Below are 144179 nucleotides of genomic sequence, written 5' to 3'. Positions count from 1 at the left end.
GGAAGACCTTTCTCTCTGTCTCTCCCTCTCTCTCTCTGTAACTCTGCCTCTCAAATAAATAAATAAAAATATTTGTTAAAAAAGAGAAAGAAATTACTGTTCTCTTAAACAGGTTTTGTGAGCTACAAGAGGACCTCTCTCTCTCTCTTTCTCTCAGGCTCTGCCTATCTGTAGCTCAGTATTTCAAATAAATAAATCACATATATATACATATATATACACACACATATATACATAAACAGAGAATATGTTCTTAATTCCTGGCACAGAGCTCCTAAAACCCTTATAAATACAGGTGGTGGAAGAATCTTTTACTCTAGTGTTTGGTCTTTGATCCCAGTTCTGACACAGCTGTTTAGGCCCTTATAATTTCCTGAGTGGTAGGCACTGAATTTGCTGGGTGACAGATACAACTTCTGTTTTGAGGTAATGCTAGGCTCCTGTATGGGATGGTTACAACCAAGTTCAAGCCATGACTTGAAGCTTGGAACTTTCAGTCCCACCCGTCTCTAAAGAGGAGGGAGGAGAGTGAGTTCCTAACTCCGTAAACATCCAGGTGAGTGAACATGTCCACAGGTGAAGAGGGTGGTGAGCTCTAACTCCACAGGAACAGGAGTTCCTACTGCCAGGTCTCTTCCAGATCTCACCCTAGAAACTGCTTCATCTGGCCATTCATCTCTATCCTTCATTACATCCTTTATAGTAAACCTGTTCCCAGGGGTTCTGTGAACCATTTTAGCACATGCAGGAGGGGGCTGTGAGAAATCCGGTTTACACCTGGCCTTGTGACTGGCATCAGCAGGGCAGTATTGTGGTACTCAGCCCTTACACTGAGAGGTCTGTGCTAACTCCAGGCAGCCAGGGTGAGAACTGAAATTGGGTTGTAGGACATTCAGCTGGTGTTAGAGAACTGCTTTGTAGGAGAAAGACTCCACACATCTGGAATCAGAAGTCAAACTCTGGAAGCAACTGGGAGTTGTGAGAAATCAGAAGAAAAGTTACTGGCCTTTTGCCTTTCCATAGAAACTTTAGAATCATTTTGTCAACATCAACAAAACAATTTTCAGTGATTGGGATTGGGGTTGTGTAGAATCTGTAGATCAAGTTGGGAAGAACTGACAGCTTAACAATATTGAGTCTCTGATCTATGAATATGAACTACATTTAGGTCTTCTTTGATTTCTTTAGTCTTATCATTTTCATCATATACTGATGGATGTTACATGAGTATATATTTTGTTAGATTTATTCTTAAGTATTTCTCTTTCTTTGGTGGCAATATAAAAAGTATTGCTTTAACATTACATTTTTAAAAGACTTGTTTATTTAAAAGGCAAAGTTAGAGGGAGGGAGGGAGAGGGGGAGAGAGAGAATGAGGAAGGAACAGGGATCTAGAGAGATCTTCCATCTGCTGGTTCATTCTTCAAATAGCCACGATGGCCAGAGTAGGGCCAGGCTAAAGCCAGGATCCTGAACTCCATCTGGGTCTCCCAGGGTCCCAAGGACTCCAGTCATCACCTGCTGCCTTCCAGGTACATTAGCAAGAAACTGGATCAGAAACAAAGTAACTGACAGTCAACCAGCACTCACATATGGGATGCAGGCACCACAACTGGCAATTTAATTGTTTGAAATGGTTTGAAAATAATTTGGCTCCCAAAATTCTACAGGAATTTAAACTCTGAAGTTTTAAGCTGATGGGATCAGGATAGTAGAAACAGAATTCAATTGTATCTTGGTGTATAGAGCTGGAAAAATAAAATCAAGAAAAAGATAACAGCAGATGTCAATGAAATGTTGACCACTTTATTTTATTTACTTGAAAGAATGACAGAGAAAGAGAGGGATCTTATATCTGCTAGTTTACTCCCTGAATGCCCACAATGGCTGGGGCTGGTCCAGGCAGGGCCCCAGTGCAGGGCCGCAAGCACTTGGTCATCTTCCACTGCCTTTCCAGGGGCATTAGGAAGGAGATAAATCAAAAGTAGAGCAGCTGGGACTTGAACCAGCCTTCCAATATGGGACACTATATATTTCCCCCCCCCATAACGTCCCTCCCACCCGCAACCCTCCCCTTTCCCACTCCCTCTCCCCTTCCATTCACATCAAGATTCATTTTCATTTCTCTTTATATACAGAAGATCAGTTTAGCATACATTAAGTAAAGATTTCAACAGTTTGCTCCCACACAGAAACATAAAGTGAAAAATACTGTTTGAGTACTAGTTAGAGCATTAAATCTCAATGTACAGCACACTAAGGACAAGGATCCTACATGAGGAGTAAGTGCACAGTGACTCCTGTTGTTGACTTAACAAATTGACACTCTTGTTTATGGCATCAGTAATCACCCTAGGCTCTTGTCATGAGCTGCCAAGGCTATGGAAGCCCCCTGAGTTCACTGACTCTGATAATTTTTAGACAAGGCCATGGTCAAAGTGGAAGTTCTTTCCTCCCTTCAGAGAAAGGTACCTCCTTCTTTGATGACCCGTTCTTTCCACTGGGATCTCACTCGCGGAGATCTTTCATTTAGTTTTTTTTTTTTTTTTTTTTTTTCCCCCCAGAGTGTCTTGGCTTTCCATGCCTGAAATACTCTCATGGGCTTTTCAGCCAGATCCGCATGCCTTAAGGGCTGATTCTGAGGCCAGAGTGCTGTTTAGAACATCTGCCATTCTATGGGTCTGCTGTGTATCTCACTTCAATGGGACACTATATTGCAAGTGATGGCTTAAGGCACTGCATCACACCACCAGCCCCTGGTACCAGCACTTTAAAAGATAGTTTGAGTGTCTCACAAAACTAAGCATAGGCTAACTTTGGAATCCAGCAAGTGTTCCTAGGTATAGGAAGGTGATTAAGAAGTTTATGAAAAATGGAATTATAATATGTATATTTTATTTTTTCATTACATTTGAAAATCCATTCATTTTTTTTTCAAAATATGTATTTTCCTCAAGTTTTTGAAGGTCCTTTGTATTTATCCAAATGATTAAAAATCTTTTTGTCCACACAAAAACCTACATATTAATGTTTCTATCAGCTATATTATAATTTCAAAAAACTGGAAGCAACTAAGAAACCAATTCTTCAAGAGGTTAATAGATAAACAAACTGCTTACCTGTCCAGCAGGTATAAAAAGAAGTGAGCCATCAAGCCACAAAAGACATGGATGGATGAAATGCATATTGCTTAGTGAAAGAAGCCTTAGAATGAAAGACTACATACGATGTGTTTCCAATTATATGACATTCTAGAAAAGGAAAAACTACATAGACAGTAAAAGTAAAGAGATTCATGGTTGCCAAGGGCTTGGGAGGGGAAGGAGTAAGTATCTGGAGCATGGGATTTTTGGGCAGTGGAACTATTCCATGTGTGACTGTATTAGATACATGTGATTCTGTGCAACATAAGGAGGGAACCAGTGTGAACTGTGGACTTCAGTTAATAATAATAATGTGTCAGTATTAGCACACTAATGCAAGATGTTAATAAAGGGAACTGAGTGAGGGGTGGACTTGGCAACTCTCTGCTCAATTTTCTGTAAATCTAAAAGTGCTCTGAAAAATAAAATTTTAAAAGGCCATCACTAAAACAAACACTAGATGAGGACTTTGGAGCCCCAGCCAGAATGGAGGCAGAGTTCAGGAATCTGATTCATGCTTCAAACTCCACATATACAATTTTGTGCCTTTTAAAGAGAGACAAACCATGTCTTCCAACCTTGCACCCACCAGTGCCAGCTAAGCCACTACTCCTGAGAACAAGGGTGGCCTGAAACAATCTATTCTAATCTGCATAAGTTTACACAAAGAAGCTAACACAGTGTGGGAATTCGATAGATTGGAAATGGAGTAGGAATGAGAGCATTCACAGTATACCTTTTTATGTATTTTTTTCTTGTTTTATTTGCAAGCCTGAGTTACAGAGAAAGATCTTCCGTCTGCTGGTTCACTCCCCAAATGGCCACAACAGCTTGGGCTTGGCCAGGCTGAAACCAGGAGCCAGCAGCTTTATCCAGGTCTCCTATGTGGGTGCAGGGGCCCAAGTGGTTAGGCCATCTTTCATTGTTTTAGGTGTGTTAGCAGGATTGAAAATGGAACAGCCAGTACTGAAACTGGTGCCCATGTAGGATGCTAGCATTGCAGGTGGAGGCTTAGCCCACTGTGCCAATCCATTCATTTTCTTTTTGAACCATATGAATATATTATACATTCACATTTTAAATAACAAAATATTTATTAATACCTATCCTGTAAGCAAGAAAAAGAAGATAACTATTAATCCAACATGGTAAATTTTCAAGTCAGCAAAAATCGCAAGTAAAATGGGAGGAGCATTTTCTCTGGGGTTTTGTGGTTTGTTCCTGCCCTTGTTTTAGATTCCACAGTTTACCCAGAAGCATCAAGAGATTCTTTTAGATTTTTGACTATTTTACACAATTCCTCTTAACTGTGGTGGTAGGATATGAAAGAGGCATGAAGTAGAGCAGTTAAGAGATTAGAGTAAGTAATTTATACTTTGGAGACTACCTATGCTTGTGTCTTTGTATTTTACTGGCAGTTGATAACAGAAACCTTTTTTTCTCATTGTTCTAAATTTATTCCAATGTTTCTTTCTTACCTGATCCAGGGAACTGTATTTTCTTACATGATCCAGGGAACTGATTCATATGGGAAACTTAGCTATCTGGAAAACAGGGGCACCTGCACCTATGCGTTGCCTTAGTGCTGTTTGGAAATCTTTGTTCTGTTCTATCCCATGAGACATATGACTCCTTCACATACACTCACCAGTGGTAAGGCCACCCAAACAGTGATTCTCAGAGACAGGAATGAGGTATCAGCAAAGGGCAAAGCTGGGGAAAATTTATCTTCAAGTAATTTGTCAATCCACAGGGAGTTTTAAGATTGTCCAGCAAATTTGATCTGGTCACCTAAGTGAGAATCACTGAGATTCTTACTGTTCCAGTTACTGGGGATTTTATATCTGCATAGAGAAAAACATTCAGATAAGACCAGTGCTTAGAAATATTTTTCCTTGTCTTGTTATGAGGATAAATGAGAAAATGCTATATAGTCAGAAGTATCTGCCTTCTAAGAATTCCATGTCCTAAAAGATGAAGTGGATGATAGGTGACTGAAAGGAAAGAAGATCTGAGTATGCAAATGGGCACTGTGATAAATTGAGAGTTTTAAACAAAGTGGGTTCACCAGTCTGAACTAGACTCATAAATCTGTCCTTAGTCCAATTTAACCTGACAGAAAAAAAAAAAAAAAATATATATATATATATATATATATATATATATATAAATGTTGGCCTGAGGTCTCTCACTATCTGTTTCCTTATTGTTCTTTGCTTGTGTATTGGATGAAAGATCTTTTTATTTCTACTAAAGCTCCTGACTTAAAACATACTCTTAGGCTTGTTTCTGGTTTGTTGTTGTGTTTTGTGTTCAGAATAATCTCTAGAGTCACTGTAGACAACTTTGGGTCAGTAAATGTAGATCTTCCATAGGTGATTAGCTACAGAGATGAGTGCAGAACCCTGGACACAGGGCTTGAGCCTGTATCTGTGCTGAGGTTGCCTGCAGTGGCATTAGTTCAGATCATGGTAGTAATCCAGCAGGAGAAAAGGCAGTTCCTGGGCTAAGTGGCCGCAGTGTTTCCCTAAGACTGACACTTGGTTTAAGAGCAAAGGCGTTGGGAGTCACACTTCTAGATCCAGCTGAAAATACGTAATGTATTTCCCAGATATTGTGACTACACACATAATAATTTAAAGTTTATCTATTTTAGGCCAAGAGTACTAAGTACTCTTTGCAAATGCTAAAAATGGTTGCAGGATTTCTCTTCTGGTATATGACTTTGTGCTTGAGGCATACTTAAATTTGAGGACTCGCATGAGTCAGGGTTCCTGTGTGTTGTTAATGTTGTTTGAAGATTCAGCGTGTTTGTTTCTTTCTGATTAATAACTACCTCTTAGTGTGATAGTGAGGGATTTATTAAAATATGAAGCATGTCAGTTTTTCTTTGGTATCTAAGTTCACAGTGGAGAGGTTTAGGATGGATGTAGTGTTTCTTAAGTTGAGAAATTTGATTTGGCACTCACAGTAATAAATTAGATTATTTTCACTCCCTTAATAACTTTATTCTGAGTTTAGAGAGGTTTATTATGAGTTGACACCTCATGAATTCATAAACTTTTATCATGCTGGCTCCTATTGCATGTTTCCCATTAAAGATCAACCTTGAAACAATGATACTAATTAGGCTGAAGCCAACCTAGAAGTAGTTTTCATGTGGTGCATTAGAAAAAAATTAGATCTTCTGATACAGCAGTAGAAATGCTGGCCTGGAAGTCAGGATAGCTGGGCCCATCTGCCAGTGACTAACTTTGTGACCTTACATAGTTGCTTTTGCCTTCTTAGTCCCATCTTCCTGTTGTGCAAGAGGAAGGTTTTAGACTACATAAACCCAAGGGCCACTTCAGCACCAACATCCTCAGAGTCTCTGATTCTAGAATTGTTTGGAATAGCTACTTCAAAGCAGGAGTAATCAGCTTGCTTTTATTTCTTGTCTTCTGTGTTTTCACTGACTTGTTAGTACCTTTTAAAGAAATTACATACTTGCTATAAAGCTCAAGAGAAGTTTTTGATGTATTTAGTATCATAATATCTGGGCTAAGATATGGTACTCTGTACTTATTCATTATTAAAGATTGAAGGGGGGCTCACACCGTCGCTCACAGTTGAAACTGCCACCTGCAATACCAGCATCCCATATGAGTGCTGGTTCAAGTCCTGGCTGCTCCACTTCCAATCCAGCTCCCTGATAATGCATCTGGGAAAGCAGTGGAAGACAGTCCAAGCACATGGGCCCCTGCACCCATGTGGCAGACCCAGAAGAAGTTCCTGGCTCCTGTCTTCAGATCGGCCCAGCTCTGGCTGTTGTGGCCATTTGGAGAGTGAACCAGCAGCTGGAAGATCTCTCTCTCTCTCTCTGTCTCTCTCTCTCTCCTCACCTCCTAACTCTACCTTTCAAGTAAATAAATAAATCTTTTAAAAAATTGAAGGAAGACTATATAAAGAAGAAAATAAGTCATCTCCAGATTTCCTCCGAGATACATACCAAAGGTACTTTAAATTGTATATGGAAAAATGGAATTAAAAAATAAGTTTATTTTGGTGCAAAAACATTTTGAAATCCATGTGTGAGTATGTATTTATATATACACATGTATTACATGTATATCATATCAATTTGATTATTGTGTCTTCTTTAAAAAGATTTTATTTAGTTATTTGAAAGGCAGAGTTACAGGGTGGGGAAGAGAGAGAAAGAGATCTTCCATCTGATTCACTCCTCAAATGACTGCAATGGTCGAGGCTGGATCAGGCTGAAACCAGAAGCTTAGAACTCCATCCAGGTCTCCCATGTGGATATCAGGGGCCCAAGCATGTGGGACATTTCACTGCCTTCCCAGGTGCATTAGCAGAGAGCTGGATCAGAAGTGGAGCAGCCAGGGCTTGAACCACTGCCCATATGGGATGCCAGCACTGTAGGCAGCAGCTTAAGTTGCTGCACTATAACACCACTTCCTAGTTGCATCCTTTCTATACTCAGCATTGATAATATTTCTGAATTATTATAAGTATTTTAATAGTTTATTCCTTATTCATTTATGACTATTATGTGAAGCCTCTGTTTACTTTCATTCTCACCTTTTAAAAATAGTCCTTAGTTTTGTTAGTTCACTAAGCATATTGCGGACACCCTAGCATCTTCCAAAGATGACTAGTGATGATTTGTAAATTTTTACCTGAACTCCTTTCCTCTGAACCATCCACTGCCAACCTCCCCCTTTCATCCTTGCCTCTCTTCCCAGGCTCTGTGCCATCCTAACTCTGGTTGTGTCCTCTCCCATGTTTCATCTGCCTCCTCTCCACTGACTCCCTTCCGTCCTTCTGTTCTTTAACAAAACAACAGAGAAAATAAAAAAAAGACTCTTGATGTATGTTATCTTATAATTAAAAAAAAACCTAATTTATTCAGAGAGAGAGAGGGAGAGACCAAGAGAGATCTCTCATCCTTTGGTTCACTCCAACAATGGCTGCAACAACCAGAGCTGGGCCTATCCTAAACCGGGATCCAGGAGCTTCTTCCAGTTCTCCCATGCAGTCAGAAGGGCCCAAGCACTTGGGCTACCTTCTGCTTTCCCAGGTCATAGCAGAAAGCTGGATAGGAAGTGGGCAGCCAGGACATGCACCAGCACACACATGTGATGCCTCCTCCCTCTTTGAGATTGTAAGTGCTGCTCTGCTTGCCTGCAGTTCTCTGCTGCCTTGTTAACCTTCAAGAGCCAGGTTAAACTTTCCTAAGAAAACTTCTCCTGACCTCCTTTTTACTCCAGACAGAGCTGTGTATGCCCCTCCAGTGAGCTCCCCTAGACACACACCATCCCATCAGTCATTACTTTGATGAGAAGTATTGATTTAGTATCTGCCTTCTTAATTAGTGGTGTGGACTTTGCTTTCTGGCCTGGGTCTAGTGTACACAGTACTAGGTTCATAAGTACTTAAGGAATATTTATTGAATGGAAGAATATGTTTATAAACAATCCTGTCTTCATTGAGTAGAATTAAGGATACAAATTGGGAAGGAAGAACTCAAACTATCCCTATTTGCAGATGATATGATTCTTTATTTAGGGGACCCAAAGAACTCTACTAAGAGACTATTGGAACTCATAGAAGAGTTTGGCAAAGTAGCAGGGTATAAAATCAATGCACAAAAATCAACAGCCTTTGTATACACAGACAATCCCATGGCTGAGGAAGAACTTCTAAGATCAATCCCATTCACAATAGCTACACAAACAATCAAATACCTTGGAATAAACTTAAAAAAGGACACTAAAGATCTCTATGATGAGAATTACAAAACCTTAAAGAAAGAAATAGAAGAGGATACCAAGAAATGGAAAAATCTTCCATGCTCATGGATTGGAAGAATCAATATCATCAAAATGTCCATTCTCCCAAAAGCAATTTATAGATTCAATGCAATACCAATCAAGATACCAAAGACATTCTTCTCAGATCTGGAAAAAATGATGCTGAAATTTATATGGAGGCACAGGAGGCCTCGAATAGCTAAAGCAATCTTGTACGACAAAAACAAAGCTGGAGGCATCACAATACCAGATTTCAGGACATACTACAGGGCAGTTATAATCAAACGGCATGGTACTGGTACAGAAACAGATGGATAGACCAATGGAACAGAATAGAAACACCAGAAATCAATCCAAACACCTACAGCCAACTCATATTTGATCAAGGATCTAAAACCAATTCCTGGAGCAAGGACAGTCTATTCAATAAATGGTGCTGGGAAAACTGGATTTCCAAGTGCAGAATCCTGAAGCAAGACCCCTACCTTTCACCTTACACAAAAATCCACTCAACATGATTAAAGACCTAAATCTACGACCTGGCACCATCAAGTTATTAGAGAACTTTGGAGAAACCCTTCAAGATTGTGGCACAGGCAAAGAGTTTCTGGAAAAGACCCGGGAGGCACAGGCAGTCAAAGCCAAAATCAACTATTGGGATTCCATCAAATTGAGAAGTTTCTGTACTGCAAAAGAAACAGTCAGGAGAGTGAAGAGACAAGCGACAGAATGGGAAAAAATATTTGCAAACTATGCAACAGATAAAGGGTTAATAACCAGAATCTACAAAGAGATCAAGAAACTCCACAAAAACAAAACAAACAACCCACTTAAGAGTTGGGCCAAGGACCTCAATACACATTTTTCAAAAGAGGAAATCCAAATGGCCAACAGGCACATGAAAAAATGTTCAAGGTCACTAGCAATCAGGGAAATGCAAATCAAAACCACAATGAGGTTTCACCTCACCCCATTAGAATGGCTCATATACAGAAATCTACCAACAATAGATGCTGGCGAGGATGTGGGGAAAAAGGGACACTAACCCACTGTTGGTAGGAATGCAAACTGGTCAAGCCACTATGGAAGTCAGTCTGGAGATTCCTCAGAAACCTGAATATAGCCCTACCGTTCGACCCGGCCATCCCACTCCTTGGAATTTACCCAAAGGAAATTAAATTGGCAAACAAAAAAGTGGTCTGCACCCTAATGTTTATTGCAGCACAATTCACAATAGCCAAGACCTGGAACCAACCTAAATGCCCATCAAGGGTAGACTGGATAAAGAAATTATGGGATATGTACTCTTTAGAATACTATACCGCAGTAAGAAACAACGAAATCCAGTCATTTGCAACAAAATGGAGGAATTTGGAACACATCATGCTGAGTGAAATAAGCCAGTCCCAAAGGGACAAATACCATATGTTCTCCCTGATCGGTGACAACTGACTGAACACCAAAAAGAAAACCTGCTGAAGTGAAATGGACACTATGAGAAACTGTGACTTGATCAGCATAGCCCTGACTGTTAATGAACAACTTAATACATTATCCCTCTTAGTAGTTTTTTTTTTTTTGTCTGTTCTACTTAATATGACTGGTTTAATTCTGTAATTAATACACAGTTATTCTTAACTGTTGAAATTTAACTGAAATGTGATCCCTGTTAAACATAAGAGTGGGAATAAGAGAGGGAAGAGATGTACAATTTGGGACATGCTCAAGCTGACTTGCATCAAATGGTAGAGTTAGAAACATACCAGGGGACTCCAATTTAATCCTATCAAGGTGGCATGTACCAATGCCATCTCACTATTCCAAGTGATCAATTTCAGTTCACAATTGATCATAATGAAAGAACTAAGAGTCAAAGGAGCACATAAACAAGTCTAGTACCTGCTAATACTAACCGATAGAATAAATAAAGGGGAGAGTGATCCAACATGGGAAGTGAGATACTCAGCAGACTCATAGAATGGCAGATGTCCTAAACAGCACTCTGGCCTCAGAATCAGCCCTAAAGGCATTTGGATCTGGCTGAAAAGCCCATGAGAGTATTTCAGGCATGGAAAGCCAAGACACTCTGGCAAAAAAAAAAAAAAAAAAAAAAAAAAAAAAAAAAAAAAAAAAAAAAACCTAAATGAAAGATCTCTGTGAGTGAGATCCCAGTGGAAAGAACAGGTCTTCAAAGAAGGAAGTACCTTTCTCTGAAGGGAGGAGAGAACCTCCACTTTGACTATGACCTTGTCTGAACAAGATAAGAGTCGGAGAACTCAAAGGGCTTCCATAGCCTTGGAAACTCATGACTGGTGCATAGGGAGATTATTGATGCCATAAACAGGAGTGTCAATTGGTAAAGTCAACAACAGGAGTCACTGTGCACTTACTCCCCATGTAGGATCTCTGTCCTTAATGTGCTGTACATTGAGACTTAATGCTATAACGAGTACTCAAACAGTATATTTCACTTTGTGTTTCTATGGGGGTGCAAACTGTTGAAATCTTTACTTAATGTATATTAAACTGATCTTCTGTTAAAAAAAAAGAAGAAATTAGCAATTCCCAACTTGACTCTCACTGGGATTAAACATGACAATAGGTCTGATCTGATTTCATCATCATTTAAAAAATCATCTATTATTTTTCACTTTATGTTTCTGTTTGGTAGCAAACTGTTGAAATCTTTACTTAATGTATGCTAAACTGATCTTCTGTATATAAAGAGAATCGAAAATGAATCCTCATGTGAATGGAAGGGGAGAGGGAGTGGAAAAGGGGAGGGTTGCAGGGGGGAGGGACGTTATGGGGGGGAAGCCATTGTAATCCATAAGCCGTACTTTGGAAATTTATATTCATTAAATAAAAGTTAAAAAAAAAGAATTAAGAATTTTTGCAAGTTCAACTCAAGTTGGCATATGTTTGTTGAATTCCTGTTATGTGCACTATTTCATGCAAATACTAAACTTTATTTTCCTGCCTTCAAGAATAAATAGAATCTGAAGGTAGGCATTTAGCCTATTAGTTAATGCATCTATATTCTATATCAGAGTTCCCGGGTTTGATTCCTGGCTCTGGCTCCTGACTCCAGCTTCCTACTCCTGTAGACCCTGGGAGGCAATGGAGATGGCTCAAGTAATTGAATTCTTGTCACCTATGTGGGAGATAAATGCATTCTTTGTCCCAGCTTTGGCAATGGCCCTGACTGGGCAGTTGTGGGCATTTAGAAAGTGAACCAGTGGGTGGGAGCTCTCTCTGTAGATCTGTCTTTGTCTCCCCTCCCCTAACCCCTGTGTGTGTGTATGTGTGTGTTTGTGTGTGTGCGTGTGTGCCTTTCACATAAAGAAAGATTAACATCTAATGAAGAAGACAATTAAGAAGATAAGTATGGGGGCCAGTGCCATGGCTCACTTGGTTAATCCTCCGCCTGTGGCACCGGCATCCCATATGGGTGCTGGTTCTAGTCCCGGTTGCACCTTTTCCAGTCCAGTTCTCTGCTGTGGCCCAGGAAGGCAGTGTAGGATGGCCCAAGTTCTTGGGCCCCTGCATCCACATGGGAGACCAGGAGGAAGCACCTGGCTCCTGGCTTTGGATTGTGTAGCTCTGGCCAAAGCAGCCATTTGGGGGGAATGAACCAATGGAAGGAAGACCTTTCTTTCTGTCTCTCTCTCTCACTGTCTGTAACTCTACCTGTCAAATAAAAATTTTTTTTAAAAATAAGATAAGTATATTAGGGGATTTAGCAAAATGAAGACAGTCCATCAGATGAGTGATACAGACAGCAATCCCAGGGAGAAAGTAGGGCATGTGTTTGAGTACTTATTGTGTGCCAGGTACAATTCTGAAAAGGTACTTCAAAAGGTTTGTGGCAAGGTGGTCTAGCGATGAAGTCGCCTGTTGGCATGCCAGCATCCCACATCAGAGTGCCTGGGTTCAGTTCTCATCTCTGGCCCCAATTCCAGCTTTCTTCCTTCACTCTCCCTTAATATTTTTCATCTTTGATGCAGACCTTGGGAGGCAGCAGTGATGGTTCAAGTAGTAGGGTCCATGCCACCTACGTGAGAAACCTAGAGCATTGCAGTTTTCTCATACTCTTTCAAGTCCCCTCATATGTATGTGCAAATAAAAGCTATTTCATTTAATCTTGACAACATATTTTTGCAGAAGAAATTATAATTAAATAAGTGGTATAAAATCATATATCTTGTAAGTAAAGACATGAACCTAGGACTGGCTGACTTTAGAAATGTGCACTCAAGTGTTCCTGAAGCAATGAAAAAAGTTATAAAATGATAACACAAATTTAGAAAGAATAGAATGTCCAATTGTAGGACACTAAATTGTGAGATAGCTCCACAATGAAAAGTTATACAATCATTATAGAGTCTGTAGTTGAGGAATATTTGTTGTCTTGGGGAAGTATTTATGATAGTATGTGAAATACTAAACAACACACACATACACATGAACATCAGAAATGCATGAAAAAGCCCCAGTTCTCAGAGTTGTGGTATTTATGGAATATATGAATTTCTTCTTTGTATAATTTATATTTTACAAATTCTCTACAATGGACATGAACTTTTATAATCAGAAAAAATGGGTCATTTTAAAAATAAAGGACTACAGGGGCTGGCGCCGTGGCACAGTAGGCTAGCCCTCCACCTGCAGCACCGGAATCCTGTATGGGCTCTTGTTCTAGCCCCAGCTGCTACTCTTCCAATCCAGCTCTCTGCTATGGCCTGGGCAAGTAGTATAAGATGGCCCAAGTGTTTGGGCCCATGTACCCACGTGGGAGATCAGGAAGAAGCACCTGGTTCCTGCCGTCGGATCTGTGCAACTCTGGCCATTGCAGCCATTTGGTGAGTGACCCAATGGAAGGAAGTCCTTTCTCTCTGTCTCTCCCTCTCACTGTCTGTAACTCTACCTCTCAAATAAATAAATTAAAAATAGTTTAAAAAATAAAGGACTACAGCAAATAATCAGGCAGAACTTACATAGTCTTAGAGTTGGTAAAGTGGGAATATCACATGTTGACCTAGCCTGCCTCTGGAGTATAACTACCCCAGGAAGCCAGCCAGCTGATGGTTCCTTATTGCAATAAGCACTGCAATTCTGCCTTCCACATAAATTCTGCTACCCAATAACAGTGCAAAGGGAATTTTCTTGTTATGCTGTTATAAGAACTTTTCATGAATGATACTCAAGTGTCTTGTAGAAGTTTTCATTGTGTAAAAATTTTTTTCTAAGATAAGGACCAAATGTTCATACCTGACAGAAAAAAATGTAATGCTCCTGCCTGAACTTTACGCTCTACTTCTTGAATGCATTAGAAGAAGTTGATGAATGTAGATATTTAACAGGAACTGAAAGGGAGTAGGAAAACATGGGTTGTTACAGGTATTTGTTAGTTTTCAGAGAAATATTCTGTTCACCATCTGTTTTCCCTCTGGATGGACTGTTTCTTTACCATAGCATGCATTTAGCACACTCTAATGGACAGTAGCTTTTTAATTATCAGGTTATTTTTTCCCCAAAATTGTGTCAAATTATGCAAACTTTTTAAAGATGCATTTATTTATTTGAAAGGCATAGTTACAGAGAAAGAGAGCTTCCATGTGCTGGTTCACTCCCCAAGTGGCTGCTACAGCCAGAGCTGGGCCAGGCTGAAGCCAGGAGGCAAGAGCTTCTTCCCCATCTCCCATGTGAGTGCAGGGGCCCAAATACTTGGGCCATCTTCCTCTGCTTTCCCAGACTCATTAGAAGGGAGCTAGTTTTGAAATAGAGCAACCAGAACTCCAACCATCACCCATATGTGTTGCTGCAGTCAGGCAGTGGCTTAACCTGCTATGCCTTAACACTAGCCCTGAATTAATCATACTGTATTGGAGACTTCAGTCAGGTGCTTACTAAGTAGTGAAGGTTTTCCATTTTTACTTGGCATAAGTGACCCCAGTGAACAGGAATACCTTTATTGGCCATTGGTGGTCATGCACCTTTATGTGTTTTCTTTAGCAGGATTAAGAGAGGCTTTATATGACTTGGAGACATTTCCTCAGTGGTTTTCATCTTTGGTGAAATGAAACTGACATAGAGGAGCACTGTAGTCTTCCTCTGCCTCATATTTCTTGGGTCAAAGGACATATTTTTGTTTCTATTTTAAGACTTGAAAATTTTTATGTACTGCTTTGTAGAAATTTTGAAAGTAAGAGCATTGTCATAGCCAATCGTGATAAATTGTTTTGGAAATAGATATCCACTAAGAAAAAAGTCAGCTTTTATGTTTGCTTTTACAGAGTGATGGTGATGATTTTAATTACATCATTGTCTTTTACCTTGGAACAGCAGCCTGCCTTTACCAGGTAGGTGGTCTCCCATTTGTAAGAACACTTCCTTGTTGATTGTTTCAGGTATCAATTTTAATAATTATTTATACATTTAAAAGATGTATATATTTGTTTGAAAAGCAGAGTGACACACAGAAAGGGAGAGACAGAGATCTTCTGTCCAATGGTACATTCCCCCACACCAGGCTGAACGCAGGAGCCCAGAACTCCATCTAAGTCTCCCACATGGGTGGCAGGGGCCCAGGCACCTTAGGCATCATCCCCTGCCTCCTGGGTGTACTAGTTGGGAGCTACATTGGGATCAGAGTAGCTGGGACTCCAGCCATCCACCGGCATGTGATGCAGACATCCCAAACACCAACTTAATTCACTGTATCACAGCACTAGCCACTGCTTGTACATTTTAAATAAAAAGAATGTCTGAGTTCTTTGCCTTTCTTGTAATTTGAGCCTCTGTTAACTTTATGGCTTACATCTCCATTTTGAGTAGACATAGATCTTGGGGAACTTGATGTCAACCTTTTTATTGTTGTTGTTGCAGTTTTTTAAAAGATTTATTTATCTATAAGACAGAGAGAGGTGAGATTGGGGAGGAGAGAAGAGAGAGGAGGGAGAAGAGAAGAGGAGAGGAGAAAGAGAAAATATTGATCTTCTATCCATTGATTGACTCCCCAAATGGCCATGGCAGCCAGGACTGGGCCAGGACAAGACCAGGAGCCAGGAACTCCTTTTGGGTCTCCCACGTGGGTGGTAGGAATGTAAGTACTGCTGTTTCCCAGATGTGTCAGCAGGGAGCTGTACCAAAAGTGCAGTAGCTGGGACTCAACAACTGTTACTCCGATGTGGGATATGGGCATCACAAATGGTGATGCCCATCCCAGTGTTAACCTTCTCTCTGTGCCTGGGTTTCCATGGGGTGGCACCATCTGCCTTATGGCAATAAGGCTACTTCTATATCTTCTGCTCGACTGATTATGCATCTTATAAGCTCTAGGCTAATGGTTTTGTACCTTGGGGAAAAGTCTTTGGATATAGAAAAAGCAATATTTTATGGTGCTTAATCCAGCAGTGATAAATAGGGTGGGTACCAAGAACAGAGATTGGACTCAAGAAACTTTGCTGGGAGATGATTGTTACTGTAGGCAGGGAGTACTGAGGGCCTAAACTATGGTAATGGCACTGAGGAGGAAAAATAGCACTTGAGAAAGAAGACGCATGGGAATGGAAGATAGGAGATGCAAGACTTATGGAGGAAGGCCGGCGCCGTGGCTCACTAGGCTAATCCTCTGCCTTGGGGCGCCGGCACACCGGGTTCTAGTCCTGGTCGGGGCTCCGGATTCTGTCCCGGTTGCCCCTCTTCCAGGCCAGCTCTCTGCTGTGGCCAGGGAGTGCAGTGGAGGATGGCCCAAGTGCTTGGGCCCTGCACCGCATGGGAGACCAGGATAAGTACCTGGCTCCTGCCATCAGATCAGCACGGTGCACCGGCCGCAGCGCACCGGCTGTGGTGGCCATTGGAGGGTGAACCAACGGCAAAGGAAGACCTTTCTCTCTGTCCCTCTCTCACTGTCCACTCTGCCTGTCAAAAAAATTAAAAAAATAAAATATATAAAAAAGACTTATGGAGGAGAGATTTTTGCACTTGGATGACATATAGACTAGTACTCACATTTGCAAGGCCAGAAGAGGTTTTGCCATGTTAGGTTTTACATTTAAGCTCTTGATCCATTTTGATTTAATTTTTATATATTTTTTTAACTTTTATTTAATGAATATAAATTTCCAAAGAACGATTTATGGATTACAATGGCTTCCCCCACATACCGTCCCTCCCACCCACTACCCTCCCCTTTCCCACTCCCTCTCCCCTTCCATTCACATCAAGCTTCATTTTCGATTATCTTAATATACAGAAGATCAGCTTAGTATACATTAAGTAAGGATTTCAACAGTTTGTTCCCACACAGAAACATAAAGTGAAAAATAATAGATGATTTTTTTAAATGATGATGAAATCAGATCAGACCTATTGTCATGTTTAATCCCAGTGAGAGTCAAGTTGGGAGTTGATAATTTTTTTTTTACAGAGGATCAGTTTAGTATGCATTAAGTAAAGATTTCAACAGTTTGCACCCCCATAGAAACACAAAGTGAAATATATTGTTTGAGTACTCGTTATAGCATTAAATCTCAACGCACAGCACATTAAGGACAGAGATCCTACATGAGGAGTAAGTGCACAGTGACTCCTGTTGTTGACTTTACCAATTGACACTCCTGTCTATGGCATCAGTAATCTCCCTATGCTCCAGTCATGAGTTTCCAAGGCTATGGAAGCCCTCTGAGTTCTCCGATTCTTATCTTGTTTAGACAAGTAATTAATACACAGTTATTCTTAAGTGTTAAAAATTAACTGAAATGTGATCCCTGTTAAACATAAGAGTGGGAATAAGAGAGGGAAGAGATGTATAATTTGGGACATGCTCAAGCTGACTTGCCCCAAATGGTAGAGTTAGAAACATACCAGGGGATTCCAAATCAATCCCATCAAGGTGGCATGTACCAATGCCATCTCACTATTCCAAGTGATCAATTTCAGTTCACAATTGATCATAATGAAAGAACTAAGAGTCAAAGGGAGCACATAAACAAGTCTAGTACCTGCTAATACTAACCGATAGAATAAATAAAGGGCAAGTGATCCAACATGGGAAGTGAGATACTCAGCAGACTCATAGAATGGCAGATGTCCTAAATAGCACTCTGGCCTCAGAATCAGCCCTTAAGGCATTCGGATCTGGCTGAAAAGCCCATGAGAGTATTTCAGGCATGGAAAGCCAAGACACTCTGGCAAAAGATCTCTGCAAGTGAGATCCCAGTGGAAAGAACAGGTCTTCAAAGAAGGAGGTACCTTTCTCTGAAGGGAGGAGAGAACCTCCACTTTGACTATGACCTTGTCTAAACAAGATAAGAATCAAATTTTTATATATTAATAGAGAGATTTAGTTCTCTCAGGGTTTTTTTTTTTTTTTTAATTTGGCTTACAGGTGGCACTATTTGTTGAAATGGCTATTTTTTCCATCATATAATTGCTTTCACACCTTTGCCAAAAATCTGAATGGGCATATTTGTGTGGTACTGTTCTGTGATTCTGTATTATGTTCCATTGATCGAATGTGTATCACTTCACGAAAACTGCAGTTTTTTTTTTTATTTATTTGAAAGACAGAGTTGCAGAGAGAGGTAGAGACAGACAGAGAGAGAAGTCTTCCATCTGCTGGCTTACTCCCCAAATATCCACAACAGCCAGAGCTGAGCCAATCTGAAGCCAGGAGCCAGTAGCTTATTTCTGGTCTCCCACATGGGTGTAGGGGCCCAAGGACTTGAGCCATCATCCGATGCTTTTCCCAGGCATGTTACCAGGGAGCTGGATCAGAAGAGGAGCAGCCAGATTTGAACTGGCACCCATATGGGATGCCAGTGCTGCAGTCTGGGGCTTTAACCCACTGCAGCACAGTGCCAGCCTCCCACCATCTTAATTACTATAGCTTTGTATTCAGTTTTAAATTCAATTTCCTTAGTAGTTATGGGGTTGTCCAAATTATCTGTGTCATATTGGGTAAATTATGAAAGCTGTGGTTTTTGAGGAAGTGACCTGTTTCAATTTATTGACACACTTATGTGTGTAAAGTTGGTTGTAGTGTTCTCTCATCAACCTTTTGATGTCTACAGTCTGTAGTGATACCCTGATTCCTTTATGATACCAGTCGTTTCTGTTTTCTCTTTTGTTGTCAGTCTTACTTGTAAATTTCATCTATCTTTTCAGAGAACCAGCTCTTGATTTCCTAGATTTTTTTCCTATTGTTTTTAATTTTATTGATTTTCTGATCTTGTTCAGAGAAGAGTATTGAAATGTGAATTTTTTCAGTTTCTCATTTGAGTTCTACTTTTGCTTCTCATATTCTTCAGCTAAGTTGTTTGGTTCATAAACATTTAGGATTGCTGCGTCATCTTGGTGGATTGACCCATTTGTCATTGTCTAATTTCCCTCTCTGTCTCTGGTTATTTTATTGCTTTGAAAAGTTGTTTTTTTATTTATTTGATATTAATATACCTTGCTTTATTTTGATTAATGCATGTGTGATATATACTATTCCGTCCTCTTACTTTTGACTTGCTGTATCATTTAAAGTGAGTTATGACATTTACAGTGTGTGTGTGTGTGTGTGTGTGTTAGCAGAGTCAGTTCATGGTTTTAACCTACTCTGCCCATATCTGTGTTTTGATTGCTATATTCAGGTCAATGACATTTGTAATAATTATGGATGTTAGGGTTTACCTTTCATTTTTGTTTTTTTCCTGTCTTCCCATGTGTGGATTACTTAAATATTTTGTTTAGAATTATATTTCAACTTACCTGTCATGTCTTTGAGGGCATCTCCATAGCTTATTAGGTGGTTGTTTATCAGTCTCCTTTTGTCACCATTTAACAGTTCTAATGAAAGGAAGGTAGCCGTTTTACCTCTATAGATGTCATTTTGCCTTCACCTATTCATAATTGCCTTAAATATTTCATCTACACATATTTTGAAGCCACATCAGACAATCTTACAGCAACTTTTGCTTCAACCATTAGACAGAATTGAGAAAATTCAAAAGGAAAAGGAAAGACTATCATGCCTAAACATATTTTTGCTTGCCATGTTCTTTCTTTCTCAGTGTTCCAAGAGTCCTTCTTTTTATCATTTCCTCAGTGTCTAGAGAGCTTCCTTCATCTATTCAATATTAGTCAGCTTTCTATGATTGCAACAAAATACTGAAGACAAGCTACTTAGGAGGGAAGGAGGTTTATTTTGGCTCATGATCCTGGAGATTTCACAGGCCAAAATCAGGTGTCCCTATTGGTTTGGCATCTGGTGATGGCATTCTTGCTGGTACTGTCCCCAGATATCACATAGCTAGAAAGAACACGTATCTGGCTGGATCTGTCTTTATGTAGTCACCATGATTCAGTCATGGAGACCCTGCCCCAACAACCTGGTCCAATAAGAACTCTTCTGAAGGCCCCACTTCTAAACACCATAATTGGATCAAATTTCCACCCTCTTTGGACCGTTAACCTAAGACTCTGAGGGCCAAGTCTTACACATGGACCTTTCCAGAACACCCAAGCTAAGGTCCAAACCATAGCACATCCCTTAGCAGCAAATTCTCTCAGCCTTCTCTCATCTGAGAATGTTTTTTATTGTCCCTTTGTTCCTAAAGGATGTTCTTGTTGGATATAAGATTCTGGATTGATAGCTCTTTTCTTTTAGCTCTCGAGAGCTCTTCCAGCGCACGCAGCTGCCTTCTCTTGGTGCGTGGTCATCGGCCCCGCAGACACAGCTCCGCATGTGCGGCCACCGCCTCCGCCCCGAGCCAGGACCTGGGCCTCACCCAGGCAGATGCCGCCCGGCCGGGAGGGTTCCTGAGAGCTCGGCATAGGCTGCTTGGGCATAACGTGAAGGGCTGGGCCCGGACCCACCACGCCGAGGGCGAGTGCGGGGGCCCTCCTAATGCTGTGGCTTTGCTGGATGAGCACGTGAACTCCGCACTTTGGGATTGGAGCGCGTGGCTGTCCTCTTCCCCAGCACCGGTCCTGTGCCCCAGGAATGGTAAAACAGCCGGCTACGGCCCGAGCGTGCATGCAGGGCTGCAGGCGTGAGCAGGTGCCGGCCTTGCCCACGGAAACCAAGAAACCGGGGACCACCTGAGGAGAAGCCCGGGAGATGAGGGGGGGCTGAAGGCTGTGTACCCTGTTACAAAGAAATTTCCCGAACTGCTGTGGGAGGACGCTAGGTGTAAGGCATCCCAGAACTGTGGCACTTGGGAAATGGTTGCGGTGTGTTTTGCCACCTGTCCAGTAGAGGGAAATAACGCGATTCCTCCAGGCCTCTCAGGAATACTGTGGGTCCATCTCCAAACCGCGTGGGTCGCCTAGAATCCCATACCAAAACCTGGTGTTCAGAGATACCAGGGCTATCTCGGATTGAAGCTGCTTCTCGCCCACCCCCCAAAGTTGAACAGTTCTTAGGACACAGTGCTGACATGTCTCCCTCCAAACAGAGTGGATTTCTGATCAGTGGGATGAGCTCTGGCCCATTTTGCTGTTCTCAAAAATTGTGTACCAGACACGTAGCTCAAACCAGAACTTTTTCACCATGGCTTTACATAGCTGCAAATTTAGTATCAGACATTCACACAATGACGTTTTAAAAAAAATTACATTTTTTTAAACACCCAATGGAATCTAAATAAAATACATGTAATACCTAGCCTCTAACTAAAAATTTTATAAACAAACTCTTCTTCAAAAGTCAGAATTTTTTTTTACTCATTTTCATTCCACTTCCCCCATAGAACCGCATCCTAATGTAATCTGTTCTTATGCATGATGTCATTTTGCAAGGGACCCACACAAATGCAGTCATCATTAATTCACAGCTTCTGTATTTGTGACCTCACCTGGCTGCTAAAACTTGAACTGCTTTACATGCACATGCCCAGCTGACCTTGGGACAAGGCCATGATCTGTTTTCTTGTTTAACCTCTCTGTAAATACATGTCCTTTCCTCGGTGTATCTAGTGGCATGTTCTTCACATGTATGAACATTTTGTTAATGACTTTGCTGTGTTAAATGGTCTCCAAGCATAGTGCTGAAGTGCTGTCTGGTGGTCCCAAATGCAAGAAGGTTGTGATGTGCCTCACAGAGGAAATACGTGTGTTAGATCAGTGCTGTTGGCTATGAGTTCCATGTTAATGAGTCAACAATAAGATACATCCAGAAAAAGGAGGAGGAGATCCATCAACCTGTACGTGAGGCCACTCCAGACAGTGCTACGGTCACATCTATAGTGCATCATGAAGCTATGGAGAAGATGGAAAAACAATGGAATTTGTGGCTTCATGAGATGCTGACCAATAACAAAGCACAGTAGACAGCATTGTCGTGAGGATGAAAGCCAAAGAGATCTACAGCCACATTACTCAGGTCAAGAACACAGGAAGCCCTTCTCAGCTAGTGCAGGCTGGATGGCTCATTTCAAAAGACAGTATAGCATGAACAATTTTAAATTTGCAAGCAAGGATGGTTCTGCAGACCAAGAGGCTGCAGAAGAATTTAAAAAATACCTGCTGGGTGTTCCACATGAAAAGGGCTATGTTGGAAAGCAGGTTTTCAATGCTGCTGAGACCAGCTTGTTTTACAAAAATGTTGGCAAACAAACCTATGTAATGCAAATGGCCTCCACAGCCCCTGACTTTAAATGGCTCCAAGACCATTTGTTAGAGACCCAGCTGCTCACTTCTGATCCAGCTCTCTGCTATGACCTGGGAAAGCAGATTATGGCCCAAGTCCCTGGGCCCCTGCACCCATGTGGGAGACCCAGAAAAAGCTCCTGGGTTTTGGCTTCATATTGGTGCAACTGCAGCTGTTGCAGCCATCTGGAGAGTGAACCAGAGGATGAAAGACCTCTCTCTGTGTCTCTACCTCACTCTGTAACTCTATCTTTCAAATAAATAAAATAAATCCTTTAAAAAACTTTCAAAAACATGAATTAAATATCAATTTTTAATATCATAAAAGCTAGTCTTTTTTAAAAAAGATTTATTTATTTATTTGAGAGGCAGAGTTATGGACAGAGAAAGGTCTTCCATCCACTAGTTCACTCCCCAAATGGTTGCAATGGCTGGAGCTGCACCAATCTGAAGCCAGGAGCCAGGAGCTTCCTCTGGCCCTCCCACATTGGTGCAGGGGCCTAAAAACAATTAAGCTATCTTTTATTGCTTTCCCAGGCCATTAGCAGAGGGTCAGACTGGAAGTGGAGCAGCTGAAACCCGAATTGGCGCCCATTTGGGTTGCCAGCACCACAGACAGAGACTTAACCTACTATACCCAGCATCGCCCCCTGCCAGCTCCTCTGCACAGTAGAATTCCAATTAATAAATGGATGGAAATGCAAAATCAACACAGTAGTGATTATTGTAGAGATCATCAATAGGTACTAAAATTACTGGGCTAAAATATAATCTCATCCCTCCCTACAGCCCCCACACACATTTACAAGATGCTCATAGTCACAGAGGGGAATAATGTTGACTTCACAGGGAAGACACGGCCTTACCAAGTGATCAAGGTAAATACCACTAGTAATGAGACACATTCCCTGTCACCTTGGTGGTATTCCTCAGAAAATACTGGACACACCCAAATTGAGGGACGTTCTACAATATAATATTTTTAAAGACTATTAAGTTTGTGGGAAAAAAGAAACTAAGGGACTATTACAACTTAGATGAGACTTGACTACCAAATGCAAGTATCCTGGATTGGATTCTGGATCAGAAAAGACACCCTAATGGGACAGCTGGCAAAATGCAAATAAAGTTTGGGTCAGTGCTCATTTCTGATAATTTCACTGCAGTTATGTAAGAGGATAACACCAAGGGGAACAAGGTGAAGAGAATGCAGGAACTACTGTTTTTGTATTTTTTTCTGAATCTAAAATTTCAAAGGAAGTTATTTTTGGGTTTTTTTTTCAGTCTTCTTCAATGAAAGTCATTCAGATAAAATCTTATGATTCATTTTGCTTGGATAGTGGTCCTCTTTTTAAATTAGCAAAGTCCTAATTTGTGTAAGAACTAAACACACTTAGCAGCACACTAGCATCATTCACTTCATGAAGCCTAGATACAATCTGACACCAACCCGTGCCTCCTTCTTAGGACTTTGTGATCACATTTAACCCTCCATTACCAGGCTGTGACTTTGAGACACAGTCTAGAAAAAGCTCCATCTTCCATCATGGAATACTTGTTATGTGCCGAGACCTGTCCTGAGCACTGGAGATAAATGAGTGAAGCAGTAAAAATGTCATCCTGAATGAAACTTAGATTTCCTTGGAAGGCTATACATGATGGCAGCAGTGGGCATGTTGTTCACGTGTGTAGAGTATGTTGTGGAGAACATGAAGGCAGCAAGGGTGCACACCTGGGATCACTCGACCGTCTCACTCACTCTCTTCCTTGCTTTACCTTTCCCATGACATAGCTGGTTGAGTGCTGTATTTAAAGTCTGTTTATAATCCGCCTTGCTAGAACATAAGCTGTGTGTGAGCACTTTGTTTTCCTCACAGCAGCCAGCTGAGGGCCTCCGTCCACCTTCACTGGATGAATTCTCCCTCAGAAGTTCCCTCATGCTTTTCATGGGGGGCTCCAACCAAAAAGAAAACAAAGTTGCTAAGCCTTCGCTGGACAAGGCCGCTAAGCCTTTGCTCCAGTTTGCCGCACTTCCGCATCTCAGTGACAGCGTTTCCAACAATCTAAGATGGCCCCCGGGGGAGGTACCTGGCCTGACAGGAGACTTCCATATTCATGGACAGTATGTGTCCTCGGCTGTGATAGGCCCTTGAGGGCGTGCCTGGCTCGTGTCCTACCTTACCTTTCAGCTGGTTGGCTCAGTTCCTTTGTGCCCTGGACAGCCCCCTTTCTGTGTCTATAAAAGCTCTTCCACTCCCAATAAAGTCGAGAACCCAGCTGTGCCCTGGGCGTTGACTGATCTCCCGGCTCTGGTGTGGTTCCTTTGCTGCCAACACTCATCATCCCACTCCGCCCCTGAGCTCCCCAGGCTGGCCCTGAGGAGCTCTATTGGACCTGCTGCCCTGTGATGAGCAGCACTTTCCTAGTGTCGTTCCTTGCATCCAGTGGGGACCAGTACAATTTTGTTGATTTCATTGACATGTAGCCTGAGGTTCTGTGAGTTGCATTGTCCTGAGCAGCGTGGGTGAGCCTTGGTCAGGTGCGCATGGGACCTTCTCAGACCCAGAAACACTGCTTAGTCAGGCGCCTGTGCCCTCAGCGGTTTCCCAGCCTGTTTGCAAGGGAGTCACCCCTTGTACCTCCATTTAAAATAGGATGCAAAGTGCTTTCCTTCAGAAAAGGTGGACAATGTATGAGGAGGAATCTCATTTCCTTTCAAGCCGTGTAGCCCTCATAGATGGGGGTCTTAGATACAGTATGTTATTGCCAGATGAAAAATACCCTTACTCCCTTATCAGAGTCTTACTCTCTGGCCAGTTCTGCTTTTCTGTTAGAAACAGCTGTCTGTTTTCTTGCAGCCTAATCATCTTTTGTTCTTCTGTTTTGAACAGTGTTATTTACTTGTGTAGTACACCAGCTGTGGTCAAGTCGTTTCTGACTTTTGGCTTGATCTGTCTGTGCATCATGCATCTGTGTGGACTGTACAACCTCTGGCAGCTTTTCTTTCAGGTGACCATGGGTGCATTTGTTACCCTGCAGAGCTGGCTCAGGCAAGCCCAGGGCAAGGCTCTGGATCATGACATCTGACCCCTCCCTTCAGACCTACTGCCTTGGCCCTAGGGGAGAGGAGTGAGCACATCCTGCCTGCCACTGTGATGGAGAAGCTGCTCACTGCTAAGGAGAAGCTCTGCTCTGTTTCTCATCTACTCCACTTCTTCACTTACCATGGCATGCTGAGAGCAAGAAAGACCTGCTGGGAAAGCTCTGCCCAGCCCCCAAGGATCACTGGCCCTGAGGCAGAGGCCTGTCTCTGCAGATGGGAACAGGAAGCACAGTCAGATGCTGCCTGAATCCTTGCTGAAGCATTCATGCAAAAAAAAATGAGTGTGGAACCTGCCCTGAGGACTGAGAAGGCATGCCACAACCTGAGTTTGCCTTTGTGAGGCATTAGTACAGACCAAATGAAAAGACACTGAAGAAATTGGGACGTTCATGTTTTCAACAAATGACTGCTAGATATCAGATTATTTGTACACATAAGGGTACCAAGAGCTTGTAAAATCCGGGATGGTATGGATTGACTTTTTTTTCTTTTATATTTTTGCTTGAATCTTGTCTAAGAGGAGGCTGTGGTGAGCTCATCTGTGAAACATCACGAATATTGCAAATACAGTGACATGTGTTTCCTTCTAAACCATGCTTGTCATTTGTGTTTTTGTTTTTGTTTTTGTTTTTGTTTTTTTTGACAGGCAGAGTGGACAGTGAGAGAGAGAGACAGAGAGAAAGGTCTTCCTTTTGCCTTTGGTTCACCCTCCAATGGCAGGCGCGGCCAGCACGGCCGGCGTGCTGTGGCCAGCACACCGTGATGATCCGATGGCAGGAGCCAGGTACTTATCCTGGTCTCCCAGGGGGTGCAGGGCCCAAGCACTTGGGCCATCCTCCACTGCACTCCCTGGCCACAGCAGAGAGCTGACCGGGAAGAGGGGCAACCGGGACAGAATCCGGTGCCCTGACCAGGTCATTTGTTTTAAAGGCACTTAAAAACTTGGACTCACTAGACTAGAGCCATTGTTTCCTGAATTTTAGTTACTTAAGTACTACATAGACTTTTATGTAATTGGTTAAATTTTAAAGCATTTTAAAAAGAAGTGTCACACTCCAAGTTGAAAACCAGTAACCAATATCAGTTTTCCATAAATAAAAGATAAACACAAAATAAATGAGATTAACATAAAGAATATATGATTCTAGCTCAATACTGGTGCCTCTGCAGGCTCTGAATCTAAGAGGCCTGCTGTTCGTGGCAGTGAATGAGATCCTATCCAGCACCAATCCAGGGCTCTCCCTATGGCTTAAGCAAAAGCTAAAAGAACACTGTGAGGGGAACAGCATTGTCACTGTGATTTAGTGTTATTTAATTCCATGCTGTGCACCACATAGAACCCTCTTGTGGACCTCCAGTGCACTGGGTCCTGCATGGAACAAGCACTGGCCTGCCCTGAGAAAATCAGGAGACCATCCTAGCACCTCCTGTTAATGGCCTTGGGTAGTTAAGCAGCTGGTAGCTGGAAAAACTCACTTGCTTTTCAATACCATTGTAAAAGATTGTTCAAGCAATTAAGAATTAATATAGAAGCACAGTTAGATTCACTGGCAAAATATTCAACTCTCCTGTTTTAGAAATCATCTCCATGAGTGGTTTTCTTTTGTTGTTATTGTTGTTGTTGTTGTTTTAAAAGGGCCCAAACAAGGAATTCATAAGGTACTGAAATTTGATATCACCCTAAGAAAACAGGGCCTCATTACAGGGGATTCATATTGCTGGGCCAGCTTCCTAGGTAGCAGTGGGAGTCCCAAGGGTGTGTGCAGAGCTGTGCAACCTCACTTCCCTGGCCCTTTGCACCACCCTCTCAGGAGAACGAGGGAAAAGAGGGACACTGTGCTTGTGATGCCAGGGGTCACCTGAGTCACTGCAGGTTGCTGCTTCTGAAAAGGCTGCCCAGAAATCCTGTGTGCTCAGAGAAGTATCCAAGGTGGCGCAACATTCTGCATCATCAAATCTACTTCAATTCTATTTGGCATTTTTTTTACTTCCTGAGCCAGGCAGGAAAGTGGTTCAATTTAGAAAGATTTTCTAAAGGATTACTTACTTCTCATGTGGGATCTGTCCTTAGTATGTTGTCCAATGTGAAGTAATGCTATAACTAGTACTGAAACAGTATTTTACACTTTGTGTTTTTGTGTGGGTGCAAACTGATGAAATCTTTACTTAATATATACTAAATCAATCTTCTGTATATAAAGATAATTGAAAATGAATCTTGATGTGAATGGAATGGGAGAGGGAGCAGGAGATGTGAGGGGGTTGAGTGGTAGGGAAATTATGGGGGGGGAGCCATTGTAATCCATTAACTGTACTTTGGAAATTTATATTTACTAAATAAAAAATAAATTAAAAAAAGAGAAAGATTTTCTAAAGGAATGGTTAGAGCAGATTTTTCTTGTGAACAGTCACCCTGGAAGCTGGTGCATCCAGTTAGCTGTGCTGGTGTTTCCTAGCTCCCAGATCAGTTTGCATCAGGAGCTCCTCCATGTGGGATTGACGAGTTATAGTGTGTGATGATTGCATCGGCTGGCCCAAGGCACTTGAGAAGTACTCAGCAGCTGTTTTTAAAAGCTCAGTTTGGTTTGTGTTTTTGTTTTTTCAGCAAGTATTTTGGATAGGTCAATGTTTACACTGTAATGTGAAAAAATGAAAATGGGTATAAATAATGGATTATGCATACAGTGCTTGCTTGCATTATTTAGTGCCTGCTTCTCTGAGTGTTTATGTGACCTGGTCTTGGCTGCCCTGACACAAGGCGATGACCTTTCTCTCCATTTTCAGAGATCTTAACTTCCTCCCTCTTCTGTTCATATTTTATCAACATCACTGTGTATGCCTTTTCAAACATCACTGTATCATGTGGCTGCCAAAGAATCTGTGAGTCTAGAAAGTGAAATTTGGCCATGAGTGTACAGAAGTCCTTAGGCTGTTAAGGAAGAATCACGTGGGCCTCTAAAGAGGATGCTGCTAATATCTTATATTTGTATTGCACTTTCACTTGTAAGAGGAAGTCTGAGTTGACTTAATGGCAGTGAGTTTTGTAGCAGAGTATTAGCCGCCCTCATGATCACAGGGAAGAGACAAAGGTAGTGGGTCATCAATGACACAGAGCTAAGCACATGCAACTCTAAGCACAGGGCTCTTCCCCCTGGCATGGAAAGGTGACAGGTTTGTATTCAGGGACTATTATTACTGGTTCTTGGTAAAAATCGAGGAATTGAGGTCTTCTGAAGTCAGCCCAGGCCTGTTGTTGGTGTGCTTTATCTTGGTTCAAGTATTTCTGAAATACTGCCTGTTACATATTTTTATTTAATTAGAAGCAGACATAGATCTTGCATCTGCTGGTTCACTCCCCAGATATTGGCAAAATGTGAGTCTGGGCCACATTGAAGCCAAGAGCCTGGAATTTGGTCCTGGTCTCCCAGGTAGGTGGCAGGGCCCCAGGTACTTGAGCCATCATGTGTGGCCTCCCTGGGTGCACATTAGCCAGAAGCTGGAATTGAGAGTGGGGGCATGCATTAACCCAGGCACTCTGATACATGATGGGGACATCCCAAGTGGCTTAACCACCACACCAAATGCCTGAACCTTAAATACCACATTTTGATTACAGTGTGTCATAAGATCAAAGAAACTTTTTTAATATTAGAAGCAATTGCAACAGTTCCTTGCTTTTTTGGTTGGCATTCAAAATGCATTTATCCCTGGCATCTTTCCCAGTGCTGTTTGAAAAGGCATACACAGTGATATTGATAAAATATGAACAGAAGAGGGATAGAGTTAAGATCTGTGAAAATGGGAAGAGGGGTCATTGCCTTGTTCCAGGGCCTCTAAGACCAGAAGGATGGAAATGAGCTACACACAGCTGCATCAATAGATCAAAAGCATACCAGTTGCTTAGGTAAGTCTTCCCAGTTAGTGAGTTATTGCACAAATGTTCTAACTTAGGGGTCCTGTAAGGTGCTCAAATGAGGAAAACTCTCAGTATTTTGACACAAATTTGCATGGTATGGTTGTGCTGTGGATCCTTGATGTGTCAACTTTCAAAGGCTTCCATTCCAGGGGTGTGCACACATGTGTGTGCACATACACATGTGTACATGTGTCTGTGTTGTGGGGGGGCAGAGTTAATAGAGAATTTTGTTCCCATCAGTACAAATTCTTGCCCTAAGCTAAAAACAGGCATCTGTTAAAGCTTGGAAACCCAGCTTAGACAAATGCCATGAATCATGGAGAACCTGTGGCAGTTCTGTAGTTTTGTAATTTGTGTGGAGTGAGTGTGCTGTCCCTGGATCAGCTCTCAGTGTGGCGCTGTCCACAGTGCATCTGGTCTGGAGAAATGTCTGGCTCCACTTCTGCTGGGCCACATGTTTTGAATCCCCTTTGGCTCCTGCTTTGGTGCAGGTCTGCACACAAGAAGTACCCTCCACATCACAGAGGAGGTAGTCACCCTGCAGCCAGGCACTTGCTGGTCCTCTGCTCCAGAAAGCTCACTAAGTAACCCAAGGATGCACTGATTTGGATTTCCAAAGGGTACCATGAAGAGCATGTGTGTGTGTGTATGTGTGTGTGTGTCTTTGTCTTCTTCATTATGTTAACAGAATTAAGAGGCAGAGCTAATGTAGAGTCTATGATAAAAGAATACAATTATTTCAAAGGCACCCCACTCAGATCACGTTTGTGAATGCTTTGCCTTACCACAAATTGTAGGTCATTCTTTCAGGCTACATTCTTGGTCCATGGTCAAGGCTTCTAAGAAAAATAAGGCTTTCCACTGAAAACTACTCTGTTAAAATAAAACCCAAACTTTGGTTCAATTTATCTATTCTTGGTAAAAATGGAAAAAAAATCCCTCCAGCTGCACAGGTTCCACATGAGTCTGGGAGCTGAGTCAGCTGCCGCATTGATTAGCTTGGGGGTGTCTAATCATCTTTACTGGTGTCCTGGGACTGCTGCCAAATGCTGTTGGATGGCAGCCTCCTGTACAACACTGTGTTTGCCAAAGACAAGCCATAGCTGTGGCCGCCACTCCTGCCAGGTCTCATTCCTGAGGGACCAGGCTTCATAGGGTACTTTGTGTTTGGAGTCACACTGTAGTTGGAAGCCATGTGGTTTTCCTCTTGCTTTTTAGCAGTGAGTGGTGCTGACACGTGGGCACACAAGTGTCCTGTGTGTCAGCGAAGAGCTTGGGGCTATGGGAAACTCGGGAAGAGAACAGGCTTAATTCTCAGAGTTCCTGAATTCAGTTTCCCCAGCCTTACAATGTTCTGTTTCCATGACAACCTTCAGTGCAGCCTCACCCCCAGTTCACATGTGCCCTTTGCTCCTGCGCCCCACAGCCCAGCAGCAGGACTGTCACCTGGCAGGCTCACAGAGCACAGGACTCACATGTTCCATTTCCTGTTTTTTTTTTTTATTATTTTTTTTGACAGGTAGGAGTGGACAGTGAGAGAGAGAGAGACAGAGAAAGGTGGCGCGCTGCAACCAGTGCACTGCGCCGATCCGATGGCAGGAGCCAGGTACTTATCCTGGTCTCCCATGGGGTGCAGGGCCCAAGGACTTGGGCCATCCTCCACTGCACTCCCTGGCCACAGTAGAGAGCTGGCCTGGAAGAAGGGCAACCGGGACAGAATCCGGTGCCCCGACCGGGACTAGAATCCGGTGTGCCGGCGCCGCAAGGTGGAGGATTAGCCTAGTGAGCCGCGGCGCCGGCCTCCCATTTCCTGTTTGCACCTGGTGTCCCATGCACATTTGTGGCTTGGTGGCCTGCTCCATGTCAGGTGCTTTCTTTAAGGTGGTGGCAAAAGACTTTGCCCTTGTGCTCTGAGTTCTTCTGGTGCCTGGGACTAGTGATGAGGATGCTCACTCGCACTGTCTGTGAGCCAGTGCTGGGTCCTCATGGTTAATCCTTATGATGGCCTGGGCTGCAGGGAGGACACAGTCTCATCTGCACTTGAGAAACTGAGGCCTGTGCTGGGGGTGGTGTCACACTAGTGTGTGGGTGTGGAGGTCAAGGCTGGGATACAGGTGTAGGTGATTGAAAAGCTGCTGCTTATTTTTCCATGCCACCATGCCTCTGTGTATTCTCACTGGTGCAGCAGCAGCGAGAGCTGCAGAAGCAGATGTGGAGGTGCAAAGGCAGTGTATTCTGTGTAACACCACAGTGATGCTGAGAGTGTGCTCCCCACAGTGAACTCTCCTGAAGCCACCAGAGTCCCAAGGGCACTGAGCAACCTGGCCACACCCACAGTCTAGCCCTTGTGGTCTCAGGACTTTGGTCCAGATCCATCTTATCCACAGCTCTGGCTCATCAGCATCAAGTGAGTTTCAGCTGAATAACAACCCATGTTTAAGTGTGTAAAGACCATGTATACAGGACCCAGACATTACTTTTTAACCAGAAGAGTGCTAACTCCAGCTGTGTAACTATTCCAGACAATAAGTCACTTCCTAAAATCCCTGCATGTGTGACAGTGATAGAGGACAGATGGCTTAGAGGCCATGGAGAGACCTGTGGGACCCTTAGGTGTGAAGGGATAGAAGGATCCAGTTCAGTATTTGTAGTAGTGATTCTATTTTTAAGAAATGCTTATTTATTTATCTGAAAGAGCTAGAGAGAGGGAGTGCTTCTGCCTGCCGGTTCATTCCCCAGATAGCTGCCATGGCCAGCACTGAGCCAGGCTGAAGCCAGGAGCCAGGAGCTTCTTCTGGGTCTCCCATGAGGTTTCAGGGGCCCAAACACTTGGACCATCCTCTGCTGCTTCCCCCAGCACATTAGCAGGAAGCTGGATCAGAAGTGGAACGGTCAGGACTCAAACCAGTGCCCACATGGGATGCCAGCACCACAGTTGGTGGCTTTACCCACTACACCACAGCACCATTCCCTTAGACTTGTCCTTTGACTTGAAGTCACTCTGTGGGAATTCTGGTTCAAGTGGTCCCTGTACTGAAAACATTAACCAAAAGAGAGGAGGTAACTCTTTGCATCATAGAATTATGATTAAGGGTTCAGAGCCAGCCTCCTTAGCCTTCACTCTGACAGCACTGAGACTCCAGTGCATTATTTAGTCTTTCTGCCTCAGCTTCTTCATGGGTGATGTGGGGCCACTGTGAGGGATGAGTCAGGAAGCACACGGTGCTAGGAAAGCCATGGCCACCACCAGGGGTGGTCTTGGTGCTGCAGCTGTTACTTGAAAAGTGGGCCGAGTCTTCTAAATTACAGACACCCCAATGTGACCTGTGCTTGCAGAGTTGTTCCAAAATGGCCACTTGAGGCAAAATCTGCTGGTTACACTGAGCAGGCAGGGGGCCAGCCCCATGTGCAGACTTCTGCGTAGAGCAGTGGGGATGTATCCAGACAAGAAGGGAACCAGTGGACTTGCACTTGCCAAACACCTGCTGTATACCCAGTGCTTTACATACAATATCTTGACTCAGCTGTACCCTCCAGTACCCACGGTCCCCAAGGCCCTGGAGCACAGGTGTGAGAGGAAGGTATCTCTGGGAGCCTCACTAGCATTTTGGCCCTTACACACCTCACTATGATATTCTAATCTGAACTGCTGGACACTGTTGGATGACAGCTGCCCTAGCACCACTCTCAAGGTCTCCTCCTGAGTGTGTGTGGATGGAGAAATGAGGGGCAGGGGCCAGCAGCCTTCAACCTACAATAACCTTTGGGCACTGAGGGAGGGAGAGCTGAAAGGCATCCTTTCAAAGCAGAAATGTGCCATGAATTTGAAAGGTTCATCTGGAGCAAAATGCCCATGGGGGCAGGAGGGAGTGCCACAAAATTCACTGGCAGGTTTCCCGACACTGGAAGACTAGTAATTCTTGGAGCTAACCTGAGACTGACAAGCCAAGATTCTGGCCAGGTCTAAATTAGAAACTGGCCAAAGGAAAAACAATGATGATGCAGGCCCCCTAGGGAGACCCGGGGGAAGTCTGTACATTCATGTGTCCAACAGACTGGCAGTCGGAAGGGGCCCTGGGAACAGACATGCTGTCTGAGTGCCAGGTGACCCTGCTGTGTTCATGGCAGGCACAAGAAGCTGCCCCCTTGATGCTCAGTCCTAGGTGTGTACCTTCCTTCTGTTTTCCTCACCTTTGCCTTATCTTTCTGGACTTTGCTTGCTCTGGGAACCCACACTGGTCCTGCCCGGCCCATGGCTTGGGAACCTGGATGGGAAAGGCTCCTATCGAAGCTGCTGGCTGGCTGTGTGGAGGCCCTGGGGTGGGAGTGGGGCTGCCTCCACCTGTGGACAGTGAGTGGTCCGCCTGCATAGCCACATAGGGAGGCATGAAGCTCTCAGCTCTCTTGAACCTGTGTGTTTGGTCCTTAAATTTCCAAATCTTAATTAAACTGTGTTTCATTTTCACCATACATGTGATCCAGCCTTTGAAGACTGGATAAACAGTTAGACACACACAAAGAGCCCAAGAACACTAGAAGAGAAGGAGACCTTGCAGTGGCAAGCAGCCTGCATTTGGCTCTGTTCCTGTGTCTCGTGGAGCTGTGAGCCTGCACTTGGGGAGGGAGCATAGGAGAGCACGGAGCACATCTGCCTTCTTGAACCACTGCACCGCTTTATTGAAAATCTGGAGGGGCCGGCTCCATGGCTCACTTGGCTAATCCTCCACCTGTGGCGACGGCATCTAATATGGTCACCAGGTTCTGGTCCCAACTGCTCCTCTTCCAGTCCAGCTCTCTGCTGTGGCCCAGGAAGGCAGTGGAGGATGGCCCAAGTCCTTAGGCCCTGCACCTGCATGGGAGACCAGGGGGAAGAACCTGGCTCCTGGCTTCAGGTCAGTGTAGCTCTGGCCATAGCAACCATTTGGGGGGGGGGTGAAACAATGGAAGGAAGACCTCTCTCTCTCTCTCTCTCTCTAACTATATCTGTCAAATAAAAAAAAGAAGAAAAGAAAACCTTGAAGGATAAGAGAGGCACCCTTGGGTGACTGGGTGGCAAGGCCCCTCTCCAAATGGGAGTCCAGGCTGCTGATCCCCCTGTACCCATGCTGCCCCGGGGCATGCACACATGTCTCTGGACCTGGGTGAGTCTCAAGAGAGGAGACATGTGCGCAGGCTCTGTGTGCACCGTTAAGTTTGTCTACAGGGGACTGTCAGTAGCCCATGCTGCTCGTGTGGGTAACAGCAGCCCCATGGACACATCTCCTGACACGTGTGCTAGATGGGGTGGCCAAGGCCAGCATGACTCAGCCTTGCCACTTCCCTTGCTTACAAAAGCATTGGTTATCTTCAGGGTGTTGTGTGATTTGGACAGATTCAAATGCTGCAGGGTGACAGAGTGCTCTTGTGGCTGCCATTACAGTTGCGTCTCTGAGGGCAGACAGAGTTGACTCAGCACTGCCAGGGCCAAGCCCAGAGAGCTTTGCTGCCCTGCAGTGAGTGGGCTCAGCACCTCTTTTAGCCCCCATGTTCTACAGGTTATTTTGGATTGCTGTCCCCACGTAGCCATTGCTGCAGTGACACTAGTGAAGTCATGGGTGCCTGCAGTCACACCTGTGTTAGACTTAGTCTGGCCAAGTCCCTCTGAAACAGGTTTCCAAGTCTGAATCTAACCATCATAGTAATGTTCTATTATCTGGGTGGCATCACTGAACCATATGCCGATCAGGTGATCCTTGGCTTTCAGAAAGTTCTGTACCTTGGAAAGCTTAAAAAAACGCAGCTCCCTGGTGAATGTTTAGCTTCAGCTTCCCCAGTGCACCAGGATTCGCTGTGCCCTCTGCTACTTGGTTGCTAACATCACACCACAGTCAAGTCACCACCATGATGGCTGCAGTCTGCTCATGGCTCTGCTGGTGTGAGCTGTCAGCAGGCATAAAGCGCACTTCAAACTCCGCCTGCACATAAGCCACATCTTCTCCCTGAGGTTTGCTCATGAGCAGTGCAGCTGTGCAAATGCATTTGGAAAGAAGCCCGTATGGGGTGGGGGGTGGGGGTGGAAAGATGACGCCTTCTTCAGTTAGCTCTGGGGGTGGGGATGGAAAGGACTTTGGTGTGGTTTTGAGTTGTGTTTCTTTGGTGTCCCAGTGTGTTGGCGGGTGCACGCACCTGCCTGCAGCTTCAGGGGCTGGCTCATGGGCCAAGGGCAGTGAGGGGTTCTTGAGCAGCTGGGGTTTCCACTTAGCCCAACTGGCCCCTGGGGTCTGAACGTCTGTTATCTCTTGGTCTCCTTTTCTAACTGATGCACCCCGTGCTGAACACGTCTCAGAGTTAGACTCCCACCTCTGTAAAATGATGTCCTCTCGCCTCCCAAGGATTTCCATCTTCTGCAGGGCAGGGGCCTGCCAGACCTGGACTGCTGCCCCCTTGTGGCCATGGCTGCAGTGACGCCAGTGAAGTCCTTCTCATGGGTGCCTGCAGTCACACCTGTGTTAGACTCAGTCTGGCTGAGTCCCTCTGAATCGGCTTTCTGAGTCTGAATCTAACAGTGCTTTGCAGTAGGGACTGCTGAAATGGGACTCTGCCTCCCCCTGCCACCCATCCTTTCTCTCAGAGGGGAGAGGGTTTCCCAGGCTGGAGCGATGTTGACCTGAGTCAGCAGACGGACCGGCTCACAAACTCATCTCTGCTGATTTCCAGCTGCATGTCCTTGGACAGCCTCTTTGTGCCTCCGATTCATCATCCGTGATGGCCAGGATTCAGCGAGGGCCACATGGCGTGCCCAGCCCTCCCGCCACCTGGGGCTTTTCCATTGTCCACTCTCCACTCCTGTTTGCGCCTTTCTTTCCTGTGGCACAGCAACATATGTGGCTTGCCTGTCTTAGAACACCCGTCTTTTGACCCTGAGTCTTAAGGAGCTCCATATTTGATGTCTCTGCCCCTCCACTCCTGGACCCTAGGGCTCATCACTTCCCTCCTTGGTCCAGGGAACTGGTCCCTGCTGAGGTCACCTGGGTTCTCCCCAGTGGCCAGCCTTGACAGCGGTCAGCCCAAGCTGTCCCCTGAAGTGTGCTGAAAACCAGGCCCCACCCCACTCTGACAGCCACCGCAGTAAATCAGACCAGGACTCGTTACCAGTGAAAGTGTTTAATAATTAAATTATTTAAATAGACTTTTGAATTTCCATGGGAAATCATAATCGTATCCGTTTTTGCAAGAGCAGGAATACAAAGAGTGCACACCCTTAAAGGGAACGAAGAGCCAGCCCTGCACGTGGTCACTGCCAGAGTGGGGACAGGGCTTGAACTCCGCAGGCAGGCTATACTCAGTGGGGAAGCAGAAACAAGAGCACCTTGCCACCACTGGGGGCGATGTGGGGCAGGGGCTGGAGAATCGGTGGGGCAAGCACCCCTGTGCCCCCCTGCCCATGGCTGAGCAGAGCACAGAGGGAGCGCGCATGCATGGGAGGGACTCCGGCTTGGCAGTTTTCCATCAGTTTTAGGCTTGGCTTTTCGGAGCCATGTTCAGATTGGGGGGCTGAGGGGTGGGGAGAGCAAAGGCGGGCAGACATGGTGGGAGTGGCCCAGCCACCTGCAAGCTCTTGGAGGCGAGGCCTGTTCTGCCCTGAGAAGTGATGAAAAGGTCTGGGCACAAGATCTGCTGGAATATAGCTTGTGCGGTGGCTGTCACTTTCCACATGTCTCCTGCATGGGCTGTAAACAAGTCTTTTTTCCTCATATAGTTAGCTTCCCCCAACCCCCAGTGCTGGTGTCGGCCTTTGTCCTCGTGGCCTCTGGGGCTGGGATCTCCATCAGGTTTGCTGGTGGAGAGCAAGGCCACGCCCCTCCCTGCAATCCTGAGCCTGCATGTGTGGCCTCCCCAGGGACAGCCACCTGCACCTCTGCCAACTGAGAGGGCCAGGCAGCCCCCAGCCAGCAGAGCTACCCCAACCCCGCCAGCCCTGGGCTGTTGCAGGCAGCCAACGCCTGACGCCTGCAGCATGGGGTCAGGGCGTGGTCTGAGGTCCCACTGCCTGCCACAGGTTGTGGCTGCTTCCTTGGTTCCCACACAAGCCTGAGATGGGAAAGCTTCTTGTTTTTCCACTGCTCCCCTGGCTTCTTCCCCTGGGAATGTGGGCTGGATACATGAGTGTGTGTTAGAGAGACAGGAGTGGTACGTCCACGCACCTTCTGATTTAAATCTACACACAGGTGCTGGCGGAGGACATGCTCCCCTGCTCTGGCTCTACCTAGGAAAACCCAAAACTGCTAAAGCAGAGGAAAGCGGTTCCACAGCGTGACCACACACACACACACCAGCACACACACCGTGACACACACACAGCTCCAGCGATCACGGACGCACCACTGCGCACGGCTGCTTTTGAGAATTCACAAAATATAGAGTTTGGCATATCTGTGAGATCTCCAAGGTTTTCAATAACACAAAATAAAAAATACAAAAGAGACAAGTTGGGGTCCCCAGCCTCCCTCCCAGTGCCATTCATTTGCTTGTGTCTCTTACAACTAGCATGGTCTAATGAAGTGCACAGAAAACTCATTTAATTTAATACATATTTTCTTGTCGTCAGAACACTGCTCCTTGCTCGGCGTCCTCTGATCTCCTCAGTCAGCCCCGCTTCCCTCCCGGGTGCGGTCTGTGCGTGGTGGTGTTGCGGGTGGAGAAATGCGGCGAAGTCCACAGCCTCTCGGAGCCAGAGCCCAGGCCCGCACACTCCTTGGGCGGGGCTGGGCCCACAGCCTCTGCTGAAGATGAAAGGCTCACAAGGAAAAGCAGACCCTTCAGGATCCCTGTGTCCCATGGGGCCAGAGTACAGGCTCCCTCAGCTCCACTGCGGGCCACAGGGCCAGTCACCCACACACGCCGCAGCGTCAGGCAGACGGCTCCAGATTCAGTCGAGTGGAGTGGCGTCTGTCTCCAGAGGGAAACATCTTATGTCAGCTTGGTGCTCAGAGGGTGCTGGTACTCATGGCCTAACACAGAGGCCACTCCCACCAGCAGAGGCAGAAGCTGCTTCTGGAAGCAAAGTGGAAGATCTTAGGCACACAGCCCGGGGCTGGAGCCAGGCTGCCTGCACCCTCCTGACAACCTTTCCCACGGAGGCCAGGCTGCCTGGTGCCCGTGCACAGCTGCTGAGCAGGGTCTGCCACTGAGGAAGTATGTCATCATCTCACCTTTGCCCTTGACCTTGTCCACACTCTGGCACTCCAGCTGGTATGTGTTGGTGGCTAGCACCTGGTACATGTCTGTGGTTCCTGCTGTGGTGTGGCCTCAGTGGATGTGGGTGCTGGGTTCCTGGGATGATTGCACACTGAGACCCTATGCCTGGCCCCAGGTGGGACAGAAGTCCTGCGAGTGAACTGGACCCTCTCCCCCATCTCTCATCAGGATTCCAATTCCCATCTCACCAGCTCCTTGCTTCCTCAGTAGAGGGATGGAGGAGAGAAGAAGCCTTTTGGTTCTAACCCCTCAGCTGCATGCACAGCCAGCCAGGCCTATGCCAGGTCAGCCCCTTTGCTCAGCCCCCTGCAGGGGAAAGGGGCGGGGGCACATTTAAGCAGTGTTGGCTTTGGCAAAAAGGCCCTAAGCAGCAGGGTTGGTTAAGCTGACATTGAGGATGCCTGCATTTGTATTGGAGAGCCTGGGTTTGAATACTGGCTCCTCTGCTTCTGTTCCAGCTTCCTGCTAATGCACACCATGGGAGACAACAGGTGGTGGCTCAAATACTTGGGTCCTTTCCATCCATGTGGGAGACCTGGATTGAGTTCTGGGCTCCTGGGTTTGGCCTGGCCCTTCCCTGGATGTTGTGGGCATCTGAGGGGTGAACCAGCATGTGGTAGATCTATCTTCTGTCTCTTCGACACTGTGTGTGTGTGTGTGTGTGTGTGTGCGTGCTTCCCTGCCTTTCAAATAAAATGAAAATAAGTAGTCAATTGAAAACCTTTTTAAAAACAGTACAGTTAGCACTTGGGGAAACCAAAGCCAGGGAAGCTGAGCTCCCCAGCCTCACAGGGACCTGGGGGACAGGGCAGTGCAGGACAAGAACCTTGCTCACAGCCTCATTGTTGTCCAACTGGGGCAGAAAGAATCAAGGAAGGCCTGAGACAAAGGCATGCAGCTGGAGGCAGCATGTGGGCGCACCTGCTCATCCCCCCTGAATCTTGCTGCAGAAATTTTGACTGGGAACTACAGGTGGCCTGCCCTGATGATGCTTTAGCACCAGACAGAGGCCCTAGGCTGGGTGAGGTATTGGGGTGCTCCTGTACTCACCTGGATGTGGTCAGGCATGCCAATGCTGTCCATATGGCTGGCCACATTCACCATGTTGCCCCAGATGTCAGATGTCCTACTGGGGCAATCACCCCAGCCACCACAGGGCCAGTGTTGAGTCCTGTGGGGTCAAAGGTCATCCATGCTCATCAAGTGAAGACCAATCCTTGTCTACCAGGGGTGCCCCAGACCTGAGGCCACACACAGCCCTGCAGTCTCCCACTCCCCTGCTCCCACAAAATACTTGGGAATCAGGACCACAGGAACTCACCCCCATGTCCTCACCACCCAGCTCATGCTCAGATCCTGTGAGTCCATTGCCAAGAGCATCCTCGTCAAGGTCTCCAGTGTCCTTGTCCATAACCCAGTTGCCTTTTCCTGACAGTCCCTCTCTTGGTGGCCACTGAAGTGCTTACTAACTCAAGACTCCCACTTTTTCTCTCCTTCATCCCTCTGACTTGCTCCCCACCATCTTCAGGTTCCTGTCCCATCTCCCTGCCCGACCATCTCTCTCCAAGTCATCCTGCTCCTGAACCTGAGTCAGGGTAGATAGTGCAGGGACCAACTCTGGGCACCATCTGGGCTCTGTCTACCTTCCCAGTCCACACCAAGGCACTACCACAACCTGCCTGGGAGTCTGAGCTCAGCTGCTTCTCCCAGCCAAGCATCCTCCCTGCCTCCTGTGTCCAGGCTGGTCCTGCCTTCATCCATCAGGCTCGGCGTGCCTTTCCAGACATTTCCTGTCCCATCTCCAAGTGTCAGGGCATTCCCTCCTAGTATATAAACTGTCTCCCTCTTGCTGGTGCTTGCTTGTTCTCAGTGGGGTGGGACTGAGAACACAGCAAGCTCCAACCTAGGCCATGGGGGCCACACAGTCAACAGCATCACAAGTCCTCCTGGTTGGTCCTGTCACATAGCTTTTTACCCCACGTGCTATTCCCCAACTGGACTGTCTACCTCCTTACCATGAATGAGCTCCAGGTGGCTTCAGATGACTTGCAAAAGCCACGCCCACCAGAGGAGTGGTTCCTGACGAGAAGGGAAGGCGTTGGCCACACGAGGCTCCCAACTGCCTGCTACAGCTTGTAGATTCTGTCACTCAGCTCCCAGTCTTGGCCCAACAGGAGGTGAGACAGCTGGAGGAAAATACACACCAGTGTAGGTGGGCAAGATGGGTGTGAGGCAGAGGCAAAGAGTAAGGGCACCTGTGCACAAACCCAAGAACAAAGGAGTCACAAACGTAGGCTGCAGGTGGGTCCAGGAAGCCCCAGCCAGCTGTGCCTGGGCTCTCCAGCAGCCAACACAAGTCCACAAGCACTGTGACCACAGCAGGAAACAGCTCCTTGAGGGAAAGCCAGATCCCACCACTCAGGCCAGAATGAAAGATCGGAGGATGGCTGTGATCCCAATACTGTCTCTCAGGCACCCAATCTTTCCATTCAGTGTGCTCCTTCTAATAACTGCAATGCCAATGTTTTTGTTGGCAAATTACTGCTACTTTTTAAAGAAATCTGAATCATTTACAGCTTGTGATGCACACAGGTTGTGGATGATGCATTGAAGTCCAGCTCTCTCAGGAAGCATCCTTTACCTCCACTACCTCCAGATCCATGCACAGCTAAGTTTCTTTTTTTTTTTCTTTTTTCTTTATTTTTTGACAGGCATAGTGGACAGTGAGAGAGAGAGACAGAGATAAAGGTCTTCCTTTTCCGTTGGTTCACCCCCCAATGGCCGCTGTGGCTGGCGTGCTGTGGCCGGCACACCACACTGATCTGAAGCCGGGAGCCAGGTGCTTCCTCCTGGTCTCCCATGCGGGTGCAGGGCTCAAGGACTTGAGCCATCCTCCACTGCACTCCTGGGCCACAGCAGAGAGCCAGACAGGAAGAGGAGCAACTGGGACAGAACTGGCACCCCGACCAGGACTAGAACCCTGGGTGCCGGTGCCACAGGCACACTGCACAGGACTGTGCTCCTTGGTAAGACCCACATCAAGCATGGATGCAGGGCAGCATCACTGTGAGCTGTGCGTGACACCCTATTTGGAGCTGTGATTCTGAAATCAGGGCGTGCACACAGCAAGGCAGAGCAGCGGGTGGGTATGTGCAGAGATTCATGAGGATTTTCATTGTATCATTTTTTTTTTTTGACAGGCAGCGTTAGACAGTGAGAGAGACAGAGAGAAAGGTCTTCCTTCCATTGGTTCACCCCCCAAATGGCCGCTATGGCTGGTGCACTGTGCCAATCTGAAGCAAGGAGTCAGGTGCTTCCTCTTGGTCTCCTGTGTGGATACAGGGCCCAAGGACTTGGGCCATCCTCCACTGCATTCCCGGGCCACAGCAGAGAGCTGGACTGGAAGAGGAGCAACTGGGACAGAATCCAGTGCCCAACAGGGACTAGAACTCAGGGTACTGGCACCACAGGCAGAGGATTAGCCTAGTGAGCCCTGGCGCCGGCCATTCTCTCAGCTCTCTATAGGATTGGAACTTATCCAGAGAAAAGGCTGGGGTGGTTAAGATGACAAAATAAAAGAAAGGGAAAATATAGTGCTGGGGCAAAGATTTCCTGAACGAGTCAGATGTAAGCCTATTATTCTGACATTGACACAGGGCCTCTGCCTTGGGGATGCCACCCCATCCATTAAGGGTGAGATATGTGACAAAGGAGCCCAGGGAAGACCCTGGGACTTCTCCTCACACCCTCATCCTCTCTCTCCCCACTGTGTGTGGATCAGGAAAGCCTCCATAGCAGCTGCAAGTTCTGCTCCCTGCCCTGGCTCAGCGATGACCCCACTCCTTCTCTTGATCTTCTCTAGGCCCCAAGCACAGACACTAGACAGTGGAGTGACTGGCGAGCCAGCTGGACAGGGCTTGCAAGTTCAAGTTCCAACAGCCTGGGCAGAACCCTCAGCTTTGCCACTTACAGGCAGTGACCTTGGGCAAGACCCTGCAGGTCCATGGGCCTCAGTCCCTCATCTGTAACATGCATGCAAGGCACCCGTGAAGTGCCCAGAACAGTGATGCCGGGCTCCTGCATCACAGTCCATACCTGAACACTGAACCACAGGACACCCTCCCTGGGTCAGCACCTTGTCAAAGCCAACAATGATCTCGTTGAACAGATGTGGACACTCAGCTCCACCTAGAACTCAGAGAAGCTGGCGATGGAGGTGAACATGACATCCACGCACTCGAAGGACTGGTAGTACAGCTTGTCATTGCTCCGCTCCCAGGCCAGAAAGTGGGAGGCCATGTCCTTGGGCAGGACATTATGCAGCAGCCACCAGTTGTAGGCCTGCAGTTCCTCCATCTTCTCCTTCCCCTCTATGCCTGGGGATACAGGATGTGGTCAGAGGGAGGTGGCCACACCAGGCCCAGGGTTTCATCATGTGCCCCAACCAGCTCTCCTTCCCTCTCTGCTGTCTCTACGGCAAGTCTTCCCTAAAGAGCATGCCTTTGGCAAAGGGAGAAGAAAGGCATTGGTGGGCATGCACTCTCCCTGCCTGCCTCTGGGGAAGTGATGCCCATGAGGGTGTGAGCCTTGGAGCAGGGGGAGCCCCACAAAGGCACAGGTCCTGGGGAGGGGCTGGGGGGAGCCCAGCACTAGAGGAAGGCATGGTCCAATGCCTACACCCCAGATGGCCCTCCGGCTCCCCCAGTCTCTGAACCTTGTGTTTTCCTCTCAGTATCAGAAAGTACACCAGAAAAGCATGTGGCCAGGGCCTAGGACTGATCCCTTGGGTGGGGCAGGGACCCCCAAAGCCTTGTGTAAGCTCGGGTTCCTGTGAGAGAGGATTCATCCTAGAGCCAGACATGGCCAGGAGGTACCAGCCATGGCTAGAGAAGGACACCACCACTGGCTTTGGCTTCCCCTAGTTTGGGCCCAGAGTCTGCACGAATGGCATTAATGGTCAGTCACCTCTCCCCCAAGTTAAAGGGCCAGTGCTGAGCCCTCTGATCAGAAGGTCCATAGTGGTCCACAGGGGGCCAATGCAGAGAGGCATTGGTACAGCCACTCCGAGCAGAGTGCTCTGGGGACACAGGACCACAGGGCAGAGGAAGCTGGCTTCCTCACCCTGGGGGCAGACAGGATGCTCACCCTTTACCTGGCAGTGAGAACTGGAAAGTGGGCAGGGAAGGCCCATTAGCAGGACTGTTTAAAGGCTGCAGCCAGCCTGCTCAGTTCAACATAGAAGCCTTTCTAACAGCTGCAACCAGAATCCCAAGCAGGGCCAGGACTGCAGCTCAGGGCCCTGGCTCTCTCCAGGAGGGGTGGGTGGGAGGGAATATGGGGCTTTCCCTAGGGAAGGAAGTGGCACAGCTTCCCAAGGCTGTAGGACCTGGGTCCAGGCACCAGCACTGTAGCACAGCAGGTTAAGCTGTGAGTTAACCTAGGAGTGCTGGTTTGCATACCACCTGCTGTGCTTCTGATCAGGCTTCCTGCTAAAGCACCTAGGAAGGCAATGGGGGCTGGCCCAAGTGCTTGGGCCCCTGTGCCCACATGAGAGACCCTGATGGAGTCCCTGGCTCCTGGCATCAGCCTTGACCAGTCCAGGCAATTGTGGCCATTTGGGGAGTGAACCAGCAGATGAAAGCGCTCTCTCTCTCTCTCTCTCTCTCTCTCTCCATCTTCACTCTGTGTGCCAAATAAATACACAAATCTTTTAAAGACGACCTGGGAACAACAAGGAGGGAAACTCCCAGAGCAGAGGCTTTGGAGCCCCAAAGCCCAGACACCAAAACTTGCCCCACAGGTGGCCGGATCTCCTGGCCATGCTGTCCATAGCATGAGGTCTTCAGGGTCCACTGGACATGGGGCTATGAATACTGAGGCCATGCATCAGGAGACTCCTGGACCCTAAGGATCCCCACTTTCAACATTTCCAGTTTCCTGAGTTGCCAGCTCAGGGGTCTCTGCTTCTGTGGGGTGGGGGACACCTTGGCCACATCCCACCCCAGGAATAAGCTTCCTGCTCCCAGGTTTGCCAAGGGGTGATGGAGCAGGGATCCACTACTCCTGCGGGCTGTCCCATGGAGGAGCTGCAGCGACTGACCCACCTGCCTGGACCAATGCGCAGAAGGCTGACAGCCTGGCTCCTGCCACCTGCTGAGACCACCTGCCTGGGCCCCACCCCAGACCCAGGCATACCTCAGCTCTTTTTGCCCTGCCCTGCCCCCCAGAAGGAGACAGAAGTGGGAACTGTCCTTCCCATAGAGCATCTGCACAAAGCATCAAGCAGAGTAGGGTGGAGGCTGCAGACAGCTCAATCTCCAGGGCCCAGCAAGGTGCTCCTTCCACCTCTGGAGAACCTCCCAGCACACACCACTGCCAACTGCTTGTGCGGCTCCATCTTGGCCTGGCGGGAAGGCTCAGGGGTCCACAGCCTCTTGGTGCCCTCATAGGGTCAATTCTGAAGGAGGGGACAAGAGTAGGCTCTGCTGAGAACTGAGATCTGTTGGTTGGGCCAGGAGAAGGCCTGTGGCTAAGGGGGCTCCTTCTGCAGGTGCTTCTGGGAAGCTGAAGCCCCAGGCTCCCTCTGTCAGTCCCCACCTGGGCTCTAGGTCCCCCTGGGCTGGGGAAGAGGCTGTGTCCCCACCCCATGTGTCTGCTGATGGGGATTTATTTGACCTTGTCCCTTGAGGAGAAGGATGAGAGAGGGACAGACCTGCTAGCCTGCTGGGAACTTTAGTAGAGTTGGGTGGTCCAGGCTAGCAGGGACAGGCTCCCATCCCACACACCCACATGTGTACACACATGTGGCAGATACCAAGCTGGAGTCCACCTGGGTGACCTACTGAGGAGGGCATGGGCTCACTGCCTGGGTCTGCCCAGGAAGCCATGGCCTGAGTCTGTACAGGAACCTGCGGGTCACAGAATAGCAAGCTCCTTAAGACTGACAAGGACCGGGGCCATGCTGTGGGGTAGTGGGTAAAGCTGCTGCCTGCAGCACCAGTATTCCATGTGGGCTCCGGTTTGAGTCCAGGCTGCTCCACTTCTGGTCCAGCTCTCTGCTAAGGCCTGGGAAAGCAGTAGAGGATGGCCCAAGTCAGGAGGCTCTTGGCTTCATATTTGCACAACTCCAGCCATTGTGGCCATCTGGGGAGTGAACTAGCAGATAGAGGATCTCTCTCTCTCTCTCTCTCTCTCTCTCTTTCTCTCTCTGCTTCTTCTTCTCACTGCCTCTTCCTCTCTGTAACTCTGCCTTTCAAATAAATAAATAAAATCTTAAAAAAAAAGACTGACAAGGACCAAGGGCCTAGGAGAGACGGATGAGCACGTGCACAGGGACCTACTGCAGAGGACCCTGAACCACATCCAGTGGGCAGCAGGCAGGACCTTGCTACCGACTTCACACAGGGGTGCTGCAAGGGAGACACTGGGGCATTCTATGATGATGGGGCACCACATCAGACAATGCCCAGCTGCAGCTGCTTCCTGTTTATAGGGCAGCCTCTGTCACTGCCCTGGGCTGGGCTTCCTGTCAATGGCCTTGGATGCTCCTTCAGTCCTTCCTCATCCAGGTGTATCTCCAGCCAGACTGGGCCACAGCAAGCCCTCCTAGAAGCCTTTGGGGACACCTCACAATGCAGGCCAGGTTCCTGTCCTCCCCAGCCCCTGTCTCCTTGCTGGGCGCCCCTGCCTGAGGACACACAGCTTAGAAAGTGCTCAGGCAGCTTTTTCTCAGCTCTGGGCTCCTATGTTCTGGCACTGTCCAGCATGGCTTTGGAATAAGCTCCAGTGTTTGCCTCTTGGCCCCGGGGAGCAGGGAGCAGCCCTGCTGGGACAGGACATGGGGCACTGGGCATCTGGGGTGAGGCTCATGGTGAGCGCAGCCCAGTGCAGCCAATGAGCAGCCTCAGTGCACTGCTTACTCCCTGGGCACCTCCTACTGCAACCAGGGCCACCCACCTGCAGTTTACAGAGGAAGTCCAGGTGGGTGGTGGACTCTACCTGCTGGGCGTGCAGGTACAGGGCCAGCACAAAGACAGAGATTATGATGGGCATCACCGCCTTCCGTGCCACCTTGGTCACATGCTCCGGGCTTCAGGGGTGAGGGAGACAGCCTGAGATGACTCTGGCAGCTGGGCAAGCTCTGAGGACCCTTCCTGACCTGGGGTTTTTGCTTCCTTCCACTACACTCCCCCTCTGGCTCACACTGTGCCTGCCCTCTCCCAGGGTCTGCCCCACATCCCTCTCTGGCCACATCAGCAGGTGCACTCAGTCACTGGGAAAGGCAGTGTGTCTCCCAGGTCTTTCTTCATGGACAGGACCCAAGCAGTGGCACCTGGGGAACGGGGGAGCCAGGTGAGCTACACTGACCCTGTCTGTGGGCTCACTTGGGCAAGACCCAACCTCCCTGCCCTTTTGTGTTCTTCTCTACAGTGGGGGTAGCAGGACCCATGCTTCAAGACTGCACAAAACCGTGGGGGGGTGGTGGTGAAGGAGCATGCTTTGCCAAATTGCGTTTTTGTTGAGTTGTAGATAAATTCTCCCAGTAAAAGCAGCCGCTCCAAGGCCTGCTCCAGTGAAGAACCCCAGCCCTGAGCAGCCCTGGATGTGGGCCCAGGAGGGCCCTGCTTTTGTTCCTCCCTCTGGAGGGGAAATGGCCCCACTTCCTGCTCCTGGGGAAGCCTGGGGCTAGGTGCTTTAAAATGAGGCCCTGGCAGAGCCAGCCACTGATCTACACATCACCTGGAGAGCATGGGGACAGGAAGCAGGGGCATCCTGCTACCCCAGGGCAGGATGAAGCAGGCCTCCTGGCCCCCCTAGCACCTCCTGCACTGCCCACCTGGGCACCAGCTGCCTTCTCTGTCAGGCAGGAGCATCCACTCACCACTGAGAAGTCCTGTTGTTGCTGATGTCTTTGTGAAGGGAAGTTGGGAGAATGACTCAGGAGAGCTGTCTGCATGCTGCCCTCACTACTACTGCCCTTTTGGCTCCCCCACCCTAGCACCCTACACACCCCAAAGACCCTTGCAAACAGTAAGGCCCAGTCAGCATCTCATCACCCTGACCACAGATTCCCCAGCCTTCATCTGGGTCCCTTCCCCTCCCTCTCCATCCCCCAAGCACATCCACCTGAGTGGGAGCCAGATCCTCTCCCCCAGCCCTTTGCTGCCAGCCTGAGGCACAGAGGAGAAGCACTGCACTGGGCTGTCCAGGAGTGGCCTTAAAACGTGACTGGTGGGGAGGGGAGGCTAAAACTATGCCAGAGTGCAAACTGTGCATCAGGTTTTGAATGATTAGTATGAAAAAGAAGACATCATTTGTTAGTAATTTTTTTTACAATGATTCCATATTAAAGATATCGTGCTTTGGGTGTGCTGGTGAAGTAAAAATATTACTTAGTTAATTGAACTTTTTGCCTTTTTAATACAGCTACTAGAATGCTTTAGATCACATGCATAGCTTGCATTATGTATCTACCAGACAGGTCTGCCCTACAGGCAGGCCAGAGTCTCCCCCAGCCCAGCAAGGACCTCCATCCTCTGCTGCCAACTCCTGCAATGGACAGGGAGAGGCTGGGGCTGGGGGAGGAGCAGGCATAAAAGAGGGTGGAGTTCCCTGCTCCAGCCCTGATCCCCAGCGTGTGCAGTGAGGCTCTCTCCCTGGCATACCTGTGTGCCACATCAGAGTGCCTGCTTCCAGCCCTTGCTCCACCACCTCTGATCCAGTTTCCTATGAATGTGCATACTGGGAGGCAGCTCAAGTACTTGGATCCCTGATACCCAATGGACAGACCCAGGTTGAGTTCTGGGCTTCTGGCTTCAGATTGACACAACCCCAGCTGTTGTGGGCATTTAAGCATTGACTCAGCAGATGGAGGATTTGTCTTTTTCTCTCTCTCCCAAGCTCACTCTCTCTCTCTGCCTTTCAAATACAATAGAAATACATAAATAAAAATAATGGTCTCAGACCTTCTCCTTGCCTGCACCATTCCCAGTGGTGCGGTATCTTCCTGTCCTTTGTCTCTAGCCCCATTCACCTGCTGAGAAGTTCTTCCTTGGACCTTAGATGCCTCCTTGCACCTCCATCTTCTCCTTCACAGAAAAGCCACACTTTTCATGGGGCATCCTCTGCTCTACTCACAGGTGTGCCTTGGCTGCCTGGCACACAGTAGACCCTCAATAAATATTGTTGAATGAATGCATAAGTGGACAGATGGATAGATGAAAGGATGGCTGGATGTTGCATTCTGTCACTCACGGCATTTTGCACTTCCTGGTCCATTTGTGTGTGGGGGGTGGGTGGTGATGGGAAGGGTACTACATATTAAGCATTTTATTATTTTGTAAAATTATTTTAAATATTCATTTGATTATAAAGATAGGATTGAGTGTCAAAGGGATCACATAAATAAGACCAGTGTCTGCTAATAATTACTGATAGAATTAAAAAAGAGAGAATGATACAACATGGGAAGTGGGATACACAGAAGACTCATAGAATGGCAAATTCCCTAAACAGCACTCTGGCCTCAGAATCAGCCCTTAAGGCATTCAGCTCAGGCTAAAAAGCCCAGGAGAGTTTCTCAGACATGGTAAGCCAAGACACTGTGGCAAAAATGATTTACATGAAAGATCTCTGTGAGTGAGATCCCAGCAGAAAAAAGGGGCCATCAAAGAATGAGGTATCTTTCTCTGAAGGGAGGAGAGAACTACCACTTTGACTATGGACTTGTTTAAATAAGGTCAGAGTTTGTGAACTTAAGAGGCTTCCATAGCCTTGGCAGCTCATGACAAGAGCCTCGGGTGATTACTGTCATAAATAAGAGTGTCAATTGTTAAATCAACAAAAGGAGTCACTGTGCACCTACTCCCCATATAGGATCTCTGTCCTTACTGTGTTGTATTATGGGAATTAACACTAAAACAGTATTCAAACAGTACTTTATGTTTTGTGCAGGTGCTATCTGTTGAAATTTCTGCTTAGTATATATTGTTGATCTGTTTATAAAGACAATTAAAAATGAATCTTGATGAAGAATGGGATTTGAGAGGGAGTGGGTGATGGGATGGTTGTGGGTGAGAGGGTGGTTATGGGGGGGAAAGCTGCTATAATCCAAAAGTTGTACTTTTCAAAATTTATATTTATTAAATAAAAGTTTTCAAAAAAATGACCACAGTCAAAAAATTATCTTCATTTTATTTTTTAGGCAGGGAGACAGAAACACACACAGCGGGAGAGAGAGAGAGAGAGAGAGGGAAAGAGGGAGAAAGAGAGAGAGAAAGAGAGAGAGAGAGAGAGTTTTTTTTCATCTGCTGGTTCACAACCCAAATGCTCACAACAGCCAGCTCTGGGCCTGGTCAAATCCAGGAGCCTGAAACTCAATCTGGGTCTCCCATGTGGGTGGCTGAGACCCAAGTACTTGAGCCAAGATCAATGCCTCCCAGGATGCACATGAGCAGGGAGCTGGACAGGAAACTAAGTAGCCAGGACTCAGACCCAGGCACTCCAATATGGATGTGGTGAAGTCACAACCCAAGCGGTGACTTAACTGCTCAGGTACTCACTCCTGTATCATGCACTCTATGTAAACTATACGGCAATGGGTATTATTTCCAAATGTGTCTAAGGCAGAGATTCAAACTTGACTTGACCTACAGCTAGAGCTCTCCTCCCTTGGACATCTGCCTTCTGTTGTGAGATGACCAGGCCAGGGGTCTTGGAGCAGTGCAGAAACCACCTGCCCTTGCCAGCTGGGCCTGCTTTCTGGGCTGGCCACTTTGATGGGATGGGTAGGCACACTTGTAGGTGCAGTTGGGCTGCAGGCCAGACGCAGATCCATCAACAGCAAAGGTGTCCCTCCCCACAGACCCTGCCCTGTGTGTAGCTTGCTGGACCCTGAGACACTGCAGGCAGCTGCAGTTAGGCAAAAACAGCCCCTCTCAGGCTGCTGTAGACCAGCAAGGAATGGCTCACTGAGGCCTGAGGTCCACAGTGAGGGGCAAACTAGAGGCGGAAAGGCAAGGGGCCTGTTTGCCCTGAGGCCATCCACCACCAAGGGTAGAGGCAGGAGGGTGAGACACAGGCCCCCTCTGTGCTGTGCTCAGGGGGCCATGCTGGGAGCTTCCAGGCAGGCTCTTGGCAGGCTCCCTGCAGTACCCGGATCCCAAGCTTCCTGATCTTCCTGTCTCCTACCCCCGGGAGTCTGAGACCCATTGTGCGTCTGAGTGTGTGTGACTGGTGGCTGGGGCAGGGGCAACATACATGGCAGGCCAGCATTGTCAAAGAGCATGAAACAGGGTACCTTGATGATGAGCACGTAGGTGAGCTCAATGGCCAGCATGAGCACCAGCTTCCCGATGCAGCTGATCTGCAGGAACATGGAGCAGGCCAGCAGGCTGAGCAGCACACAGCAGGTGAAATACTGCGGAGACAGACAGCGGGTGGGTGTCAGCCAGGTGGCTTGGCCCCAGCGCCCCTGAATCCCAAGCAAAGTGGGTGTGGGAATGCTCCTACTGAGGCTAACCTGCCAATGCTGTGCTATGAAGCCAACAGCTGACTGGGAACCAGGACACGTGGCTCCAGGTGGATCTGGCCAGTGCAGCAGTACAGCCTGACCTGGGCCCTACATCTGGTCCACTGGAGTCTGGCTGTGTGCCTTGGGGCATTTACTCAACCCTCTCCCAGCCTCAATTTCCCTGTCTGCAAACTTCCTGTCATGTGTGCTCCTGGCAATGAGCACGTGCACAGCCCCCTCGGTACCTGTAGGGCATACCTCTCAGGGCTGCCATGTTCTCACGACTCCTTTGGGGGCCACAGCTGAACCGCCCCGTGCTAACGGATTGGATGCTGTCATCTTTATCCTACCTCCTGCGACCATCCCCATGTGTGGCTATGGAAACTTTCTTGGGGTTCCCCATCAGGTGCTACCCCTGACTCCTCTCAGGGTGTGAAGCCATCTTTGAATATCTGCACAACCCTGCAACCCCAAATGCCTCTGAGCTCAGTCTCCTTTGAAACTGAGAAGTGAAAGCAGCTAATCCTGGAGGCCGCTGCTTCCCTGTGATGCCCCGGTGGGAATCCTAGACACATGGGCTTCTTTACTTGGTTCTTCCCATCACATTTGGCACCACTGTTTCTCAGTGGGGCTTCCATATTCTTACTCGCTGTTCACTGTCCTTGCCTTGGGCTGGCAGCCAAATGGCAGTGGCTGGCAGTGGTTGCAGTTCCCACACTGGGTGCTCTGCCCATTCAGAACCAAGTGAGAGACTGCAGACTGGGGAGAAGGGCCCAGCCTCCAGGTACCACCAAGAATTGGGGCATAGAGAAGTCAGGAGGGCATTCCCAGGGCATTCAGCCAAGATCCAAGCTACCTGTTCTTGGGACTGGGGAAGGGACCCTCAAGAGCAGCATGGATGTCCTCTCTGAGCCGGGTCCCCGACACCCAGGAAGGGGTCTGCGATGAGCAGCTGAATAAAGGGCAGCATGAGGGTGGGGGCAGCCCCAGGTCTGTACTGGCAGGGCCTGCAGAAGCAGCAGCAGCCTGGGACCCAGCTGGGCCATGCCCAGAACTGCAGGCCAGCACCACCCTCCTCCCCCAAGAGGAGAAGCCAGCAGCACCACCCTCTTCTCTCTAGGCCTCCACTTCCCCTGGCAAGGGAGCGGCCACTGAGGGGCATGAATGAGACTGGAAACAGCCTGAGCATGACAGCAAAGGCCTGTGGGAAGCAGCAGCCATGTCCTGTCCATGGGCTCTCAGCCAGATGAGACAGGGAGCAGAGGCTGGTGCCTGTGAGCCGGCCCAGGGACACGGGAGAGGGACCCGGTCTAGGGGAGCACTGGCAGAGCCTCTCCTCTCTGGGCTTTCTGCCCTAGCTGTACACCAGGGGGAAGCAGCCAGGGCTGTGCCAGCCCCCACATCCCCCAGCTGCAGTTCTGACCTTGCTGGGAGTCACAACCCTCTGGGACCTGGACAAACACATAAATCTTCTCCCCAGAAAGTGGCTGCTGCCATCCTACAGATTTCACACGAGCAGCGCTGGGGTGTGGGAATGGCCCATTGCCTCAAGCAGATGCCACGCTGGAAGCCTGGCCCTGCTGCTCCCCAGCAAACTGTGCCCCCTCCTGCCCAGCAATACCAATGATGGCCCCTGTGTGCCACATGCAGATGTGTAATACCAGCCATTATCAGAGTAAGGATTCTCTACGTCAGTTATTAATCCCAAGTGCCTGTAGCAGCAAAATTACTTTGGGGGTCGTGGAAATGTTCTAAAGTTAGATCATGCTGATGTACAAATCTGAAAGCACTAAAAACTATGGAACAGTGCACTGGAGCAGGTGACCTTAAATCTGTATGTTCTCTACAGTGTCACCATCTCAAATAACTGTGACTCGTATTTACTCTTGCACGTTGTTCTCTTTAGTAGTTATATGAAACAGATGATCAAAATAAATTTACATTATTTAGTAGTTAATTTGAATATAGTAACTGGGAAATACTTTAAAACTGCTCACCAATACGGAGGTTCTCTTTAGTATAAAAATGTTTCTGTGAGGCCAGCGCTGTGGCTCACTAGGCTAATTCTCCACCCTGCGGTGCCGGCACACCGGGTTCTAGTCCTGGTTGGGGCGCTGGATTCTGTCCCGGTTGCCCCTCTTCCAGGCCAGCTCTCTGCTGTGGCCCAGTAGTGCAGTGGAGGATGGCCCAAGTGCTTGGGCCCTGCACCCGCATGGGAGACCAGGAGAAGCACCTGGCTCCTGCCATCGGATCAGCATGGTGCGCTGGCCGCAGCGCGCTGGCAGTGGCGGCCATTGGAGGGTGAACCAACGGCAAAAGGAAGACCTTTCTCTCTGTCTCTCTCTCTCTCACTGTCCACTCTGCCTGTCAAAAAAAAAATGTTTCTGTGAGAGCCCTTATCCAAGAAAAAAATCCCTTTGTGCATTTTAGTGAAAATCCTCATGGTTGCACTTCATATGTCTCTCACCCACAAATAAGTGCTGCTCAGTGAAACAATACATGAGGGAAGTCTCAACAGTGATGTCCCACATCACTATTGTTGGTTTTCCATAATTAGGTGGTTTTTTTTCTACATATGATGTCTCATTACACAGTGAGCACAAATTAGGGATTATGTCACTAGTGTGCTCTCCTAATTAGACAGTGAACACAAGTTGGAGGTAACCATGGTGGAAGGAAAGATGGAAGATGACACTTTATTTTTAAAGACTTATTTATTTTTTGAGAGAATTACAGAGAGATGTCTTCAATCCACTGGTGAACTTCCCAAATGGCCACAACAAATAGAGCTGGGCCAGGCTGAAGCCAGGGGCCTGGAGTTTCATCTGGGTCTCCCATAGCATTTCAGGGATCCAAGCATTTGGGCCTTAGTCTGCTGCTTTTCCAGGTGCATTAGCAAAGAGCTGATGAGAAGTGGAGCAGCTGAGTCTTAAGCCAGTGCCTATATGGGATAATAGCATCGCAGCTGACATCTTAACCCATTGTGTTGCAATGCCAACCCTTCCCTCTTTTTTCCAATGATTCTTAGAAAGCTGGCTGGTCTATAACTCAGTATGTGTTAATAAGGTGGTCCTAAGTGGACACTTTAAGCAAACGGAACAAGTCCACAAGATCAATGATGGAGATAATACTACTATAAACTATGTTTACTTAAACCCACAAAGAAATCTGATTTATACAGAGCAAATGCTTAAATCAAGTTCCTGGAAATGGATATGATATTTTAGAGAGTAATGTCTGTGGTCAACAATAAGCTTAGATAGAAGACATGGCATACTAGGGGTGTAAGAATGATAGAGAAAAGTAAAGTGATTGTTGGCTATGAGAATGCAAACTGTCTCTCCAGCTGTGGTTGGGATGGAAGCTCTGAGAAACACACCAGAGCAGTTAGGACACCTAGAAATCTCTTCAGGTGAGGAGAAAGCTGACCAGAACCCAGACGTGGCCCCGAAGGTGAGAATGCAGGGCACGAGTAGTAATCAGAGCCAGAACATGCAGAGTGAAGGCAGTGATAGCCAGAGACAGGCACGTAAAAGTCATCCATGGTGATGAGGTTATTTTCCATTTGTGTTTCACAAAGAACATTTGTGTATAGTTCTGTGGTAAACATTATTTTTAAAAATGTTTCATACATTGTAGAAAGACAAGTTAACTAATACCCATTATTTCACCAAAATATAATTTTTGTGGTGAGCAATTTGAAGATCTATTGTTTCAGCAATTTTACAACTCACAATACATTATTAATACAGTCAACAAACAATACTATAGAGGACCAAAATTTATTCTTCCAGTTTAACTGAGAGTCTGCTCCCTTTGGTAAGCATATCCCTTTTTTCCAATTCACCTCATCACCTCAGCCTTTGACAAACACTTTTCTACTCTCTGTGAGCATGACTTTTTAAATTCCACATATAAATATTTTCTTTTTTTTAATTTTTATTTTTTTTTGACAGGAAGAGCTAGACAGTGAGACAGGCATTGGTTCACTCCCCAAATGGGCACTATGGCTGGTGTGTTGCGGCTGGTGCGCTGCACCGATCCAAAGCCAGGAGCCAGGTGCTTCCTCCTGGTCTCCCATGTGGGTTCAGGGCCCAAGCACTTGGGCCATCCTCCACTGTACTTCCTGGGCCACAGCAGAGAGCTGGACTGGAAGAGAAGCAACCCAGACAGAATCCGGTGCCCCAACCGGCACTAGAACCTGGGGTGCCGCTGCCACAGGCAGATGATTAGCCTAGTGAGCCACAGCGCCAGCCTAAATATTTTTTTTTATTTTACAGGCAGAATGGACAGTGAGAGATAGAGAGACAGAGAGAAAGGTCTTCCTTTTGCTGTTGGTTCACCCTCCAATGGCCGCCGCGGCCAGCGCGCTGCGGCCAGCGCACCATGCTGATCCGATGGCAGGAGCCAGGTGCTTCTCCTGGTCTCCCATGCGGGTGCAGGGCCCAAGCACTTGGGCCATCCTCCACTGCACTACTGGGCCACAGCAGAGAGCTGGCCTGGAAGAGGGGCAACCGGGATAGAATCCGGCACCCCGACTGGGACTAGAACCTGGTGTGCCGGCACCGCAGGGTGGAGGATTAGCTTAGTGAGCCGTGGCACCGGCTAAATATTTTTTTTTACTTGGCTTATTTTACTTAGCATAGTGGTCCCTCAGTTTCACACATATCATGGAAAATACCAGACTTATTTTTTTAAAGGTTGAATAGAATTCCAATGTGAATATATACTACACTGTCGTATTCAGTCATCATTTGATGGACATTCTGGTTGCTTCTATAGCATCACCATTATTAATAATGTGGAAATTAACATAATAGGGACGACAGTTTTTTAAAGTACAGATTCAATTCTTTGGATGTATGACCATATGACCAGTTGTACAGGGTCATATGGTAATTCTGTTTCTATTTTTATGCCTATGCCTTTTTCAAAATGACCCATTTTCATAGCAACAATCACATTCCTTCACTTTAGTAGATTGGCTATTACAAAAAAAGGAGATAACAAGTTATGGTGAGGCTATGGCGAAAACAGAACAATTGCACATAGTTGGTGGGAATTTAAATTAGTATAACCATTTTGGAAAAGAATACAGTGGCTCCTTAAAGTTAAACTTAAAACTAGCAATATTATCTAGAAATCCTTCTTCTGGGTATTCAGCCAAAGGAATTGAAAACTTGATTTCAAAGATAAAAGACATACCTGGACTCTCTGTTTATCCCACTTTATTACATTAGCCACAAAATGGAAACATTGTTTCTCAACCATTGAATGAATCAGGCAAGTATAATATTTACATACAAATAATTATTATCTTTATAAAGTAATAAAACTACAACATTTGAAACAACCAAAACACTATTCTAAGTGAGGAAAACTAGATATAGAAAGACACTGCTTAATCCCATTTATATATGGAATATAAAGTAGCCAAACTCATTGATATAGTGCAAGGAGTTGATGGTGACAGTTTAAGGTACCATGTTGAATTTCTGCAAGATAAATAAGGTCAGGAGCTCTAATGTACATCATAGTGACTAGAGCTAACAATATTGCATTTTATTTTTAAAATCTGCTAATAGGGTAGATACCATTTTAATTTTTATTACCAATTATAATATTATGTTAATTACAATAATATTAATGTGGCAGGAAGAAACTTGCAAGGTGATGGATATGTTTTAGTGTGAATGTTTCCATGATTTCATGAGTGCATAATTTACCTTAAAGCCATTAAGTTCTGCATTTTAAATACGTAAAGATTTTATGTGCCACTTGTATCTTTTTTTTTTATTTTTGACAGGCAGAGTGGACAGTGAGAGAGAGAGAGAGACAGAGAGAAAGTTCTTCCTTTTGCCGTTGGTTCACCCTCCAATGGCCGCCACGGCCAGCACGCTGCGGCCAGTGCACCGTGCTGATCCGATGGCAGGACCCAGGTACTTCTCCTGGTCTCCCTTGGGATGCAGGGCCCAAGCACTTGGGCCATCCTCCACTGCACTACTGGGCCACAGCAGAGAGCTGGCCTGGAAGAGGGGCAACCGGGACAGAATCCAGCACCCCGACCGGGACTAGAACCCGGTGTGCCGGCACCGCAAGGCAGAGGATTAGCCTAGTGAGCTGCAGCGCCGGCCACCACTTGTATCTTAATAAAGTTACTTAAAAGAAGAAGAAGATCCAAGATGGTTGAATAGGGAAATGATGTGCTGATTCTGATCACAGAAAGATAACAGAAAAAAAAAAAACTGCATTCTCAGAGGACAGAGAGAAGTCTGCAGTGGAAATTCTACAAGAAGAAGAGAGATGTGGAGCAGCAAGGACCATCATGCAGCAGTGAGCAGGACATCACTAGCAAATCCTGAAGCTGGTGGCTGAATAGGACACCATCTATTTGGAGCAAGGCACCCAGGAACCAGCAGGGAGGAAACACTATCTTAATAAGGTGAGTACAGGCTGATGTGGTCTGTTCATGAGTGGGGGATATTATTAGAGAGATATATTCATGGTCTCCAAAAACCTTGAGTCTTCACTGAACGGTTTGGTGAGAGGCAGGGAGCCCACTTAAGACTGTAAAGCTCCCCACCCCCATCACGGCACTTGGATTCAACCTGCCAACCTTTATCAGTTAGGCAGCTGATGAGGGGAACACCACTTATCTTTCATTAGATGGGAGTGGCTTGTGTGGCTAAGAGTGGATACCTCACTCACTGCGACTGTGGGGGAGCCCTGTGGCTGTGGGAATTCTTTGTGCAATAGGGCAATAGGGTGTGGCTTAGTCTCCAGGAAGTCTCTGTGTCTGTCATCCGAGACTCAGGGCTCTGCACTCACACTGGGGAGTGCATGGATCCTTTGTGCAGTTCAGGTGCCTGCACAGGTGAGGTATCTGGGTAATAGGAAGCTGAAGACATGCTTACTCTTGATTGGTTCACCTTGGGAGAGAGGGCTTGATGCGATCATGCCAACCTTCATCCCTGCTGGTGATATTTACCACACTCAACTTGGGTGTCACCTTGGACCTTGACCCATACTCAAACTGACAAGAGCTTCCTGACCCTCTCAGCATATGCTCTGAAGGACCGGATACTCCACTAAGCCACAGAGCTGTATTTCAAAAACAAATTACTTCAGATGAGAAAACCAACAAACGTTTCCATAAATGCCTAAAATAAATGTGGAAAGACAAAGATAAAATGCAGAAAGCATGAATGGGTAAGACAATATGACTTCCAAAAGGAACACAACCCTTCAGTACGGAAACAGAGGATGGAAAGATTGATGAAATGCCTGAAATTGAATTAAAAGGAATGCTCATAAGTATTCTCAAAAGCACAGAAAAGCAAATAGATGATATAAAGAAATCCATGGGGTGGGGGAGGAGGGGGAGCGCAGGCAGAGCTCTGGGGCAGCTGCAGAGGCACGTTGGCGACCAGCCCAGAGAGATCCCCAGCTTGCGGCACAGCGGCGGCAGCGGGGAGGGGGCCGACCTGCCCAGCAAAGGAGCTGAAGCCCGCGCGGAGCGGGACCCCAGTTCACAGCAGCTGGCGCGGGGCTCCCTGCTGGAGCCAGAGGGTGAGCCGCACGGAGCAGGACCCGAGTCCTGAGTGGCCTGTGGCTGGCGGCCGGGGCTCCTCCCCTCCCTCCTTCCTCCCCTCCCTCTCTCCTCCCCTGCAGAGAGCTGCGGAGCCTGGAATAAGAAGTGGAAAGGAAGGCAAAGTGGAAGCCCAGCCCAGGTTACCTGATGCAGCTGATGAGCGATAAGAAGCCTGTGAACAGCCTGCGGGACTTCTGCAGGGTCTGCAACCACCTGGACAAAGAAATCAGCAGGGTACGGAAAGACAGGTACAATGGCACATTACACAGCAGTATGGAGAAAAGGAGTGCAGAACTGCCTGATGCTGCGGGACCTATTGCTCAGTTACAAGAGAACTTTCTGTGCCAGTGAAAGAAGATCCAGGTTTTAATCTTGTTGGGAGAATCCTTGGACCTAAAGGACTCACAGCTAAGCAACCTGAAGCAGAAACAGGATGTGAAATAATGGTCCAAGGCAAAGGCTCAGTGAGGCCTAAAATGGAGGAGCAAAATAGAGGCCAGTCCACTCAGGAGCACCCAAATGAAGACGCACATGTTCTAGTCATTGTGGAAGATGCTCAGAACAGAGCAGAAATCAAGCTGAAGAAGTAAGGACATTACTGGTACCTGTACAGAGGAAGACAGCCTGAGAGCCTGAGGAAGATGCCGCTGATGGAGCCTGTGATTCTGAATGGCTCCTACCAGAGATGCCAACATTAAATCACCAGCCCTCGCCTTTTCTCTTGCAGCGACAGCCCAGGCTGCCCCAAGGATCATTCCTGGGCCTGCGCCCAGTCTCCCACCAGCTGCCCTGCTACTCCTACGCCAGCTGTCCCTCCCATAATGCCTTTGATCAGACAAATACAGACCGCTGTCATGCCAAATGGAACTCCTCACCCAACTGCTGCAATAGTTCCTCCAGGGCCTGAAGCTGGTTTAATTTACATACCCTATGAATACCCCTACAGGTTGACACCAGCTACATTAATCCTTGAATGTCCTATTAACCCAGTGGTGTATTAGATGAGGTGACTACTAAAGTTCAAAAGCATGCTATGTGTCTCCATCCTTACCAAAGGATGTGACCACAGACCGAGCCGCCACTTGCAACTAACCTATGACCTTCTGACCACTGAACTCTTCACCCAATGATGACCTGACCATGCCTGCCTGCTGATCAGTTAACTGGTAATCGCCTTTGCTTGCCTGTCATCAGTGCAGCAAGCTGAGGCACTTGTCCATTCATCTTACCATCTAACCAAGGAAAAGACAAAGAAATTGCTATCCTCCAACTCAGATTTTTTTCCTGCCCTTCCCCCAATTTGAGTACACATGGTTCTAGAACCTGCAATGAATAGTAGTAAAGCAATAAGGCCCAATTCATCCCGCAGCACTGTCTTTTAATGACCCCTCTGAGTGAACGGTAAGGGGAAACAGATGGCCCTTAACTACTCATTGACAGAGGAAGTCGCTGAGAGACTTCTGGGAATCTTTTGCTTCTCATGGTGAGCTCAAAGCTTTCTCTGAGTGTACTGTGTGACGATGCACCACGCATGAATCTTTGGTCAGGGATGTCATTGGTGACGTGATTTCAGAAAGTTTTCAGAATTCGATATGGGGTTCCGTCACTACTGTGCCCTCAAAGGGCCGAGGGGCAGCCTTCTCACATTACCTGCCAGAATCTGAAGTATGAGAAGATAGTGTGCCATGAGAGGAAACATGACAAGGAGTTTGGAAAATTAGTGCAAAAATACTGCAACACTATTTTTAAAAAGATAAATATCTGAGTTAAATTACTGAACCTTTATTTTACATCTCCATTAAAAATATATGAGAAAAAAGAAGCCCTTTATTTTATTAAATGATGTTTTCTGGTGGTTGTCAAGAAACAAAAGACCAAAAGAGAATTTCTGTCTTTATTTTTTTATTTTTTAAGTATTGGAATAAGTATCAAGAAAATAAAGTGCAGGGCCAGCGCCGCAGCTCACTAGGCTAATCCTCTGCCTCCAGCACTGGCACTTTGGGTTCTAGTCCCTGTTGGGGTGCCGGTTCTGTTGTCCCAGTTGCTCCTCTTCCAGTCCCATTCTCTGCTGTGGCCCAGGAGGGCAGTGGAGGATGGCCCAAGTCCTTGGGCCCTGCACCCCCATGGGAGACCAGGAGGAAGCACCTGGCTCCTGGCTTCGGATCGGCGCAGCACGCCAGCCGTAGTGGCCATTTTGGGGGTGAACCAATGGAAGGAAGACCTTTCTCTCTGTCTCCCTCTCTCTCAGTCTAACTCTGCCTGTCCAATAAAAAAGAAAATAAAAGAAAGTGCTTTATTTTCCTTCATGGTAATTTAGTCAAATGTCTTGTAATAGCAGCTTCTCCCTCAAAATAAAAGTTAATGCGTCCTCAGTCATCCAGAATGTGAAAGAAGATAAGGGGGAGACAAATGTATGATTTTTGCCACATTACCTTGATGCAAATTTGCCAAATATGGTACTGTGAAAAAAATTGATAACTTTTATAATGTCTGACTTGTTAAGTTTCAAAACATCATTCTTTTAAAAGTCATAATTGAATACTTTTGGATATTATAATCTCCAATGCTTGCCCAAAGGATTCTGCGATAAAAATTATGTGAGATCATTTGAACATCAGAATTACAGCTTTATTTTATTTGGAGAAAGGGTAGACATTGGATATTTTTCTTATTAATTGGAGAATAGTAGTAAGCTAGCAAACTTTTTCACAAAAATGAATCTTAATTATTTGCATTCTGAAAAACTGTTTTTAAATTACCCCAATTTGATCATCCTACTTTACACCATTATCAGAGAACTTGTATTGTCCATCTTTTTGCTGGTTTTAGTAACTTCCTCTCCTGTTCCCACACATGTTTTTGACCTCTTTTTTTTTTTTAATTTTTTTTTTTAATTTTTTTTATTTTTTTATTTTATTTTATTTTTTTTTTTTACAGGCAGAGTGGACAGTGAGAGAGAGAGAGAGAGAGAGAAAGGTCTTCCTTTGCCGTTGGTTCACCCTCCAATGGCCGCCGCTGCAGCCGGCGCACCGTGCTGATCCGATGGCAGGAGCCAGGAGCCAGGTGCTTTTCCTGGTCTCCCATGGGGTGCAGGGCCCAAGCACCTGGGCCATCCTCCACTGCACTCCCTGGCCATAGCAGAGAGCTGGCCTGGAAGAGGGGCAACCGGGACAGAATCCGGCGCCCCAACCGGGACTAGAACCCGGTGTGCCGGCGCCGCAAGGTGGAGGATTAGCCTATTGAGCCACGGCGCCGGCCCTTTTTTTTTAATTTTAAAAGAATGTGGGGCCAGCGCCGTGGCTCACTAGGCTAATCCTCTGCCTGCGGTGCTGGCACTCCGGATTCTACTCCTTGTCGGGGCACCAGTTCTGTCCTGGTTGCTCCTCTTCCAGTCCAGCTCTCTGTTGTGGCCTGGGAGTGCAGTGGAGGAGGTCCAGGTCTTTGGGCCCTGCACTGCATGGGGGACCAGGAGGAAGCACCTGGCTCCTGGCTTCAGATCAGTGGAGTGTGCTGGCTGCAATGCACCAGCCATAGCAGCTACTTGGGGGAGGGGGGGTGAACCAATGGAAAAAGGAATACCTTTCTCTCTGTCTCTCTCTCATTCACTAAGTCTGTCTGTCAAAAAAAAAAAAAAAAAAAAAAGAAAAAGAAAAAGAAAACTTACTTAGTAAATTTTGGATGAACTGAAAAAAGAATCTTTACTTTTGAAATCTCTGAATGCCTTGGTTCTCAGTATTATTCTTTATTGAATTTATTTCTTATTAAAATATGTAGTTTTTAAGACTTCTTTTCTGACAGTGTTATGTAATTTTTTAGCATGGGTAGATGGGAGTGTCACTTGTGTGTTACCGTACAGCTGACATATATGTGTTTTTGTCTATTCTTTTTTAGTAGTTTCATGCTATGTATGTACCATGACCAACCTACTATCTATGAAAAACATGTAAGATAATGTACTTACAGCCATTGTTACAAGTTTATAATGTATTTTTCTATCTTGTTTTATATGTATGTCATTTAACACTCAAAAAGAATCTTTTAAATTGAGATAAGGATACAAAATGCAAAATCCATAATTTTGATAACTGAAAATTGTCAATCATTTTGCAGTACTTTATTATATTGGATGTCTTGTCTTTCTTTATCTTTCATTTAGCTAATGAATGAAAACATTAGACACTTTGAGTTTTAGTTGGGATTTTACATAGCTTGCATTTTAATTCTTTGGTTCCTTGCTGTTTCTATTAATCCATGGCAATATTTTAATAAATGACATAATACTGACCTAAAAAGAAATGAATCCATACATGACATGAATGAAAAATTCTACAGGGAGATAGATATGCAGAAAAATAAAACTGAAATATTAGAAATATAAAATTCAATAGGTCAAATAAAAATACAATGAAAAGGCTTAACAAAAGACTTGGTGATTCAGAAGAACGAATATGTGAGCTAGAAGACAAATCCTTAGAAATATTATTGTCTGAACAATAAAAAGAGAAGAAGAAAAAATTCAGGAAAACTGAAAATAGTTTCAAGAGTTCTGGGATACTATCAAATGATAAGAAGTACACATTTGAGGAATTCCTATAGATGTGGAAGGAGAGAATAAATTAGAAGGCCTATTCTTTAAAATAATAGCAGAAAACAGCCCTAATTTGGAGAAAGAAAGGGACATCCAAGTACAGGAAAGACATAGAACTTCTCAAAGACATGGCTGGAAAAAGTCTGCACTGTGACACATTATAGTCAAACTTTCAAATGTAAAGCATAAAGAAATTATTCTAAAATGTGCACAAGAGAAATGCCAGATTACTCTCAGAAGATCTCCAATGAGAGTAAACAGATGATTTCTCATCAGCAACTCTACAGACTATGAGAGAATACAGAGAGAGTCCAAGTTCTAAAAGAATGTAACTCAGAATATTATACCCAGGAAAGCACTCATTTATAAAGAAGACAAAAGGAAAACCTTCCAAAATGCACAGATACTGAAAGAATTTGTTGCCACTGACCCAGTGTCACAAATGATGCTCCAGGATGTTCTACATGGTTGTATCTGGGCATTTTGCAGTAATATGTACATGTGGCATTGGTGTCTGGGATGGCAGGCAGGGTTCTGCATGCAGTTTAAAGGCTGGGGGGCACCACTAGTGTAAGCTTGCACTTCTCACACCAGAGACCCTGTGAGGGCCCAGAGTACTGATGCACTGCACTTGTTCTAGGGGTATGAGTGACTGCTGCTCCAGGAAAGACCTGCAGAACTCACATCCTTTGTGCTCTCTGGCTCAAGGCAGGGTGAGGACGGAGACCCTGAAAAGTCACATAACTTGCAGCAGAGGGTGGGCTCTGAGAGCCTGAGTTGGTCCTGTGGTGGATTCAGCTTGGGAGGCTGACTGGCGAGATAAGTGCGGCATGCAGGTGGAAGAAGACAAAGTGCGGAGGACAAGGTTAGGACACTGGAGGGAGCGAACAATGGCCAGGAGAACAGAGTCAGGGAGGCCAGGGAGCTTGGAAGCTGACAGTCGAGAGCAAATAGAGGGGACAAGTTGAGGAAAAGGGCCTGGGAGAGGCAAGCAGAGTGAGGACAGGAGCTGGAATAAGACAGCAAGAATGCTAGAGAGAGGGTGGGGAAGGGAGGGCGCTAAGCCAAGCTCCAATGTAATGTGCCTTCTACCTTCTTTTTGTACAATTTAGGTCCTTTTCTCTTTACAGTTTGGGGGCTGTTGGTGGCATGGGAAAGAGTGAGAGTGGCCTGAGGTGGTCCCACCACTGCTGAACACCACAAATAATATTTAAACCTAGTGCTGAAGACTTCAAAACAATGGTGGGTTATGTTTGCTTATTCTCTGAAGTGGAACTTGGATTCTTGCATTCCTTCAACACAACAATACATTGTTCAAAAGTTATCTTTATGCCAAATTTGCATTTAGTAAGGCCTTAAAATCATTTGTTGAATGGAATTATTTTACAGAAATGTCTCATTGATATATTTTACTTATAAATCAGTGAATATATCACTATAAAGGTATCTGTTCTTTGCTAAAGTGTAGAATTTACCAATGATAGACATAGCAAGGTATTAGTTATGCCATTTTGTATGTAGCATAATCTATAATATTCTATATGCATTTTTATATGAACAGTCATAATTGATCCCAAGTGGGAGATTCTAAAGTTCATACTGTTTTATTACTTTAAGATATGTGTCTTTATATATTTGTCAGGATATTTTTTCATCATTTGGTAATTATTCTTTCACCTTCTAAGTATAATGTATCCAATTAGGTAAACTTCCCTTTTAAAACAACAAGATGACTATTTTTGTAAAACCTATCTGGAAAAAAATGATGTTATGAGGTTGCCAGAACAACTTATTTGAACTTTTTAACTTTATCTTCAATGGTATGTGTCTGTGCTATTTCTCATAGGAAGAATTAAGCATTATACAAATTATCATTTGTTTTGAGAAACATAGCAAGCATGCATTAAACAAGGCCCTTGGGAAATTAGCCACCAAACTGTTGTAGATTGAACATCGAGGCAATCATAAAGAAAGGGAGATCCAGATTTGGGAATTTTGAAACAAAGTTTTAAGATCATCTTAAAGAAAAATAAAATTTATTAATACAAAATGGGCCAGTACAAGGGAGGCACCCAGAAACTGCTGTTTACACCATGGCACTGAATGGTGAACACTAGGAAAAAATTATTCATGGCTATGTCTAAAAATAAATCAGGCTCTTAAACAATTATTTTATTATTTGTGTTTTGGAAGCTGTTACATTCTAATGGAGAAAAGTGTGCAACTCCTCCTTTGTCAGGCTTTGCTCTTTGTCATGACATTATTACATTGTCTTTGTTGCTGCACAACCACTACCTGTGTTACCACAGGAGGATTAATTATAGGATATCAATGCAAAAAGATGGCCTCCAAAATATTCAATTCTGTGAAAATGACATAATTTTAATAATAGTTTCCCTCTTCTAGAAAAATACCTGAGAATCATTTTTATGCTGTACTATGTGTCAAATGGAAAAAGTTGAATAGGGAAAAAACCAGTAGATTTGTCCTTTCGTCTTCATCTACAGGCAAAGATCCAGTAAATGTATAATTATTCTTTGGAAATTATAAAGAAATAACCATCACTGACTTATGTGTAGCTTTTTATATTATGCATTTATATATTTAATAGATAAATGTATGCATAAATGTTTTCTACATAGAGGCTCATTCTTTATATCTAAAACTTTTAAAGTAATTGAGGATTTAAAATGAAGTACAACAAAATGTGCTTTTGCTAATGTGAAAGGTATGATAACTTCTTAAACAGATCCACCTTGAAGTAGCAGAAAATATCAAACATCAGTTTTCCATAAACCTTTGTTCTGTATAACAATTAGAAAAATATTGGCATAAATTTTAGATAACATTAAGAACAGAAATACTAAATTTGAATATATGTTTCTTAGAACTGATTAATTTTTTCTGAGCATGAGGCTATTTCTAACATATAAGGTTGTATTTTTAGTTAACATGTAGAAAATGTGCCCTTGTGAAACACTGAATTACATTAAATTTGTTATACGCAAGTTTTCACTAAGAACATTTTGAATTTCTATAATGCTACAAAGCTAAGTGAAAGAGAGCTTAATCCTTGGAGTACAGCACTCAGTTCCTCACAGTGTTTTGTACATAAGGTAAACACATGTAATGAAATGTACAGCTAGTGTATGAGTTGCTAACTAACAACAGTGATGACTTTTTAATAAGTGTTCTATTTAGGATTGGCCATATTTGAAATTTAGAATTGTATTTTGAGACTTGAACATTTTCTTTTCCATTTAAGTGCAAATACACTTAGAAGATTATACATCTATCAGTTATTTGAATTCTAGGGTGAATGTGTATAATACCAAGTGGGGTTGGGGCCGGTGTTGTGGTGCAGTGGGTTAAAGCCCTGGCCTGAAGCACTGGCATCCCATATAGGAGCTGGTTCTAGTCCCTGCTGCTCCACTTCTGATCCAGCTCTCTGCTATGGCCTGGAAAAGCAGTAGAGGATGGCCCAAGTCCTTGGACCCTGAACCCATGTGGGAGACCCAGAAGAAGCTCCTAGTTCCTGGCTTTGGATTGGCACAGCTCTGGCCATTGCATTCATCTGAGGAGTAAACCAGTGGATGGAAGACCTCTCTCTCTGTCTCTTCCTCTCTCTGTAACTCTGTCTTTCAAATAAATAAAACAAATCTTTAAAATAATAACAAGTGGGGTTAACTTATTTAATATGTATGTGAGCAGAGATATTTGAGAAGTTAGGACTTTCTATAAAAAGAAATAGCCACCTTGTGGGGGACATTTCTAGAACAGACAACTGTGGATATCAATGACCAAATTATTTTACTTTCACAATTACCTATAGATTAGCCTGTGTATATTAGAGACAATATACTTATCCAGTTTTTTTTTTTTTTCACATCGACAGCTACACTTGGAAAATGTACTTCTAGCTGAGGGTCATCTAGAACACAGGATGATCATGAGCCTTGGAAAGGAAATGAGAGTTAAAATTTACAGTTTGCTTGGAACAGCTCTCTTATTCTCAGCTGGCAGCTTTAGGAGATCTGATAGTGTTCAGATGGCCTACTAGGTTGGTAATAGTTTCTATTTGTTTTCCTACTTATTATTGACATTGAACAGTAATATGGAACTATTATTCTGCAAAAGTATGATGGTTAACCTAATGTTGCATATTACTGCTTTGTTGAAACTGTAACATAAAATTTCACTTATTCGGCTTAAAATGAAGGATTTTGATGAGTTATTTGGTATGTACATTGAACATGTACAAATGATCAATTGCATATATATGAAATATGTGATTACTCTTAAAAGAATAAAGATTAACCATGATATGTTACATATCAGGTGAATAATTGAGTATTTTCATACATTTACTTTTATACAAATGTGCACATAGGTGTGTATATGAGGGTTTTCAAAGGTTCATGGAAGCATGCCATGCAATTATACTATGAATTTTCCATAAACTTTTGAAGCTACCTTATAAGTAGAGATTATAGCTATCCATATTATATGTAAAACAGTGTATTTCTGGATTGTAGTAAATAAAAAGTTTCTATTGTGCTTAAATAAATAGAATTCAAATTTTCATATATTGTGTAAACATATCAAAAGGTTTGTGTAATAAATTTAAAATAATTTAAAATGTCATATATTTAGTATGTATGTATAGAGTGTTATATTTCTTTTAAAATATAACAAATTATCACAATTAACATTTGATAATATATTTAAATCATTACATTAGTTACATTAGTACATTAGTAACACTGAACAAATCAAATATTCTGACTAGAAAAACAAACATATCTAGCTTTTGATGGTAAAGTAAAATGTAATAATATTTTCTTAGGTTTAACAATACATGGGTCTGCACTATAGCATAGTAGATTGTTTCCACCTGCAGTGTCAGCATCCCATATGGGCACTGGCTTGTGTCCTGTCTGCTGCTCTTCTGATCTAGCTTTCTGGTGTCTAAGGCCTGAAAAAGCAGTGGAGGATGGCCCAAATTCTAGGGCTGCAGCACCCACATGGGAGACCCAGAAGAAGTTCCTGGCTCCTGGCTTCAAATTGGTCTAGCTCTGGCCATCATAGCCATTTCGGGATTGAATCAGTAGATGGAAGACATTTCTGTCTCTCCCTATCTCTATAACTCAGCCTCTCAAATAAATAAATAAATCTTTAAAAAATCAAGTCCAAAAACAACATGCTACAGAATGGATATTTTTTAAAAAAGAAAGAAATGAACACATGTGGGGCCAGCGTGTGGCATAACAGGTAAAGCCGCTGCCTGTGATTTCACCATCCCACATAGACACTGCTTTCTTTCCCAGGTGCTTCACCTCTGATCCAGCTCCCTGATAATGGCCTGGGAAAAGCAGTGAAGAAGGCCCAAGTGTTTGATTCTCTGCCCCCCATGCAGGATAGCTGGATGAAGCTCCCGGCTCCCAGTTTTCACCTGGTCCAGCACTGGACCAGGAGTGAACCAGCAAACATTTCTCTCTGTGTCTCTCCTTTTCTAACTCTGACTTTCAAAATAAATAAGTAAATCTTAAACAATGAGTGCACTCATCAAGCTCCACCTTCTGCTTTCTTGTACACTTAATGAATGCATTGGTAATTCTAACAGATGGAACTTAAGGAATTAGAGTTTTAATATTTACTAATATATAGAAATAAAGGTGAGAGATTAAATTCAAAAGATGAGTATGAAAACATATTTGACTTTGGAATGTGTTGCAGTTATATTATTATGCATATAGTTGATACTTCAGAATATTCACTTTCTGCAAAATAGTCTATGAAATCCAAACTTTGAAGGAATCGATCTCAATCAACATTCTTTGTATAAAGAACTTTTGAATGACCTTGGTAGATTCCATTTTGTGCAATAGTTCTAAACTTGATAATCAGATGATTTGACTTATAAATAGCAGTTTTATTTTTTAAAGTGAAACTATACTTGAATGCCAACATATGAACAGGAAAAACTGTTGCTGAACTGAGAAGCCTAATGCACTCTCTCATCAGCCTCTCCCTCTCTTAGGGGTAGTTTCTGAGCTATGTGTTAGGACTGCTAAGGTTTGTAAAACCATTTAAACTTTAGACTTTATGAAGATTTTTCTTCTCTATGATTTTGCTTTAGTTATACTCCATAATTGAGTTAAGCATGCCTCTACATTTTACATATTTATTTTATTGAGTAAAGTTTGGACTTTCACAAACTCATTTTCGATCTTCTCATAAATAAATTGCAATAGCAAACCTGAGTTTTCATCAACATATTTTATTCTTTTATTTATGTAACATTGTGCCAGATCTATTTGTTTCAAACAATCAATCTTGAAAATTGTTTCTTCCTAAGAAAAGCATTTAAAAAAATTTTTTTTAAAATAGATCTATCTAGCTAAAAGGCAGAGTGATAGAGGAGAGACAGAAAGGTCTTCCATCTTCTGGATAACTTCCAAAATGGCTGTAACTGCCAGCACTAGGCCAGGGTGAATCAAGGAGCTTGGAACTGCATCCAGGATTTCCACATGGGTTATCAGTGGCTGAACCCACATGGGTGCAGCGGCCCAAGTACTTGGGCCATCTTGTTCCCATAGTAATTTCTATGAAACTTGACTGTCCAAATATCTCTACAAATGGTAAGAGAGCAAGAATGTCAAAGAGGATGTAAACAGAGAGAACTCATCTTACCAAACTTAAAATTTACAAAGCTGCAAGAAGTCAGTGTGATACCACCACAAAAGCAAATAGAGTACTGAAGCAGAATAAAGAGTCCCCAGTTATTATTTATCAGTGCAGTCTTGCAGTTTCTTGCTAATGTTCCTGGGAAAGCAGAAATGATAGCTCCGGCACCTGAGCCCCAGTAATCAGCAGAGAGATGTTGCCCCTCCTTTTTCTTCTTTTCCTTTCCCTTTTAGTCCCTTGCCTTCCCTTGCCTTCCCTTGCCTTCCCTTCCCTTGCCTTGCCTTCCCTTGCCTTCCCTTGCCTTCCCTTGCCTTCCCTTGCCTTCCCTTGCCTTCCCTTGCCTTCCCTTGCCTTCCCTTGCCTTCCCTTGCCTTCCCTTGCCTTGCCTTCCCTTCCCTTCCCTTCCCTTCCCTTCCCTTCCCTTCCCTTCCCTTCCCTTCCCTTCCCTTCCCTTCCCTTCCCTTCCCTTCCCTTCCCTTCCCTTCCCTTCCCTTCCCTTCCCTTCCCTTCCCTTCCCTTCCCTTCCCTTCCCTTCCCTTCCCTTCCCTTCCCTTCCCTTCCCTTCCCTTCCCTTCCCTTCCCTTCCCTTCCCTTCCCTTCCCTTCCTTCCTTCCTTCCTTCCTTCCTCTCTCCTCTCTCTCCCACACCCCCATCTCTCCCTCTCAAACACTTTGAAAAATGCCTATCCATAGGTAAAATTTAAAATTGAAGCCTCACTTCCAAGCTTTAAAAATTAGCAACAGTATATGTGAACATTAAAATAATAAGACATAAAAGAAAACAGGGTATCAGGATCAGACAATTATTTCTGAAATGAGACAAAAATACATAATGGGATAATTTGGTAAAAATAAACACCTAAAATTAAATTTAAAATTTTATGTGCAGGGACGGCGCCATGGATCAATAGGCTAATCCTCCGCCTTGTGGTGCCAGCACACCAGCTTCTAGTCCTGGTCAGGGCTCCGGATTCTGTCCCGGTTGCCCCTCTTCCAGGCCAGCTCTCTGCTGTGGCCCAGGAGTGCAGTGGAGGATGGCCCAAGTCATTGGGCCCTGCACCCGCATGGGAGACCAGGAGAAGCACCTGTCTCCTGCCATCGGATCAGCGCGGTGCACTGGCCGCAGCACGCCGGCTGTGGTGGCCATTGGAGGGTGAACCAACGGCAAAGGAAGACCTTTGTCTCTGTCTTTCTCTCTCACTGTCCACTCTGCCTGTCAAAAGAATAAAAAAAAATATGTGCATAAAAACTTATAGTCACAGACCATGGCAACATATGTATAGAAAATATTCAGACATATCCGAATCATGAGAACATTTCATAAATTAATAAGAAAAGGATAGAAAAATTAGTAAAAAAGCTCGGGAAAGGCTCCACTACAGAGGAAGTACTGCTATAATTAAATTCCTCTGAAGAAAATATCAGAGAATTACAAAATTAAAACAACACAGCCATTGATATCCTTCAGGTTGTCACAATTCTTGGTCTGAAACCACAAAATCATAATTTGGGAAACAAGAATACTCATTAGTTCCTGGTAGCAATATTCATATATACATATTATTTGGACATAAGTATGATGAACATTATTAAAGTTGTTGCTATAGCTTAACAATCAGTAATTCTAAATCTGGTGTACTTTGGCCAATATGAACATAGAGTCACATAAAAAGATGTTGTGGAACTGCACATAGAAACCACAGGGCCAGAATTTTGGCACAGCAGGTTAAGCCTCCATCTGCAGTGCTGGTATCCCATGTGGATACCAGCTTGAGTCCTAGCTGTTGCACTTCCAATCCAGCTCCCTGCCAATGTGCCTGGGGAAGCAGTGGAAGATGGCCCAAGTCCTTTAGCACTTGCACCCATGTAGAAGACCCAGAAGAATCTCCTGGCTCCTGGTTTCAGCCTGGCTCAGCCTTGATTGTTGAGGCCATCTGGGGAGTGAACCAGTGGATGAAAGATTTCTCTCTATATATCTCTCCTCTCTATTATAACTCTGACTTTCAAATGAATAAATAAACCTTTTAAAAAAAAGCAATCTTACAATCTCTGAGTAACAGACTGGTTTATTCATACAATGGAATAAAGTACAGCAGATAAACAGCTTTTATGCAACTGCTTCTATAGCAGGACATATATTCCTGAATAATCACTGTTCTGCAAGTGGCTGATGAGAAATAATGAAGTGGGTGGGACAAATTATGGTCAAAAATTTTAAGAAGCCCCCCAAATTTTGAAACTTTATAACCAAAGCATTAATAATTTCAATAAACATGAACTAACACAGTTAAATTATAAAATTGCTGATCTTTAGTAATAAGATGCTTGAGAACATACAGTACCATAACTTTTGAAAATATTATAAAAGGTAGTTTTATAAAGACATGGTACCTGAACAAGGTACCATTCCTCCCCTGAAGCACTGGGACCATTACTGTTAATAATATATTCCCCAGAGTCATTGGAATGCAGGACCTAGAAAAGATGTTATCTGAATTCCACTTCTTCAGGCACACAATCTGCAGAAAACATGTATTCACCCTGTAGGACCAGGGCAAGTTCTTGTTCACATTGTCTATGCTGGGACTAGGGCTTTTGTGTTATAAACCCCAGCATTACCCATGGCCACCCAACAGGACCTGGAGAAGATCCCATACTCATCACATAATCTGAGGGCAATAACTGCTGTTGCCACAAGTCCCAGAATCACTTGGGCTTTCCTAGTTGGACAAGGTAACCCCATCTATATACCACACCACAACGATCGTGGCTACAGCTAACACAACCCTCAGGTTTCTGACACTTAACTCTGTTAACTGAAAACACACACCTTTCAAAGCACATGTCTGTGTCAAAGTCACTCTAGCACTGCAGTGAACTGCTGCAGACTAGACAACTGTGACACTCATAGACCCCACTGATACTGATTATAACTGATATTATCAGTTAGAGGTTACTCTTCTGGGAGGATGAAGAAAGAATAAGACTGTAGTTCCCTTTGTAAATGTTTATTCTTTTTTACTTAAAAGAGTAGAAATTTATTAAAACATCATTTATTACATCTCAGTGTTGAATACATACCTATTTTATATTCCAATATTTTGAATGTGTAAATTTTTTTAAATTGTGAAGAACATAATTTAAATAAAATATATTAGATATAATTGAAATACTTGACTAAAATAATGTCTTCTGAGGTGTTTTCTTATAAATGAAATATACAATTCCTTAGGAAAACAGATTGAGTGATAAATTATATTACTATAAATTAGACATTGACATTTTTATGATAATTTTAACATCAAAGGTATGTTTGGTTTGGTATATTAAAAAGTAATTTCAAAAATTAAACTGGTAAAATTCTAAGATTTAGAACAAACATTCTGCATCTGAATTAACAGCAAAAACAGTTTGTCTAATTCTAAAACAAATTACCAAGTTTTAATAAATAGAATTGATATTTGTTTAAATTCTTCTAAAATAGTTCTATTTTGATGAAATATGATTTTAAAAGAATATGCAAAGCAGTGGGGAATAGAACATTGTTAAATAAGCATTTTTGAAAAAACTGAACAGCTATCTAAAGTTTTTTGATATATTTGTATCATACTATTTCCCAAATATCATCAGCCCTGAATTGAAGTCTCATTAAATAAACTTAAGAATAATTAAGAACATTAAATGCAAAATGTTCAAGTTGGGACCAGGAATCAGTGTTTTCGAGATTCCCAGGTGATCCCAGTTTGTATCCTGAGATCAAAACATATGTAGCACGGATATTATTTCTCCCATTCCCTCAACCAGGAGCATATCACTCTTTATAGGAAAATACTTTGATGACATTAATTTGGATATTACTCTCTGATTTTAGAGCTTTTGGGATACTTGTTTTCATATAGATTGCAACAAAAATTTCTTTAAAAAAGAATCACTGTTAAAAACAACAATAGGCACACAATTTTAGTAAACTTGCCATTAACATTTATCATTATTTTGGTAGGTAATTTTGAACTCTTACCTAAAGATTATCACTTTAAATAGATTTATGCTTGCATACCCCATTTGACCAAATTTATTTTTGATCTAGCTTGAATATTTGTATACTATTAGCACCCTCAAAGAAAATATTGGGAGTGTGTATAGTTCTACTTATCTTGTGTAGCAAACCATTAGAATGGTGCTAATATAATTAATTAGCTGTACTTTGACAGAATTCACGTTTCCCTGGAAACATGGTGTCCTTGGGAAGAAGAGACTATAATTATGGCAAGTGGGAAATTGGCATACACATTCTGAACAGAAAAAGGCCTTCAGAAAGAGATAGAAATATTTTCTTTTGTAATGCTGAAAAGTCTACACTGCTGAATACAAAAATGGTTAAATGTAAATACTGGATAGGAAAAAAATGTTCACTTCTTGTCACATTGAAGTTGCTTTATATATTTAGTGTTTTTTCTCTTATGAAGACTTTGTTGTTGGTTTTGTTGTTTTTCCTTGAAGTATTAAGGATGAGGACTATGTTTGTTGATCCCAAATCCCCACACTGTACTTAGTAAACAGTGGGTGTTTAAAATAGTTATTGAGTGAATAAATGCAAATAATATTTACATCCAAATTTTATGATTTATGAAAAAGTTATAAAGGATTTACCCAGTAAATTTACCCAGTAAGAGATAGGTATCAACACTAAGAGATTTTACCTTCATGATGTGAAAAAAGGAAGAAGATAATAATCTCAGATAACTTAACTATATGGAAAACTGCTTCATATTCTTTTTTTTAATATTGGAGACATATTTATCATGTCTGGCAATACTAAAATCCTTGGTTTTTCAGAACTATGACTTTAGATGTAAGGCTATGCTATTGAATTGTTAATTTAGAAAGGTATGAACATGTGCCTAGAAAAAGTGATCAATTTTCTTACACAATTTTGAAGTTAAAATATAACATTGAAAAATCTGTAAAATTATAATTATAAATACTGTGTAAAAGAAAGACTGAATGATGAACTTGAATATTTATGGTATTCTGAGAGCTGAATAAACTTGACTGTCATGAAAGCCTATTCATGTAAAATTCCATGAAAAAGGAATGCAGTTACTACACCAAGAATGAATTTTAATTTATTCCCAATAATGCTAAATAATATCAAATGACATACATTTCCAAAGTGAGACTATCAATTTGTGTAGCAGCAAGCCAATTTGATCTAAAGGTTTACAATAACATTTCATAGTTTAGTAATGAAGTATTATGTTTGCAACATATAAATAAAACAAATAATATAACACTGGAAACTTCATTTCACTCCTTCATTTCACAAAGGAGTTAGCGTGTAATGCATCAGATCCTCCAAAGGTGTCAATTATAAAAATTTGAAAGCTGCACTTCTTTATTTAATGTCTTCTTCTCACTCAGGTGTTTAATCGCCAAAATCTGCTTTTGCATGCCAAATTCAAAACTATGTAACAAATGTTAAGATTTTTTTTTAAATAACCTGTTCTGCACGCAGCTAAACCAGGTGTGCATCCTAAATATCCTTTAACAGTATTGAGAATAATTTTTATTACCACAAACAATAGAAAGGAAATATGCATTGCATTAAAAGGCAGAGATACCTGAAATAAAGCTTGGAATCTTTAAAAGATATCATGTGCAAGGACTATCAGGAGACATGTTTCATGTTGAGTTGCATTTCAGTATTCTCACAGCTGCTACCATTTTGTAAGAATGTTGTTAGAGTAACTGCTAGGATACTCTAAAATTTCTAAGGTTAAATAGATGAAATTTCTTATTGTGGATGTTTTAATGAGTTTACATTCTCAGTTGTCTATAAGCTCATGCTACACTTTTCAAGTTCCTCAAAGCAAAGAACTTGCCTTCTATAAGGTCCTTTGCCAACTGGGGCTAGTTTTGGAATGTTAAGGTCGAGAACGCCCACTGCCCGAGGGATGACTCCAAAAGACCTCTCTCATGCAAATTGCAAAAGTTTTTTTTTTTTTTTTTTTTTTTTTTTTTTTTTTTTTTTTTTTTTTTTCCAGCATGCTGGGGCTCTCTGATCAAACCAGAACAGAGCAGACCCGAGGATCTACAGCATAGGGTTTATAAAGGCAAAAAACACAAAATCCGGAGTGGGGGAATGCACGGTTGCTATACACGGTTGCTAAGGCCAAAAAGAGAGCACATAGTTACTGGGGTCAACATAACCTAAGACCTAGGTGAAATTAATATCCATCATAATCTTGACAACACCAGTTACAATCATACAATTATCATTTATGATCTTGACATTAATCCAAATTATATGTAAGGCATAGACAAATCACATCTTTATCATTAACCCAGGTGCAACCTTTCTACTTTCAAGCTTGAGCAATCATGCTAGGTGTTTTCTGTGCTCTGTCAAGGATGATGTAGTGCACTGCTATTGTCTGACTATTTGAGATCATAGTTTCAGACCAGAGTCTCACAGTGGGGGGGGGGGGGGGTTACGTTCCCAGAATGCAGTCTCAAGTGCTCCAAAATGGAGCCCCTACCGTCAAGGTGCTACTTCAGGAACACATTGTTGCACATGAATAATTGTAATTTTTGTCAAAGATGATCAAGGAAATTGGCTCAGAAATCATCCCAGGGCGGAAAATCTCTGTATCTCGTGGCCCCTAAATTTGAGCGAGCACATTCAATTCAGGAAAATCACTTACAAATCAGTTTTTCACCATGGTTTAACTGTGAAGTCTTCAGAAACTAAGGAGTGAGGCTGGTGCTCCCACAGCACCCAAAGTGACAGCAGCTTAGTCCTCTTCAGCATCCTGTCAGGGCGTTTGCTCGATCTCAGGGTCTCCACTACCATCTTCCTAGAAGTGGTCTTGTCCTCACAAAGAGTATAGTGAAACACTGGAATTCATGGTTTTGAGCAGGAGGTCTGCAAAAATGTAAAAATGCGTGTTATTTGTAAAATTTCACCCTCTCATAGGGCACAGGATGATCCAGATGTTGGGCAGCTCCTGTGTGAAGGGAGTTTAGAGAGGCCAGGGGCAGGAAGGCAGCAGAATCCTTGCTAGAGCTGCAGAGCTTCCAAAGCTGGGCCTCCCCGATGCTAAGCAGCTCACCAATGTGGCAGGCAATAGACCCGCCTTCTGTGACGTGTGCTACCCTGGCCTCCCACTAGAAAGAGCAGGGAAGCTGTGTGCTGTGCTAGGAGAGACTACCTCTCCAAACTAGGACTCCCTGGATGGCTCTGGCTGCGGGGCACCTGCGCCTGCATATCCTCAGGCTGGGCAACAAGTGAGGTGGCCTGCAGGATTTCACATGTCTGCACAGCTAGTGAGAGGGGCTGTGGGGTGGCAGGCACATATGCCCCTCCCTGCCTAGCTTCCTCCTCCTGCCCAGGGACCATGACAGGTACGTGTGTGCCTGCCAGGTATGCCTCTCTGTGCGCCTTGTGCCTGAACATGGCGCAGCCGACCGGGACCCCTGGCTGTATACAGGGGACACCTGTTTCAGTCTGCAACGCTGGGGTCAAGGGCCTCTCACCACTGGTTTGGCCCCTGTGAGGTACAGGAGAATACGTGTGTGTCTTCAGACTCCAGTCTTGCCCAGCCCACTGAAAAAGGCAGCAGCCAAATCCCATTAGCCCAGGGATTCAGGGTTGCCAATGGGCCCTGAGCGAGCTACGCCTGGTCCCTGGAGGGGCCGGGTCGCCTGCCTTTTAGCTTGGGAGGAAGCCCCAGAGAAGGAATGAATACAATGGAAGGGACCTGGCCATGAAGGCTGGGATCTCAGGAAGCGGCCCCACGTGGATGTGAACTTTTAGCTCCTGGGATCTTTCTTTTAAATCTCTGTTTGAAGGTCTGAGTGAAAGCATTAGGTGTAAATAATACAGAGATTGAATCTACCTTTTGCAGAATGAATGAGCTTTATATATATATATATATATAATGACGTAGATGCAGTTTTGCAAATGAAACTGTGGAAGTGGCTGTTAACATGCTTGTTGCAATCAAAAGTGTTTTTTAAATGAAATATATCAAGAATAATCATGAATTCCTCTAAACCTTCTAAATATAATCTCAAGCTCATCTTTGCAGCAGCAAAACCCTTTAAGTAGGCATGTTTTGTAAACATAATTCACATTTCCACTAACTCTGGGCTAACCACTAAGGTAACTTTTGACCTAATAACCCTGGGAGAAGATGTTCGCTGATTTTCTGCTTGACAGCATTTATAAACAACCCTAACAGCCACTTCCACAGTCCATAACTGGCACACTTAACTTGCATCATGTGAAGCAATAGCTGTAATCCAAGAAAGAACACTAGTTGCTTCACATGATGCAAGTTAAGTGTGCATTGCAACAAAAATAAAGTCCATGCCTCCCCCTAAGAAATGTACATTACCTATAAAAATCATGTAGACAATGTATAACAAATAATTTTATTCCCCTAGTTGCACTAATTCTGTGTACACATTTAAATTAAAAAAAAAAAAACTTAGCCAGTTATGGACTTGGATGTGTTGAACAATGTTAAACCTAGGTGGATGTGAAAGCAACTGAAAGGAAACCCTAAATGTGATGGATTTTGAGTTTTTGTGGCTAAACATTGAAACAAGAAAAGGCATAATGCTTACCCAGTGATCAGCTGGATATATAACACACACATATACATATATAAAATGTTGAATATAGACGTGCTACTCAGTGCTTGCCCTTTCATGCCTATGTCCTTTCTAATTACTACACCTTCCTGGATGCAAAAACACTGTTCCACTTAACTCTTGGCTTACATTTGAGGAAAAATTAAAATTATGTGTTCGCAGAGGGAGAGCAATAAGAGGACCGATTATTGCTTCTATCCAATAAAATAACCTTGCTTTTAATTTCTCAAAATTGAGGATTCCCTTCCTGGCATGGAGACTGTTTCAAAAGCAATTACATTTTCCCCTCAAATTATGATTGATGTTAAATAACCTGGCCCAGGCAGCTACTGAAAGGTAATTAGATGGAATTGGTGAAAATCTTTTAAAAATTTTATTATTAAGTTTTTATTTATATAAGGTGAGCAAATTTCATATAGAGAGAATTAGGAGCATAGTGAATTTCCCACTCTAGTCTCACTTCCATTCTCCCTCCTCCTTCCTTTCTTACCCTTTCTTTTAATTTTTACAATGATATAAGTTGTTTATTGCCTTTGTGAGAAGTGTGGAGAAGTACTTCAAGGTAATACAAGACAGAAAAGAGAAGCTTAAGAAAATTTAACTTAGAAAAATGTAATTTGGTGCTTGCGCTGTGGTGCAGTGGGTTAACACCCTGGTCTGAAGCACCAGCATCCCATATGGGTGTCGGTTCTAGTCCTGGCTGCTCCTCTTCCGATCCAGCTCTCTGCTATGGCCTGGGATACCAGTAGATGGCCCGAGTCCTTGGGCCCCTGCACCCACATGGGAGACCTGGAAGAAGCTCCTAGCTCCTGGCTTTGGATTGGCGCAGCTCTGGACATTGCAGCCATCTGGGGAGTGAACCAGTGGATAGAAGATCTTTCTCTCTGTCTCTGCCTCTCTGTAACTCTCACTTTCAAATAAATAAAATCAATCTTTAAAAAAAAAGTAATTTAATCACCTCTATTAGTAATATGCTTCTACTTTCTTCAAAAAAAAAAAACACAATTCTTTGCATTTAAAATGAAATTTAGTGGTGATATGTGCGAGATGTTCTAAATGTCCTATAGAATTAGATTTAGTTATCTGAGTAATCTATATTCAAGTACATGTGTACATATACAATGTTGTCAGTACTAAAGTTAAAATTCAATGTCATATTTTTAAGATTTTTGATTAAGAAATGCAATCATTAGAAAAGTTTCTTCTATACCTTGTTTAACTCAACATCTTTTAAAGAATATGTGTTTGCATTTATGGATTCACTCCACAGTAGTCCCTGCTATGTCTATAATTTTACAGAATATAATAATTATGTACATACTCTCCAATCAGCAATCACTCTATAATCCTACAGACTATTTCTATCCTCAGGAATGTTTATGCCCATATCTTTCCACTTACAAATGTAAGAATACATGTAAAATATTTTTCTGAGTGATGTTGAAGTTTGCTAGATTTTTTTCCAAATTGCTCTGAAATAACTTGCCCTACTTCACACTCTTATATAAAACCTCTACCATAACAGCAAGGCAGCAAAGAGCTTTCCTGCCCTCCTAGGCTGAAAGTTACCAGAAGACATCCTTTCCAGGATTTACTCAGCTTGCATAAGCTGTCCCCTGGCTGCATATGCCCTGTTCCCCACTTCCATCACACCCCAGGCATGGTGGCTTTCAGTGCACAAGCTGCTCAGCTGTCTTTGGTGGTCCTCTCTCTGGCAATGTTCATGAGAGCACAGATTTGCCCCCTATGTGCCATCAAATATTTTTTATTTTTGTCTTCCTAGTAGACGAAAAACAGTATATATTTTAATTTTTAAAATGAATTTACAAAGAAAAAAACTCCACATTATATAATGCCTTAGTTTCACAAAAATGAGCCCAGTAATTGAGCACCTATTGTGTGTCTCATACTGTGAATAAAACATAAATGCCCTATATTCATGAATGTGTAGTCTAACCACTATTTACCCATAATTGTACATATTTTAAAATCTTGTACATTGCAGTACATTTTATAGTCTCAGAATTTATATTTCTAGTTGAATTCCAATATATTGTCCATACATGAGACTCAAAACAGATATGCATACTCTTAAATCAGTAAGAGCAATTTGGGAATTACCTTTTATAAATGCTTATTATGTCTGCTTGTATATCTATTACTGCCCTACCTAATTATTCATTTCTACTCAGAATTATCACTGAACAATATATAATAACATATACCTATTTTATTTTTCATTTTTTCTTTTAATTTATTACAATGACCCATGTGTATCATGAGTAAATTCCTTGACTCCAATTCAAACCCAAGGAGGTTGTGGCTACCTGGATTTTAATTTTCATTATTAGGTCATCAACTCTTATCTAAATTCTGCAATTGGTCCTAGAAACTTTCATGTTTACTACATCCCAGAATCATCCAGGGATAATGATCTTTCTCCTTTGCAGGATATTCTTCTCTGGATCTTATGGCACTGATAATTAATATTTTATATTCATGACAATATATTCCATGTAAGTATTCCATGACATATTTCCTTCATTTAATTTCCAGAAATTTTCTTTTCCTAAAGTTTTATTTATTTATTTGGTAGAGTTGCAGAGAGAGGGAGAGACAGAGAGAACAGTCTTCCTTTTGCTGGTTCACTCCCCAGATGGCTGCAAAGGCCAGAGTTGAGCTATTCTGAAGACAGGAGCCAGGAGCTCGTTCCAGGTCTCCCACATGGGTGCAGGGGCCCAAAGATTCAGGCCATCTTATTCTCTCCCAGGCCATAAGCAAGGATATGGATTGGAAGAGAAGCAGTCTGGACCTTACCTGGTACCTGCTGTGGGTGGAGGCTTAGCCCACTATGCCTTAGCCCCAGCACCACACCTAGAAATTTTCTTTACAGTCTGTTTTTTTAAAAAGATTTATTGATTTGTTTGAAAAACAAAGCTAGAGAGAGAAGACACAGAGAAATCTCCCATCTGCTGGTTCACTCCTCAAATGGCCAAAATGGCCAAAATTGTGCAGAAGTGAGGAGCTTAAACCAGGTCTCCTATGTGGGTAGGAGCAGCCCATTCCCTTGGGGCATCCTCTACTGCTTTCCCAGGTGCATTAGCACAGAGCTGGATTGGAAGTGGAACAGCTGGGACTTGAATTAGTTTCCATATGGGATGCTGACTTTTCAGACAGCAGCTTTACCTGCTATACCACAAGGCCAGACCCTATTTTTTGTTCACCTAATTTCTTTATTCATGTTTATCATGCTATTATTCCTACTGTTATGTATTTCTGTTAGGCCATCACAAAACACACCAAATACCGGAGTAAGGGAAAGGGTTTATTGGGGAAACCCAGCAGGCTGGAGGGAAGGGGTGAAGAAGAGAAAGAGAGAAAATGAAAGTATAAGAGAGAAACAGAGAGGAGAGGAGCTAGTGAGGAGAGAAGAGAGACGAGAGGGGGAGAGGAGAGCAGATGACCAGAGCCTAGAGAGCCACGTGTTCAGGAATAGGCCCTTTTAAAACTTTGCCAGAGGGTGGGAAGGGAAGTAGGAATATCTAATCCCTTTAGGATGGGGTGGAGCTTGACACCAGTGGTTGGGCCGTGTGGCTACCTGCCTTTCAGCAATGGTGGCGGGAACTGCGGCATAGGATGTAAATCAGAGTGTAGATCGCACCATAGATAAAACTGTGCCAGTTTCCTAACAGCTACTACTAAATAACTGCTCCACTCACATGAATCACAAAACCATTTTTCTTGTCATGCCACTACCACTTATCTTTTTTGTCTTCAATTTTATTAGTTTTATCTGTTTTTGTCATTAATGCCTCACTGCAAGGCTTTATATCCATGAAAACGTGTATATCTGCTAGCTTTTTCATTGTGAGTGCATCAATTCACTTCAAGTTCCATAATATACTCTATTAAATTGTATCTATACATTTTTTCTCAAAACCTTTTTGAGGCTATGGACTCCTTTCAGCCCTTCAAATCATATTTTCTTTTTTTTTAATAATTTCTTTAATTAAAATCATGAGTAGCTGGATTTCAATATTGAATTTAAATCTGATGTAACTGAGATTGAGATAATGGGATCTCACCTTTATGCTTATTCTTCCATATTTTTTGGACTTAGTGCATGAAACTTTGCCTTATTTTAATGTGAGTTAATTGTCAGAGATATCTTTTCCAATGATATTATAAATATGTTTCACTCCAGTTGTGTTCAAACCAAATTACTTATTTCTACCTACAAAAATGAAAATTCAATGTAAATGATAGGATGTGTATCCCTTTTCTATTTTTCTCTTTGACCCTGAATTTATTACTTTTGCCTTTGATCATCAATAATCTAGCTAATGTCAATACTATTATGGCGGGTGGTGGCCATCTTTGTTGACTTTATTGAAAATTCATCAAATGCATCTAAACTCTGGTTGTCATTCTAGCCACTAAATTTATTGCAATTAATCTCAATCACTCATATCCATTGACATTCTTCTCCTTTGCTAGTGGTACTTAGTGTTATCCTTTCTGGAGTTTTATGAACCCACAAATTATTTGATTTTTCAAAATATTCGAGGGAACATTTTTAAGATTTATTTATTAATTATTTGAAATTCAGACTTACAGTGAGGCAGAGGAAGAGGCAGGGGTCATCCATCCTCTGGTTCACTCCATAAATGGCCACAATGGCTGGAGCTGGGCCAATCCAAAGCCAGGAACCAGGAGTCAGGGTGTTCTTCCAGGTCTCCCACATGGGTGCAGGGGCCCAAGAATGTGGGCCATATTCTACAGCTTTCCCAGACCTTACTAAGAGCTGGATCAGAAAAGAAGTCAGAACTTGAGCTTGTGCACATATGGGATGCCAGCAATGTAGGCACCAGCTTTATTCACTATGCCATAGAGCAAGCACCAAGCCATTCTTCATTTGTAGCTTTCTTATAGGATTGTTCTGTCACATGACATGATCCTTTCTTATTTTCAAACATTATCTTTACAACGTCTTTTAAATAAACTTAATTTTTTCACAAAAGTCCTCTTGCTTGATATTTTATTAAGTTCATCTCAAATGTTCATTTCTGCTCACAATCAAAATTCAAGAAATCTCTTAATGTCTACATTTCTTATTAATTTTTGTTTTGCCTTTGAATCTATTACTCTGTCTTATGGATAGCATTAATTATAAAGTTCATCCCAGAGGTAACATTAGAAACCTGTTGCTATCTTCCTTGTTTACACTGTGAGACCTTCAAGTCATTCACAATATGCCAGTTTTCCTAGTTACTTTCAAGTATCATTTCCCAAACCATAGGGATAGTGACACCTTTCACCCTTTCAGACCATATATACATTTTTTACAGTTTTTTATATTTATTGGATTCCATCTTAGCCATTGACTATGGAATTATCTATCCTTTAGGTTGGTATTCTTCCTTTGTGATTATTCAGTTACAAAGCATTCACTTTTCTAGATTTAATTTCTTGCAATTCACATGTATTCTCAAAGTGACTTCTTAATATTTTATTTAAGTTATACAAGCTTCATGTATTTCATATATACATATTTAGGAGCTTAATGATATTTCTCCCTTTACCCTCCCTCCGCCCACACTCTGATTCTTTTTTTTTTCAACTTTTATTTAATAAATATAAATTTCCAAAGTACAACTTTTGGATTATAGCAGCTTTTTCCCCCCATAACCTCCCTCCCACCCACATCCCTCCCATCTCCTGATCCCTCTCCCATCCCATTCACATCAAGATTCATTTTCAATTATCTTTATATACAGAAGATCAATTTACTATATACTAAGCAAAGATTTCAACACTTTGCAACCACACAGAAACACAAAGTATAAAGTACTGTTTGAGTACTAGTTATACTGTTAATTCACACAGCTCAACACATTAAGGACAGAGATCCTACATAGTGAGTAAGTTCACAGTGACTCCCATTGTTGACTTAACAATTGACACTCTTATTTATGACGTCAGTAATCACCTGAGGCTCTTGTCGTGAGCTGCCAAGGCTATGGAAGGAAGCTTCTTGAGTTTGCCAACTCCTATCTTATTTAGACAAGGCCATAGTCAAAAGTGGAAGTTCTCTCCTCCCTTCAGAGAAAGGTACCAGTTCTTTCCACTGGGATCTCACTCAGAGAGATCTTTCATTTAGGTTTTTTTTTTTTTCTTTGCCACAGTGTCTTGGCTTCTCATGCCTGAAATACTCTCATGGGCTTTTTTAGCTGGATCCAAATGCCTTAAGGGCTGATTCTGAAGCCAGAACGTTGTTTATGACATCTGCCAGTCTATGAGTCTGTTGAGTATCTTGCTTCCCATGCTGGATTGTTCTCTCCTTTTTAATTCTACCAGTTAGTATTAGTAGACACTAGTTTTGTTTATGTGATCCCTTTGACACTTAATCCTATCATTACGATTAATTATGAACTGAAACTGATCACTTTGACTAGTGAGCTGGCATTGGAACATGCCACCTTGATGGGATTGGAATACTTTGGAACGTTTTTAACTCTACCATTAAGGGTAAGTCCGAGTGAGCATGAGCCTAACTGTACATCTCCTCCCTCTCTTATTCCCATTCTTATTCCCACTTTTCAGTTATATTTAAACACATAAGAATAATTGTGTGTTAATTAAAGAGTTCAACCAATAGTATTAAGTAGGAAAAAAATACTACAAGGAATAAAGCAGTAAGTTGTTCCTCCAAAGTCAGGACAAGGGCTGATCAAGTCACTGTTTCTCATAGTGTCCCTTTCAACAGGTTTCCTTTTAGATGCTCAGTTAGTTTTCACCAATCAGGGAGAACATGTGATATTTGTCCCTTTGGGACTGGCTTATTTCACTCAGCATGATGTGTTCCAGATTGCTCCATTTTGTTGCAAATGACCGGACTTCATTTTTTTAATGCTGTATGGTATTCTGTAGAGTACATATCCCACAATTTCTTTATCCAGTCTTCTGTCGATGGGCATTTAGATTGATTCCAGGTCTTAGCTATTGTGAATTGAGCTGCAATAAACATTGAGGTGGAGACAGCTCTTTCATTTGCCAATTTAATTCCTTTGGGTAAATTCCAAGGAATGAGATGTCTGGGTTGTATGGTACGGTTATATTCAGATTTCTGAGCAATCTCCAAACTGATTTCCATAGTGGCTTGACCAGTTTGTATTCCCACCAACAGTGGGTTAGTGTCCTTTTTTCCCCACATCCTCGCCAGCATCTGTTGTTGGTAAATTTCTGTTTGTAAGCCATTCTAACCAGGGTAAGGTGAAACCTTGTTGTTGATTTCATTTGCATTTCCCTGATTGCTAGTGATCCTGAACATTTATTCATGTTTCTGTTGGCCATTTGGATTTCCTCTTCTGAAAAATGTCTGTTGAGGTCCTTTACCCATCTCTTAAGTGGGTTGTTTGTTTTGTTTTTGTGGAGTTTCTTGATCTCTTTGTAGATTCTGGTTATTAAACCTTTATCTGTTGCATAGTTTGCAAATATTTTTTCCCATTCTGTTGGTTGCCTCTTTACTTTCTTGTTTATTTTGCAGTACAAAAACTTCTCAATTTGATGTAATCCCAATTGTTAATTTTGGCTTTTACTGCCTGTGCCTCCAGGATCTTTTCCAAGAAGTCTTTGTGCCTATATCTTGTAGGGTTTCTCCAATATTCTCTAATAATTTGATGCTGTCGGGTCATAGATTTAGATCTTTAATCCATGTTGAGGGGATTTTAGTGTGAGGTGTAAGGTAGGGGTCTTGGTTCATGCTTCTGCATATGGAAATCCAGATTTTCCAGCACGATTTGTTGAACAGACTGTTCTTACTCCAGGAATTGGTTTTAGATCCTTGATCAAATATAAGTTGGCTGTAGATGTTTGGATTGATTTCTTGTGTTTCTTTTCTTTTCCATTGTTCTATCCATCTTTTTCTGTACCAGTACTATGCTCTTTTGATTATAAGTGCCCCGCAGTATGTCCTGAAATCTGGTATCATGATGCCTTTGGCTTTGTTTTTGTTGTACCAGATTGCTTTAGCTATTTGATATTTGAGGTCTACTGTGTCTCCATATGAATTTCAGCATCATTTTTTCCAGATCTGAGAAGAATGTCTTTGGTAATTTGATTGATGTTGCATTGAATCTATAAACTGCTTTTGGGAGAATGGACATTTTGATGATATTGTTTCTTCCAATCCATGAGCATGGAAGATTTTTCCATCTTTTCGTATCCACTTCTATTACTTCCTTTAAGATTTTGTAATTCTTGGGTGGCGCTGTGACTCACTAAGCTAATCCTCCACCTGCGGTGCCAGCACTCCAGGTTCTAGTGCTTTTTGGGGTGCCGGTTCTGTCCTGGTTGCTCCTCTTCCAGTCCAGCTCTCTACTGTAGCCCGAAAAGGCAGTGTAGGATGGCCCATGTCCTTGGGTCATGCACCCCACATGGCAGACCAGGAGGAAGCACCTGGCTCCTGACTTTGGATCAGTGCAGCACACTGGCTGTAGCGGCCATTTGGGGGGTGAACCAATGGAAGGAAGACCTTTCTCTCTCTCTAACTCTGCATGTCAAAAAAAATGTAATTCTCATTGTAGAGATCTTTGACGTCCTTAAGTTGGTTCCAAGGTATTTGTTTTTGTAGCTATTGTGAATGGGATTGATCTTAGAAGTTCTTTCTCGGCCATGGCATTGCCTGCCACACTCCAATCTTACTTCTCATCCCTCTCGCATTCCACTGTTAATTTTTACAAAAATCTATTTTCAGTTTACTTAAAGATCCCTACCCTCGATAAAAGATTTCAACAAATAGTATGAAGAAAAAAAGAAAAGGAAAGAAAAAAAAGAAAAAAAAAACTGTTCCTCAATGGAAGAGACAATGTCTGTAAACAATCATCAAATTTCCAAATGTCTATTTCAGGACTGCTTTTCATAAATGTCCTCATCAATATTTATGAATCTGTTACTGCTTCTGACAGAGGATGCATTTTTGCTCAAAATCATCACAGCACAATGCATTATGTAGCATGTGCATAGATTCTTATTTTTATATCTTTGAATTTGTTATGGCCACTCATATCTATCATTATTAACCTAGTTATGCCAACACTAGCACTGAGAAACCATGACCATCTTGGATTTCTTTTTCCTTGTGCTTTCACCAACCTGCTCTAAATGCTATAATTGTCAGGTCTATAGGATTTGAACACCTAGTTGGGCTCTCTGCCTGCAGCCAGGAATCATCCGTGGGAACAGCTATTCTCTGCACATATTTCACAATGTAAGCTAATCCTAACAGACCCATAGCTCAAAATGGCTAACAATTTCAATGTACCTTAATAAATTTTATGAAAATTCTTTGCTTTTCAACTTTGCTTTCTTTACTTTTCTTGATTCAGAAAAAAAATTAAGATTATTTACGGGAATATTGTTCACCAAATTTCTTTATTTCTGCAATCACCCTGCTATTTATCCTATATTCTTGCTCAATTTGTTACAATTACCAAATGATATTTATATTTAAAATATTCATTGTTCAGTTATTGTTAGTGTGACCTGTTTATAGCACCAGCAGACTATTATAAGACAATAGTATTAAAGTTTAGGCTTTTTTTGGGTGACATTTTGTGACAACTTGATAGAAATTATGTAAATTGTAACTATTTCATGTCCCCAAATTCTTGCAGCCACCTTGATCTTTTCAATCATTCTCAATTTCTGAGGATTATGTTAGGTTAGTTTTTCTGGAATTCTAGAAGGCTATAAATTACATTTTCATTTTGAATTTCCAAAGTGTAACTGTAGAAACAAATATCTCTCCTTCATTGTTTTACTGGTAATTGCCAAGATCTTTGCTTTATTTCTGTTTAGTTTTTCCTTATTTTCCATTTCAAAGGTAATTTAGTGCAGTGTTTTCCAACACATTCCATTATATATGCATATCACTTTATTATTGCTCCTACAAAATAGCTTTCATCACATTACTCACATTTATACCCTAATATGAGAAATATTTTTAATCTTTACTTTGCATTTCAATTTATGAACATTACCTATGTCATATAGTATAAAATTTTATATAATTTTCTATAAAATTTGTAAAATTATATAAACTTTTACATAGTGCTAGCTCTGTGACATTTACTTTTTCATTTTGTTGTTAATTCACTCAAAATAATGTAAGAAATCTGAGCCATTTTACTCTTAAAAAGTTCTCAGCCATCTTAGACCAGGGTGCTCTTATTCTTATAAGGACACATTTTACCATTTATGGATTTTTATGGGACTATGTTTCCCATTGATTTTGAAATTTTCAATAGTATAGTTCTAGATGTTGGTGTTGTTCCTTTAAGATCACTCAGGAAAGATGATATTTCTGGATTTCAGTTCCTAAAATTTTATATAATTTTACATGGAGCAATAATGGATAATTAATCATTATATTTGCTCATATTTTCTTGGCACTCATTGGTCCTACCAAAATAGTCACTCAGAGCTTTCAGTGCATTCAAGTACATAAAATTTCTTTTCTTTTATTTTTTTTTTTTTTTGACAGGCAGAGTTAGACAGTGAGAGAGAAAGAGTGAAAGGTCTTCCTTCCATTGGTTCACCCCCTAAATGGCCACCACACTGTGCTGATCCAAAGCCAGGAGCCAGGCACTTCTTCCTGGTCTCCCATGCTGGTGCAGGGCCCAATGACTGGACCCATCCTCCACTGCCTTCCCAGGCCACAGCAGAGAGCTGGACTGGAAGAGGAGCAACTGGGACAGAAACTGGGACATAACCGGCACCCCAACTGGGACTAGAACCTGGAGTACTGGTGCACAGGTGAAGGATTAGCCTAGTGAGCCACTGCACCAGCCTAGTACATAGAATTTTGTTATTGTATATTGGTCTCAATTTTTTTTTTGACAGGCAGAGTGGACAGTGAGAGAGAGAAAGGTCTTCCTTTTCCATTGGTTCACCCCCCAATGGCTGCTGCGGCTGGCACACTGTGGCTGGCGCACTGCACTGATCCAAAGCCAGGAGCCACGTGCTTCCTCCTGTTCTCCCGTCCAGGTGCAGGGCCCAAGGACCTGGGCCATCCTCCACTGCACTCCTGGCCACAATAGAGAGCTGGACTGGAAGAAGAGCAACTGGAACAGAATCCGGCACCCCGACCAGGACTAGAACCTGGTGTGCTGGTGCCGCAGGTGGAGGATTAGCCTATTGAGCCACGGTGCTGGCCCTGGTCTCAATATTATGAGTCCATAGATACCCTGATCTTTTTATATTGTAAGATTATCAATCCCTGAAAATTTTTAAAGTTCTCTTGGCATCCCTCATGTACACAGTATCTTTGAGTAGTCTAGTACTGATGTACTACATGATGCTACCTGAATCACATTCTTTTTTCAATTTTGTGGGTTTTTAGGGAACTGAAAATTTATCACTGGTGATTAAATTTTTCAGAGTATTATTCTACATGAGGGAATCTTTTCCTTGAAATTCTTCTGTAAAGTGGCATTGTCTTTTGTTGATTTAAGTTACTATAATATATAGTGTCTTCTAAACATATCTTAAAAAAACTATGTTCACTAAATTGCCATATATTTTCTTGGAACTTTGTAGTTACTCCTACCAAGCCACTAAACTCTACACAAAGTAATCACTATTTATACAGTTATATAAGCATCACTGTTTATTTTCTATTTTTATTGCTGCCACTAGTGTGTATAATCAGTATGCTAATGCAAGCAAGTAGTAGGATTGTTTATTGCTACTATTGAGAGTTTATTAGCTCAGTGAAAATGCCCAAATTTTCCTGGTCATATTCATGGGTGGTTTTTCTTGACTATGACTTGTATATTCTTTCACCCATTCAAGTTGATTTTCTTTTACTGTTTGTGCATTATGATGAGATTCAATTTAACTTTGATTCTTAAATATTCCACAGTATCATTCCAGATATTATTGTCTTTGCTTTAAGGTTTTCCTTTAACCTGAGGAATGATGTTTTCTGATTTTAAATCTTGGAATCTTGCAATATTCTTTCATATCTGTAATTTTAATTGAGCATTTCTTGTCTAATGTTTTAATACCACTTTGTTATTCTATTATTGTTCCTACCAAAATACTCAATTCTACTGACAGTGATTACAATATATATTATATATGAAGATGTAAATCATTTTCATTTTTAGTTTGTCTTGTCCTATTTAGTATCACCTGTGTACACCATGAGTCTCACAATTTGTGCCAATCCTAGCACTTAATATGCAAACAATTTGGCTGGCTTTTTCTATGGGGGATAATGAGCTCACTGAAAATGCTCTGGTTTGCACTAACATCTCTCACAAGCCCAGTAATCAGAGGTCTTTATTTCCAGTATAGTGATTAATCCTATGAAGCTCATATACTTTTTAAAGATTTATTTATTTATTTGAAAGTCAGAGTTACACAGAGAGGAGAAGCAGAGAGAGAGAGAGAGAGAGAGAGAGAGAGAGAGAGAGAGATGTCAGGGAACAGGACAGCCTGGCCAGCTGTGCCCCTCCCGACATGTACAAGCACAAGAAGTTTAGTGCTGGGCTTTTTCCACCCTGCCCGTTGCTAATTGCAAGATCCTGTTTTGACTTTAAGCATCCTGTTATTGCATGTTTCCCATACTTACTAAGTTTTGTTTCTTGCTGAGTTGGTAACATGTTTTCCGCGAATCATATATAAGCAGGTGGACGGTGGAATATATAACAGGGTTGGAGGAGGCAAAGACGGTGGGCGTATGTGACATGTAACGCGAGTCTGCTGAAAAAATAAAGTGGAAGCTGAAAAGCCGATAAACGCGTCTGGTGTCTCCAAGGTCTCGCCAGCGTTAACTTATCCGGAAGGTGCACGCCTGCAACTGGTGCCGTGACTCGGATCGCTGCAATGCGGAAAGAAGGTAAGAAAAAAGTCTATAGACAGGAGTCTAGGGGAAAAAGCCTAGGAATACCGCGGTACAATGGGGAACACAGTCCACCACGAAAATGCACCTATTGATTAGCCGCCTTTTAAAGGCAACGGGGACACCTGCAAAGAGTGTAGCTGTGTGCAATTTTACTAGGATACTATATAAAATTTGTCCTTGGTTTGTTGAAGAAGGAGATTTATCACAGGTTCGGTGGAGATGGGTGGGACGTGAATTGCGAAACGCTGGAGTCGAGGAGGGAGTGATCCGCTTGTGGTATCTGATAGATACTACTTTATGGTCGGAGGATGACCAGGTTGGGGAACTCTTAGATGAAGGCTCTGAACTACTGGAGGAGCTCAGCGAAGACTCATGTGATAGTAGCGAAAAAGGAGACAATATAGAGGAACAAAGGATGGAAGCAAGCGGAGGAGCCCGACCAAAAGCGAAACATCCGCAGACGCTGGAATTGCCTCCACTTTACCCGGAGTTGCCCTTAATGCCCTCTGCTCCTCCTTACGAACCACCCCCTCATCCTATGCGCTGTTGCTGTTTTGCCAGCAATGCTTCAAGCGAGATGAGGCCCATAGTTTTAGAGTCTGGGCCAGAGAAACAGACTAGAAGGCAAATACTTGAAAACGAAAGTGCTCGTAATGATGATGAAGCCACTTTTTTTAATAAAAACTGGGGATTCAACTCCCCACCCACCACAGCGCCTGAAACCAAATTGGGCAGAGTTCTTTAACCCCCATTAGATCTTTCCAGTGATCGAAGACCACCAAGGAAATCGCGGGTGGACTCCGGTCAACTTTACAGCATTAAAAGAGTTGCAAAAGGCAGTGACTCTCTACAGGCCACATGCTAACTTTACCAAAGCTATCCTAGGAACCTTAGGCACTCAGGGCCTAGTCCCTGAAGATTGGAGAAATGTCTGCAAGGCAGTCCTTTCAGGGGGAGATTATCTCTTATGGTCAGCCGCTTGTAGGGAACTAGCTCGTACTCAGGCGGCGCAGAACTGAGCTGATGGACAACCTGCCTGGAATGAGGACATGTTAAACAGAGAGGGAGCATTCCATGCAGAAGCGGTGCAAGCTTGGTGTCCCCGGGAGGTATTACAACAAATAAGAGATATAGCCTTGAGGGCCTGGAAGGTAGTGCCAAAAAAAGGGGAAGTTAAACACAGTCTAACTAAGATAATACAAGGACCAACCGAGCCTTATGCAGATTTTATTAACCGCCTTTATGAAGCTGCAGGCAATCTGTTTGAGTCTCCTGAAGAGGCCGCACCCTTGCTGAGATGACTGGCGTATGAAAATGCTAATAAGACATGTCGCTCCGCGCTAAGGCCTTGGCAACATAAGGACATCCCTACCTTTATGAAAATTCGCAGAGATGTCATGGATGATGTTGCCTCTGGGGCTCATGCTGCTATGGCAATGGCTAAGGCCAATAGAGCGAGTGACCGCAAATGTTTCGCTTGCGGCCAACCCGGACACGTAAAAAAGGAATGTAGACAACGTAAGCCCAACAAACGGCAGCCAGGATTATGCCTTAAATGTGGGAAAGGTAATCATTGGGCCAGTGATTGTTATTCTAAGACTGATAGAGCAGGAAACCCCATTCCCCAAGAGTCAAAAACCGGGAGAGGAGCCCCAGCACACCGGGGCCCGAAGCAAAATTGGGTGCGCCAGCAATCAAAAAAGGGGATCAGGAACAGTAAGCTGTTTCAAATTGCAGCCAATGGAGTCTCAAATATTAACTCCAGCTATGGGTCCTCAAATCATTGATGTAGTCCCTACTAAAAATTCTCTTCCCAATACTGGCTTCAGACTAGTGATTGGATGAGCCACCAATTTTCAGCGCGGACTCCAAATTCAGCCAGCAATAGTAACTTTCCCCACATGCAAACCTAAAGTTATCGTTCAAGCCACCTTAGGTGCAGCTATTGTAGATAATGACAGACCCCTAGCACAACTACTATGCTGGGAAAAAATTAGAGATCAGAGAGCTAAACAAGGAAGTAATTTTGCAGCACTCTCTTTATCATTGGAAAACAGACCACTTTGGCCTCTTGTCATTCAGGGAAAAACAATACAAGGCTTGTTAGATACTGGGGCTGATGTAAGTATTATAGCCGCAGATGACTGGCCTCCCTCCTGGCCAACACAAGAGTCAGAAAATACACTGGTAGGGTTGGGTACTACCCATGCTCCACCTAGGAGTGCCAGCATCCTCACTTGGACTGACAATGAAGGCCATTCTGGACAGTTCCAACCATATATCTGTAAGCTGCCAGTTACCCTGTGGGGACGAGATGTCCTACAGGAACTAAGACTTACCTTGACTAATGAAAAGGGAAAACAACAAGGATCACAGGCTGCGTGGAACATCATGACACAAATGGGATATAAAGGTGGAAGCCTGGGAGCTAGGGAACAGGGTATTACAACGTCCATTAGTCCAAAAGGAGAAAAGGACAGGCATGGACTGGGTTTCCAGGAGGGGCCACCACACTGCAGCCAATCACTATAACTTGGCTTTCCTCTAAGCCAGTGTGGATTTCGCAGTGGCCCCTTACAGAAGAAAAATTGGCTGTTGTAAAAACCTTAGTAGAGGAACAATTAGGGGCAGGACATCTTCAGCCATCTACTTCTCCTTGGAATACTCCTATCTTTGTGATTAAAAAGAAATCAGGTAAATATCACCTACTTCATGATTTAAGAGATATAAATAAACAAATGCAACCTATGGGGGCCACTCAACCCGGCCTCCCCGTTTTAACCATGCTACCTAGAGAATGGAAACTAATAGTAGTTGATATAAAGGATTGTTTTTTCTCTATCCCCCTAGCCAAGGAAGATAGACAACATTTTGCCTTTACAATTCCCTCTATAAATCATATAGGACCCAATGCTCATTTTGAATGGATGGTATTGCCACAAGGAATGACTAATAGTCCCACATTATGTCAAATATATGTTGCTAAGGCTATTGCACCTGTAAGAAAATTATTTCCACAAATGACAATAGTACACTACATGGATGATATTCTATTGGCTGCTCTTAACCAAGAAGAATTAGATAAAGCCTTCTTTGCGTTAGAGCAATCCCTAAACAATTATAATCTTATCTTATCCCCTGAAAAGATTCAACGAGTTCCTGCAGTACAATATTTAGGACTACGGATTACCCCTACCACAGTAAAGCCTCTTGATTTTAATATCTCCACTCATCATGTTAAAACCTTAAATGACTTACAAAAATTGTGCGGAAATTTAAACTGGATTCGGCCTTATTGTAAAATGACTACTGAAGAAATGCACCCTTTGTTCCGACTTCTGGAAGGTGATGCATGCCTAAATTCACCCAACTTACAAAGGAGGCAAAAGCAGTATTAAAAAATTGTGAACAGCGCCTTAAGAGCACCGCTATGCAGCGGTGTGACCCCACTATGCCCTTAAGTATTTTGGTGTTCATACAAAGTCATTATCCCTATGCTTTACTCTGGCAAGAAGGACCGTTGTTGTTTATATACCCACGTAACCATATGCCCAGATCTATTACCTCCTATGCGGAGGCTATGGGAAATTTAATTTTACAAGCCATCAACCGAGTCATAGAAATTGCAGGGAGAAGACCACAGTCCTGCATTCTTCCATTAGAGTCTGTAGTCATTCAGGAGTGGGCTAAGGAAACTTGGCAATGGTCCCACATCACCATCACCCTTGACATAAGTGTAGATAACCATTATCCCAATCATTCCTTTATTAGATTTTGCAACACGGTACCCTTACACTATTTTAAAAGAGTTTATTCTAATCCCATTCCCAAAGCACCCATAGCTTTTACTGATGGAGCAAAAGGAGGTACCGGGGTGGCTATTTTACAAGGTCAGGTGCATCATGCAGTTACTGCGTCTCCCTCACCTCAACATGCAGAGCTAGCTGTAGTGGCTAAGTTATTAAATATGGTTGAGGGTCCTCTTAATATCATTTCTGATAGCTTATATGTTGTTAATGCTGTTAAGAGGCTAGGCTCCCCTTCGTTAATATCCAAAAATTCTACAGTGTTTCCTTATTTTGAGCTTGTTCAGCACGCTTTATTTAGGAGATCAGATCCCATTTTTATCACCCATATTAGAGCACATACCTCCCTGCCAGGTCCTCTCACCGCGGGAAACACCCTTGCCGATCAACATTCCCGCTTCCTTTTAGCTTGCACTGCCATGGAATAGGCAACAGAATATCACAAACTTTGGCATGTTAATAGTAAGACCTTAAGTATGAGGTTTAATATCCCTATTCGTAAAGCTAAATCTATTGTCCAAAATTGCGAAAAATGTGTTATTCATCAGCCTGTTACTATGCCCACTGGAGCTAATCCCCAGGGCCTTTATCCATGTCACATTTGGCAAATGGATGTAACGCATATCCCTGCCTTTGGCAAGCTATCCTGTGTCCATGTTACGGTGGATACTTACTCAGGAGTAGTTATGGCTACCGCCACCACCAAAGAGTCCACCTCCCATGTAATGCAACATATGTTACAATGTTTTGCTTCTTGGAGAATTCCTAATATAATAAAAACTGATAATGGATCTGCTTATACTTATAAGGCTTTTGCTGAGTTTTTAGCAACTTTTCATATGTCTCATTTAACCGGCATCCCATATAATCCTACTGGACAAGCCGTTGTGCAACGCACTAATCTGTATCTGAAAAATTTTGTATTAAAACAAAAAGAGGGAATAGGGGCACTATCCCGTTCCCCTAAAGACATTCTCAACCTCGCCTTACTTACCATAAATTTTTTAAATAAAAAAGCTGATGGTCTCACCCCGGCAGAATGTCATGTTATCTTGGAACAGACCCCCAATAGTAATAAACCCCATGAACCGACAGAAGCTCAGCCACATGTTAGAAAAATGATTATGTGGAAAGACCCACAAGATAACAAATGGAAAGGCCCATACCCATTAATAAGAAGGCTACGAGGCGCTGTTTGTTTTCTCCCACAGGAAGAAAAAAATCCAATCTGGACTCCACAAAGACGGACAAGAACAATAGAGTGGCAAGATGATCGTGATCCTACTCCTACTAATAATGACACCACTGTCACCGACGATGGCCAAGCTGGATGAGTATTGGGGTCTCTTGAGAGCCCTACCTCTCCCTCTACCTGTTTCTAATTCTTCTAACCTTCTGCCAGTTGTGTATTTGCGTAACTCTACCATAGGTGAAAGATTCGGAGTGCCTTACAACAGTCTTGTCAATTCTTCCCATCAGGGCCAGGTTAACTTATCCATCCACCTTTCAGGAGCGCTATGCTTCCATAAGCCTAAGTTTGGTGCAGATCTTTGTGGTTATAATTATACCGGCTTTCCTACACCATGTATTAATTTGGCCACTTATTCCATGGGAGATGTTATCAACTGGAATGAGTCAGGTAGTTCTTACACAGCCAATATTACAGGGGAACTTAAAGCCTTTCGATCTGAGTCGCTACCTCTCAGGTGCCAGGAGTGTCACAGACCATTTGCTCCTTACCCTCCTACCAATCCACTTCCTTCTTGCATTCCTCAGGCGCCCCCAATTCTCCAGATGCCTGTCCACCTCTGATCGATTCCCTGTTGCTCCTTAATGTTAATTTCTTTGCACCTTCTTGATTTGCCTTTTCGTCACCCAAGGAAACCCATGTATCATCCCGTTTGCCTTCAGCCTCCCTTCTTTTGGTATCGCTGTAATGCTGCTAATAATACTTGCACTACAGGAGTTATTTCCTCATGTGTTAAAGGAAAATTAAGTGAAGCGGAAACACTGGTGGTTGTGCGGATTCCTATTTGGGTTCCTATACCAGTTGCGGTGTCTGAGAAGGACTTCTCTATGGCTGTTCAACACAGGAGAGACTTTGGAGTCACTGCGGTCGTTGTTGCAGTAATTGCGGCGTTATCAGCTGGTGCGGCCGCTATTGGCATGGCCGTGAGCCAAACCTCCACACTGTCCACACTTGATAGCATCACAAGATCTACCGCCCAGGCACTTGATGATATACTGCTATTCAGCTGTTAATGAATGGATTTATTGCAAGATTAGGCCTGGTTGGCATACCCTGTGTTATTCGATCTACTGCAGTTTGCGTTACCACCTACCCCTACAACCACTTTTCATTTGCCGCTAATCAGTCCCGTCTTTTGGGTAGCATGTTAAATGGTAGTTGGAATCCAATTAAACAATGGGCCACCAAAATAGGGTTGGCTCTTATTGTGCTTATAACAGGATCAATTATTGTTCAGATTTTGCAAGGGCTGTTAATATGCAAATGGTGGTTAAACAAGCCAGCTAACATTCAATAACCAGTACCCCATGCAAAATGGACAGATTCAGGTGTGGCTGAATCTGCTGGAATGGTAGTCAAAGACGGGTAAGTTCTGGGAGGTCTTCAAGGCAACCTAACACAGGGCATGAACGCTCCCTCCACACTTCATGCTCATGTGCCAATGACGGGTAAGCCCGATAGATGCTCTTGGTCACCTAAGACAGGCACAGTACCACTCCATTTTGCAAAGAAATAAGGGGAAGATGTCGGGGAACGGGACAGCCTGGCCAGCTGTGCCCCTCCCGACATGTACAAGCACAAGAAGTTTAGTGCTGGGCTTTTTCCACCCTGCCCGTTGCTAATTGCAAGATCCTGTTTTGACTTTAAGCATCCTGTTATTGCATGTTTCCCACACTTACTAAGTTTTGTTTCTTGCTGAGTTGGTAACATGTTTTCCGCGAATCATATATAAGCAGGTGGACGGTGGGAGGGATATATAAGAGGGTTGGAGGAGGCAAAGATGGCGGGCGTATGTGACATGTAACACTAGTCTGCTGAAAAAATAAAGTGGAAGCTGAAAAGCCGATAAATGCGTCTGGTGTCTCCAAGGTCTCGCCGGCATTAACCTATCCGGAAGGTGCACGCCTGCAGAGAGAGAGAGTCTTCCATCCATACGTCACTCCCCAATTTGCCACAATGGCTGGAGCTGCACCGATCCAAAGTCAAGAGCCAGACGCTTCCTCCAGGTTGTCCCATGTGGGTGCAGGGGCCCAAGGACTTGGAGCACCTTTTACTACTTTCCCAGGTCATAGCAGAGAGCTGGATTGGAAGTGGAGCAGCTGGGACTCAAACCAGCACCCATATGGGATGCCAGCACTGCAGGTGGCAGCTTTACCCACTATACCACAGCGCCGGCCCCTAGCTCATATATATTTTTATATGCTAAAGATTTTTATGGAACACTAAATTGACCATTGTCTCTGAAAATGCCCATGTTCTATATCCAGAAACTTAGTATCCTATATATAAGTATCCATTTTGGAGTGCATACACTTTTCTAGATGTGAGTTCTTTTATTTTTTAAATGTTTATTTATTTATTTATTTGAAAGGAAGAGTTACAGAGAAAGAAGGAGAATGAGAGAGATACAGAGAGAGAGGGAGAGAAGGGGATTTCCTATCTAATCTTTCACTCCCCAAATGACTGTGTCAGACCAAACAAGGAGCCATGAAATCCACCAGCCCTCTCACATGAGTGGTGGCAGGTATGTGACAACTTTATCACCTGCTCCCTGCCCAGGCACATCAGAAGTTATCTGGATCCAAAGAAGTGTACCCAGGACTCCAATTGGTACTCTGATGTCGGATCTAGGCGTTGCAAACAGCAGATTATCCCACTGCATCAGGGTATCAACCCTGTACACATTCTCTTAAGCAGATGTAACCTTTCTCTCTTTCAAAATGATGTACTCTTTACTTTTTCATAGGACTATAACTTATGAATTATGAAATTAATGGCTATAGTTCTTGATTTGTGTATCTTTAATATTATCCTGATAATTGGCCTGATGTTTTCTTTGGCCTTTTTGCATCTAATTATTATTTAATTGTAACTGAGTATTGTTCAGCAAATTCCCATTTTCTGCCACTACCTTACTATTGCTCCCATACTATTTCTGGATACTACTTCTAGTAATTAGCATATGATTTATAACAGATATATCTTTTTATTTTATTATTTAGATTTACTACTATCACCTATATAAATCATCAATGTCCTAGTGAAAGCCAATCATAACCATATTTTTAGGTTTGTTTTGAATTTATTTCCAGGAGATTATACATCATAATTGTTCTACTGTCAACCATTCCTAGGTCTGTGAATCATAGGGCATCTTTGTCACATTTTAATTCTGTGGTCCCTGAGCTTACTGTTCTCTAATTTCTCTTGTTCACTTTCATTTAAACATGTATCAGAAACATCATAATCCTATGTGATTATTTTACCTTTAAAGGCCCACATATATTTTGTATATTCCTGATTTCTATGAAACAATAAATGCACCTTCCATTGTTAAATTTTAAAGAGTATTTCTAGATACAAGAAACTTCACTTGAAAATTTTCCTGATTATTGTCATGGCTTTTTATATATTTCCATGTATTCTTATTTTCAATTTTTATGTAATTGTGATGAATTATTTTTCAGTAAGTTTCCTTTTTATATCTCCTTGTCACAATAATTCTACTTCAAATTACCTGGTTTGATCCCAGGTTTTGTTCCTGATTCACTTTTTATTAATAAAGGTGTTGTGAGGCATTAGTGATGGCTCAAGTAACTGGGCTTCTGCTACCAATTTTGGAATCCAGGAGTATATTCCTGTCTCTTGGCTTTAACCTTGTGTCAGCCTGGGCAACTGTGGATATTTGGGAAGAGTGAATCAGTTTTTAAGTGACTTTCTCATTTGTGTTTCCTTTTCTAAGATTTATTTTATTGATTTGAAAAGCAGGTTTTTTTTTGGTGGGGGGGCTCCTATCTACTGGTTCACTCTCCAAATGGCCGCAGTAATAAAGGCTGGGCCAGGATGAAGCCTAGAGCCAGGAGCTTCATCCAGGACTCCCAAGTGTGTGGCAGGGGCCCAAACACTTGGGGCACCTTCTGCTGGTACCCACAGTGCATTAACAGGAAGCTGGATTGGAAGTGAAGCAGACAGAATTTGAACTGGTCTAAATATGCAATATCAGCACTGCAGGCAGTGGCTTAACTCATTATGCCAAAATGGTGCTATCTTTCTTATCTTCACTCTTTCTGTGTGTTTCTACTTCTCAAATATATAATTCATTTTTATGTGGAAGAATATTCAAGTAAGAAAAACCTAGAAAACTGCCTTTGGCTTTGATTATACTTCATGAATAATTTAATTGAAACTAATATGAATCTCATTAAGTACAAATGAAAATGGAATGATTTGCCTAAAGATGTAACTTTCGAAAGTCTGCAACACAACCTAAATCTATAGCCTGGCTGGTAGAATTATATGTAAGGCTGTTTAAGAATTTGTCACTGGAGCTGGCATCATGGCATTACAGGTTAAGCCACCACCTAGAATCCTGGCATCTCATATGGATGACGGTTTAAATCCCACTGGCACCACTTGCAATTCAAATCCCTGCTAATGTTCCAGCAAAAGCAATGAATGATGGCCCATGTCCTTGGGTGGGTGACCCAGATGAAACTCCTGGCTCCTGACTTTGATCTGGCCCAATCCTGGCCATTGTGACTATTTGGGGAGTGAACTAGCAGATGATTCTCGTCCTCCTCCTCATTCTCATTTTTTTCATTTTATCAGTCTATATATCATCTATCAATCTATCAATCTATCATCTATCTATCTCTCTTTCTTTTTCTCTTTGTAACCCTGCCTTTAAAATAAACCAATAAATATTTTTAAAAAGAACATGTATCTGATTCCATTCTCTATACATCCCTGGTCCTGCCCATGAATCCCATTCAGCCTCCAAAATGCTATTAGGAGCCACACTATTTTAGCAATTCATTCACAAAAATATCTTATTCAGTAATTTTTTTTAGCACTAGGTAACTCCTATCTCTGCAAAATATTGAGTGTTTATTTCCAGGTTCGTACTAAACCACTTCCACCATATCATCCTTAAGACCAATACTTAGAATTTCAGGCTTCCTATCCCACAAAAATTTAGAAAACTCTTAAGTTCCAATTTGAATCATGTAACAAGTATGTCATGGTTATAGCCTCAAAAAACCTGGAGACAAATTTGCTATCAGGTTTGATAGCTCTAATGTCATAATCATGACAATTTTACATTATCACATATTCATTTTCCCCATTTTAATTAAAAATCTTCCAAAGCTGCTACATCACAATGTAAAATGAACTGAGAAATAAACGGCTTACTGGATGTGTGCTCATTTGCTTTGCCTTTGGAAACATGTAGTGGGTGCTTGGAAGAGAAGATGAGTGGAGGTGTGAAAGAACTTGTCCGGTTTGCTCCTAGACTCTAGGAGCTAGGTCATGATAGAAAGGAATACAGAATACCAGATATATTTGTTAAAGAAACAAAACCCATCAGCTTCCCTGGGCAGGAATAGTGCCTTACACATGACAAGGGCCAAGGAAGGCCTCCTTGAAAAGCACTAACAATTACACTGATTGGCAATGGTTAAGCACGTAGTGATCCTTATGTTAATGGAAACATTCATTTCCTACTTATTTTGTGAAAAATGTTGCTGCCAAGAAGTGATTTATTATTTTAAGAATGATTGCTCAAATAAGTTGCCATATAGCACAGAAAAAACCATAATGTTGTCAATAAAATCTATGCTACAGAAAAGTATTTGGGTGATATTCACTATTTTTCTATTACTACAGATGTACTGCACAAGACTCCTGATTCAACTTGCTGTAATGCACCCTCTGGGAGGCAACAGCTGATGGCTCAAGTGTTTGGACCCGTCCCACTCATGAGGAGACCTGGATGCACTTCCTGGCTCCTGCCTTAAGCCTAGCCAAAGCACAGCTGTTGTAAAGTTTTGAGGAGTGAAACAGTAGCTGGATGATCTCTTTCCCTTTGCATTTTAGCATTTCAAATGAATAATTAATAAGACATAAAAACTAATCCTGATAAAAAAAATCATAGCAAATATAACACATACTATACCAATTATATCAATAATCATTTTAAATGTACATTTTCTAAATTGGCAATTAAAAGACAGAGACTTATATAGGAAAATTTAAACCAAGATGTAACTTTGTGCTGTCTATAGGAAAACCATTGAAACGTAAAGACACATGGAGGGGATTTGAAGTTATTTTGGTCAAAGGAGAACACATTTCATTTGCATAGTAGGAATAAGTTCAAGAGGTCTGTTGTACACCATGATGGCAACAGTTAATTATAACATGGCTTATTATAAGAATAATTAAGACAAGAGTAAGTATTTTCATTATGTAAAACAAGTATATGATCGCTGGGTTTTCAAATGAAAAGACAAGGCATGGGAGCCTCCATCAGAAGAGCAATGAGGATGATGGCTCTTAGCCAGCACTTTTTATTGAGGGGAACACAAATAGTGCATGGGACCCCAAACACATAGGCCGAGTAAAAGTTTAACAAGCATACATCATTAGAAAGGAGATAGTGAGGTGTGAACAACCCTGGCCAGCCCAGCTGTGCCATGAGGTGTGAACCCTGACCAGTCCAGCTGTGCTGTGAGGTATGAACAACCCTGACCAGATGCAGCTGTGAGGTATGAACAATCCTGACCAGATGCAGCTGTGAGGGGTGAACAACCCTGACCAGATGCAGCCATGAGGTGTGAACAACCCTCACCAGCTCAGCTGTGCCATGAGGTGTGAACAACCCCAACCCCGACCAGCCCAGCTGTGCCATGAGGTGTGAACAACCCCACAGCCCAGCTGTGCCATGAGGTGTGAACAACCCCTACCAGCTCAGCTGTGCCGTGCGGTGTGAACAACCCCACCAGCCCGGCTGTGCCATAAGGTGTGAACAACCCCACCAGCCTGGCTGTGCCATGAGGTGTGAACAACCCCCACCAGCCCAGCCAGTGCTGTGAGGTGTGAACAACCCCACCAGCCCAGCCAGTGAGGTGAGGTGTGAACAACCTCCACCAGCCCAGCCAGTACCATGAGGTGTGAACAACCATGAGTGGTGCTAAGAGGGTGGAAACTTAACTAAAGCGTGCGGAAGTGGGGCCTCTGGGAGGAGGCAGGGCCTCAGGAGGTGATTGGGATGAGATGTGGTCTCATGGCTCCCCATGAAGAGGGAACCAGAGGCCACATGACCACTCTTGACACATGAGGCCCCATATGGCCTCAGGACTTCACCAGCCAGGTCATCATCAGGTATGGCCAAGGGGCTGCAGACCAGAACCGGAGGCCAAGCAAACCTATATCCATTAAAACCCAGCCTGAGTGCAGAACACAGCTCCTGGAGACAGATGATCACTGTCAGGAGCAAGGCATGGGCCAAGGCAAAGCTGGGTCTGGGGTGGGTGGAGACCCAGGGGGAGGGGAGTGGGAGCAGAGGCCAGCCTGAAGGAGCCAAGTCCCTGCCCTGGATGAGGACTCTGCACTCAGGTACTCGGCACAGCTGCAACCCTGGCCAGAGAGGCATCTGACAAACTCAGGAGGATTGTGTGGGTGGCTCTGGCTGCCTTCAGTGCAATCTGAGGTCAAAGGGAGGCAGAGCATGAAGACCTGGACACCTTGAAGCCTGCCAAGCAGCAGAGCGAAGGAAAGCAGGTGGGTGAGGCCAAGCTGCCTCCTGCAGAGCGGTCAGTGGGTGCCAGGACAGGGAAGCCCCAGCCAGGGACCTGTGATGCAGAACTGTTCCAAGAAGGGTCCTGGGAGGCCTGCAACCCCCTCTCTGGCTCACCACCCAGAGCCACCGTGCAATGGAAACTCTGGCACTTTGTGGCCACAGCCATTCAAGCAGGCCCAGGTGGCAACTGCACACTTGAGGTCCACATGGTTTCCGGAAGGCCAGTGCTACAGGGCCATGGTGGCTTCCACCAGACAGCAGGCAGTCATCCTGCAGGCAACACCTAGTGGAGCTGTAGGTGGGACTATGCCCAGCAGAGCTGCAGGGGCCTCCCCTCACCTCTTGGTGCACAAGATGCCCAGGGTGGTGCTGGGTACAGGGTGAAGACACTGCTGGGGACACCCAGATGCCGTAGCAAAATGCCCTTGACTCTGGCCCCAGCTTCCTGCTAATGTGCACCCTGGGAGGCGGCCACGGTGGTTCCAACACTTTGGTCCACCCAGCTGGGACAACAGTTTCAACGCTTCTGTCCACCCTGCTGGGATGACAGTTCCAACGCTTCCATCCACCCTGCTGGGACAACAGTTCCAACGCTTCCGTCCACCCTGCTGGGATGACAGTTCCAATGTTTCCATCCACCCTGCTGGAAGGCCCAGAGTGTTCTCTGGCTCCTGGATTCAGGCTGATGCAGCCCTGGCTGTTGCAGGTCACTGAGGACCCAGCAGATGCAAGAACTGTCTGTACAGATTGCCTCCCACAAATAAAAAAAAAAAAAACATTCAAAAATGAGGTGAGGCCTGCCCTGCAGGGGTGCCGGACCAGGACTCACAGCTGGGAGGGAGCTGTCAGGGCATCAGAGCTGCTGTGCAGCAGTGGGACGGTGGAACCACAGCCTGCCCAGGGCACAGGGGTGCAGCCCTGCAAAGCAATCAGGCCTAGATAAAGCCATCAGGGTGCGGCTTTGTAAGGCGAGAGACCAGCTGACATAGGCAGACATGGGTCCCACATGACACCCTGCACCACCTTGGGACTCTGGCAGCAAGGCCGTCACCAGACGCGACCCTCAGAACCACATCCAGGATACACCCTCTATAAAAAATGAGCCACTGCCAGGCTGGGCGTGCCCTCAGTGGGACAAAGTGCACGGGGTCCCCAGCCCCCGCCTCACTTGTCTGCACCAGGTACACGCAGAACTCCTTGAAGAGCTGCAGCAGGCGGGTGTAGCGTATCTTCTTGATGACAAGGACGTTCTTTGGGGGCTTGTTCCACGTCAACTGCTGGCTTGCAGGGTCCTGAATATACCTTTGGGGAGAGGTAAGGGTTCATGCCAGCCACATACTGCCCCTCAGACAGGACAGGACAGGACACATGGTACACCCCTGGACAAATGCACTCACTGGCAGTCCCTGGCAGTGCAGCCCTGGCCCATGGGAACAGGCACAGGGTTCGGCCCAGCAGGAAGACCCTGCCCTGCTCACTCAGTTCCCATGTTCAGCCGCACCAGACTGCAGTTACTGACGGTGCCCATCACTCACCTCAGCAGCCCCAACCCCACCAGCACTTGCTAGTCCCTCAGTGATGCCCCTGATGCCTCCTCGGGACAACTGTTCACAGAGCCCACTGAGGGGAATCCTGTGGCTGGCAACCCTACATCCGTCAGGGACAATGACTCCCCTGAAAACATCCAAACCAGCAGGTAGGGGACACTGCGCTCAGGCCCCTTAGGACAGGCACTTGCTGCCCCGGCCAGGGCCTGCCTGCCACATCAGAGTGCTATCCTAGCTCCCTGCACTTCTCACAGTGAGGACCTCTGGTTTAAAGCCAGTGGAAGTGCTGGTGTGAGCGCCACTGCCCTGACCCAGCCATCCATGCCGTGTGGATGGCCAACCGCCGTGCAGTGAGCCCGGCCTCCCATCTTGCTGGGATCCCACTATCGTGCAGGTCCAGGGCACCAGGAATATGAGTGGGAGCAGCACCTGTGTCCCGTGCTGTCCAGGAGCTGAGGGAGGAGTGGACTGGGGCTCCCTGTCTGGGTTTCAGAACAGCAGTGTAGACCAGCAGGAAGTTTCCTTCCCAGTGCTGTCCTGGTGGGGAAAAGTGCTGATGCACCCCACAGGGGAGCAACAAAGACACGCCTATGGCAGCAGCAGTGTCTGGCCATGTTCAGTGAACCAATGACCATGGGAACCTGGTCCTAGCACTCACCATGTCCAGGCATTTCTGGGGGGTGTGGAGCCACCTATGATACCTCCGTGGGCTTCACTGTCCACCCCGTCAGTCACATGGTTCGCAAGGCACTGCCCCCTTCCAGGAGACAGCCAATCTGTCCATGGCATCATGGTCACATTTTGCTAATGACAGGTGCACGCACAACCCTGCCACACCAGCACTCTCCTGACTGCGCATCTTACGCTTCCAGCCCAGTGTCTGCACCATCAACACCAAGAGCAGCACGCTACAGAGCAGCTTGTTAAAGGTGAGGTCTTCTAAACACAGGCCAAGAGGTCCCTGAAGTTATAAAAATCAAACAAGATAAAGTATTCTTGCTGCTTACGTAGTCCTCTTGCCTCATCCCCTACCTGCCGAGAAAAGCAGTGTCTGGACAGTGTTCAGCCCAGCAGCTAAGATGCCCATGTCCCACATCAGAGAGCTGCACTCAGTGCCCAGCTCCAGTTCTGGACTCCAGCTCCCTGCTGACCTGGACCCTGGGAGGCACAGCAATGGCTCCAGTGACTGGGTTCCGCCGTACACATGGGAGACCTGGATGGAGTTCCCAGCTCCCAGCTTTGGCTGGTCTGAGCTACTGCAGGTGGAAGATTTCTCCACTTTTATGGCTCTCAAGTAAGTGAAAACAGACAAAGCAAGAGGCCACAAGCTACCCTGCTCTCTGCTGAGCTCTGGGCCCAGCTGTGGCACACAGTGTGCAGCCTCCCAGCTCTGCCAGCCTCCATCTGGCCTGTAGAGCTGGCCCAGCCCGTGGGAGTTCTCAGGCCATTGGCAGGTGAAAGGGCATTCACTCCCCAGCCCTCGATCGATCTGCACTGGGCAGTGGCCTCGGGGCCTGTGGGTGGCTCGCAGCCCTCCGCCCAGGTCACAAGTGAAGCTCTGACTCCAGTGGACTTCCTGGGGAGGACCAACAGCCAGATCCTCTGCTTCCTGCTGGGTCATCTGAAATGTGGGGTGCTGACCCTGCAGGGCCATAGCTGTGGGTACGGGACAGGCAGAGCGGGGTCACAACGGCATGGACAGCTCTGTTCTGACCACTGAGATGACCTGGCAATTTCTCACAGCACAGCCAACAAAAAACCCAAGTTCATGGTGAAATCTAGGCTGGTTCTCAGACAGGAAGTCCAAGTTCCTCATAGCTGTCCTGCCCATGACACCTGCCTCTGCCTTCAGGGAAACCACTAGGCTAGGTCCCCAGGGAGTCATTGCCACAGCCACAGAAGCCATGGCAGGTAGTGAGGGCACAGCCAGAGGTGGGCAGAGCAAGCCACTGGCCTGGCCGCCACAGATCCTAGGGGCAGCTCCCAGCACCCTGTACCTCAGCCCGAAGGATCTCAGGGGCAGGCTCCTAAGGCAGAGCCTGGCCCCAGGAGCTGAGCTGGTAAAGACCACTTAACTCATGAAATGGTGACCAGGGGGTGCCTCTGCCCAGACCAAGAAGTGCAGGGAGGGGCCACTCTTGGCCAGGAGCAAACATGGGAGGGTGGTATAGCCATGCAGACTGAGCAAGGCCGGCAGCAACAGAGAAGCTGCAGCTCTGGCCTTGGGGAACACTGGCCCCTGAGGACCCGCGTGTCTGCCACATGGAGTCACAGCAGATAGCTGGGAGCTGAGGTGGTGAGGGCTGGCCTGCCCACAACACAGCCCTCCCTGGTTGGGGTCAAAATAACAGGAGCTGTGCATGGACGGGGGCGGGAAAGCTCCTGCCCTGTCACTGGGTAGCAGGAAGCCTGGACAGCCCTGCAGTGGGGCGAGGTGGGGCACAGCCTGCAGGGGGCAGCCTAAAGAGCCCCACAAACAGCTCCCATCCAGCCCAATGGTGAGGTCCTAACCCCAAGGAGCCAATGGGTGATGCACGGTGCTGCCCAGGGGGTCCCGGGTGCAAAGCCCCAGCCCCCACTACATGTCAAAGCGCCTCTCGCATCTCACGTACACCTCTCTTCACAGAGTCAGATCCAAGCATGCACAACCTCCCCGATCTGTCCCCAACTATCTGAAGGAGACCCTGCAGGGACACCAGGGCTTCTGCACACGGGCCTGAAGACCACGACCCCTCAATGCCAGAGGCTCACAGACCAAGGATTTCTCTGGAGAAATTGTGAAATAAAACTCTCTGAGCCAAGATGGAACGCTGATGTTTAAATCACTTTGGTAGTTTTCCCTTAAAAACACAAACCGCAGTAGGACCGGTACATGGGACATGGGAGCAGAACTGTCAAGCACACAGCAGACTGAAGGAGGGCGACGGCCGGCCGGTGTCATGAGGCAGCACTACTGCTAAGTCCTTAAGGATGCTGTCAAGGCCAGTGACACGAGAGGCCTTGGTCCATCGAAACACCAGGCAGCCAGACCAGGCCAGTACCTCCCGTGGCCCCACAGAGCATGTGAAAGCAGCGCCCACAAGACAGAGAGTATCTTCTAAACAAGCACAATCAGATAGAAACAGTTAATTAGTGTTTCTCTATCTTCAGAATAATTACACCCTGCACCCAAGATCAGAGCAGTCAGAAACCAGGACACGCTGGCGCTCGGTGGAAGCTGGCTCACGCCACTCTGAAGGCACCAGAGAAGCCAGCAGGACTCGGGGTTGTTGTGTGGCTTTGTTAAGTGACTTGAAACACACACTGCTCTGTCCACACCACAGCCACCCCATGATACACACCCTCCTGGAGACCCCAACTCACATGATGGTCTGGGGTTCTGCAGCATGCAGGCCTTTGGTCCAAAAGTGGTCACCAGGCATGGGCCATGCAGAGAGTGTCTTTCTGCAGAGAGCACACACAGTGCAGCCACCATCAGAACATGCATGTGCAGCCACAGACACAGACAGGGGCCAACCCAGACTCCAAGGAGCACCAGAGCCAGCCCTGGAGGCCCTGGGCTCCTCAGCGCAGAAGGAGACACTCCCAGCCCAGACGAGGGAAATGCCAGCTCTGAGATGAGCCTGGGGGTCTGCATTCCTGGAGGTCTCCCAGAACCTGTCTCTGGGTCCAAGAGGTCAGAACCTACCCACAGGTGGCCTGGAGAGGGGAAGGCATCGGCATGGGGGTTACAGTGCCTGGGTTTCAGTCCTGGCTCCTCTTCTGCTCACTCCCTGGGAGGCAGCAGCGGATGACTCAAGACCCTGAGCCCCTGACACCCACATGGGAGACCTGGATGGCAGCTGCTGCAAGGCATCCGAGGAGTGAATCAGAGGATGGCACATCACTATGCCCACCTCTGTGTGTTTCTGTTTGCCTTTCAAAAACATAAATTAAAAAAAAAAAAACTTAATGTTAACAAAAACATTTACCCTGAACTATATGAAGACAGCAGTTGAAGGGCACAACTTTTCCAACAGGTGAAAAGTGACCTGACTCATGGCATCCTGGGAAAAGGCCCCCAGGCTGCTGCTCCTTCCTTTGCAGGGGTCAATGGGCTGAGGCAACACCTGTGACCTCCTGACCACTGGAGCAGGATGCTCCAGGGGCACTGGACATGACGGCCAGAAGGGAGCTTCCCACTGCTCTCTGTCTTCAACCACTACCAGTGTCCCAGTGTCTACGCTGGAGAGCGGACACCTGGTGGCTGTGGCCACACCTGGGGCCTTTCTGGACCGAGCGTGCTCTGGGCTTACGTATGTCTTCTAAAGATAATTAAGTGTACTACTGCAAAACACAGACTGGACCCAGGAACTTAAAAGACAACCAGAAACCAGGTGTGTGGCTCCTCCACTCATCCTGGGCACCTTGGGGGCTTGGCTCCCATCCCCTGTCTCACTCAGGGCTCTCCAGAGGCTGCCTCTGACTGCTGTCTGTATCCCCAGGTCCAGGGTCCTGACAGGAAGGCTACAGTGCCAAAAAACTTACAGAAACCAAAAGCAAAAAGCAGCTCTGTCGGGGCATAAGCCAGAGCACCGCCATGGCCTGGAGGTACCAGGGACCAAGTTTCAATACCACAGCAGCTGCTCTGGGGCAAACTGTGCCAACGCCATGAGGACCCTTGCCAGAGACCGGCTGCTGCTGCCCACCAAGTTCCAGTCTGGTCCCCAAATGTGGCCTGCTTTAAAAACCACTTTCCAGGCCGGTGCCGTGGCTCAATAGGCTAATCCTCTGCCTTGCAGCGCCGGCACACCAGGTTCTAGTCCCGGTCGGGGCACCAGATTCTGTCCCGGTTGCCCCTCTTCCAGGCCAGCTCTCTGCTGTGGCCAGGGAGTGCAGTGGAGGATGGCCCAAGTGCTTGGGCCCTGCACCCCATGGGAGACCAGGAGAAGCACTTGGTTCCTGCCATTGGATCAGCGCGGTGCGCTGGCCGCCGCACACCAGCTGTGGTGGCCATTGGAGGGTGAACCAATGGCAAAAGGAAGACCTTTCTCTCTGTCTCTTGCTCTCACTGTCCACTCTGCCTGTCAAAAAACAAAAAACAAAAAACAAAAAAACAAAAAAACACTTTCCAGGGTTGGGGTTGTGGCACAGTAGGTTAGCTGTTACCTGTGATGCCAGCTCCCATATCAAAAGCATGGGTTCAAATCCTGGCTGCTCTGCTTCTGATCCAGCTCCCTATTAATGAGCCTGGGAAGGTGGTGGATGATGGCCCAAGTATCTGGGCCCCTGCCACCCACCAATGTGGGAGACCAGGCTGGAGTTCCAGGCACCTGGCTTTGGCTTCACCCAGCCCTGGGTATTGTGGCTACTTGGGCAGTGAACTAGAAAACAGATCTCTTCCTCTGCCTTCCAAAAAATCTTTAAAAACAAACAACAAAACAAAAACTACAACCATTTTCCACCAAAGAATTCTTCCTTGGCTGGCACAGGTGTGAGCCCTCCTTGAGGGGCAGGGCCTGGTGAGCTCAGTGCCTCCACTGTCACCATCACAGCCGCATGCTTGTCAGGCCTCCTGGACACGAGGTCTGGCTGCTGTTGCCCAAGCACCATTGAGCAAGAGCAGTGCCGTGGCCCACAGGAGGGGCAGGTGGGCAGACACATATGTGACAGGCCCTGCCCAGGTGTGCCCTCCGGCCCTTGCCTCTCTAAAGGACCAGGAACACAGAGGTCTCCTCACCAAGTCTAATACTGAAAGGCAGTGTGGGGGCCAGCACTGTGAGGCAGTCAGCTGAGCCTCCACCTGAAGTGCTGGAATCCCACATGAGCACTGGTTCCAGTCCTGGCTGGTCCACTTCCCATTCCTGTTGATGACCTAGGAGAACCGAGGAAGATGGCCCAAGTGCTCAGACCCCTGCACCCATGTGGGAGACCCAGGGGAAGCACTGGATCGGCTCAGTTCTGGCTATTGTGGTCACTGGGGAGTGAACCAGCAGGTGGAAGACCTCTCTCTAACTCTGACACTAAAAAAAAAAAAAAAAGAGAGAGAGAGAGAGAGAATCAATAATCAATGTGGGCTGAGCTGAGCTGGGTGGTCTGGACTGACTCGGGAGGTGGCCACCTAGGTCCACCTTCTGGAAAGAAACCACACTAGTAGCACTGGTCGGCTTCAATATTCAATTCTCGAGTATTCTTCATGACCATATTAATAAATCACATCACGAACGGGAGGGGAAGAGGCCTCACGCCCATACCTGAACTCCTTGGTGCTGCCCAAGGCAGGTGAGGCCGATAGGCTACATGACTTGGTCCGGCCCCGGATGGGGAGACCATGGCCCCAGGTCTCATCCCCATGGCACACTGAGCAATGGTAGGTGGTGGAGTCTGGACTTAGCTCCTTGTTTCCATTTATGTTTTCTTGTTCCATTTCTGTAGCCCATAAGCAATAACCTTGGACAGAAAAACACTGATGTCTATTTGTTAATAAATTAACAAATAAACACAGATACACGAAACAGTGATAAAGCACACACACATTAGGGAAAAGCTGCTGATTTCTGATTTACCAAAGTTTTTTGAAAACAGGCTGTTTCCACCCCAAAGAGAACAAAGACCTCAGCCATGAACCCGGGGCTTCTGAAAGGGTCTGGAAGCCATGGAAGCTGAGGAGTGAGAGGAGCACTGGAACCAGAGCTGCGGCGCTGCTGACACACACCAGGCACAGGGTCAGTGCCCGGGGCAGGACATAGTGCCCTGCACAGTGCCTGTCAGTCCAGGAAAGCCCTGCACCAGGCTACATTTAAACTCAGCACTCATGAAACGTTCACCAAAGTCGACCTATACTGAACCCAGGGTAAGCCTCAAATTCCAAAAGAGGTGAAGGAAGAGAAGCTCCTCTCAGCCCACAACACAGCAGAACCCAGAGCCAAGAAAAACAGGGTGGGGCTGGCGTTGGGGCACAGCAGGTAAAGCTGCAACCTGCAGTGCCGGTATCCCATGGGCACCAGTTCCAGTTCTGGCTGCTCCACTTCCCATCCAGCTCTCTGCTACAGCCTGGAAAAGCAGTGGAAGATGGCCCAAGCCCTTGGACCCCCGCACCCATGTGGGAGACCTGGAGGAAGCTCCTGGCTCCTGGCTTTGGCCTGACCCAGCCCTGGCTGTTGTACTCATGTAGGGAGTAAACCAGCAGATGGGACATCCCCTTCACCCTGTAATCCTTTCAAAATAAGTAAATAAATCTTGAAAAAAAAAAAAAAGCACAATAATAAAAGTGTGACAAAGCCATTTGGCCCCCACACTCCCACCACAGGGTTCCTGAACTCACTCCCGATCCTGGTAAGGGCCAACAGTGAACCTCAGAGCCAGTCCACAGAGCACCTGGAAGGTGAGGGAGATGCCGACCTGAAGCAAAAGTCTACTCACAGTTAATGCCAGGCTCAAAGTCCCGAGAACAAAAGTGGTGAGATACGCGCCAGCTGGCTATGCCTCAGGAGAGGCGCCGCTCACAGCTGCTGTGCCTGAGCTGCAGCAGAGACCCTGAGAGCTCCGGATCCTGGCTCTGGCCCAGCCCAGCCCCAGCAGTTTGGGAGTGAACCAGCAGATGGAAGATCTGTCACTATATCTCTCAAATAAATAAATACAATCTTGGAGGACAGCGCTGTGAAGTAGTGGGTAAAGCTTCCACCTGAAGTGCCGGCATCCCATATGGGCACTGGTTCAAGTCCCAGCTGCTCCACTTCTGATCCAGCTCTCTGCTATGACCTGGGAAAGCAGTAGAAGATGGCCCAGGTCCTTGGGCCCCTGCACTTACATCGGAGACCTGGAGGAAGCTCCTGACTCCTGGCTCCTGATCTTCCCAGCTCCGGCTGTTGCAGCCATCTGGGGAGTGAACTGGTGCATAGAAGAGCTCTCTCTCTCTCTCTCTCTCTCGCTCTCGCGCTCTCACTCTCGCTCTCTCTCTCTCTGCCTCTCCTTCTCTCTGTGTAACTGTGACTTTCAAATAAATAGATAAATAAATCTTTAAAAAATAATATAAAATAAAGCCTTAAAAAAGAATCAAAGAGAAGCTGTAATGAAGAAACTGTTTCGGTGATGTGATGGATGCCACACACAGGGAACCAGCAAATTGGCTAAGGCACCTTGTGGTGGCACTTGTGGTGGCAGGCGTAGCACAGGGGCAAGACCACAGATGGAAAGCTTGCTGCACAGAGGTGACAGATGCTGGCCCTAGGACGGATAAGAAGGCCTGGAGGTCACGACCCTGGAGTCCTGGGATGCAGCCCAAGGCACATAGGGAGAGAGTGCTGTGCCAGGGCACAGCGGGAAGAGGGATGGGAAAGTTGGCCCCGACTCAGGGCCCAGGGTATAGCACGTAGGCAACCCAAGCAGCAGCCCAACACACAGCCCCACGACGTCACCCCAAAGCTACTGGAGTTAATACGGGAGAGGCAAATCTAATACACAAAAATCAACTGTATTCCTACATACTGAGACCTGAAATATCCTTTACCACCGCATTAAAAACAGTCCAGACCTGCACACTGACCTACATCAGTGCTGAGCGCCCCGAGGAAGCGGCACTGATGAGCCCTGTGTGCACACCCAGAGCACAGAGCAGTTAGAGGGCCGGGAATAGAGGAAGTGGGGCTGACAGTGTCGCCCCCAGGCCGGAGCAGAGAGAGGCAGTTCTGCAACGGAGATCCCCCATCACAGGCGCCAGTCATCCTGGACAGAGGTGCTGGGCCCACACTGGAACACCAGGCTGCAGCTCAGCCACTCCCTCACCCCCACAGAGGAACCCCAGATCAGAGAGAGAGAGAGAGGTGACCCAGAGGCGCCCCCACACAGGCCCCACGACTTCCTGACACAGGTTGGGTTAGACACAGGAACAACCAGGCATGCCAGGCACCCAACGAACCCCAACCCAAGCCCCACACTCTCAACACGAGTCCAGGGGCTGGCGTGCTGGTTACCCACCCCCCCCCCCGCGCGCACCACCAGAATCCCCCACGGAGTCCCAGCTGCACCCTCACCCAGGTGGGAGACCAGGGTGCAACTCCCAGCTCTAGCCTGGCGCAGCCCCGGCTGCCCCGGGCACCTGGGGAGAGACCCAGCGAACAGAACCTCCCTCTCTTCCTCTCTCTCTCTCTGCAGTTCTACCTTCCAAACAAGTAAGAATAAGTAAGTGTTACATTTCAACTGAGAGAGACCATTTGAACAGTTCCACGGCAACGTGACCACAGAGCCCAAGCGTGCCGCCCCACAGCCTGCACACTGGCACTCTCCTAGGTTATGGGAAGGCACGGGCAGGTGTGTAGACAGTCACCCGCCACCCCACCGCCAGCCTGAACCGACAAGTTTTTCAGGAACTTCAAGCTCTGAGGCCCAGATAGGTCACTCTCAGGAGGGCCAGGGGCAGGTGGCATTGGGCAGCACCCCCACCTCTGAGGGGTTCCGGGCTCTGCACCCACGCCTCCAGCCAGCTGCGGGTATTGGGTGTCTGAGGCGGCTTCCGGGCCATGAGCTCACCCACAGGTGCTCGTGGGCTCACCTACCCCACAACTGAGCCCCGGGAGCACAGCGCGCGTACACAGGAAACCAAGTGACAAGGGGCGCACACACAGCGAAAGTGGAACCCCGGCGTCTCAAGGCTGCGGGGGCCCTGCAGCCAACACTGCGTGTCACAGTCCAGTGCCACCGCCGAGGAAACGGGGCCTGCTTCATCTCCTCCATTGGGAGCGGCGGGAGCCCTGCAAACCCAGCAGGGCACGGAGAGGGCCTGGACGGGGAGCAGCGAGAACCCCGCTCCGGGTGCCATCGCGAGCTGCAGGACCTGCTGCGCCCACCGGATTGCGGAGCCGCCTAGGACGCGGGCGGAGTGCGGGGAGCCCGGGCCAGAGCTGCGCGGAGCGGCAGGGTCCCCGGGGGTGCGGCCTAGGCGCCCAGGACAGGAGCGACCTGGGGTCCGGGGACGCCCCTTCGGGAGCCGGCCACGCTCCACCTCGTGCCGGGCCAGACCAGAGCGACACCTCGCTCGGGGCCGCGCCGTGCGCCCCGCCGCGTCCCACTCCGGGACCCCGCGGCCGCCTCAGGGCCCGCCCCCTGTCCCCAGTTCCGGCCCTGCCCGGCGCCAGCTCCGGCTCCCGCGCCCTCGGGCGCTCACCGCTCACCGCTCACCGCTCACCGCTCACCGCCGGCGCCGTCCCCAGGCCCGGCCGCCGCTACCTGGCCCTCCTCCTTCCGGCCGCCTTCTGCCGGCCGCCCCAAGGCCGCCCGGACCTAACGCCGCCGCCGCCACCGCGGAGCAGCTCTGCGCCGCGACCGCCGAGTGCGCGAGCACGCCCGCCACGCATGCGCGCCCCCCACGCATGCGCCCTGCCGCGCCGCCGCGCACGTGGGGCCGCCGCCGTGGTGGACAAGCGCGGGAGCGGCAGAGGAGCAGGGGCGATGGCCGGCGGGCGGGCGCGGGGGCGGGGACAGGCGCGGCCTGGGGATGCGGGGCCATACTCTGCGCGTGCGAAGTGAGCCTCCTGCCGCCCAACGCGTTGAGGAGCCGGCCCCGCTGGCCGGCAGACCTTTATCCCAGGGTAAGGTCCGGGTCATGTGGGCCGGTGCCGGCGAGCAGGTGTGGGTGCGGTGCGCGCCCGCCGGTCCCTGGCTCTCTGAGGCTGGCGGGTCTGTGTGGCTGCAACTGGCCGCGCCTGCCCTGGGCCTGGGGCTTCTCTGGGATGTGCAGTCCGCAGAGTGGAGGACTCTGGAGGTGGGAAGAAGCGGACTAGGCCACAGGAGCTTCTTGTGGGACTGCGGACCCCGCCTGGCCAGGGGCGGAACCCGCTGGGCCCGGATGCCCAAGGGCCGCTTCGCCTCCAAATATTCCTTTGCGCGTACGTACACACACACACACACACACACACGCTCCCTGATTGAGCCCCGGGCCGCCCCCGCCCCGTACCTGCTGTGGTCAGGCTTTCGCCGACCAGAGGCTGTTGGGCCTGGTGCTGTCTCCCTGAGGGCACCGGGGCCCAGGACCAAAGGGCAGCAGGGGCACCGAGGGTGGCCGGGGGATTTCTTAGCGTAACTTTCCCTGGCTGGTTGTGTAAACTCGGCCACTTCTCCAGGCTGACCACCGGCGTTGCCACGGAGGGATTCCTGAGCCGCATTTGTGGATGGCTATTCCCAGGACGGGCACTGGGGCCGGCCACCAGAGACTTCTGAAGGTCTGCAGAGGCCGCCGCCGCGGGGCTCTACCCAATGACCTACCTGTCCAGCGTGCTCCTGGACGCAGGAGCGCTGCCCGGCCGCTGACCAGGGGAGCTGTCCACCCTGGGTCTCAGGCTGCCAGGGCAGCCCCTCCCACTTCAGAGAAAACAAGGGCTGTGGCTTCCTCCGAAGACCTCAATTGCGCAATCCGGGGTCCTGGACTCAGAGGCCAGGGGCTCACATCCACCCTGGCACTCGACCTGCGCTCGCTCACGCTGCCGCCACCGGAGCACCCGGAAGTCCTCAGAGGCCAAGGACTTGCGGAGGAGACGGGGCCTCCCCCCAGGGACTTCGAGGGAGGGGCAGCAGGTCCCAGCCCCAGAGCTGCTCTTAGGGATGGGCACTAGGGCGTGTACACTCCAAACCAAACCAACCTCGGCCTGTCCTCTGGAGGCCTGGGGCTGGGGGAGGTGCAGGTGCTGGCTCCTGTCATTCAGGCTGAGGTGGGGGTGGGGGAAGGGCCGCCCCTGGCTCTCTAGGCTATGGCTTTCCTTGGGGTTGTACTCCCAGCTCAGGGTTGTACTCAGCCAGCTTCTGCTGGCTGGGCTCAGCACCCAGAAGAGGAAGTAGCCAGGAGGAGGGGCTGAGGCTCCCCATGGAGGTGTGCCAGGAGCTTCCCCCAGGTCAGCGCACCCCTCGGTCACCAGGCTGGGACCGGCTTCCCAGGCCCAAGGCCCTCCTCTGGGACCCTCACCCACAGCTGCACATGGGACAGGCATCTGTTTGGGCTGCTTTGGTCGTGGCACACTTTGCCTTGTGCCTGGCTCAGCAGATGAGACAGGTCAAGGATGGAGCAGACCATAGGGAGTGAGGAGGGGGAGCGGAGGGGCACGGTCTTGACCAGGGCTGCCCAGGGACCAGCATCCCTCCAAATGGCAAGTGCCTGGGCTGGGCAGGGCTCGCGATTTCCACAAGCCCCCCTCCTTTACCCCATGAAGCAAGTCTTTAGATCCTGAGGTACAGAGGCCCAGTAACTTGCCCAAAGTTACCCTGGATTTTGAGGAGCCATGCTGGGGGATGGGGCAGTGTGGCCAGGCCTGCTTCTCCCAGGAACACAGCTGCCCTGGGTCAGCCCTCTTGGCAACCCAACCACTGGCGTGGCTGCAGCAACACTGAGTGGCATGTTTGTGTCATGTGTGTGGGCAGCACGGGGTGCCCCTGCTGTGGGCTCCTTGCTGAGGGTCAGGCTCTGCCAGGGGCAGGGCAACAGGGGTCAGCACAGAATCCTTAGCATGGAGCTGATGTGGCCCTCGGAGATGCCCCAAGGACACAGGGCAGTCTGGAGTGGCCAGAAGGCTGAAGAGGCTGGGGGAAAAATGCTAGGGACAGGGGAGGTGCACTCACCTGCACCTGCCAGCACCTGACAGGTATGTACACCTCCACAGGTGGGGCAGGGCCAGGTTCTCGAGCATTGTGGGGGCTGCAAGGCAGACTGGGAGGGGAAGGGAAAGGGGTGCCTGGCACTCAGGGTGCAGGCAGCACATGTGGGACGTGTTGAGGGGCTCCCAGCCCCCCTCAACCTGTGGAAGTCTGAATCTTGCTCCCAAGGTGTGGCTCGGCCACGACCCTTCCTTTGCCACCCCACCCTCGCCAGGTGCCACTGCCTGAATCCTCCACCTGAGGTGTGGCTCAGCCACGACCCCCCCTTGCCACCCCGCCCTCGCCAGGTGCCACTGCCTGAATCCTCCACCTGAGGTGTGGCTCAGCCACGACCCCCCCTTGCCACCCCGCCCTCGCCAGGTGCCACTGCCTGAATGCCATATTTGGGACCAGTTTCACCAGCTGCTTTGCTAAGGGGAGCTAAGGCACCTGCTGTCCTAGGTCAGAGCTAAGGGGAAGGAAGGGACAAGAGCTGGGCTGTGGGACGGAGAAATTCCAAGAGGAAGTGGTTAGTAGCGCCACCAGCTATGCTCAGACACTGCCCCAAGGCATGACCCTGCCCAGGCAGGGTCAGGAGGGACCTCAGGTGCTCCCTGACACTCTCTTCTACACAGGGCTCTTCTGAGATAGCCCCAGGGCTAAAGCCCACACATCTATGAAAAACAGTTATTTCAGGAAGAAGTGGAGGAGCTCGGAGCCAGGCGAACCCACCCATGCCAGCCTGCCAAGTACCCCCACCCTGAGAGCCTCAAATAGCACAGGTGGCCCCACGCAGGCACAGTTGATGCTCACCTGTCCGAACAGCTGCTTTATAGCATGGGTCCCATCTCAAATGAACCCAACAGCCTGGGCTGTGACAACTAAGTGGCTGAGGGAGCCCCTCACACCCAGCTGGAGCAGCAGAGCCAGCCAGGACCCCCTCCTCCCTTGGGATACCCCAGTGGGGACGCTTTGCACTGAGACCAGCACTTTGAGCCACGAAAACCCCAGGGACCTCTTGTGGGTCCTGCAGATTCCGTAGGATTCAGGGAAATCCTGTCATCCAATTGTGAGGAAGCAGCTCAGTGACACATGAAGTCTCTGGTTTTATTCACATTCTTGAGGCAAATGCTCATTTTTTCTAGTAAGACACAGTCCACCCCACCCTGAGAGTTTAGGGGAGGGGAAGAGGGAGCAGAGACTGAGGCCGGCGTCTGGTGGCAGGTGGGCTCTCCACACTGCAGGGTGGCCTCTGGCCCAGGCACAGCCTCCAGGAGCAGACACAGATGGTGAGCAATCACGACAGGAGCCCCTTATGTCAAACTGCTTTATTACGTCTTAAATAACCTCACACTCTAACAGATCTACCTGACATCGGGCTTCCTTGCAGTACACAGACTTAAATACAAAAGGTCAAAGGGCAGAGGGTTCAGAGCTCTACAGAGCTGTGGGGTGTGGAAAGGGAGGGGTTTGGTTGTATTCTCCCTGCCAGGTCCAGGCCTATGGCAGAACAGCAAAGGCTTGTACAAGAGGTCGAACAACACAGGAGGGAGAAGCCACTGCTGCTGTGGGGGCGGGAGGGGTCCAGAGCACTGTGGACATGGGTACTGTGGGAGCAGGAGGCTCTGAGTTACAGCAATGCTTCACCTTGGCCCACCTGGACCCCTGGGAGGAGGCACGAGGGACCCACCCAGGACAACAGGCCCACCCTTCTCCCTCCCTCAGAATCCAACGACAACCATTTGCAACAGAACTGGCTTTTTGCTTTCTGTTTGTTTTAAGAAATAAAGAAGACAGGGACTTTCCCGCTAGCCAAGTGTACAGAGCTGCTACTGTGCTGCTTCTGAAGTGTGCAGAGGGGCGATAGTGAGGGCACGGTGTCCATGGGTACAACTTTAGAGGGTATTTCTTAAAGAAAAAGAACATCTAAGGACTTAATCCTATATGCACGTTTGAGCATTTCTACAGCATACGATATGGAAAACAATCAATTATTTAAAATTTAACTTAGAAAGTCTGAGATCATTATTTTCAAAACATTGATTTCTACATTGTTTCAGACGTGAGTAAGTGACTATCCAAGCACCTGACAGGCATCTCGCAGACACACGCTCCTGATGCAGGCAGCTGGCGGGGAGTGTGGGCCCATCTGGAACCCCCTCCATGAGGCCAAAGACAGAGCAGGGAGGGGAGGGGGCCCAGGACCCCTGCCATCAGCAGCATGTGCCTGCTTACTTCACTGCTCAGTGTGTTCGTGTGCAACAAAGGTCGGTGACACCAGACAAGCAACAGAAAGCCAGGGGCTCAGGGGACGCATCTGGAAGGAGCCACGGGTGCTTCCAAAACCCCTCTCACAGCTGCAGACCCAGAGGGGACTGAGCTCGGCAGAGTCCTCAGCGCGTTTTGCGCGGACATCACAGAACAGGGTCACTGGTCTAAAACAAACTAACAAAAGGTGTGTCTGTCTCACAATTACACTCATTTACCTTCAGGGTAACATTTTTATTACAGTATTTCCTTTTAAAATTCATTCAAGACAAATAAGAAAACAAAGAACATGGCCCCGGGAGGAATGCATGGCTCATGGCTGATGGCACATGTCCTTCTAGGAGTGGGGATTGCACTCTTGGTTTCAGCAGTAGGTGAAGGAAAAAGATCTTTGCCCTTTTGAATTGCTGAGGGGTGTGGGTGTCCACGTGAGTGTGGCTGGACAGGATGCACTATCACTGTGATGCTTCAAGGTTGGAATGGTCTTCCAGTCACCACTGTGTCCGCCTGCTGCTTTAAACAGAGCACAAATCAGTGTCAAGAGAAATGGAAACTCCAAGTCCAGTGCACAGCGTCGCAGTTTGCAGCTGGGGCACGCAGCCTCACTGGGCCACCTGCGCTCACGACCAGCACGCACAGCCCGCAGGGAGGCTCCCAGGCTCAGCATTACCTACCGGCCAGATCTTGAGGAAGCTGTCCCAGGACCCCATGTCCACAGCCATGCCACCAGCCGTCACTCCCAGGGAGCTGATGCGGTTGTCATGACCAGCCAGGACACCTGGGAGGGAACAAACAGCCACAGTCACCACACGTGTGCCCAAAACACCTTAGGCAGCCAGGAGGAATGGTGCCCGTCATGTCCAAGGGGTGCAAACAGCACCTTGCTCCTCTGCAAAGACAACACTCCAGGGACACACACTCCAGGGCCTGGCCTTGATTCGGTCACCAAGGTGGGGGAAAGAGCTGGGAAAGGCACCGACACATAGTGACACCCCGCGACACGTGCTGGCCCCTGAGCACACTGTGGTGCACGTAAGTAAGTGGCTAGCACTGTAGTGCACTGGCTTAAGCTACCACTTCCAACACTGGCACCCTTGGGAGAGCTGGTTCAGTCCCAGCTGCTCCGCTTCCATTCCAGCTCCCTGCTAATGCACCTTGGAAGACAGCAGACAACGGCCCAGGTGTTTGGACTGCTGCCACTCACATGAGAGACCTGGATGTGCTCTTGACTCCTGGCTTCGGCCAGCCCTGACCACTGAGGCCATTCGGGGGGCATTCACTCTTCTCTCTAATAAATAAAACTTAAAAAACAAAACAAACACATGCACTGGGTGTTGGTGCTATGGTGCAATGGGTTAGGCGGGCTGCCTTATTGCAGTGTCACATCCCAACTACTTTAGTTCTGATCCCAGATTCCTGTTATGTGCCTGGCAAGGCAGCAGAAGATGGCCCAAGTGCTTCAGCCCCTGCCACTCACAAGGGAGACTAGGATGGAGCTTCTGGCTCCTGGCTTCGGCCTGGCCCAGCCTTAGCTGTTGCAGCCATTTGGGGAATAGGTTGGTGGGTGGAAGATCTCTTTTTCCCCTCTGATCTCCTTCCCTTTCTCTGTCTCTTTGCCTTTCAAATAAATTAATTCATTTTAAAAATAAAAACATGTATCTAACAAAAAGACTTCAAACAGAGGGTGCCCTACCACCCTCCAGCCTGGCAGCTCAGAGGGACCACCCAGGGCTCAGGGTCCCTGCTCTGCTGTGCCACGCTCTGCTTGCAGCTACACATGGGAGGAACTTCTGGTACTCCTTGAGCCAGCACTGGCAGGGGCCAGGGCCTGGACATGGTGGACATCTCCATCACCACCACCCCATCATGCATAGCCTGAGCAACACAAACCTAATGCTTCAGCCCATGTATGTCAGTCACAGCCCCGGCCGCCTACCTGCCCAGTCAGCCTTGAGCACATCCCAGATGTTGCAGTTGAAATTGTATCCAGGGAGGAGGAGCCACCTGCTCTTAGAGAAGGAGACTGAGGTGATCCCACAGATGATGTCGTGGGAGTAGGTCATGAGCTCCTGGTCTGCACAAAGGTCTAACAGCCTGCAGGTGGTGTCATCTGAGCAGGTGGCAAACACATTGCCATTTGGAAAGAACAAGAAGAGGAAGAAAACCATGGCAGCATGTGACTGCTCAGTGACACAGCAACGCGGACACAGCAGGAAGCTAAGCAGGGCTGGGCTCTGGCAGGAACTGGGGCGGGGTGGGGACACCACGGCCGCTGTCCCCAAACAGCAGCATTCACTGCAACCCAACAGTGAGATGTGGTCAGTTGACACTCCTCTGTGGCCGCCAGTCTTCAGCCTGAACTCAGGCATGAGGGAGGGACTGAGCAGGGCAACGGACAACTCTGCAGTACACCAGATACATCCAGACACATCTAAAAACCTCCAGGGGGCTGCAAGGCAAAAGCACTGCCTTCAGCCAAGGGGCTCAAGAGGACTCCAGAGTGGCTCCAGGACATCCTGCCAGGGACTGCAAGGCGTAGGAACAGGGCCTGTCACAAGACTGCCATGCCACCAATGCCTGAGAGCGATGGCCGACACATGGGCAGCTGGCTGGGGTCACGTCGGAAGTCTTCTGTACCCCACTCTGTGAGTCAGGTTGCGTTTACATGGCAGAGAGGAAAAATAGCTGACAGCTTGCAGGCTAGACCACAGAGTATGCCACGGCCCCCAGACTCACACAGATGGCATTGATGTCAGACTCATGGCCTGTGAAAGTCTGCCAGCACATGCCTTCTTGGATGTCCCAGAGCTTGGCTGAGGCATCACAAGCACCAGAGACAAACAGCCTGATGTCAGGGGCAAGAGACAGGCTCATGATGTCCCCAGTGTGTCCGGTAAATGTGGTCGTCTGCTGGCCAGTCTCAATGTCCCACAGGGCACTGGAACAGGAGCAATGGACAAGTGGGCATGGCACTGATGATCACAGACAAGAGTCACATGTTCAACCACCCAGGACCTCGAGAACATCAGGGCTTGCTCAAGACAAGCCTCTACCCTGTAATCTTGCACACAAAGGATGCTAGGGCTCCTAGACAGGTGTGTGGAGGGAAGTGGGAAGCAGGAAACTGCTGACCAAGGCCCTGGACCAGGAAGAGAACCCAATTCTGCCCACAGCTGCTCCTCAAGGCTCCTGGAGCCTCCCAATGCCAGCCACTTCCATGCTTTTCTGCACCTGAGGGACAATGCTAGGGAAGCAGACAGCTCAGAGGAATTCTAAGGCCCCACGCTGCCCCTCTTGGAGTTCCAGAAAACCTGCTAAAGGACATGACACAGTGACTCAGGGTGGCCACAGGTGAGACAGCAACAGCACCTGCACAGGGTAGGTATCTGCTTCAAAAGCCAAAGTCATGGGCTGTCTCTGTGCCTCAACCACAGAAACTGTGCCTTCATCTCCGCTTCCCAGGAAAACCTGGCTCAGCCCAAAAACACAAACCCAGTCCAAAGATTTCAACATCTACTGCCCAGGGAGCTACCTCTCTAGGGCCTGGGGACTGCAGAAAGGAAGTCCCACATTGGAGTCAGAAGAAATGACTCAGACCTAAGGGTTAATTCAACATACTTTCTAATAATACAGTATTGGGAGACTGACTCTGGATTCTAAGTCTTCTATAAATCAATGAGATCAACATGACTGACACTTCGTAATACCAACTCCTCTGTTGCTGAGGGAAGCAGATGACTTGGGCCCTGTGCTGACTCTGTGACTGGGCAAATGAGTCATTGTGGTAGAGTGAGGTGAAAAGGTCATATCAAGATGGCCACTGAGGTGAAAAGGTCATGCCAAGATGGCCGCTGACAACAGAAACTGCCTGGCAACAGTTGGAGTACTGGCTGCTCTACTTCCAATCCAGCTCTCTGCTGTGTCCAGAGAAAGCAGTAGAAGATGGCCCAAGTCCTTGGCCCCCTGCACCCGCATGAGAGACATGGAAGAAGCTCCTGGCTTTGGATTGGTGCAGCTCCAGCCATTGCGACCAATTTAGGAGTGAACCAGTGGATGGAAGACCTCTCTCTCTCTCTGCCTCTCCTTCTCTGTGTTACTGTTTCAAATAAATCAGGAAGGAAGGAAGGAAGGAAGGAAGGAAGGAAGGAAGGAAGGAAGGAAGGAAGGGAGGAAGGGAGGAAGGGAGGAAGGGAGGAAGGGAGGAAGGGAGGAAGGAAGGAAGGAAGGAAGGAAGGAAGGAAGGAAGGAAGGAAAGAAGGAAAAGAAAATCTACCAGGGCAGTTGTCTAAAATGACTCTGACTTAAATGCTGGTCATTTATATACAAATGAAAAAATTTGAGAGATTATATACGTGGGTTTCCAGAAAACTGAAGGCTGAGAACAATTCCCTTGGATGGCAACATCTGACATTTGAAGCTGCATTCAGCCTCACAGAGAGATGGCTTCCTCCCAGGACTACAAACAACACCCATGGAGGGAGAATGTGAGAGCTGGGGTGGGTGAGTGATGGAGCTGAGATGCTGCCTGGATTTGAGTCTCAGTTCTGCTTATTCCTGGGAGGCAGCCAGTGATGGCCCCAGTGCTTGAATCCCTGCCACTCAGACTGAGCCTGTCCCCCTGGTTTGTTGCGGGCAGCTTTGGGGTGACCTGCAAAAGGAGGGTCTCTTCTGTCTCTGTCTCTCTATGCTTTTTTTTTAAAAGACTTATTTATTTTTTGAAAGAGAGAGAGAGAGAGAGAGAGAGAGAGAGAACTTCCAGACACTGGTTCACTCCCTAGATAGCTACAACAGCCAGCCCTGGGCCAGGCCAAAGCTAGGAGCTTCATCAGGATCTCCCCTGTTGGGGCAGGAGCCCAAGCACTGGGCCATCTTCTGCTGCTTTCCCAGCTGCATTAGCAGGGAGCTGGATTGGGAGTGGAGCAGGCGGGACTCGAACCGGCGCCCATATGGGATGTCAGCACTATAGGTGATGATGTTACCTGCTATGCCACAACACTGGCCCCTATGCCTTTCAAACAAATAAATTTTTTAAAAAAAGGAAATATGCAGAGAAAAAAAACAAAATAAGCAGATACTTGGTACACAGCTACAGTTCAAACATCTGCACTTCCTACAAGCAGTATGACTGTCCACCCATTGTTATTTTGTGTTTTGAACCCCAAGGCCATTTCAGATGATATGCATGGTCCAGCTAAGGTCAAGGATGGCATTTCCTGTGTCCAAATCTTTGGCTCTGACCATGACCCTAAGGCACAACAGGCCTGGCTCGAGTACTCACCATGTAGTGTCTCCAGAGCTGGTGATGATTTGATTGTCATCCAGGAATCAACAGCAAGACAAGTAACCTGCCAAAGAGCAGATCCAAATGATGTTCTGTATCAAGCAAACCCTAACCCTGTGGTTTAGTAGACACAGAAACCAGGGAGGCGTCATGAACACATCTCAAAGTTCAGACAGATGCCCCGTGTTTCCTTCCTGCACAATGAGGAACAAACAATGGGGCCAGGTCAGCAACCACTGCCAGGCAGGGCTGAGGCTATGGCCAGGCTGGAGAGCAGGACAGTGACAGCGCCTCAAACGGACCCCACACCTACAGAACACCTGTAGTCTTTCCTCTGATCTTTTGGGAAAACAGACAGCCCTGTGGGAGCCTCTCCTCTCCCTCATTGGCTCACTTGTTCTCCCACTCAACAAGAACTGACCCAGGTCTGATGCACAGCTTCCAGCCTCCTGGACATATTCTTGAACGAAGGAGACACTTCTTGTTTCCCTGGAGTTCACACTCCAGGGGCAGAGAAGGAAGATGCCATCACAGCATGTGTCCACCTGTGGGTGAGGGCAGGGCAGGGCAGGGCAGGGCAACCATTTGAGAAGGGAAGGAGGTGCCAAGCATGAAAGGCCAGAGGAGCCTCGGGCCAGGGCAGCCAGGGCTCCTAGGCCCCAGGGGATCCTCCAGGCAACAGGAGTGGGCATTTGGTGCAGTGGTTAAGACACCACTCAGGATGCCTGCATCCCTGGAGGGCCTGGGTTCAAGTCCCAACTTGTGCTTCTGATTCCAGCTTCTTGCTAATGTGGACCCTGCGAGATAGCAGATGATGGCTCAGGACTTGAGTCTGTGTCACTCATGTGGGTGAGCTGGATTGAGTTCCAAGCTTCTGGCTTCAGCCTTGACTCTTGCAGGCATTTGGGGAGTGAACCAGCACATGGAAGACCTTTCTCTCTCCCTCTCCCTGTCTGTAACTTTGCCTCTCAAATAAATAAATAAAATCTTTAAAAAACAACAACAACAAAGCAACAGGAAAAGAAAACACAGCATTCTGGCAGTGACACTGTGTCCAGTGGGGGGAGAGGGCATTGGGAAGGAGGGGTACCAGGTCCAGGGGGCTCTGCACACATGGGACACACCCAGAAGCCCTGTCCTGAGCAGCTTTGGAATGAGCAACAGCAAAGACAGAAATGCAATGTGGACGTGTCCACACGTCATGATTTTGCAGGATTTACTACTGTTTCACACTCTTGTTCTCGTCCAAGTGACCACAGGACCAGTGCACTTACCAACACCTAGAACTCACCGAGGACTCAAAGGGCAGGGACAGCACAGCTATCACAGCCAGAGTGGGAGCCAGCACAGCCCTCCTGAGTATTCTGGGGACACTGGTCACTGTCAGGGACATACCCGCTTAGGGCTGGGGCACACCAGCCAAGGCAAGCAACACCGTGTGGATCAGCAAAATGCAGAAACATAGCATGTAGAAAGGAGAAGCCCACATGGAGTGTAAGGACAGAGAACTGACATATGGAGGGGTGATCTCAAGACAGCAGCTACGTGCCTAGGAAAGCACATGTGCAACACCAGGCCTGGTGGTGAGCCAGCACCCTCTACAGCTCGTGCAGCCCTGTGCCCAGCTCACTCCTCCCCATTCATCAGTGCAGCTGTCAATTCTTTCTGGGAACAATCCCTGCATCCCCATGCCAGGTTAGGAGGCTCCCATTCGAACGTCACTCACAGTGTCACCCCTACTGGGTGAGCACAGAAGGGCAGGAAAGAACTGTGACCTCAGGATGCTGGCCTCATGGCCACCAACTTGTCACCCAGGAGCCACAGCTCAGGTGAAAGAGGCCTAGGCTCTATGGACCACACCCTCCCCCACAGCAGCCAACCATGAGAACTCCTGAGGGTCTCTGGAGTGGTCCTCAAACAGCACGAGTGCTGCCCACCTGTGAGCCACGTCACATCAAGACCAGAAGCAGCACTGCAGCACTCGTGTGGCCTGGGGCTGTCAGGCACATGAACCAGGTGTGCGGCCAAGGAGTGGCTGGGAAGGCTGCTCTAGTGTCTCTTTGTAACTCTGTGTGGTGAGAGCCTTCAAAACACAAACACTGCTTCTAATGACACCAGGGAGGGGACTCAAAGTGTGGATACTTGAGGGGTGGGAAACCATCGTCCTGCATAATTCCAGAAAAGCTGTTCCTTCCAGGGAACAAAGGCCCCAGAATGGCACAGGGTAGCAGGCAGCAGTTGGGGTGCAGAGTCCAGCCTCTCTCTCGGTGCTTCCTACAGGGGCCTCTTGGCCAGTGGCAGGCGGTGGCGAGGAACAGGGGCTCCAGGCTCCACTCTTAGCAGGAGGCTTCTGAGGGTTTGTTCCCAAGCCCCACCTCCCTGTGTCAACTGTGGAGAGGTGCAGAGCTGTCTGTCCACCCAAGTCCTCAGCCAACGGAGGCAGCCGTGATGTCTGGTGCCCCTGAGCAGTGAACATGTTCCCAGGGATGGAGGCAGGAGCACATCAGGTGGGAAGTGGCCCTTCCCTGCCCCAGCGAAAGGCCATGCTGGTGCCTTCCATGGACCTGCAGAGGTGCAGGGCAGATGGAAACCAAACAGAAAAGCAGGTGTGTAGCAGGAGCACAGGTGCCTGCACACACGTGGAGGTTCCGAGCCTCATGCAGCCCACCAGATACAGGGATGAGGCTTGAAGGGAGGCAGGGTGGGAAGCAGAAGGGGCATGAAGGTGCCTTCCTAGGAGGTAGCAGGGACCACCCAGGAAGCTGAGTTACCAGGACTGGAACAAAGAAAATAACCCAAGTGTGCGCGCTTGCACACACACAAACAAACACACACCCCATGTGCAGGGGGTTGCGCAAGCACCACACACTCCATATGCAGGGGGTTGTGCACACACACACACACACACCCGTGTGCAGGGGACTGCTCGAACGCACACACACACACACACACACACACCGTGTGCAGGGGGCTGTGCACACACACATATCCAAGTGCAGAGGGCTGCTGTCCTGGAAGCATGGCTCCATGCAGCCCCTCAGACCACTCGCCACAATAACATGAATGTGGGTTTCAGAATCATCCACCTACACCGGCCTTTGCTGCAGGGATACAGAAAGCGGTGAGATCTGCAAATGCCTGCATGCCCCACAGAAGGGCCAGGTTGGCAAACCACACAATGGAACTTTCCAAACTTCTTAAAGGTGACACCGTAGTTCTGGGTGGAATTGTAGGTGAAAAACAAAAGAAAGATACTCAGAGTTCTCTTGTAAAACATCCACACTGAATGCGCACTGAGATTACACTCTGGCCTGCACCTGGGAGAGCAGCCCCATCTGCTGAGGAGCGAGGAAGAGACCCCAGCTGGGGAAGCCCACTGGGTGCCCGCAAGCAGGCCAAGGAGCGCAGGCACTGCCACTTGGAGGGAGTCAGACTTAACAGATGTCACAGAGCACCTGGGCTGCACACAAGACAAGAACTGTCAGTAAGACCTGCAGGGAGGGGGTACAGGGGAGCTGGGGAGCACAGGTGGGCAGGAAAGGAAGAGATGACAGAACAGCCTGCAGGTCCCCAGCTAGAAACATCAGAGAGAGCACTAAGGCCAACAGAGAACAACTGTGGAAAACGTCATGCCAACGAAGGAATCCGAAAGATTCCCAGCTGGTTTGAGACCCCTCTGGGCCCAGGGAAGGGAAATTCCTTCTTTGCTGCATCTGTTATGCTGGTCGGATGGAAGGGAGGCTGGGGGGGAGGCTGAGGGATGGGGGAAGCATGGGAAAGGCCCAAGGCCATCTGTGACTGCAGCGGAAGAGCACAGGGGTGGGGATGCCGAGGCAGCAGCCACAGAAATAACCAGTCACTTAGTGGTGACTGCTGGGGGATGCTTTACAGGGCAGCAGCTTCCTTCTGCATCCTGTCTTTCACGAATACACACAATGTCCTGCTTCTCATTGCAGGAGGAAACCATGTAAGCACCAGCATCCCGTATCATGGTGCTGACCTGACTCCTGGCTGCTCCACTTCTGACCTGGCTTCCCATGAGCCTGGGAAGACAGGGGAAGGTGGCACAAGCACCTGGGCCCCTGCCAGCCATGCAGAAGACCAGGATGGAGTTCTTGGCACCTACACCCTGGAGGGGCCATTCAGGGGATAAACCAGTCAGTGAAAGATCTTTCTCTGCCTCTCCCACTGCCTCTCACTCTGCCTTTCAAATAAATAAAAATAAGTCTTTTTTTTTTTTTAATTTTAAGATGCCAGCTAGGATGCCCGCATCCCACATCAGAACGTCTGGGATTGATTCCTACTCCAGTTCCCAACTCCAGCTTCCTGCTAATGCAGACCTGGAGGGCAGAGGGATGGCTCAGCTAATGCAGTCCCTGTCCTCCTGGGAGGATGGGAAAAATTGGCAAAATGTCATCCCAAAGACCAACCTCAAGATGAGATGCTGGAATTAGCTAACAACTTTTTTCTTCCTCTGCATCCCTCTGCTTACCAGGAGGCAGGGGGCATGAGGATGTCCTTTCCCAGCCCGTACTGCAGCAGGTCGGCAGAAGCTGAGCCGACAGCAGCTACTGTAACTGTGCTCATGTGCCGCTCCCTTGCCTGCAAAGGAACGACACTGTTCGCAGCTTATCAGTCTTCAGTAGACTTTTAATGAGAAAATAACAGTGACAGAGAAAGAATGAAGGGAGGATAGTGGACAGAAAAGCCCCCTCCTTCCTCAGCACACAGCTTATATACAAAATCTGGCCAATTGCAAGCGGGCTCAAGTCCATGCACGGAACACTCCAATCCGCTGTCTGTTCACGCAGTGTGTACGGCGTCCTCGGGCCAATCAGATGAGGTGTCACACAGCAGGCAGGCTCACCGCACAGTCCTCGGCGCCATCTTGTTGTTTACAACATTCTCAACTCCTCTGGAAAGTCCCGACCGTGGGAAAGCATTGCCCTAACCGAAACTAGCAACATCCGCCTTGTGATAAAGACACAGCAACAGCTATCAGACCGACCTTGACGTGGGGGCTCCATGGCTGCACATCCCATGGAGCCCCACACTCTTGGAAGCAAAGGAACGCCTCAGTAATAAACAAAAACTTAAGAAATCACAACAGAAAAATTTAAAAGGCTTTTATTTATTTCTCATTTTATTCAAAGATAGACACAGAGACACAGTGAAATCTTCCATCTGGTGGCTTACTCCTCAAATGCCAGCAACAGCTGGGCTGGGTGGCATCAAAGCCAGGAGGCTGGCATTCAACATGGACGTCCCCAATGGAGGGCAGGGACCAAGGACTTTAGTCACCACTTGGTGCTTTCCAGGGTGCATGTATTGTCAGGAAGCTGGAATAGGAACTGGATCTGGGACTCAAATCCCAGCACTTGGGACCAGCACCGTGGCGCATTAGGCTAATCCGCTGACTGTGGCGCAGGCATCCCATATGGGCTCCAGATCTAGTCCCAGCTGCTCCTCTTCCAATCAACCTCTCTGCTGTGGCCTGGGAAAGCAGTAGAAGACGGCCCAAGTGCTTGAGCCCCTGCACCCACATGGGAGACTGGAAAGAAGCTCGTGGCTCCTGGCTTCAGATCAGTGCAGCTCTAGCCATTGTGGCCATTTGGGGAATAAACCAAAAGAAGACCTTTCTTTCTGTCTCTCCCTGTGTAACTCTACCTCTCAAATAAATAAAATGTTAAACACACACACACACACATACACACACACACAGAGCACTCTGATACAGGTTGGAAGTGGAGTAGCTGGGACACGAACTGTTACCCCTGTGGGATGCCAGTGTTGTGAGTGCCAGTCCCTAGATGCAATTCTTAGCCCAGTCATCAACAGTCCTGTAGGTGAAGACACCTCCCTCTGCTGCTCTCCTTGTCCAGCCATTCTGAAGCCTGAGGCAGAACCCAAGCCCATGTAGAGCAGCTCATCATCCAGGTAGGGTCAACTTCAGAGAGTTCTTGGTCACAGGGCTCAGCAAGTGCTGACTCGTCAGAGTGGGGGAGTAAGCTGCTAATTCCCCGGAAGGTGACAGGAGACACCTCCTCCCCCAGTCAAGACCTGGCTTCACTTTGCCTCCTGGAGCCCTGCCTGTTCACATGGCAGTTCCCTGAGGGCTACCACACAGAACACAGAGAAATAAGTACGCCAGCAGGCTCCAGGGCACTGAGGAGCGGCCATGGCCCAGACGCCTGGGGCCCTGCACCCCACACAGAGCTGTGTTCCATCCCAGGCATGGACTTCCACAGCAAATCTAAGCACGGACCCATGCGACTGAGAGGGTACCTGAAGTGCCACTGAAAATCAGAGCCAAGGGTGGGCATAGGGACACCTGCCTCCCACCTTGTAAAGCCTAGCTCACCTTCTGGCTTCAGTTCCCACCCTGTCTTCCTGCTGCTGTGCACCGGGGGAGTTAGCAGTGCTTGGGGCCTTGTTACCCACAGGAGAAAGCCAGACAAGTGCCTTGCTCTTGGTTTTGGCGTGGCGCAGCCCAGGGGGTTGCAGGCATCTGGGGGAGTGAGCCAGCAGAAGGAAGTCTCTCTGTCGCTCTGCGTATTGAGTAAATAACTTTTTCAAAAGAATCAGATTATAGTATAAATGAATGTGTTTCCTTCCTTCCTTCCTTCCTTCCTTCCTTCCTTCCTTCCTTCCTTCCTTCCTTAAGACTTGTGTATTTATTTGAGAGGTATAATTGAGAGTAGGAAACAGAGGGAGATCTTCCATCCACTGGTTCACTCCCCAAATGACTGCAACAGCCAAAGCTGGGTTGATCTGAATGAAGCCAGGAGCCAGGAGCTTCTTTCGGGTCTCCCATGTGGGTGCAGGGGCCCAGTACCTGGTCCATCTTCCACTGCTTTCCCAGGCCATAGCAGAGAGCTGGATCAGAGAGGAGCAGCTGGGACATGAATTGGCACTCCATATATGCTGGCACTGCAGACAGAGGCTTAGCCTAATAGGGCACAACACCAGTCCTGAATGTATTATATTGATACACTCCTACTACATACTGTGTGTACACAAGCATGTGTCACAGGCCCCTAGTGTGGTTTTGAAAGAAACACTGTTGGCCTGCCATAGATTTTTTTTTTACTTACTTGACAGGTAGAGTTAGACAGTGAGAGAGAGAGAGAGAGAGAGAGGTCTTCTTTCTGTTGGTCCACCCCCCAAATGGCCTTTACGGCTGGTACTGCACTGATCTGAAGCCAGGAGCCAGGTGCTTCCTCCTGGTCTCCCAAGCCGATGCAGGCACCCAATCACCTGGGCCATCCTCCACTTCCCTCCTGGGCCACAGCAGAGAGCTGGACTGGAAGAGGAGCAGTCAGGACTAGAACCCGGTGCCTATATGGGATGCCAGCGCCATAGGTGGAGGATTAGCCAAGTGAGCCATGGTGCCGGCCTGGCCTGCCACAGTCTTAAGTCAAAGTGTTCACAATTCATAAAGGACAGCCTGAGCCATGAAAAAGTGTGAGAGTCTGTGTGACAACCTTAGTTTATGGTGGCAGGAAATAAGATGACTTCAGGAAAACACACATTCCCCAAAACTCCAAAACAACTATTTTAGGCTTTAAATAAACAGCCACAGACCTATACAGAAAATAACTGTTTAAAACAAATAATCTGGGGCCAGCGCTATGGCTCAGCAGGTTAATGCTCAGGCCCGCAGCTCAAGCATCCCATATGGCAACAGTTTGTGTCCCAGCTGCTCCACTTCCCATCCAGCTCCCTGCTAATGCACCTGGAAAGGCAGTGGAAGATGGCCCAAGTGCTTGGGCCCCTGCACCCACTTGGGAGGGCTGGAAGAAGCTCCTGGCCCTTGAATTCCAACTGAATTCTGCTCTGGCCATTGCAGTCATTTGGGGAGTGAACCAGTGGATGGAAGACCTCTCCCTCTCTGTCTCTACCTCTCTCTATAACTATGTCTTTCAAATAATCTTCAAAAAAGAAAGAAAGAAAGAAATGATCCTAAGATACTCTGGACAGCACAGATCCTCCTTAATATTACCTCCTGGTTTTCATTTGTGATCTTGCAGCATGAGATCTAACTGTCCAGCTTAAAGAGCAAGTGTAAGCCCAATTCTCAGGGGCTGGCACTGTGGAGTAGCTGGTAAAGCCACTGCCTTCAGTGCCAGCATCCCATATAGGCGTCAGTTCAAGTCCTAGCTGCTCCACTTCTGATCCAGCTCTCTGCTATGGCCTGGGAAAGCAGTAGGAGATGGCTCAAGTCCTTGCGCCCCTGCACCTACATAGGAGACCTGGAAGAAGCTCCTGGCTTCTGGTTGGCGCAGCTCCAGCCACTGCAACCATCTGGGGGAATGAACCAGCAGATGGAAGACTTCCCTCTCTCTCTGCCTCTACCTCTCTGTAACTTTGCTTTTTAATAAACAAATAACTAAAAAAAAAGTCACCATTAAAAAATTGAAAGAGGTAAGTTTGCACAACATAATTTTGCTGATTTACTCATTTATTTTGAATATATTTTATTTTTAATTGATGAATAATTGTGTGTACGTATGGGATACAATGTGATGTTCTGATGTATGTTTATATTATGGGATAGTTATATCAAGCTGGTTAACACATCCACCACCTTATACCCTTTGTGTGTGTGTGTGTGTGTGTGTGTGTGTATGGTGAGAACATTTAGCATTTACTCTGTGAACTGAGCTATGAGGCCCTGGCTCCTGATCCCAGTTTCCCACCAGCGCAGCCCCTGGGCAGTGCTGAAGACTCATCTAAAGGGTTTCAGGCCACTCAGTTGGGGGCCTGGGCTGAGTTCCTGGCCAATGTCTTTGGCCCAGCCTAGATCATTGCAGGCATTGGGTAGTAAACCAACAGATGAGAGCTCTGTCTCTCTTGCTGTGTTTCAAGTAAATGCAAGTTTCAGAGCAGTCCTGGAGATTTAATAGTTCTGAACTGCTGCCCGGAGCCCTGTGCATGCAGCCATCTTCCAGCTGGTGGTCTGTGCCCTCTGAACATCACCCTTCTCCCTCCTCCCCTTTCCTTTTTTATGCTTTCTGACTACAGCCTCATTAAAAGGCTCACACTGTCATTTGCATATGAAATTGTATGGGATATTGTATAGAACAAACTAAAGATAGAATCTTTTGTTCTCCAGTCTCCAGCCTTTAACTCCAAAGCACTTCCATGAAAAAGAGAAAGCCAAGCAGAAAATTCCACTCTGACAACTCAAGGAAGAAAAAGCTGCTACTCAAAGACAGGCATGTCAAGAATCACATGTCAGACTTCAAAGAGCAGGCTACAGTCCACAAATCAAAAGCATCTCCTTCATTTGCAAAGAAAAAGTAAGAGATGGACTTAGGAACCTCTAAAACAACAGGAAAAGAGAGCTTAACAGATGTCCTTTCTACAGTGGCCCACAGTGAAGCCACACAGCCCAAGGCAGGTGTAGGCAGAGGCAGGGCGAAGGCAGAGCAGAGGGTGAGCAGGGGACAGGGGAGTGGACAGGAAGTTAAGAATCCCAGGAAGAGGAAAAACAGGAGCCTCAAGGGGCTGTGTCTGGGACAATGAGCACACCGCAGAGAGGCACAAAGACCGGGTGAGGGGTGATGGCGACAGCAAACACATCCATCCATGCACCTGCTGTGGGCCCCAACCACAGAAACCCAGGCACAGCACCAGCCCCACAGGCTGCTGCTCTAAGGCTATCTCACTGGGCTTCCAGCAGCCCGGAGCAGGTGCTGAAATCACAGGAGGGCCAGCAGCCACCAGAATAAGCTGAGCAGTGCAGCACACAGGGATGGAGGAAGGTAACTTTCCAAGGTCACGGCAGAGCACGGCAGAGCTGAGGGAAGGTGGAGTTTTCCAGGGAGAAGTACCTGAGTCACACAAGCCAGCCTGGAGCAGAGAGGAAACAGCAGAGCAGAATGGGCCAGGTGAGCAGGACCCCGGATGGAGCACAGACCCGCACACATGCCACACCTGGCCTGCTCATCTTATTCCTTCTCCTCGTGTTGCTCTCTACAAAGTACAGCAGATGAATCAGGGTGACCTTCCCAGACAACAGAGCACTCGGTTACGTAGCCTGCACCGGCTGCTGCTGAGGCCTGTGTGTTACCTGGAGTTTGTGCCCCAGTGCATGGCGTAAATCTTTGCCAGGTGCACCCTCAGCATTTTCCTGGTGCGCACCTAGATCCTCCCCACCAGGTCGATGTTGTTTGTGATCTTGAACACGAAGGTTCCTGAGGTTAACGTCTGTGACCACATGATCTTCCCAGAGCCCTCCTCCTGACCCACCCACCAGGGCCCAGCCATCCTCCAGCTCTTCAGGGCCACTGGGTCCCTTGGGACTCTGAACAGATCTACTGTCTCCATGGGTCATAAGGACACACCTGTCTCCCTGGCGTGCACACACAAGGCAGCTCCTTTCCTGTGCCCAGCTCTGCCCATCTGTCTCGGGGCCTGGGGGCCACCACAGGGATAGCCTCTAGCAGCTGCAGTGCTGCTCCCACCTCAGGCCACGTGTGGGCCTGGACAACATTCAGGATCTGTGTCTGCATGCCAGCACCCACCCCACAGGGTAGACACCAACAGTAATGACTCCAGGTTGGCAAATGGGTGAAGCACACCCAACAATGAGTCTTAAAAAATGGACAGTCCAAAGTGTGCCCAAGAACTGACAGTTATAATTCTATGCTGCATAAATTTCTTCTTCTTTTTTTTGACAGGCAGAGTTAGATAGTGAGAGAGAGACAGAGAGAAAGGTCTTCCTTCTGTTGGTTCACCCCCCAAATGGCTGCACTGTGGTTATCCAAAGCTAGGAGCCAGGCACCCCCTGCCGGTCTCCCATGTGGGTGCAAGGCCCAAGCACTTGGGCCATCCTCCACTGCCATCCTGGGCCACAGCAGAGAGCTGGACTGGAAGAAAAGCAACCGGGACACAACCAGCTCCCCAACCCAGACTAGAACCCAGGGTGCTGGTGCCACAGGCAGAGGATTAGCCTAGTGAGCCGTGGCACTGGCCCCATAAATTTCTTCTTAGAGTGCATCCCCTTAAGTGTCTGGATAGTGTGATAAACTGAGTCATCTTCAGTGGATGAATCTAAGTTTTCTTTCACTATTCTGTTCGATTCTTTAAGTTTTTAAAACTCTGTTATAGTGCTCCACTCGGGCACTCAGCACACCCAACATGCTGTGCAGCCATCACCACTGCTCAGCTCCTCATCTGTATCTGGAGCTCCCTGCCCACCCAGCAGCCACCCTCCTCCTCTCACCCCCACAATCCCTGCACCCACCAATCTCCTGTGTTTAACTTAACCATTCTGGGTATTTCATACACACAGAGTTGTCAAACACAGAGCTACACATGTCTGGCTGTTTTTCTTATCATCTGTGAGGTCACGCATGTGGCTCCAATCCCTTTCACCACTGAATAATATCCCACTGGGCAAACACACCACCACGTGTTTGTACACTCATCCACTTATGGAGGGTTGAATGGTCTCCTCCCTTGGCTATGTGAGCAGTGATATTATGAACACTGGGTACAGCCATCTTCCTTTAACTGGTTTCGCTATGCATGGCTCCAGTTACCTGTGGTCAATTGTAGTCGGAAACTATTTTATTTGACAGGCAGAGTTAGACAGTGAGAGAGAGAGAGAGAGAGACAGAGAGACAGAGAGACAGAGAGAAGGGTCTTCCTTCTGTTGGTTCATCCCCTAAATTGCCTCCATGGCCGGCGCACTGCGCCTATCTGAAGCCAGGAGCCAGGTGCCTCCTCCTGGTCTCCCATGCGGGTGCAGGGCCCAAGCACTTGGGCCATCCTCCACTGCCTTCCCAGGCCACAGCAGAGAGCTGGACTGGAAGAGGAGCAACCAGGACACAACTGGCGCCCCAACTGGGACTAGAACCCGGAGTGCTGGCACTGTAGGCAGAGGATTAGCCTAGTGAGCCATGCTGCTGGCCACAGTCTGAAACTATTAAATAGAAAATTCCAGATATGAACAATTCCTAAGTTTTAAGTTGTGAGCCGTTATGAGCAGGAGGATGTAATCCTACACTGGCCTGCTCTGTCCTGTCTGGGGTGTGAATCAGCCCTCTGTCCAGTGGACCCATGCTATACCCATTGAGGTTATCAGATCATGGTGCCATCACCTAAGCTGCATCCCAGCCCTGTGTCGTCTGCCTCACTGCATCTACTCACGCAGGTGTCGTTGTCACAAGTGTAAGTACGGAAAGATTAATTTTTGAGACAGATCATATGCATAGATTTCTTGCAGTGTTGTTTTTATGATTATTCTATTATTAGTTCTCAATGTTCCCCCCTGTAGGGTCTGTGTACACAAGGTTTCAGACATCCACGGGTCTTGGGTGTGCGTTTTCTATTGAACACATGCTTGAACGCCGGCTTTTAATCCTTTTGGGTACGCAAGGAGCCATGGAGCTGCTGTTCAAGTGTCTCAGGCGCTGTCAGGCAGGCCTGCAGCGTCCAGTTCTGAGGCAGACTGGTCATGAAGGCAGCGACATGACACCTGAGGGTAAGCAGCAGTGCTTCTGCCTCTGGCAGGGAACACTACTCAGGCTGAAGAGACGATGTATACACAGAACCCACTGTCTCCTCCCACGTCTGGACAACTCCGCAAAGACAATGCCTCCCGCAGTGGTTTGGCAACTGCACAGGCAGAGCTCATTCCAGAGGGTCCAGGCCACACACCAGCTCTTTCCTGAGAGAGTGTTGCATCTGCACATGCTTTCCTAGCATCCTAGGAAGCAACACAAGAGAGATGAGCAGTATTCCAGGCAGGGCAACCTAGGACTCACAGCATCACTGTGGAAGGAAAGCACCCCCCCTCCGCCCCGACACCCACCATCCACCGCACTCGGCCACTCCAAACACAGCGGACTCTTTCAGCACAGCAACCGTGGAACCTGGCACTGGGACACCACTGGGGCAGGGCACCTGGGCTTGGGGCTGCCTTTGCCTTCAACGCTTCTGAGCTACCACGCTGGCTCAGTGCCTGCACAGCTGACCCAAGGAGGACAGGAGGCTGGCACCCAGTGAGAACGGTCTGGTAAGGACCTAATAACCAGGGAACATTAATTACTCTGTTGGATTTAAATCTTACAGAAAAGAGCAAGGGGTCTGATCAGACTATAGATTCAGATGAAACTTTCTGGCTCCTTCCTGGCTGCCAATCTGCCTTCTTATCCATGAAATGATGAAATGCTTCAACGAGCCAATACACTCTGCGGAAGGACACACCATCACTAATAATAATATTTTACTACCATCAAGTGAACAAAGGAACTAGACAATTTTGAAATCTTAAATTAACATGGTAGCTTTATCTGCTACACCACAGTGCCAGCTCCTTAAAGCTTTCTATTTATAAAAATAACACTCAAATACCTTGGAATAAACTTAACCAAGGATGTTAAAGATCTTTACGAAGAGAATTACAAAACCTTAAATAAAGAAATAAAAGAGGATACCAAAAAATGGAAAAATCTTCCATGCTGTGTCAGCATCCCATGCGGGCGCCGGTTTGAGTTCTGGCTGTTCAGCTGTTCCACTTCTGATCCAGCTCTCTGCAATGCCCCCTGCACCCACATGGGAGAACTGGAAGAAGCTCCTGGCTCCTGGCTTTGGGTCAGCCCAGCTCCATCCATTGGAGCCATTTGGGAAAGTGGAACTGAAAAATGCTACTTTCTGTGCAAAACAACTTTTTGAAACCCATGCATGCTTTCCACATAATATGCATGTCTCATGAACTTTTTTGATGACCCTCGTAAGAGGCTGAGACTATAAGCAAAAGGCAAAGCTGTTTGAAAACTGAACACAGGTAACAGGAACTTGGTGTTCAGTTGAGGCAAGTGTGTGTGTGGCTGTAACGCCTCCCAGAACACACACCTCTGAGACTGAGATGGACTGGTTATTTCTGTGGCTGCTTCCTTGGCACGCCCACCCCTACCCATGGAATCCTTCCACCTCCTCCAGACCCAAGCCAGGCTGGTACTCCAATGACCCCGCCAGTGTTGCCATCTGAGTGCGCCCCACATCCCCAACACCTAGGATGCTCAGGAGGCCTCCCTAGGCCCAGTCTGGGTCCTGCTGAGTGCGGGAGACTGGAGCAGCTGGCCCGTCACCCAAGGCAGGTGTGCTCTCTGGCAGGGGCTTGGTCTGTCATCGTAAAAAAAAGCCTGCCCATTTTGTGGAGTTTTCCTTGCCCCATCAGCCACTCCAAGTGTTGTCCCAAGGAGTTTGTGGCCCTTCAATAATAAAATCAAAAGAATGAAAAATATGTATCTATTAAAGAAAATGCCCAGCAGCAGCATCCACCATTCCTGCCCGATTCACCGTGCTCTGTAATGCTGAATGAGCAGGCTCTTTAGGCCGTCAGGAAAACAAACAAATCTGTGCTTTACTTTTATTTTAAAAGATGTGTTGCTTTCCCATCTGGGGAAGTGAACTCAGGAAGGAGCCAGCCTGGCACCTGCACATTGTCTGTGGGGAAGATGCCGTCAGGTCTCCCAGCACGTGGTCTCGCTGTCCCCATGGGAACCTGCTGAGCACGGGGACCGCAGCAAGGACAGCTGGAGTGTGCCGCATATGAAACACAGAGTGAATTTTGAAGACAGTACCAAAAAAGAAATCAAAATGTTTCAGTAAATTATATATATTACATGCTGAAATGATATTTAACATATGCTGGCTTAATACAACTTGCTGAGATTAATTCTACCTTTTCCTTTTACACTTTAAAGAGGGCCACAAGAGCACATACAAGACACCACCTGATGTCCCTGCAGGTCCAGCGGGCTTGGGCACGTGGACAGCCGGGCCTCACAACAGGACGGACAGACAGGCAGGGCAGTAATCTCTCTTTCATCTTATTCTTTAAATCTGGATGTCTTCTCCTCTTTGCCAAACCACTGTGAATGGATCCGAGTCCTATATTTATGAATAACTTTGGAATCACATGTAATTGTTAAAGAAAGAAATGGATTAAAACAGAACAAACCACACTAGAGTTTAAGACACTACTTTCAGGCTTTCATGGCTGCTTCAGTGGGTGTGTGTTGTGGTGCAGTGGTTCAGATGCTGTGTGGGGTGCCCACATCCCACAGCAAGCTGCTAGGCCAAGTCTCAGATATTCTGCTCCTGACCAGCTCCCTGCTAACACACCTGGGAGGCAGACAATGGCCAAGTTCTTAGGTCCCTGCCACCCACGTGGGAAACCCAGATGGAGCTCCCAGCTATGGTCTGGTCAAGCCCTGTGGGGAAGATCTGCTGCTCAGTTTTTTTTTTTATTTATTTATTTTATTCCAAAGGCAAAGTTACAGAGAGAAAGGAAGAGACACAGAAACTGAGAGATTTTCAATCTACTGGTTCACTCTCCAAATGGTCGCAATGGCCAGAGCTGGGCCAACCCAAAGCCAGGAGCCAGGAGCGTCTTCTGGGCCTCCCACATAGGAGCAGGAGCCCAAGCACTTGGGCCATCTTCCTCTGGTTTCTCAGGCCATAAGCAGAGAGCTGGATTGGAAAAGGAGCAACCGGGACACAAACCAGCAACCATAAGGGATGCTGGTACCTCAGGTGGAGGCTGGTATCTCAGTGCTGGCCCCTTCTTGGTGTCGTTAAAAAGTTGTAGGGGGGGCAGCACTGTGGTCTAGCAGGTAAGGCTGCTCCCTACGGTGCCGGCATCCCATATGGGTGCCGGTTCGAGTCCCGGTTGCTCCACTTCTGATTCAGCTCTCTGCTGTGACCTGGGAAAGCAATAGAAGATGGCCCAAGTCCCTTGGTCCCTGCACCCATGTGGGAGATCTGGAAGACACTCCTGGCTTCAGATTGGCACAGCTCCAGCCATTGCAGCCACTTGGGGAGTGAATCAACAGATGGAAGACCTTTGTCTCTCTGCCTCTTCTTCTCTCTCTCTCTAACTCTGACTTTCAAATAAATAAATAAATCTTTAAAAAAAAAAGACTTTTTTATTTATCTAAAAGGCAGAATGACAGGGAGAGATCTTCCGTCTGTTGGTTCCCTCCCCAAATGGCTATAACAGCTGAGGCTGGGCTGGGCTGAAGCCAGGAGTCAGGAGCTCCATCTGGCTCTCCCTCGGGTGGCAGGGGCCCAAGCACTTGGACCATCCTCCCCAGCTTTACCCAAGCCATTAGCAGGGGGCTGGATGGAAGCAGAGCAGCCAGAACCAGACCCAGTGCTCTGATACGGGTGCTAGCAGGGGTTTAACCCACTGTCTTGCAACACCATAGAAAATAGCTTTTCTGTCCTCAACTTAAAAGTTGCAATCATTTCAAGGGGAGCAAGGCAGTTAACACACACTGATATAGTGACCATGAGACAACAGTACAAAAAGAAATTTCCGAGTTCTGAGGAAACATTTCACATAGATTCAAATAACAAATTACACAGAAAAATAAAACCCCCTAGACAGTACTAGGCCAAGTATCTGGATCTATAATTAGTATTCACTGGGCCAAGAGAGACCCAAATTCACTGTCAACACCCACCACTCTGTAACCACCTGTCCTGAAACGGGTAACACCTGCCCTCAACTCCACACCCAGGAGACCAGGCAGTATACACTACACACTCTGATTTGGTTCTTCAGCTGCTCGGCCTCCTGCCGCAACTGGTCAAGTTCACTCATCTTCTGGCCCACATGCTCTTTGTTGCCACCTCAAAGAATTTGAGATCTGAAGAAGAAGAAAAAAAAAAAAACACAGCACAAAACAACACTTGCGCCCACATAGAATGCCATCATTACAGGCAGTAGCTTCACCTGCTGCTATACCACAGAACCAGCCCCTCAGATGAGTTTTTTTGAGATTCATCCAGGTACAAGTTTTTATATATATGTGTGTGTATACATGTGCAAATGTTTATTGATAAGTAATTATTTATCTAAATTATTTATTTATTTATTTATTTGAAAGGTAGAGTTAGAGAGAGAACAGAAAACCATCTGCTGGCTCACTTCCCCAAATGGCTCCAATATCCAAGGCTGGTAACTCAAGCCAGGACCCTGGAACTCATCTGGGTCTCCCACATATCTTCTGCTGCTTTCCCAAAGACATTAGCAGGGAGCTGGATTGGAAGTGGAGCAGCCAGGACCAGCTCAAACCAGTGCCCACGTGGGAAGCTGGAGCTGCAGGGGGTGGCTTTATACACTGTGCCATAGTGCCAGTGCTCATGTGGGATGCTAGTGTTTAAGGGGGTGGCCCGTGTGGGATGTGGCACTGCTGGCTTTATCTGCTCTGCCATGGTGCTAGCCCATGATGTTCTTTCTAAAAGCCTCTGTTTAACCCCAAGAAAAATTTCTGTGTTTTGTTACAGAAGTTTCCTAAGTACCTTACATTTTTGCAAACTTAAGATACATATATATGGATTTCAAAAATAAAATAAAATTAAGATATAGATTGATTAAATGAAAAATATGCAGAAACACAGTCCATTATAACATTAGCACAATGAAGCCTGGAAAAGTAATATGCATTTTAGGTTAATCAGAATTTATGTCAGAAAAATTACAAGGGTTTTATAGTGAGAGGAGCAGGGTTCTATAAGGAGACATTACTTCATATCAGTGTTCCAAGATAGAGCATCAAATTATGTAAGAAAAGAAGCTTACAAAACTGCAAAGATTGGTCAGTGTTGATAAGTATAGATAAAGACAGTGTTATAAATACCCAACCAGGGGTAATGTGTAGTTATCAATATGTCATTGTGCAGATATGTCAGATAGTACTAAATGGAGAAAACAAATAAAGTCACCCCAAGTAGTGGAAAAATCACAAAAATCAGTTTATATGAATGAAAAGATAGACAATCCAGCTGTACTATCAATATTTCCTGCAAAACCAGAGTTTATCCACAATCTATAACCTGACAGAAATTTTCCACAATAAAAAAAGTCCAAGAATTAGCAGATGAGGAACACAAAGCAAGAAAGATATGGTCACAAATATCAAACATAAAGCAAGCAAACTCATGGTTTAGATAAATAGAATGCAAGCAATCAAAAGCATCAAAAAGAACCACGTCTTGGTCCTCAGTGGTGGCAGAAGTAGAAGAAGTT

At 46.5% G+C, this 144179-nt stretch overlaps 2 protein-coding genes, 1 long non-coding RNA gene and 1 pseudogene across 4 annotated transcripts; 1 reads left to right on the top strand and 3 right to left on the bottom strand.

Annotated features, from left to right (window-relative positions):
- Positions 1-36743: 36743 nt before the first annotated feature.
- LOC149124969 (uncharacterized) lies at positions 36744-116278 on the bottom strand. 2 transcript variants are annotated; one of them, XR_011378187.2, is made up of 5 exons: positions 116144-116278; positions 51152-51271; positions 40869-41039; positions 39904-40024; positions 36744-38649 (listed from the first exon to the last, which is right to left on the bottom strand). It is a non-coding gene; the product is annotated as an uncharacterized LOC149124969 (long non-coding RNA). The 2 variants fall into 2 exon arrangements; XR_016211821.1 differs by lacking the exons at positions 36744-38649; positions 39904-40024; positions 40869-41039; positions 51152-51271 and adding exons at positions 72283-77154; positions 83503-83691 and having other exon boundaries at positions 116144-116259.
- Positions 58645-60803, top strand: LOC100355994 (KH domain-containing RNA-binding protein QKI pseudogene; annotated as a pseudogene).
- Positions 105291-116323, bottom strand: LOC103345692 (NAD kinase). Its single transcript, XM_089302269.1, has 4 exons — positions 116185-116323; positions 112215-112410; positions 109345-109425; positions 105291-105736 (listed from the first exon to the last, which is right to left on the bottom strand). The coding sequence occupies exons 2-4, from the start codon at positions 112385-112387 to the stop codon at positions 105370-105372; spliced, it is 621 nt and encodes a 206-aa protein (XP_089158395.1). The 5' UTR covers positions 112388-112410; positions 116185-116323; the 3' UTR covers positions 105291-105369.
- Positions 116324-121314: 4991 nt separating this feature from the next.
- Positions 121315-126183, bottom strand: LOC149124968 (guanine nucleotide-binding protein G(I)/G(S)/G(T) subunit beta-1-like). The gene is made up of 5 exons (XM_089302886.1): positions 126125-126183; positions 123583-123784; positions 122783-122993; positions 121521-121624; positions 121315-121359 (listed from the first exon to the last, which is right to left on the bottom strand). Exons 2-5 carry the CDS (start codon positions 123718-123720, stop codon positions 121315-121317), a joined length of 498 nt encoding a protein of 165 aa, XP_089159012.1. The 5' UTR covers positions 123721-123784; positions 126125-126183.
- Positions 126184-144179: the final 17996 nt, after the last annotated feature.

Source organism: Oryctolagus cuniculus, chromosome 8 (genome assembly GCF_051225735.1).
Source record: "Oryctolagus cuniculus isolate XC-2025 breed Fujian yellow rabbit chromosome 8, ASM5122573v1, whole genome shotgun sequence".
In the NCBI taxonomy this organism is placed as follows: domain Eukaryota; kingdom Metazoa; phylum Chordata; class Mammalia; order Lagomorpha; family Leporidae; genus Oryctolagus; species Oryctolagus cuniculus.
Note: the sequence above shows the minus strand (reverse complement) of the source record. Positions and strands in the feature narration are given on the sequence as shown.

Coding starts and splice junctions, on each gene's coding strand:
- LOC149124968 (XM_089302886.1), bottom strand. CDS start 123,720: ATGAGCCTGTCTCTTGCCCCTGACATCAGGCTGTTTGTCTCTGGTGCT. Junction 122,994..123,582: donor CTGACATCAATGCCATCTGT/GTGAGTCTGGGG, acceptor TTCCTCTTCTTG/TTCTTTCCAAATGGCAATGT. Junction 121,625..122,782: donor GCTCAAGGCTGACTGGGCAG/GTAGGCGGCCGG, acceptor GTTCCCTCCCAG/GTGTCCTGGCTGGTCATGAC.
- LOC103345692 (XM_089302269.1), bottom strand. CDS start 112,387: ATGGAACAAGAAAACATAAATGGAAACAAGGAGCTAAGTCCAGACTCC. Junction 109,426..112,214: donor GGCAGCACCAAGGAGTTCAG/GTATGGGCGTGA, acceptor TGCTCTCTGCAG/AAAGACACTCTCTGCATGGC. Junction 105,737..109,344: donor GCAGAACCCCAGACCATCAT/GTGAGTTGGGGT, acceptor CTCTCCCCAAAG/GTATATTCAGGACCCTGCAA.